The sequence below is a fragment of the Cynocephalus volans genome, chromosome 2 (genome assembly GCF_027409185.1).
Source record: "Cynocephalus volans isolate mCynVol1 chromosome 2, mCynVol1.pri, whole genome shotgun sequence".
In the NCBI taxonomy this organism is placed as follows: domain Eukaryota; kingdom Metazoa; phylum Chordata; class Mammalia; order Dermoptera; family Cynocephalidae; genus Cynocephalus; species Cynocephalus volans.
Window position 1 is genome coordinate 126,459,929 of NC_084461.1, and position 144,179 is coordinate 126,604,107.

The 144,179-nt window shown below is 36.1% G+C and overlaps 1 protein-coding gene and 1 non-coding gene across 6 annotated transcripts; both read right to left on the reverse strand.

The window, feature by feature from the left end:
* Positions 1-1,952: 1,952 nt before the first annotated feature.
* NR3C1 (nuclear receptor subfamily 3 group C member 1) lies at positions 1,953-110,693 on the reverse strand. 5 transcript variants are annotated; one of them, XM_063085340.1, is made up of 9 exons: positions 110,672-110,693; positions 105,193-106,389; positions 30,710-30,876; positions 24,367-24,483; positions 18,919-19,194; positions 17,565-17,709; positions 13,017-13,147; positions 3,338-3,495; positions 1,953-2,768 (listed from the first exon to the last, which is right to left on the reverse strand). In XM_063085340.1, exons 2-9 carry the CDS (start codon positions 106,374-106,376, stop codon positions 2,616-2,618), a joined length of 2,331 nt encoding a protein of 776 aa, XP_062941410.1. In that variant the 5' UTR covers positions 106,377-106,389; positions 110,672-110,693; the 3' UTR covers positions 1,953-2,615. The 5 variants fall into 5 exon arrangements, with proteins under 5 accessions (XP_062941410.1, XP_062941409.1, XP_062941412.1 ...); XM_063085339.1 differs by lacking the exon at positions 110,672-110,693 and adding an exon at positions 109,544-109,630; XM_063085342.1 differs by lacking the exon at positions 110,672-110,693 and adding an exon at positions 108,763-109,225 and having other exon boundaries at positions 30,713-30,876.
* A 13,344-nt stretch (positions 110,694-124,037) lies between these two features.
* TRNAL-AAG (transfer RNA leucine (anticodon AAG)) lies at positions 124,038-124,119 on the reverse strand. The gene has a single exon. It is a non-coding gene; the product is annotated as a tRNA-Leu (tRNA).
* Between the last annotated feature and the right edge of the window lie 20,060 nt (positions 124,120-144,179).

Here is a 144,179-nt window from a genome sequence, read left to right on the forward strand (position 1 = left end):
CCTATTGACAACAAAGGGCACATATTTTTCACTGACTATTTTTTGAGAGCCAAAGTTGTTGGGACTGAAATAAGATTAATGTGTGATGTGCTTTCTGGTTTTAACCATATAACATTCTATAAAGTAACAATAATCTATTTTTCAGAAGCTCTTTTTGAAACTTAACACTGTCATTGATAATAATATTCAAGCAGTATTTCTTAGGCACCATAAATTTCACAACTAACTGGGTTACAAACCATCTTAAAATACTGGGAGATCAATTTAAACCATTATAAGAGGAACGTTCCCTTTTAGAGAGCATGGAAAAAAGCAAATGATTACGGTGTTTATTAAATGATTTCTCCAAAATACTGAAAATAACAAATAACATTCAAAAAGCAGCCAAAGAAAACATAAACATGTTCTCATTTTATTTAGAAATGAACTATTGTTGTAGGATAGAAAGGAATTAGTGTATTATTGGCAACCTATGAGATTCTGCACTATTTACATATTGCTGGTACCTCTATGCATATTATTGCCAAACTTCTAATGCCTCTGTTTTTATTAAACTGTTGAGAAGCTGTATGTGAAAGTAACCCCACCATTAGATGGTGCCTGTAAGTATTTAAGCACCACCTTTCTGTCTCCTGCTTATACACTTTAGCGCAGTGGGAGATTTAGTAAACTGAACCTGCTCTGACAGACTCACTGTTGGAATGAGAAGAGTGGTCAGAATGGGAAGCAGAGGATTACTTCCTCCGTGATCTGATCAGGTCAGAGCCTCAGCAACCTTCACTGCACACAGGGCCAGTCTCTATCTCTTTCTTCCCCTAGAGCAAACCTGTTTGGTTTCTGAGACCACTGCTGCCTGTATGAATGCTTGCACACGCTATAAATCATATAGGCTATCCATCAACATTTCTTTGACCCCTACAAAAAATATATAACATGTCATGATAAAACATTCTCATCTAAAAATCATTCTTATTTTATTCTATACAAGCTATTTTACAATCATTTTAATAAGTTGCATGTAAAGCTGCAGTAGCCCTTCCCTTCCCAGATTAGTGAATACCAATATGATATATATCTGAAACTATAACTAAATATAAAAATATATTAGAAGTTTCATATGTTTAATATTATATTTTCTGTTTTCTATTACACAAATAATTTGGCCACCTTGAATACAAATCAAATTTCTTGTGGCTTAGTAAATATGTTAAGTTTTGAGTTTACAGAAAGCTGGTAAGGTGCACACAGAAAGGGCTACTATAGCTTCTATTTTGTTTAAAATGATAATTCTCAACAGTGAATAAATTCACAAGACTTATGTTAAACTGTATGGCACACATAGGGATGTGTAGTTTTACAAACTACAGTTTGACATACAGTTCTAAATCATAAAAATCAGTAGCTGAGCTTTCCTGTACCACCAGGAAAGATAGACCAATTAGTGACAGATGGGAATGTGAAAATGGGTGTCTAGCCACTTCTGCCATATTAGAGATTGAATTTTGGGTAAAGTTTAGTGAGAGGAATTACTTGGTCTGATTAAAAATCTCTCAGCTGTGTTATAGCTGGTTATCTGGAATCGTAACTTTTAAGAAGTTATACAAACTACTACAAAAGGTCCCGAAAGACATTTACTTTACCAACTTTCTTGCCATCTAACCATTGCAGAGATAGGGTATTAGATACAAACAGGGCCTCTTGGTAGTAATTATTTTTTAAATTAATCTTTTGCAACCATCATCCACAGTTTACCCAGCAGGTCACTAGACTAGGTGCTCTGTACCAGTTAGGACGGTTAATTTGCACAACCTATATAATTCTCCACTGAAGCAGATATATACAAAATATGAGCTTTTTTGACAAGAATACTGGAGATTTGAGTCAATTTTTGTGGTCTTCTGATAGCAAAGTGCCATCAGGTTAGAAGCACCAACCCATTTTCACACAGAAGATTAATGTTTAGAGTTTATTTAGGAAAGCTATGAACTAGCTGCCCATCTTAAACAGCTGTACAATAAATTGAATACAAAAATTATGTAAGAAAAAATGAGCAAGCATAGTTCGCTGAATATAAAGGAAATTGTTAAAACCAGACAGTAATAGCTGTAAAAGGCACAACTTCCCTTTTCTGATATACACTTGTAAACTTTTTTCAGGTTTCCATGCATAAATCAAAAATGTTATCCTAACTATACAGGGGAAAATACACCAAAAAAAAAAAAAAAAAAAAAAAAAATCCAGAAAATTTTATCCAGCCAACTATGAAAAGTATGAGCAGAAAGTTCATCAAGCAGATTTTGGGCACTGGTGGTTTAGGTGCCATCCTTCTCTAACAGTGGAGATTACCCCCACATTATTGTTTCTAATTTCTGGGATATATCAACTAATGAACTTCACTATCTACTTTCCCATCACTGAAAAAGTGATGACTCAATGCTTCTGCTGCCAAATCTTGGCCCTCTATAAACCACATGTAGTGCATATTTAAAACAAAACAATAAAACAGACAAAAAAGAAAAATAAAAGAACAAAACCTCTACAGGACAAATTGATAGTTTGCACAATAAAAGCAATAAATTCAACTTTCTTTAAGGCAATCTTTCTCATTAAGGCAGTCACTTTTGATGAAATAGAAGTTTTTTGATATTTCCATTTGAATATTTTGGCATCTGATTGGTAATGATTTCGGCTAACATCTCTGGAAATTCAATACTCATGGTCTTATCCAAAAATGTCTGGAAGCAATACTTAAGGAGATTTTCAACCACCTGCAAGAGAAGATATAGTAATGATTAGGTTTCAAAACTGAGCAGTAGGAACATCTTGTGTCTGCTGGCCTCTATTTTTTTTTTTTTTTTAAATATCTTACCTAGAATACACCAGTCTCCACTGGAATTCTCCAGGTGAAAAATTTAGTTAAGTAAAAAAAACCACTTAAGTACAAAAGACATTTTAAATTCCTTAAATTGTATGTAGAATTATATGGAATTAAGTGTTTCATGATGAACTGTAGTACCATAAAATATGAAGGGCATATTAATTCTAATTCAATAGATTAATCATACAAAAAGAGGGAATTCTACCTTTTTAAAAATAGTGTGATTAAATTCTGTAATAATGTGGTAGTTTTATATGCACTTGACTAGATGAAATATTTCATAATTGGCCTTAGAAAAAATGTGTGCAAAACAAATTCACAAATTAAACTCAAACCATCACCAAAATCCATGAAGTGGGGGGAATAAAAACTATTGGTGTATAATTATATACACTAATCAAAACATACTTTATGTCCCTGAAAATTCATCTTATATTTGGCTTTATGTTTGATACTTACATCATGCATGGAGTCCAAGAATTTTGTCAGGTGATAAAACCGTTGCCAGTTCTGACTGGAGTTTCCTTCCCTCTTGACAATTGCTCTTCCTAGCTCTTTGATGTAGGTCATTCTAATTTCATCAAATAGCTCTTGGCTTTTCAAACCTTCCTTAGGAACTAGAAAGGTTAAGATGGAGTCAATTGTAGAATTTTCTTGCTAGAACTTTTCATAATGCACTTAGGGCATTTAATAGCACACTGCATGGCTTATATTGTCTATGTATTCTTTATGCATTCTAAAATATAAGCATTTTGAAAGGATTATGAAACTACAGCCGAGAGAGAATATGGGATAACAGAATTGGAGGACTTAACCTTGGGTATATCACTTGGTTTCTCATCTATAAAATGGAACTGGTGATGACATCTTCCTCTCTAGGTCACAAAGCTATTTTGAAGTGCAGATGAAATAATATAGTGATTATTTAGTTAACTTTGGCTGTCATTCTGCACTTGAGTTTAATTCTAGTTTCGAGATAGAAGGCTTCAACAAGAGTGTTTACCAGTTATATCTTACAATATCTGTGATAAACAGTTAATTAGAACTTTGAAATCAGCATGCAATACATTTTTTAATGTGTTACCATACTGAGTTGATATGATTCTAATATAAAAAGAAATGTGCTTTTTATGTAGCCAAGATATGTCTTACTAGGTAGCAATTATCTGCCATTCCTTATGTACTTAGAATATTGAGAATAGCTCATGGATTCTGGATTGTAAAATTGGCATAAAATCATTTTTGTGTATATTACTCGTCAAGAATTGATACTAGTAAGGAGGACAGTGAACAGAGGGTTAATCATGGTTTCACTTAATCTTGCAGTGATTTTGTCTTTTGTAGGGTGCTACATTTTTCAAAGTGTGCTCCTAGGAATACGGGTTCTGTGTCAACAACGGTTAGAGGGAAAAAGGATTTGGTGGTCAAAATTTAAGAAAAGCTACATGTTTAATACAAAGTTAGGCAGACTTCTTAATTTCAGGAATTCTCAGGGATATTATTATGCCCTCTCCAGGGAGAGGAGTACATTGTTTCCCAAATTTATCTTCACTGCTATTGACATTTTAGAAAATGCTTGTATAGAGGAAAAACAGTGGATTTAGGAGTGAGAATTCTCAATTTATTTCTTACTTGCCATGTGGACTTGCGTATAACCTTCCCGAACCTCTGTTTCCTGCTGTCTTTCTCACTGGATTGTGATTAGAATTAGACCAATGAATATGTATGAAGATGTTTTGATTCCATAAAGCATTACTTGGCACTTCTAAGATGTCAATATTAATGCAGAAATGAAGATCATTTAGTCAGGAGTGCTAAGAGCATACCATGTTAAAAATGGGTTGACTTGATATATTACTGTATTACAGATAATCTAATTATTACAAAATTTTAAAATAGTGATTGCTTATTTATACATCTTTTTTTCCTGCTGGTTAGTCCTAATTCTAAAAATAATTATGGTGAGGCACTATTCAATAGCTATATTTGAAAGATCTCTTCTATCTCAAATGTCTGGGTTAATGACTTTTTTTCCCCCCCAATTTTTTAATGTTAAAATCACTAGCATTACATCCACTTCAGGCCTTTGGGAGTAAGTACAGTCTGTAATTCCCCTCCTGCTATGAAAACTGGACAACTAGTTTCAGAGACTAGACAACAAGCAGTGCATGATTATGATCCTTGGGAAAAGGGAAACAAATCAGGTGGTTCAGGAACAAGAAGTCTTAATTCTAGGCTTTTTTTTGACCTGGTAGCAATTGTCACACTGCATTGTAAGGAAAGTGGAACCCAGAGTCCAGCAATCTTGCTGGGTTGAGGAGAAAGAGATTGGAGTTTGGAGAGGCCAAAGCAACTAGAATTTGTGGGTTAGAGAAATGGAAAAGGAGGAGGTATACAAAGAAAGGGTTCCATAAATCCTCTTTGAGTCTTTGGCTGAATACAGATTTGTGCATACTTGAGGTGAAATCCCATGAGGCCACCCAAGAACAACTTCTGATGAAAGAAAAATAATCATAGAGCTCATCTAGAGCTCGGAATCATTTTCTTCCCTTGTGGTCAGAGTGGAGAGATCTCATTAAATAAACAGGGCATTCAGCAGAGACCTAAGCAGGGTCACACCTTAAAAGTAAGGCTACATTAGTCCTAGAAAAAAGGCTCCTCTAGACCAGTGGTTCTCAAATGGGAGGGAGGAATTTTGCCCCTAAGGGGACATTTGGTGATGTCTGTAGATCTATTTGGTTTTCATTGTCTTTATTAAGAAGACATAATATTAAATGACAATATTAAACCATCAAATAACAGCTTAAGAATACATGAAGCTGAAACTAAAAAGAGAAACAGACAAATCCACAATTACAGTTGGAGTTATGAACACCTTTCTCTTAGTAATTGATAAAACAATTAGATAAGTAAGAATATACAAGATTTAAGTAACACTATCAAGTAATTTGACTTAATTGACATTTATAAAATACTGTACCCAAGAATACATTCTTTTCAAGTATACATGGAACATTTATCAAAACAGGTCATAATCTAGGACACAATACAAGTCTGAATAAATTTAGGAGGATTAAATCAAACAAAGAATGTTCTCTGACAAAAATGAATTTAAAATAAAAGTCAATAACAAATATATCTGGAAAAATCCCAAAATGTTTGGGATTTAACAACAAACTTTTAAGCAATCCATGGATCAAAGACATCATGAGAAAATTTAAAAAGTCTTTTGTACTGAATGAAAACACAACCTATCAAAATGTGTGGGATGCTACGAAAATGGTGTTTAGAGGGCAATTTATAGCATTAAAAGCTTGTGTTAAGAAAGTTTCAATTATCTAAGTTTCCACCTTAAACTATAGATGGTCCCAGACTTACGATGGTTCTGCTTAAAATTTTTTGACTTTACGATGGTGCAAAAGTGATACACATTCCAGTAGAAACCGTACTTTGAGTCCCTGTACAATCATTCTGTTTTTCACTTTCAGTACAGTATTCAATAAATTACATGATATCCAACACTTTATTATAAAATAGGCTTTGTGTTAGATGATTTTGCCCAACTGCAGGCTAATGTAAGTATCCTGAGTATGTTTAGGTAGGCTAGGCTAAGCTTTGAAGTTCAATAGGTTTGGTGTATTAAATGCATTTTCAATTTACAACATTTTTAAGTTATTATGGGTTTATCAGGATGTAACCCCATCATTGCAAGTCAGGGAGCACATGTAGTATAGGAACAGCAAATTAAACACAAGAAAAATGGTAAGATGGAAAGGATAAAGAGTAAAAATCAATAACTAAGAACATGAATATACAACAAAGAAAGTCAATACAAAGCTGGTTCTATGAAAACATCAGTAAAACTGAAAAACCTTTAGTCAGATTGATAAAGAAAAAAAGCAAGAATTTACCAAGTACCAATGTCAGGAATGAAAGGGGAGAAAGCACTTGAGATACCAGAGCCATTAGAAGGATATTAAGGGAATATTATGAATAACTTTACTCCTATATATTCAAATTTTTTCCTTGAAATATGTAACCAATAAATCTCACTCAAAGATAATTAAATATCTAGTAAAAACTTTTCCTTGAAAGATGTAAACAATAAATCTCACTCAAAGATAGCTAAATATCTAGTAAAAACTTGATGAACTTATTGTTGAAAATCTTACCAAAAAAAAAGCTCCGAAATCAAGATGACTTCACTGATACTAGACACATAAGGAAACCATACAAAATTATCACAAAACCATAACAACATATTATAACCAAGTTATAAACTATATCCCTCGTGGATTTAGCTGTGAATATACCTCGCAAAATTTTAGCCCATTGAATTCAGCTATATATAAAAAGAATAGTAATATCATGACCAAGTAGGATTTATCACAGGAATGCAAAGCTGGTCAAACATTTGAAAATCAAAAAACTGTATTTCACCATCTTAGGAGACTAAAAATGAAAAACAATATGATCATTTTGATGCACAGGACAAAAAAGCATATGACAAAATAAAGATTCTTGTTTTTTGCTATTATGAATAATGCCACTATGTACATGATTAATCATTAGAGAAATGCATGTTAAGTTAAAAGATATAACTACACTCTCTAAAATGGCAGTAATAAAGACAATACCAAGTGCTGGCAAGGATGTAGAGAAAGTGGAACTCATACAGTCTAGTGGAAATCTAGAATAACTAGACAGAAAATCAGCAAGTATACAGAAAACTTGAACTCTTACCAATCAACTTGACCTAACCAACATTTGTAAAACTCTACTCAACAGCAGAATAAAAGTATTTTTCAAGTGCTCATGGAACACCCAGGATAGACTATATACAAGGGCCCATAAAAAAGGTCTCAGAAAACTTAAACTTGAGTTAGAATCATTCAATGTAGTCTCTCACTTCAATGGAATTAAATTAGAAATGAGCAACAGGAAGAAATGTGGTAAATCCCCCAATATTTAGAAATTAAACACACTTGTAATAGCTAATGGGTCAAAGAAAAAAAATCAGAAAGGAAGTTAGAAAAATGTATGGAACTGAATGAAAATGAAAATATATCAAAGTTTATAGCCTGAAGTTAAAGTAGTTAAAGTAGTACAGGTTGAACATCCCTAATCCAAGAATGCAAAATCTGAACTGCTCCAGTGAGCATTTCCTTTTACCATCATGTTGGAGCTCAAAAAATTTTGGATTTTGGAACATTTCAGATTTTGGATTTTCAGATTAGGGATGCTCAACTGATATGTATTCTTCAAATGTTCTAAAATCTGAAAAAATCCAACAAAACCTGAAACACTTTTGGTTCCAAGCATTTTGGAAAAGGGATACTTAACCTGTATGGAGGAAAATTTATAGCTTTAAACATGAATATAAGAAAAGAAGGAAGATCTCTGATAATGGAAGCTTCCACCTTAAACTAGAAAAAGAGGAAAAAATTAAACTAAAAGCAAACAGAAGCAAAGTAATAATAATAACCAGAGTGGAAATGAATGAGATAGAAAACAGAAGAATAGAGAAAATCAAATGAAACAAAAAAATTGGTTCTTCAAAAAGATCAACAAAACTGATAAACCTTTAACTAGACTGACTAAGAAAAAAAGAGAGAAGACAAATGATCACAATCAAGAATGAAAGAGGGGACACCACTATGGATCCTACAAAATTAAAAGGCTTTTATTATGAGTAACTTTATGCCTAAGTTGGACAATTCAGACAGAATGGACAAATTCATAGAAAGGCACAAATTACAAAGCTAAGTCAAGGAAAAATTGAATTACAGTATATACCTATAACCAGTAAGGAAATGTAGTTAGTAATTTAAAATCTTCCCACGAAGAAAAGATCAGACCCAGATGGCTTCACTGGTGGAATCTATCAAATATTTAAAAAATAAATCTGATCAATACTATACAAACTCTTTAAGAAAATAGAGAAGAGAATACTTCCCAACTCATACTAAGAGGCCAGTTTTACCCTGATAATAAAGCCAGAAGAAGATAGCACAAGAAAAATCCTTCATAAACAGACATACAAAAATGATTAATAAAATATTAGCTAAACAAATCCAAAATATATTTTTTAAAAAAGATTATACACCACAATCTAGTCAGCATACTATGTATGGCTCACAAGTCATTTTAAGCCAGCTGCTTGATTTTGTAAATAAAACTGTATTGGAACACAGGTATTTATAATTGTACATATATTCATTTAAATACGGTACATAGCTGCTTTCTTGTTACAACAGCAGAAGTGAGGAGTTGTAACACGGCTCACAAAGCCTGAAATACTTACCTTCTGTCCCTTTATTGAAGAATATTTGTGGAACCCTGCTCTGTAGTATAGTTATTTTTTGAATAGAAGATTTGCTGGTCTCTCCACTTCTCCATAGCTGGAAGTCCCACCCCCTCTCAACAAATGGAAATTGAAAATTTAAAAATTCCATTTAATTAGTATCAAAAAGCATAAAATACTTAGGGATAAAGAGGCCTGTATACTGAAAATTATAAAGAAGACCTAAATACATGAAAAGATATATCATGTTCATGGATCAGAAGACTCAAAATTATGATGTTAATCATTTTCAAACAGATCTACAGATTCAATGCTATCCTAATAAAAATTCCAACAGACTTTTTTTGTAGAAATTGTCAAGCTGATTATAAAATATACGTGGAAATGCAAATAAAGTAGAATATCTAAGATAACACTTTGGAAAAGAATAACAGAGTTGGAGGATTCATATTGCCTGATTTCAAGACTTACTGTAATGTCCTTGTAAGACACCATGTTATTAGCATAAATATAGACATGTAGATCACTGGAAAAGAATAGAGAGTCTGGAAGTAGATGCATACATATACAAACAATTGGTTTTCTACAAAACTGCCAAAGTAATTCAATAGGGAAAAGACAGTCCAGTTCTAAGCAATTGGATTTGGAAAACAAATGAAGCTTATCCCTGACCTTGCATCATATATAAAAATTAACTTGAAATGGATCATAGGCTTAAGGATATGAGCGGAAACTACAAAATATATAGCAGAAAACACATAGTAGAAAATCTTTTTAACACTGTTTTAAGCAAAAAGTTCTTAGTACACAAAGACATGAACCATAAAATAAAAAATGGACAAATTGGCCTTTATCAAAACTATCAACTTTTGCTCTCTGAATGACTCTTTTAAGAAAATGTATATGCAATCCATAGACTGAAAGAAAACATTTACAAAACATGTATTTGATAAAGGGCTTATATCCAGAGACTGTAAAGAATTCTTATAACTCAACAGTAAAGTAAGCAATTCAATAAAAAATGGGCAAAAGATTCAAAGAGGCACATAACCAAAGAAGAAATACAGATGGCTCATAAGTCCATGAAAAGATGCTTAACATCTTTAACCATTAGAACAGCTATAATGAAAGAGACTGACAGTACCAATGTTGAGGAGGATATGGAGCAACTCCTAAGTCTCGTACATTTCTGGTGAGTGTTACAGCAATTGTGGAAAAGTTTGGCAGTTTTTAAAATAAATTTAAACATATATTTGACATGCCCCAGTGATCTCACACCTTGGTATTTACCCAAGAGAATTTTATCTGTTTGATTTATTAATTTGTGAGATTACTATAAATAGTGAGATTTTACCATAAGATTTTCTAAATATTCCTGTAGTTGTATGAATTTTTTGCTTTATGTAGTTGTAATCTATTTTCCCGGTGAATAGAATGCTTAACGTAATAAGTATCTTATATGTAGAATTGGTTTTTTGCCTTAAAGTCTGTTTTTTTTTTTTTTTTTAATACTAATGTAGCTGCTTTAGTTTTCTTTGGTTAAAGCAGGGTCAGTAAAGTATGTTCTATGGGCCAAATCCTACCTGCAGCTCATATTTGTAAACAGTTTTATTGAAACACAGCCTGTTCTGTTTAAGTATTGTCGGTGACTGCATTCATGCCACAAGGCAGAGTTGAATTACCATTACAGAGGCTGTGCAAAGCTAAACACATTTACCATCTCGTCGTTCACAGAAAAAGTATGCCATCTCTTGGGTTACATTATGCGTGGATATACTTCTGCCTTTCAAAGTCTTTATTTAGCTGTATCTCTTGAAAGTAGCATAAAGGTAGATTATTTTTTAAATCCAGTTTTTTATTTAGCTTACAGCCTTAGAGCATTCAGTCTATCTCTACATCTAATGAAATTAATGATATGTTTGAATTTATCTTTACTACCTTTTTGTACTATCTTTTATGTTACCTTCTCTTATCATGCCCTGTGTATGCTTTTTTCCCCCTCTTCTCATATATCTTTCATTCTTTTAGATTTTTTCTTAAGCCCTTTCCCACCTTTCCACTCACAATAGTTTGGTAATTTTACATGCTCTATTTCTAGTTGTTATTCTTGAAACTTAAACATTTATTCTTAATTTACCAAGCTCCCCTTTGGGCATATATTGTGTACTTTTTTTTTTTTTTTTTTTTTTTTTAACCACCAAAGACATTATTACTGTTATTTTATACACATAGTTAGTTTAAAAATAGCTACATATTTACTACTTTTTTGTTCTTTATTACTTCTTAAAGATGGGATTACTTTCCTTTAGTCTAAGCACAGTAGTCCCCCATTATACAGGGTTTCACTTTCCGTGGTTTCAATTACCTGGTCAACTGTGATCCAAAAACAATAACATGGAAAATTCCAGAAATAAGAAATTCATAAGTTTTAAATTAGTTTTCAATAGTAGCTTAACACTATGTCACAATGCCTATGTCATTCAGCACACTTAATCTTATCATAGGCATTTTATCATCTCACATCATCACAAGAACGGTAAAGTACGATACAGTAAGCTATTCTGAGAGACCACATTCACATAGCTTTTATTACAGATTATAATTGTTCCATTATCACCTATTGTGTTGTTATTCTTGTACTGTGCCTAATTTATAAATTAAACTTTATCATAGGTATGTATGTATAGGAACCACTATAGTGTATATAGGGTTTGATACTATCTCTGGTTTCAGGCACCTACTGCGGATCTTGGAACATATGTCCCTCAGATGGAGGGTGGAGGGGACTACTGTATTTTAAAATATTTTTTTAGTGAGTGTCTTATTTTTTTAAAAAAATTATTGGTATATTTAGACCATTCAAATTAAAAGTGATTGTTGGTATAGCTGGATTAATATCCACCACATTTGTAACTGTTTTCTACTCATTGTACTTGCTCTTCATTTTTTTTTATCTTGTCCTCTTTTTCTGCCAGCATTTGGTGTTGTCAGTGTTCTGGGTTTGGCCATTCTAATAGGTGTGTAGTGGTATCTCACTGCTTTAGTTTTCATTTCTCTGACGACATATGATGTGGAGAATCTTTTCATATGCTTTTCATCTGTATATCTTTCTTTCGTGAGGTGCCTGTTAAGGTCTTTGGCCCATTTTCAGAACCAGGTTGTTTGTTTCTTACTGTTAAATTTTAATAGTTCTTTATCAGATTTGTCCAGACCTTTCTTTTCTAGTTGTTGAAAATGCTACATTTTTACTAATATAGATAAGATACTTCGTATATAAACTGAAGTTTATATATCAATAGCCTTATCTAAACTTTCAGGATTGTTTTATAAACTCTTGTTGCTGTTTTCTAGATAGAATATCTCTGTCCAACAATCCACCTCCAATGCTGCTAATTCTTCAATAGTAATTAAGCACACCTGTTCTAGAATGTATCTTTTTCTCCCATAATGTCTTATACATGGTAGTACTCATTATGTAACTAAATTTTTTGACCAACAGTGCAGTAGAGAAACAAAATCATTATAGTTGGCTTGCTTTCTTCACGTCTCACGTAGTGATGTGATAAAAAGGAGGAAGAAGAAACAAGTTTGCACAAATTCTGATCCAACAGAGATCTCTGTGTGGGCTCATATATCTCTCTCTTTCTACTACACTTTTTGGTCTTATTAGTCTTGGTATCACTGAGCATGCCTTTCTAAAATTTTATGAAAATCATTTTACTAGCAGGAAATAGTAGTAGTAGTAGTATAAACATGTTTCTAGACTCTTATATTTCATGCTTTTGACATATTTAGAAGTGAATTTTAGAACTGATGAACAGGTGTTCTACCAACCTGAAGAAAGAAGCAGTAAGGTTTTCATACAGAGATACTCCTCATAAGACACTTGAAGCCTCTGTAACTCAGATGAAACAAATAGCATATGTTTACATTGTTCATACATGCAGGGTAGAGCCATTCTCTGCCTGTGAAAGACAAATATCAGTGTTTCAGTTAGATAGAAATCTACTAATTTCAAAAAAATGTAAATTTTTGTTTTGCAGATCTGTGAACTCTTAATAAAGGAAAGCATAACTATTGCTATTAATGCTAATTCCATATAGACTCACAATTTCAGAGAACTTTCCTTAAAATTATTCCTGAGCCTACAGTATCTTTACACTGTAGACATTACTTTTCTATCATGCATGCCATTTATTGTTTTATTTACTTAAGTATTTAGAATTTGTTCTTACAGAATTTATTAGCAGTTGTACATTTGAATCAAAGTTTATCATTTGAATATGGCCAATTAGACAACACAGTTTTAGATCCTACCCACTTACTTGAAAAAGGTATTTTTTTCCCTACAACATTCCATCCTAAAGACAACCATGTGTGATATTGTTTATAGTTATGTAAGGGTCCACAACTAGAACTTGATTCTAGATTTTCTGATATCCAGAATCTGCCTCTGACAGACATGCGACTGAATATTCTTTTAACTAAAAGTATCAAATCAGTTTCTTGATTATGATTCTCAGTCATTATCACATCTACAATTTCTATTGATCTCTAAAGTTTCCTGACTTTTGAAATGACACTAAGAGCCTAAAACTGTGCCCAGTTCACGGCTTTTAAAATACTTTAATATCTTTTTTTTTTAAGTTTCTGACAGAAAGTGATTTTAAACTCAACAGAAAAAAAAATTTATTTTTCTCTACTGAAGATGTGGTTTACTTCTTTATATGATAAAATAAATCAGATATGAATTGTATGCTGCCCAAGTGATCACAGAGGAGTTCCCCTGCATGGCTCTTCAAAATTAAAATCTACTTTTACCAATGAGGCATCTTCTCAATCCCCTAACAGTAATTAAGCACTTCTTTTCTGGGATATATCTTTTTCTCCTTTAGTTTCTTATACATGATTATATTCCTCATATAACTGAACATTGCAACAAAGTTACAGTTTAGTAAAGTACAGTAAAAACATTGTGGTTGGCTGTAAAAAAACAAAAAGTACTTTTCACAACATTCTGACCTAAGGACAATCAAGAGAGACAGTTCTATAGCTACCCATAAGGTCAGAACTTCAATGTATACTTGCTGACTCCCAAAATCTGCCTATCCCAGACACCAGAGTAGTATGGAAACATAGTGGGCTAAGAAAAAAGAGGTGGAGGCCTGCAAAAAGACACAAGAATGAGAAGTGAGAATGCCCTCTTCAAAACTATTTTTCCTATAGCCATCTATTCTCCAAAACAGCTGAACACCAAGTAATAATAATACTTTAACAAGGCAAAATCTTTAAAAAGTATTCTTCTGTATCCCATAATGAAAATGAAACTACATAAATTTGTTCAGAAAAATTTCTATAATTCCCACTTGTAAGGAATATATGTGGCATGATCAGGTTATGCTGTACTGCTTAAATCTGAATTTGAGTGCCCTAGTAATAAAAACTCTGAATTAAATTACTTCAATTTTATAAATGAGAAGGATAAGTTGGTGTTTCATATAAAATCTCTGTTCATGATTTAATCCCAATTAAATGACTTCAAACTGCTTATTAGAAAGTGACTATAAACAGTAAACACTGGCAATACAGAATTTTTTAAAAAGCATGGTTGAATTCTGAAATGAGTAACAATGATTTCAGTGTCCAGATAAACCAGATGTATTTACCAGTTAACTTAAAATTGGATCAAACAACCTAATCTTGTTACATTGTGATATAGTGGTTTGAACAGACTTGTTTTTGGCAGTAGTCAAGGTGACTTCTTTCTTTGTGTCAGTGTGGTCTGGCCAAGCACATGGTTAGTACCTATAGCTAAAGGCTAAGCTATGAGCCTATCAATTTTAAATTAACTAGTAAATACATTTGGTTTATATGGAAACTCAAGACATTGTGACTTATGGCCCTATCTGTTTCATATGCTTCATCATGTTGCTTCTCACTATGAAGCCTGCTCCTTCTCTTAGAGGTCTCAGCTCAAATGATAACTCCTCCAAGAGGCCATTAGGTACCCTATCTCAAATAGACCTCTCTCTAGTAAAAACTCTAACATAACTGAAATTATTTTATTTATTTGGTGGCTATCTGTGTCTCCTCCACTAACATGTAAGCAACTAAAGGACAGGAACCTTATTTGTGTTATTCTCTGCTACAGACATGTACTAGGCACATAGTAGCAGTATGATATTTGTTGTTACCCGCTAATCCATTCTGGTTTCTTTCTGCTCCTAGAATAAAATCTAAACTCTATTTCATGGCTTACAGGATTCTGCTTATCTTTGCCCCTGTTCACTTCTCTAAGCTCATATTATATCCTCGGTGGCCTTCTCTCAATTCCTCACACATCCCAAGCTTGTTTCAAGTCTTTGCACTTGTTTCTTCTGCCTGGAATGCCCTACCCTTTCACATAGGTTGTTCGTTTCTACCATTTAATGCTCAGCTACGTGAAGAGGCCTTCTGTAGTCAGAAAATCTAAAGTATGAGCACAACCCCCCTAACCCCCCAGTCACATTATTATATCATGGCTCTATGAAGTAATTTTGGTCATTTGTTTGCATTCCCCTATCAGAATGTTAACAAGGGCCTCATCTATTTTATTCATTAATATCCTAAGCTCCTAAAATAGTGCCTGGCCCTTGGTAAACGCTCAAATATCATTGAATGAATACAGTGCTGGATAAGTATCACCAATGGAGAAACACCAAGTTTAACTTATTAGTTCAGCCAGGATTTTTGATAGTTTTCTATACTGCTAGCCTAGTACCGGGAAACCTGAATCTGTGCTTTAGGTAGTTCTCATTTATCCTTAAGATGTGTGGCCTTGGAATTACCTCACCATCTGCAGCTTCTTGCACACTGCCTAAGAATCTCTTTAAAAATATCAGGGACTAGTTATCATCCACTCCCTACTAAAACATTTAACAATAATGGGAGCTCACTATATTGTAAGTCAGGCCCTTCCATTTAACACTCAGCTCAAACACATGCTTTTCTATAACTCCTATTCATTATTTTTATACCTAGCACAACCAACAGAAAGTATGTTTGCTATATTGCCATAGAATGTCTCTTTAGACTGTCCTCAGTGGTCTCAAGTCTCCTTTTCTCTTTCCTCCAAATATCCCATGTTCACCAGTTAGTGTTAATTTCCAAACTCCTTGGCACTCTGAAGACATTTCAGGTTGTCACTGTTAACTCTTAGTGTGGTATTCAGTTCAGAAAACAAACTACTAATAATGAATTTACTCACACAGAGACTGTTATTTTACTAATGTGTTTTAAGATTTCAGTAATTTCAATAATTTTTTTGAGCCCTTATCAATAACACCCAGAGCTCACAATTAAGGAAATCTCCATCTTTTTTCACATAGACACAAATCTTCATTTTTTACTCTTCTCAGACCATGGGTATATGTGTGTACTCCCTGTTTACATTCTAATAAAGGAGATAAGCTATGGGCACAAAAAGTAGTGTTACAGGTAGAAAATGAGAAGAACTAGGGATATAGAGCAGAGAGGTCATGAATCTGGTGATGTGAACACCATGAACTGAAGGTATGTTTGAAGAATGGATCAGCTGAGTGGGAGCAAAGATTTGTGTGAAGGAGAAAGAGAAAGAAAGTGAGGCCTGGAAAGCCTGAAACCATGCTGGGTATGCACTGGGTGATCAGTGAGGTGATACTGAAGACATCTGCGTGTTGGGGAGATACATGATACGATCAGAACTGTGCTTGAGGAAGGAAACATTAGCCAGCACAGTGAAGGATACATTGGAGATGAAAACTACTGAGGAAACAACTGCAATGAGGTAAGGGGGAATAGGCATCTGAAATACTTCACAGATAGAGACATAGGCCTGGAGGATAAGAAAATAGTTGATTTATAGTCTTAATGCTTAATTGGTCCATTCTCAATATTCTAAGCCATAGACATTGAGTGAGCCTTGCCATGCAAAGAGATACCTCATCTCTGTATCCATACCTCCTCTCCCTCAGCCTGATGTTCTCATCTGTGATTCTACTGAATCCATAGGAGTTTTATTATGCACCTTTTCCTTTCTAGAATAAGATTATATAATTAAAACAGTATCACAGTAAGATTCCTCGTTACTTGCCAGAGACTTTACTGACCCCAGAGATGCCCACTGTTTAAAAATATCCTTAAACATGCCCTGGGACAGTAATAATGACACATGCACATTTGCTCTACCTTATAGTTGGCCTGTCCCAAGTATTGATAAACAACTCTATTTCAAGTTTGCCCAGTTCCTAGAGACCTGGTAGGATTGATTCAGTCCTAGTTTTCACAATAGCAGTCAATCAGGAAAACATCAGCTGGTTAAAAATATCCTGTGAATACAGGGAAAATGACTCACATATGACTTACTCATTAATAATCAGATCAGGAGCAAAACACAGCAGGTTTGCACTTGATTGTCTATATGATCTCCACCCCAGGGCAAATGCCATGAGAAACATCCATGAGTATTGCAGTAGGGTCATTTGGTCATCCAGGTGCAAGTTTCTGAATCCTGAATTAAGAGAAATAAAGGTGTGAGGCAGTACTTTAATTGCCAAAGAGAAGATCATCTCTATGGGAACTGCCAAAGGGCAGTTTGATCAATTAGCTTTGTTTTGGGGGATTCCTAACAGGTAAAGAAAATGAGACACAAGTGAACAGTTTTCCTTTGTCATCTGACATATTAAGACACAAGCTCTCAGTGCTTTCTAACAGAATTTAATGTAAGAAAACTCAGAGTAGCCAGTTTTTGTCACCAGTTGCCTATTTAAGTAAACATGAACTTAACAGTAATATAGAAAGCCAAGCGTTCTAGCTTAGGACATTAATCAATGAATTTCAACTTAAAAACTTGCCCTAATACTTACCTCTTTCTCCCTTGATAACAGAGGGTCAGGTTACCTATTCTTGTTCTGTCCTTAGTTATTTGTGTGAACATTCCAACAGGAAAACTTTCATTTAAAACCATCTTAAAAATTAGATTAAAATTTAAATTCAATGTGTAGCATTTCATTTAGTGAAAAGTTAAAATAATTTTACTTTAGTACATTTTGACAAAGAGTCAACATATCTGACGATTACCAGTTTTACAAACAACGTGATTTATAAAAGTGACATACTGAAGGAAAACAAAATGGAATGTGGTGTACGGCCATACCACCCTGAATGTGCTTGATCTCATCTGATCTCAGAAGCTAAGCAGGGTCAGACCTGGTTAGTACTTGGATGGGAAACAAGTGGAATTTGTAGAAATATTACACATTTTCTTCCCCTAGACTTCAGTATAAAAGGAATTTTTTGTTGTTGTTGTTACTGGTAAGGGGATCGGAACCCTTGGCTTGGTGTCGCCTGCACTGTGCACCGGCCATCCCTATATAGGATCTGAACCTGTGGCGGGAGCGCTGCTGCGCTCCCAGCGCTGCACTCTCCCGAGTGAGCCATGGGGTCGGCCCCGTACAAAAGGAATTTTGAGCAAGTCTTGTAACTCTAGTTCTTACATTACATCATCCTTTCTGAAATTACTATGATATGGGTAATGGTCTGAAAGGAGCAATGTAAAGTTTTATTATAGACTCCTCGCTTGCGCCCCGCTTCTTAGTACCCAAAACTGAGTAAGAGAAACAAGATACACCATAGGATCAGGATTATAAAGAGCCAGAGTGTTTTTATTCCACAAAATACAAAGGTTTACACTGTAGCTCTGCCCCTCTTTGCATCTTACCTGGTATTGCCTTCGCCCATTTCACTGCTGCAACCACTTGCCGCCCACCTAACATGTTGAGTGTGGACATGATCCTCCAAGTTGTATCTGGAACAGAGCTATCATATCCTGCATATATCACCTCAGGTTCAATGACCTCCAACAGTGACACCAGGGTAGGGGTGAGTTGTAATGATGCAGGAACTACTGTTCTGTTAGTAGGATTTTCAGAAGTTTCTTGTGAGACTCCTGTAGTGGTCTGCTGAATTCCTTTTATTTTTTTCTTTGTTTTTCGAGCTGCAGGTATTAAAAAAATACACTGAAATGAATTTTGTAATGGGAAGGTCTGGGCTACATAGTTATTCAACAGGTATCTTTAATTTCTGAAACTTAATGAAGGAAGAGAAATATTTATTTAGCAATCATGATAAAGCAACATGGAAGAGAAAAAAAGGTTGTTTTTTTTCCTGAAAGCAAAAAATCAACAGGAACCCATTCACATTGATTTTTGTCTCACTTCCACTCTAAATGTGAAAATTTCATTGGTTATATAAGACAAATTACTTTTATTATCAAATGAAAGAAAGAATCTGTTTAAGCTTGTAATAGCAGATTACGATCTGTGGTTTAGGGTTGATCTAAATTATGGTAGTATATATAATTAGAGAGCCACATTATTTATACACTTGTACAAAGCCCCCTTCTTATCAGGATAGGAAGATGACATAGCAGGTTATGTGCGAAACATTGTATTAATTCTAACAACAGTAAAGTCCACTTTTTACCTTTACGTGATAGATACTACTTTTGGGGAGAAGACATTTGGGGAGATGAAAAGAAAAACTACATTTCTCTACATAATTTATCAGTGGGAAATTTCCCTTTTAAGAGGGAGATTTATGCTGATGACTCTATAAAACTAAAGCATCCATTTTCATATTATATATAAAGTAAATAAAGTTTTAGCTCTTTGTATAGAACAGTATAATCAAATTACAGTATGGATTCTGTAGAGTTGTTTTTCCCTGAAGTTATTTGTTTTAGTGACTAAATAAGAATTACATTATTCTCTTAAAGAGAAAGTACTCAGAGTGCCAAGAATGGCAAGGAATGTAATTATGAAAGAAGAAATGTACCTGCCTCAGTTATCACGGATACAAAGCATTTTGTAAAGAGAAAATTAAATATAAATCACCTTTTAAGATAATTATTAGATACTTTGTCTCTAAAATGACAAACACATAGTTTGTGGAGGACAGATATCGTGGAGGGAACTATATCTCAATGTCCAGTGTTAGAACAGAAAAAAAGCCTGTTGTTTACATTGAATAGAATGGTTCCAGTCTCACTGTACTGTATTCTTTGTTGAATGGGGTACTGAGAAATTTAAGAATTTTAAGTGAACATTTCAAAACAGAGAACAGGATCATGACAACTATTCTAATTTAGTTTATCACGCTCTCTTGGAAGCATGGTATAGTATAGCAGTAACAAGCACAAATCTGAAACAAGCATGTTTGGATTTAAATCCTTGTTCTGCCATTTTGTAGCTGGGTATCTGTGCAAGTTTCTCCATGGCTTAGTTTCCTCTTCTGTAAAATGTGCGTAATATTAATCTCTACACCTCATAGGGTTGCTGTGAGAAGTAAATCAGTTAAAATATGTAAAATGCTTAGAACAGTTCTGGCACACAGTAAATACCACATAAGAGCTATCATTACCTCAACTTGTAGGAGAATATGTTTTTAGACTATTTTAGATGCAGATAGTAAAACTCTATAGAGAAGAGATAAAATTTAGAAAAGGAAGAGCTCCTATACAGAAAGAAACCCTTTAAACAACCAAAAGTATCTCACTGAAACCCAGATCCCAAATCATGGAATGCTTTGTTGACGATGTAAAAGAGAACATGCATGCTCCAAATCAATACATTGAAATAGAACTGTAAAAAACCTCAATTAACCACAATATTAAATGGTCTAGAATGCATGTTTCTACACTGCATGTTAGAACAAAAACAAAAGGATGTCAAACTGGAAGATTTTTAAAAATAATTTTTTGTGACTCAGTGTATAATTAAATTTCTTACTATTAATTTATAGTCCTAAATGAGAGCACTGATGCTTTTGAATAAAGCTCAAAAAGTGTTAGTGAAGCCAATTGTGTTGTACTGATTAGAGCAATAAATAGTATTAATACATTTCCAAAATATCTTCAGCAAGGGTTTGTTAATAGAATGATTTAGTTAAGCAATCATTATTTTCAAGCAATTTAGTTAATAAAATTTTACTCTATAAATTCCTGACTCACTGGACCATTCAGTAGGTTAGCAGTTAGTATTCGTTTTCTACAGAAGTGTTCATGAATCTGGTAACTCCACTTCCTCCTTAATAAAGAAATCTTATTTAGTTTAAAACATATTAGCACTCAATTATGAGAACATGCTAATATTATTTAAAGTAAATTTTAAATATGCTAATAATAATAAAATAATACAAGGTAAGAAATCTGATAATACTGTAGCTTGCTTGCCTTGCCTATAAGTTCCATTTGACTGTTTTTACAAAAATAAAACTGCACTTTGGAATGATTATAATGTACCTTGAAATGAGTATAAAATGCTTAGGATCATCACTAAAAAACTTATTTGTTCTTAAATGGCAGGCTCTTTAAGCAGTGAAGAAGGCTGCCTTAAAATAAACCTTGAGATTTACTTGGTATGGAACAAAAGTATCAAAATACACCACTTGAAGTATTAAGTTACATTTGCAGAGAGAATTGGGCTCTGAGAGAGCTAGCTCACTGCTTCTTTAAGGCTATCATCAGAAATGCTGGGCTTAGGAGAAGCACTCAGGTGAACAAGAGAATATTTCTAAAGATTGTAAAAAAAAAAAAAAAGCGTGAAACACATGGCTCATCTATATCGTTCTTATGTATTATGGCCTGCCAAATATTTCTGGCACACATACATACCTATTCCAAATAAAGGTTTTAACATACTGGGATTAATTCAAAAGAAAAATAAGGCTTTCACACTAACCCCTCCCCACCCCTGCCACACACCTTAAGAATTTAGATCTTTTAAGCCTTTCTTTCAATTTATCTACAAGTATAAATAGATTATCAAATACATGATATGTGCTGCCTAACATCTAATATATTATGAAATGACAGACTAGAACTCTGTTCTACCATGTAGTACAAAAAATGAATATAAGGTTAATCTTGGACCTGCTCTTAGGTGTTTTTAATAATATGAGGGTCAAAAATAACCTCTTTCAGTAAAATAATGTTTATCAAAGCCTAACATCTAGTAACTCTTGACAAATGCTAATTTCCCCACTATTCTGATATCTTATATTGACAACTTATAAAAGCATACTATTGGTTGTTTTCTAATACAGTATTTTGAGAAATTGCAGCTCAAATTAAGTATATGCTTAAATTTTATTCATTCAAGAAAAAAATTCTGACAGACTTTCAACAAAAGATCCAACTAGAAATGGCAGAGATGGAATACTTGGTAATACAGAGAAAATAAGATGTCTCTCCCTGCCTTCCTCATCTTCCAGTGAGGTAAGGAAGGGCAAAGGACACTGCAGTTGATATTAAACTGTTTGCAAGAGGGATGAGAAATAGGACAAACTTAGCAATCTAGTTCATCAGAATCATTACTTTCTAGTTGATAGATCTTTTGAATAAAGAATTCCCTTATACCTTGGATGGGGGAGGAATTGCCCAGAGAAGCGTTATAGGCTTACAGCTCCAAAGATCTTAACCTTGATGTGTATTTGGGAAAGCATCGAAAAATGTTACTGGGTAAGCAACCGTTCTATATTAGTGGTATGATAGAATTTTATTTGGGTTTGTCCTTTGAGCTTTATTCAAAACCTATTTCTAAGTACAAAATATCTGAGATAAAAACAGAGGATAGAGAAAAGTAGTAAACTAAAAACTCAAGTGCCTTAACATATTTAAATGGTTAAGGTATATTACATACTTAAGAGTTCAGAGAGCAGCAAAATGAAATTGAGTAAAATCTGGGCAGAGATTTGGTATGTAAGAAAATAAGGAATAACCATGTTGTTTTTATAACAAAAATACCCCACCTCTTGTGGCACTGAAAGCAAATGAATTTGTAATTAATCTGTATATCTTTTGGAACACCTATAAGAAAGTGGGCAGCTGTCATTTTATTGAAATCAATGTTTAACATGTTAGCACTCTGCAGTCAAGTTTACAATCTGGTCATACTTACATAAAGTTTTGTGTGTGGTTGGGTAATTAGATTCTTTATAGTGATACCCATAAATCTACTTTTTATTTAATAGCACATACGCACACAGTGTGTGCTAATAGCACCAACAGTTAGTCTCCATCAAAAGAACCACCTGGTTTCTGTTCTCTCTCAATATCATCATCTCTTATCTTGATTACTCCTTAGTCATTTAATTTGTCTCTCTATACAGGATCAGTCTTTCTAAAATACAAGTCTGATCATGTTTCTGTCATTGTTTTACATCGGATTCCTACTCAGCTTCTAGATTTAAAAATCAATGTTACTTCTTCCAGAGACATAATTAGGTCACCTTTCTCTTGCTCCTGTGGCTCTCTATTGTTTTGTGGTGCGCCATGCTATTACGTGATTGACTCTGTAACCTAACTAGATAGTAAACTCCTTGAATACAGGCATTATTTTATTCATTTTTACGTCTAGTGACTGCCTTGTTGGTGAATGCTTGATGAATGAAAGTGCTACCATCGTAGCAAATACTAAGCACACGGGTTATTAGATCACCACCACCTCCTTCATAGAACTTATAGTTTCAACTAGAGCAGAATTCCGAACTTTTTTCAGAGGAAGGTTTTTTAATGATGAGATCAATATTAATTATACAGCTTGTTATATAAACAGGGATCTGAAACTCTGATTTGTAACTAGTTTCAGATGTCTTCTTTACTTGAAAAACAAAACAAAAACTAAACCCAACCAATGCCTCCTTGAGGAGTTTTTTCTCTTTGCAGATCTGTAATAAAACATATCTGCAAGTAAAAGGGGAGTTTTTAAAAGGCAAGAGACAGGAAAATGGACATGTAAATATGTATGATACAGAAACATTTCCAACCCTAGGGAATAGTTTTGAGGCTGAAAAAAGGAATAAGACAAAAAGGAGAGAAGTAAAGTTGCTTCAAGTTATGTAAGTTTCATTATTACACAGTTTTCTTTCTTAGTATATAGTCTGGCTGTTCTGAATTCAGTGTGTATAGCAAAAGCTGGTGAATAAACAGAATTTCACATATTCATGAAAAAAGTTCCTATTTTTACTGGGCAATAATATATAATTATGCTAGTCAAGCACATATATAATGATTAAATTATTATGTCTGCTTACTTATATCTTAAAAAGTAAAATTACACATTTTTATATGATACAGAGACAAACAACTCCTTTTAGGTATTTACATTACCTTCTAGGTTCATTCCAGCCTGAAGACATTTTCGATAGCGGCATGCTGGGCAGTTTTTTCTTCGAATTTTATCAATGATACAGTCATTTCTTCCAGCACAAAGATAATTGTGTTGTCCTATATGGAATAAAAACCACTATTAAAATTTCACAGATCTTAAAGTGTAGCTCTCTTATGGAGAGCTACTTTCCTTTTTTGTGTTGGGTGGAACATAGCCAAGGCCTAAAGGCATGAATTAAGGAAGGTACCAGTGTACTTGCCTACATTGTCATTACAAAGTTGAGAGATCAACTAAAAAAAAAGATAAAAATAAAAGTCTTTCTGTTCAACAAACTGAAAATAATTCATTAAAAAATATTTACTCCAGTATACATATATAAAAGTACACAAATCATGTGTACCACTTAAAACATTTTCACAAACTGAGTGATCTCCATGTAATCAACCCTCAGATCAAGAAATAGAATTATACCTCACAAACCCCCTTTGTGCCCAATTCTAGTCAGTACCCACCAAGAGTAACTACCCTTTTGATAAACTGTGCTTTAAATAGTTCTTCCTTTAACAGTTACAGAAGATGTCTGTAATCACTATTTAATGATGACTTCTGACCTAATGCTAAAGATGACTAATGAAAGAGGAAACTGGTTTAAAAATACTGTGGGAGTCCCAAAGGGAAAATGACTTTAATTCAACATTATGCCACCATATGCAAATAAAATGTGCCCCTCCTCCCAATTTTAAATGAAGTGACAGGTAAACAGAAACATTTAATGTGAATGTTAAGGTTGCCAGCAACTGGCTAGGTGAATCACAGACTTGGAAAACTAACTATTGTAAGACCTTACAGAGACTATCATTTTATATACTTTTAGAATATCAGGATGTTTGAATTCACCTTTGACTTCAAATATTAATTTAAAAATTGTTACTGTCTAAAATCTTCTGGTACTCAGTGGTAAATAATGTGTTAAAAAGTAGAACTGCAGTTCTCTCCTGGAAAAAATTTGCAAGGAAAATTTATAAAGAAAAGACTAAAAGTCTCCCCTACCTCCAAATGAACATTCTTGAAGTCTTCTTTGAATCTGGTTATTGAATGTTGAAAAAAACTATCTGAAGATCTGCTGTCCTAGCAAAAACTGGAAGAAAAGTCTCCTACGCAAGACCAGCATGTCTAACTAAATACACTAGATAACTAAGAGTCTGTATACCTTACACGAGAGGGGATTGTCTTCACATGACTGCAGGACAATTCTCAAGAATAAATCACATTCAAAGAGAAGAGAAAAATGATAATTATCAACTCATTAGGTTGAATATACCTAGATCTGATTTCTGGGAAAAGATCCTTTATACCCAGGACATCCTAAGATTTGACTTAGATGAAAACAAACTACATTCACTTTTTCCTAATGTGATAAATGACTGTTCTTTAAATACTAGTTTTGGGTAGATGGTTAACGGTATCAGGTTCACTTCTTTACTTGTGAAGAACAGGCTTACAGTTGACTAACGGGCTGTTATTTATCTTTGTTCCAGAGCTTCTCTCTAATGTCAAATGTCTATACCAGCTGTTTCAATTTCTTTATGTATCCTATAAGTTTCCTAGCTTCTGCAGACATGAAATGGAAGCAGTAACCCAATAATTCTATCCTCTATAAAGCAAAAAAGTAGGAAAAACAAATGCATCCATAGTTGAAGCAGTTACAATACAAAGAAATTTTATACAATTTTATGTCATCCCTTTCCATACTATATCAAGATTGATCTGTGTAACCTATAAAATATGGCAGAAGTAATGGTATGTCATATCTGAATATGTTATAAAAGACATTATGGTTCCACATTAGTCACTCTCTCTTGGATCATTTGTTCCAGGGAAGCCAGCTGCTATGTTGAGAGTAGCCCTAAAGGAGGCCAACATAATGAGGATGAATGAGCTTGGATGTGGATTCTCCAGCCCCAATCAGGACTTCAGATGATTGTAGCCTCCACCAATAACCTAAATGTAACCTCATGAGAGTCATGGGACCACCCAGCTAAGCTCCTTCCAGATTTGTAACTCTCAGAAATTGTATGATGTAATAAATGTTTATTGCCTTAAGCCACTAACTTTGGAGGTTTTTTTTGTTTGTTTTTTTTTTACAGAGCCACACATTACTAATACAGTAGGGATAGTAACTTTTTTAAAAAAAAATGAATTTAAGTAGTTAAAAAAGGTAAGCCAAGAAAAATTAATAAATGAATAGAGCAGTGATGCATAGACGTGAGCAAGATCATCATAGTGGTACAGGAAATGGGCAACAAGACAAAGGGCATGTAGAACATGCAGGCTGTATATCCTATTTGAAGTGTCTGAGGATCAAATGTATACTGTGACTATGAGCTTCAGCTTCTTTCTATATCTGCTCTCAATAGCAGTATGGTATAGTGGAAAGAACACTGGGTTGGGGGGAGGTACCAGGAAGCCCCTGATCTCAGTCCCAGCTATATTTCCTACCTGTGTGATCTCAGTAATGTTCATTAATTTTTCCGAGTCTCTGTTTCCTTATAAGTAAAGTTGGAAAATTAGCACCTACTTTGCTAGGATTCTGCAAAAGTTAAGAGGTAATTATGTAGGCTGTTCTTACAATAGTACCTAACACATTCTAAGCACTCAGTAATGCCAGCTATTATTTACTTCCCTTATGATTACTTTTATCTCAGTATTGAACTAGATTATAAACTGCCAGATGACAAGAGTTTAGGGAGTCAGTGTAGTAATGAGTTTAAGACCTGGTCTGGACACAGCTGTGTTTAAATCCCAGCTCTGCCACTGAAATTCTCTGAGCCTCACTTGCCTAGTCTATCAAGTACAAATCATAATGGCATCTAAGAGCTCACAGAGCCATTTATTAAATGGTATAATATATAATTTATATATATATAAAACAGAGCACTTGACACATAAATTAAGGGAAAGTATGCCTATCTCCATTGTGACCTTCCAACAATGATTACATGCACTTTTGGGCAAAGGGAATATAAGAAAAAGGGACTCAGGAAAAAAAAAGTGATTATTGACCTCGTATACATAGAAAGAAATGGAGCTACCCACAGTTCTTTTCTGTATGCAGAAAAGTGACTCCCAACCATCATCATTACATAATTTTAGAATGTTTTCATCACTCCAAAAAGTACCTATACCCACTAGCAATTATTCCTCATTCCCCACTATCCCCAGCCCTTTCTTTCTGTCTCTATGGATTTGCCTATATACTAAAACCCACTGAATCATACATTTTAAAAAGGTGAATTTTATGGTATCTGAATGGAAAAAAAGGGCCATTACTAGTTCAATTACCTACTGGTGATGGGACTTTGAGTAAATGCAATTTTAGGAGAAAGATATAGACAGGAGTAAGAACTACATTATTTCTATTTCATTACTATGAAACATGCAAGTTTCTTGGTGATGCTCTTGTTCCTGGAATGTTAGTCATTGTGTTCAAGTCCTAACCCCTGGTATCTGTGACTATGACCTTATTTGGAAATAGGGTCTTTGTAGATGTAATCAAATTAACATGACGATATATTGAATTAGGGTGGGCTATAATCCAATGACTTGTGTCTTTATAAAAAGAGGGAAATTTGCTGTTTAATTTTATACATATATGTGGGGTACAGAGTAATATTTTGATACATGTATATACTGCGTGATGATCAAATCAGGCTAATTAACATGTCCATCATTGCATTTATCATTTCTTTGTGATGAGAACATCTGAACTCCTCTCCTCTAGCCATATGAAAATATATAATAAATTATTAGACACCTAGCACTATTATAGAATATTAAAACTTATTAAGAAGAAGGAAATTTGGACAAAGACAGGGAGAAGATTTTGTGTGACAATGGAGGCAGAGACTGGAGTGATACATCTGCAAGCCAAGGAATGCCAAAGATTGCTGGCAACTGCCAGAAACTGTGAGAGGGGCATGGTACATACCCTTTCTCAGTGCCTACAGAAGGAACCATCCCTGCCAACACCTTGATTTTGGACTCTGAGCTTCCAGAAACAATATATTTCTGTTGTTTTAAGCCATCTAGTTTGTGGTAATTTGTTATGGCAGCCATAGGAAACTAATACATTAGTTTTCACATTGTTATTATTAAAGAAAAAGGTTACAGGAAAAAAGAAGCGACTACCAGAGTAATGAGTAAAAAAATAACAAAATATCTATCCTTGATATGGGTTGCATGGACAGTAAATAAGAAAAAGTTATGTAGACTTTAAGAACAGCTTAATGTTTGGGTATTTATTATACTACACCAATTTGGGGAGATAACCTATAACTTCTAAGAGGTGTTAAAAATGGAGTGCGGAGTGTATGATGCAAACCATACAAGCTACATCTTTATAACTGTATAAAAGATTGCAGAATTTTAGAACTAGAAAGGGCCTTTTTCCTAATAAAGGAGTAAACAGAGCAAAGTGATTTACTTAACATATTCCATATTTAAACCTTTTCTTATTTTCATCATGTAATCTAACCATCACACTTCACTGAAATACTTTACTTCAATTAAATTTTACCTAAAAACAAGTAAGCAGTGATTTAAACAAATGTTTTAAAGCAGTGATTAAGCACAAAGGGCATATGGCCTGAAATAGTGTTACACTTGGGAGGTATGTTTAACTTTGTTTTTTGTTTTAATTGCATTTGGATGCTTTTAGGTAGGACATGTATGCACTCTCTAATACCTGCCCTCCTTCCCCCAACTGTATTACATTTGGCCAGAATGATACATAGTTGGTCCCTGTAGGCACTTGAACTTGTAGCCCTGTTTTAAAGAATAACTTTAGTTAAATGGAAGAAAGTGAAAAATATTTTTTTAATACCCATATTATTTTAAGGCTCCACTGTCTCATTCCGAATTTCACTTTCAAAAGTCAATTTGTCAATATTATTTATTATGTTCAGCAGTACTGTGTTACTATTATCATTGCATTTATGGCATGGGAATACTTAAGCAGTAAGAAAGTGCTGAAAAAAGTAAAGTGAAGGTAAGAAGAGGTTTCCTTCTTTTTGGTATGTGTTAAATAACATCCACTTTATTAGGGGCATTGCATTAAGCAGGCATAACTTTACTTATGATTCCAGTCAACAGGTGGGAGCTACTACCACTGGCCAAAGCGTGCATCCTTGTGGTCTATGTGGGGTAACATGAGTAATTTTATAATTTACTAATGTATTAAAAAGTAATGCAAACAAAAGAAAATGACTCACCTATCTCTCAAGGATATGCAAACACAAACTAGCCAAATAATAATCCTCATATAGTGAATGAATAGATAATATTTCTTTAAAAATTAATATAATCAGAGCTTTAGGTAATCCACTCAGGCCATGGTGCCTTCAAACTGCTTTACAAATAACTAAATCACATGATAGTTTTTTCTAAGAGGATTCGCTGGTAATATTAGAAACATTTAGGGTCCTTTCCAATAATTATTTGCTACGGCATGAACTCCTTCTTCAGAGAGCTGTTGCCCCTGACAGCAGTTCTGAATCTATAACAAGGGTAAGGTTTATTTTAATACAACATTCATATAGTGAAATCATCTTCTCTGAAATTTCCAGACCTCCTCAGAGTTTATCACTCCCTCCTCTGTACTATAATCTCTGTACGTCATAATTGTTAACTCATCTTTCCCTTTTATAGGCTGTGACCTCCAAGAAGGCAGTGATCAGATCTTAATGGTACTTAGACCACTTAGGATGGTGCCCTGGCTTAATAGAAAGAAAGAAAAAAAAAATGAGTGAAATGAATGTTTTTTCCCCTCACGGTTCTATCACTCATTTTTATCGTTACTGCTGTTATATTTATTTTTAATTGACACATAATATTTGTACATATACATGGGGTGCAATGTGATATTTGGATCCATGTATACAATGTCACTGTGACTCATTTTTGCCAGACTGGTATAGTTGGTGGCTCTGAAACCAACTAGCTTATGAAAGTTGAGGCCCATGAGTCTATAATATAAAGGGCATATGTTTTTGCCCAAACTTAACGCCATCATTTCACATGATAGCACTTTCTTACAGTGTTTCCTTATATTCCCTGGCCAAACTCCCTCCTGTCAATTTATACTTTTTAATTTTTATTCTAGTTCTTCTTGTGTTGTTTTTTAAAAAATATCTCCTTCCCACTGGAGGACTTAGGAGCCACCATCCTCTCCCTCCTTTACTGATATCTGGCTCGAATGGACTTGGCATATAATGGAAATTTTGAAATCCACTCTGAGGAATAAGAACCAAATAGAGGAAAAATAAAACTCTTCAAAACACACACTACCTTCCACTGCTCTTTTGAAGAATACTTTACAGCTTCCGCAAGTTAAAACTCCATAATGACATCCCGAAGCTTCATCAGAGCACACCAGGCAGAGCTTGGGAGGTAGTCCCGTTGCTGCTGAGGAGCTAGATGGAGGGGAGCTTACGTCTGGTCTCATTCCAGGGCTGAAGAAGGAAGGAAAGAGTGTTATGACTTAACTGTCATGACCGTCGAAGGAATATCAAAATATAGTTCTCACTCCAGAGTCAGCATATTCACACTCAACTCCAGCTTCAAGTACTAACAGGCAATAAATGTCCTAAATATATTAAAATAATGCTATATTCATTTATACAAGTTTAAGAATAAGGTTATTTCTTTTGAAGTGTCCCCAAAATAGAATGGTGAGGTTGTAATTCAATTAGAAATTATAATTTATGGTTGCTTAGGATTTATTTTTACAATGACTTTTATTAAGGTATCACTTATTTACAATAACATTATTTTCCAAGTGTACAAATTATGAGTTTTGTTAAATGGAAGGTGTGTAACTACCACCATGATCAAGAGACAGGATATTTCCATCACCCCAAAAAGATCCTCTTACCCCTTTAATTGCTTAGGACATCAATTTTTTCCCTAATTCTTAGATCTGATATAGGTATCTTCCTAAACTCAATCAAATTTCATTACAATTCTACCCATCTCGTCTACTAGAGTCAAATTTTTTTTACAATTTTCGAGTTTGGTCCTACATCTTTCATTCCCAATGTTATCCTAGCTGAAACTACAATTTCTTATGACTTAGAAAAGACTGATCCAGAAACACTACTATCTATAACCTTCCTTGTTGGCTTGCAAGAAGACTGGACAAATTTAGCACTAGGCTTTCAACAAACAGGACCATTCTTCTCTCTCCACTCAAGTAAAATATGTCCTGAAGAAAAAACTGAAAAATGTAAATCTGTTTCTCTTACTAGGTCTCATTTTTCATTTAGCAAACTTCTCACCACAACAAGTATAGTATATAATTTGTGGTTTTGAAAATTTTCAAACTCTCAGAAAAGTTGAAAGAATTGTATGATGGATATATACCTTTTTACCTATATGCACCAATTCTTAACATTTTACCACATTTGCTTATAAAGATGTATTTTTATAAACCAATGAAACAGTGATCCCTTCAATGCTGGAGGAAAAATTAGCTACTGCATTTCATACTAGATGACAGAATCATCTAATATGCTGTATCTTCCTAAGAAGTTTTCACCTTACATGCTGACTTTAGAATCAAAATTGTGTTATATAGTTAAAAAGAATTTCTAGCCTTCTGCTTATAATTAGAGACTGCCCATTCCTTATCTGGTTATGTGTTCTCAAGCAGACCTTTGAAAATAAGGATGGTAGCAACCTGTTGATTTTGGCACTCTACATACTAAAATGTGTTGTTTATTTCCTGAACACTAACATTCATAAACATACCATTACCTCTCTCTGAACTTCTCTCTAAAAGAGATGGCATTTAGGAATAAACTTAGATTGGTTGTTAGTTGTTTCTTCATCATCCTTTATTACTGCATGCTTTTGTTTATTTCAGCCAATAACAGTACTAAATCTCAGTTACAAATATGGTTAAACTAATTCATAGAGGAAACTAACTTAAGAGATTACTTTAGTTATCAATCTGGTTAGAAATTATATTTATCAAGTAACATCTTTTTTGTTCTATTTAGAAATAAAAGTTAAAAGGTGATAACTGTAGAATGACAATTTGTTTTATAAATGTTACCTTAAGTAATTAAGCACCTAAACTCAAAAGCTCCCCCTAAATTCTGTCTTCAAATGAACCTTCCTGTATTTTTCCAGCCATCTACTTATCTAAGAGGCTTAGTCAACAGGACAGCTTTCCCACCACCCCAATTCTGGTAAGAAGCCCCAGGGTTTTACATAGTTTCCTGAACGCTGTCAAGAATTTCTGGAAAGGCTTCTGTATCACAAGGCATTGAATTCCCTACTGGATTTAGGTGAGTGGACTGACTACATATTGAAAATCTATAACAGAAGGGGATAACCTGAAATTACTTTTCTGTAGGTCTGGCACAAGCCATCCCTGATTAATGGAAACTTATCACTAATGTAGAGGAGCTGCTTTGGGCCAAAGTTTTACAGAGAAGTAGGAAAGTCCTGGACTGAGTGAACAGAACAGCAATGTGTTGGGGAAGCAAAAACTTCCCTGGCTTCTGTTCTGAAGATGCTCCTATTCCCCACTCAGCCAATTTCTGTCACCTGACTTCTATTTTTAGGGACCAACTAGTTGTTTATATATTTAGTTTATGGAAAATGAGCGCATTGTTTAAAAATTTGAAAGGTTAATTCTATAATGTTTCTCAACCAATTTTATACACACACACGTGCATGCGTACATGTGTAGGTATTTAAATTTTAAAGAGTACTTTGTAGTACATTATAGCTTTAGAAAGCTTTCACAACAGAATCTCATTTATCCTCTCAACAACCCTGTGAAAAGGATTTCTCACTCCTAGGTGAGGTCATGTAGGCAATGACAGTTGGTTGATGGGGGAGCCTATATGTAGTTAAACTGACATTTTTCAGATCCTAGCTGTGCCAGTTAATAGCTTGTTTGACCTTGGGTATGTATCTACTACTTTGAGCTCCAGTTTCCTCATCCGTAAACTGGGAAGGACATCATCTTTGTGTATGTTGTCAAAACAATATACAGAAAGTCTAGTACATGGTTTCTGCATCTCGCAGGCACTCGATACATGTTCATTCTTTTCTCTTTCAGGAAAACTGAAGATTTTATGAATAAACATTATGTAAGTATTAAGTAAGTGGAAGGTAATATTAAGCCTAGAACCTAGGACAGTATTCCCAAATTCTCACTTACAAATTAGGACACATGCGAAACATGTTCAGGCTACTCAACTGTGAGCTCCAGATGACAAAAGGGAAAGTTAAAAATGAACAAACGAATTGATAGAACAGTACCTAAGAATCTGGAACCTAAGGCTTTTGGCATCCCTTCAGGTACTCATTTGGGCTACATCACATAAGAACTAAACATGGAAAGCTGACAAGTATACTACAGACATCAGTGGAAAAAAAGTGAGTTTTTGTCACACAGATATGAGGACTATGATGGCCTATAATGAACACCAATGGAAGAAATGGATAAATGCAAAATGGCATTTAGTTGCAAATGTGACCGTATGATATTGCCAAAAGGACTAGGGTATGACAAGATGGTTAGAACTCATGAGAAAACCATATGGAATTGCCATCTTTTAATAAGAATACTGTACATGGCAGAAAGAAATCAAAAGTACACCATAATAAGAATACATATATCACACCCTTTAAACAGGAAAGTTAAAATGTCCTGGACTTGAGGGCATAATCATCTGTAATAGCTATTGGTGGCTCAATGTGTGTTTACAGCTGTGCCAAACATTGTGAAGATGCTAAGCAGTTCCATTACGAACTGAGTATATCCGGGTGCTTTCTTTTAAGTGAAGAGCCAAAGGAACAAAATGCCTGGTTCCAGGTGAATACAGTTTCTGACTTACGATGGTTCGACTTACGATTTTTCCACTTTATGATGGTGTGATATCAGTATGCATTCAGTAGAAATTGTGCTTTGAATTTTGAAATTCGATCTTTTCCTGGGCTAGCAATATGTGGTACCATACTCTCAAGATGCTGGGCAGCAGCACTGAGCTGCAGCTCTCAGTCAGCCACATGATCATGAGGGTAAACAATTGATACACTGCACTGTACTGTGTTTTGCCAGCATTTTTTGGATAGTGTTTTCACATCACATCATGTCTACAAAATGTCCACTTCTGATTTACGATATTTTCAATTTATGATGGATTTATCGGGATGTAACCCCATCATAAGTAAAGAACATCTGTATTTGAATGCCGTTGGTCAGAATGGCAAGTGTGCCGGACAATGAGTTATTCCTGAGGCTACTGTGTTTATGTTAGAGTTAAGAGAGAATAAACATGCGTAAAGCTGGTTTTTTTCTATTTAATTTTCTTGCAAGAAAAGCAATTGATAAAAGGATGATCATGGATGAAACAATCATGGATGGAGTATAAAAGTGAATCACATACCTTGAGAAGGATAGAAAATGTGCAGGTAAGTTACACTCATTCATTCAGCAGACACTTCCTGGCACCTGAATGCCAGGCACTGAGAGGATACAGAACTCATAGCATGCCTAAAATGCATTATAGAAATGATAATGAACGTTGGAACTTTGATCTAGGAAGGAGAAGCAGAATATTTTTCAGCTGCCCCTTGTGTCATAGTACTACTAGGAAGAGAAACAGCTTTACAGACAGACAAATATTGGTCCAAATCCTAATCTGCTATTCTAATAGCTGTGTGACAATGGCTAGCTGACCAATTCTTCCAGTCTGTTCCCTTAGTACCATGTTAGGGGTTTTGTGTGGATTATATAATATTACAGTTATATAAAGCACTGGTACATACATGGTTATCATCAAACAATAGGTGTCTGGCCTACCCTCAGGAATTATTTTTTTTTCCTCCCTCCAACCCCTTCCCTTCCAGAAGATCCTAGGGAAAGAGGTGCTATAGCTTTCACTGTGAGCTAGGGGAAGATTAATGGTCTTTCAGAAGCTTAGGTTGGGGTAATTATAGGTATCCTGTTATTTTTTTTTTAATTTAATTTTTCTAACATTGTACATTTTTGTGGAGTACAGTGTGCTGTTTCAATACATGCATATACTGCACAATGATTCACTTAGGGTAGAAAGCATATCATTTTGATACTACACCAAAATTCGACAACTTAGTTTCTTAGAGGTTAGTGTTGCAATGTGGAATCTGAAGCCACATCAATGAACTTTTGTAACTTCGTTATATTAAAATCCATTTGTCTATCTTGCATTTTAAATGGATCTGACCCATGCATGATTTTTTAACATCATCCATAGGTCATTTAGAAAATACTGGTTCATAATACAGATCTTTTAAGTGTTGACACAGTTCATTATATAAAAGTGTCACTTCTATTAAGCTGACAGTGGCAGTTACAAGTGTATTCTAATTTTTGTTTGAAACCTGTATTGTATCAATTGGCAAAAAATACTGTCAGTTTTCCTTAAAGTGCTAAGGTCACTTTAGTAATTTTTGAGAAAACACCTGTCAGATACCCAAGGCTGAAAACCACAGTTTCTCTCTCATGGTAGTCCATGAAAAAAAGTGGCTTGTTTAACTCATAACTTAAAAAGACTTCCACATATTTTCTTTGAGACAACCATCAAATGCTATATATGCAGCATATTTCCATTTTGTCACATATATTAAAAGACATGTATTGAAGGGTTGAGATTTAACAGAATAATTGCTTCTTCAGGGATATTAAGTGGAATTAACTTTGTCTTTTAACTGTGAGTGCATGACTATTGTACACTAGGATGACGGCAGTTTTACTCATCTTTGCTTTTGTACCATTAATGCAAATGTCAACACAGTGAATGGGCAAATAAAGTATGTATTATCACAAAAATAGTTCTGAAAGGGTATTTGGAACTCCAGGATATTTGGACCACATCGTGAGAACTGCTGTTATGGAGAATAGTGAGTGAGAACTCTAAATTAGACAGGCTAGAATCCATAACAACTCTCCATTGTAGGAGCCTGGTGACCTTTTAATCTATGCAAATCTCAGTTGTCCTACTTAATGGGGATGGTAATGTAGCTGGCAAAAGGATACATGGTGCTTACTAAATATTGCAAGGGACAGACAGAGAAAGAGACAGAGATGATAAATGATTATAAACCCAAATGGCAAGATTGGCTTAGACTTAAATTTAAGTGAATTTAGTCAATAATTTTTCAATGTAATTCAAAAAGTCTATTTGGAAGAAGAGCAAAAATGGATCTTATCAATTCAGAAAACAAGTATTAATCAACATGGAAAAAAATGAACAAAGAAGTGGAAATACAGCTGCTACAACTCGATTAATTTTTAACAACTACAAATAGAATAGGTATATTCCCATTGGCTTGTTAATTTTTGTCCAAATACCATAAGTTAGTGGTTCTCAACAGCGAGCAACTTTGTCCCCCAGGGGACATTTGGCAATGTCTGGAGACATTTTTGATTGTCACAACTGGGGAAATCCTACTGGCATCTAGAGTGAGAAGAGACCAGGGATGCTGCTAAACATCCTATAGTGCACAGGACAGTTCCCAGAACAAAGAATTATCAAGCTTCAAACGTCAATAGTGCTGAGTTTGAGAAACCCTTGCCTTTATATAAAGCTTTAAGCAACATAAAGTGGAGAAAAAAAGAAAATTCAATGAGGAACAGAAATATCTTAAAACCTCCTAAACTATCCTTAAAAATGGAACAACCACTCCACCGAGGCAGCTCTAAATAGTCTTTGATTCATGACAGGTCCAAAAAGAGATTCAAAACAGAGCTGAGGCCAGAGACTACACAGGCCTAGTTATCAATGACAGGGTTAGCTTGAGTCAGTAATTTACTTTCATTTTTCCCTCTAGTGCTAGCACTAAAAGGTGCTTTTTACACATTAAAATCACCTGCACTTTTCTTATCATTGTTCATTAGTAAAGTACAAAGGGACTTCACAAAGTGTGTGGAAAATGGAATTAAAAGATAAAAATAAAAATATAACCTTTACTTCTCAACATAGGCTCCACCAAGTTCAAGACACTTTTTAAAGCAATAATATCAGCCATTTATTCCATCCCTAAAGAACTGAGGGTCCTGGGAATTTAACCATGTCAAAATAATCTTTTACACATTATTACTAACTGAAGAAAAATGGATGCCTTTTAAAGACCTTGAGATTAAGAAACAAAAAGAAGTCAGAAGGAGCCTAATCAGGACTGTAAGGTGGATGCCTAATGATTTCCCATTGAAACTGTCACAGAATTGCCCTTTTCATGAGAGGAATGAGCCAGACCATTACTGTGGTGAAAGATTCTACGGTGAAGCTTTCCCAGGCATTTTTCTGCTGCTACAGCATTGGCTAACTTTCTTGAAACACCATCATAACGAGCAGATGTTATCATTCTTTGGCCCTCCATAAAGTCAACAAACAAAACGCCTGAGCATCCCAAAAAACTATTGCCATGACCTCTATTCTTGACCAAAGGTCCATTTTTGCTTTCACTGGACTACTTCCACCTCTTGATAGCCATGGCGTTGATTGTGCTTTGTCTTTAGGACTGTACTGGTCAGGCACTGTTTCATCTCATTAAAATTTTTTAAAGGAATGCTTCAGAATCTTGATCCCACTTGCCTAAAATTTCCACTGAAAGCTCTGCTCTTGTCTGCAGCTGATCTGAATGCAAGTTTTGGCATCCATCAGGTAAAAAGTTTGCTCAACTTTAGTTTTTTAGTAAGAATTATGTAAGCTGAACCAATTGAGATGTCTATGGTGTTGGCTATTGTTTTTGCTGTTGTTGGTCCTCTTCAATTAGAGCAAGAATAAGATGAATTTTTTCCTCACAAACTGATGTGGATGGTCTGCCACTGCAGGCTTCACCTTCAATATCCTCTTGTCCCTTCTTAAAATGGGTTATCCATTTGTAAACTGATTTCTTTGGAGCACTGTCCCACAAACTTTTCATAAAACATCAATGATTTCACCATTCTTCCACCCAAGCTTCTCCATAAATTTGACTTTCTTGCTTCAGTTTTAGCAGAATTCACGTTGCTCTGATAGGGGCTGTTTTCAAATTGATGTCTTATCCTTCTTAGTACCTCAAACTGGATCCTGTTCAGATGTGTTATAACAGGTTAGTATGAGTTTATTCTGGTTCAGAAAATTTTTGAAATCCATGCACAGTTTTTCATAATACGTATGTTCCATGACTTTTTTGAAGACTCCTCATGTATCTCACACGTCTTTGAAATACCACTCATTTCCAACTTAAGTATGTCAGTAACTTATTTCTAAATATCTTATTCCATTCTTAAAGAGAGATTTGAATTCCTCTCACTGTGCTTAGTATCCCAGGCTTAAATGCATAGATTTTGTCAGTTCCAACCCTTTTCCCACATTCTACTTATTACTCCTCGTAACCCTGTGTCATGTACCTTTTCCTTCCTGTCCACTCTCTTACCATCTTAATTCATGCCTTCCCTCAACTCTTGCCTTTCACCACTGCAATATTTTATACTAAGTAGTCCTCCTGGATCTGGTGGCTTCTCTTTCCATTCCATCTCCCATACTGCTAAAAACTCCTTTTTTCTCCATTATAAATAAAAATATGAAGGGCTTTTCCACTGCATATGGCATAAGCTCAATATGGTTCACAATCTGGTTCCTCTTTCTCCGATCATGTCTTCCCATTCTCCCACACAAATCATTTTGTTTCTTTATTGATTTAGGGATCTTGTATTCTACAGATATTTATAAAATGCCTACTATGTGCCAAATTTTTCCTGAGAACTTTTTCTAAGATCTGTTCCCTTAGCCCGGAGAGGCTATCATGGCATTTCTGATCCATGACAACCTCTAGACTCCCTTAAACATTGCCATGTAGTACTTGATACAGGTGACCTTGTGTTACCTTCTGATGTGTATCTATCCTGTTTCTATCAGTAATTCTTTTTAGGTAGGGCACATGTCTTGGGCCTCTTCTTATCACCAGTATCTTGTATGTTATTCAGTATGTGCTATTTTACTTAGCTTACTTGTACTTTATATCTGTTTCTGCTATGCAAAACAATTTTAGGCAACTAACCTGGTAGATGCTTACGAGATTCTACCCAGAATATAGGTATCACCTCACCACTACTAGGCACTACTACGCAATCTCTTTCTTTATATACATTATCCCATTTAATCCTCTCCACAGACCTATGAGGTGAGCACTGTTTTCAACATTTACAGATGAGGTAACAGATACAGACAAGGTGACTTGCTTAAGGTGACACAGTTAGTAACGAGCAAAGTCAGGATTCAAACCCAGGTCTTTTTGACAACAAAATCAGTGTTCTTAGCCAATATTCTACCTCATCTGCTAGATAAAGTGTCAGAGCTCAGTAGTTGAGGTATATCCAGGTCTTCAAATTGAGGAGCAATGCCTTCTACTCTGCTTGCTAATGTTTGATGTCTCAGTGACATAAAGCAAAAGGTGGCAAATTCTCTGTGCCTGCTTCCAGGCACAGAGATCTGTAAATGAAGATTTTTGCCCAAATAAGGGTTGCCAGAGTAGGTTAAATAGGTAAAGCCTTAAAATTGTGTGACAATTTGTGTTTGACTAAATTTTCAAATGTTGCACAAACTAATATATACCATATTGCAATTAGCACAGTTCTTAAACCCTACAAGGACATTTATAAGAACAAATGAGATGCACAACAGTTGTGCCTATATTCATATTTATATTAGTACGAGAGTACTCCAAAAAATTCATGGAAAAATTGAATTAGAAGATAATATGAATCTTTCCATGAACTTTTTGAAGGCCCTTCATATAAAGGAAGGAGAAAAAACACCTCAGAATAAACCTCAACCTGATTTAAAGGCCACACACTCCCTACCTTCCCTCAGTCAAAGGCCAAGGCTTAATTCTTCAACTCTTAGATTCTCACATTAACTTCTTGGATTCTGTGTCAAGCCTGTGTACCACATGAGTCTTTTTCTTTTTTTTTTTTTTTTTCTTTTTTTTGCTATTTAAATTTCCCTCAGGTTTGATGATAATGCTCTCACACCCTGGTTCCTAAAAGTCCACTGAAAAATTTTAAAGAAATAATTTTAAGTATTTAATAAATAGTGATAACACTGGGTAAACTTGTCCCTATAAGATCAAGGAGGAAAATAAAAGTATTCTTTAGAATAATGTAAAAGTAACTTAGTAGACATCTGTGATACAGCCAGTTAGATGAAAAATTTAAGAATAAAAAGGTTTTCAGTAGGTGAAACAAAATGCCCCTATCACAGTAATGATCATATTGGAAACAGTTACTGATTTTTATTTCTATATGCCAAGCTCCATGGCTAGACACTTTATTACATAAATATATTGTCTCAAATGATCCTTATTACTATGTCCATTTTACACATGAGAGTACAGCAATTAACGCATTTGTTTGCCCAAAGTCACATTATAAGGCACCACCTAGATTTGAATTCAGCTCTGATTCCACAATTCCCTCGTGAATGTTGTCTGGCAGGGACTTGCAGAATAACTAATATTCATTGAGCTTGATAAGAATTTTTAAAAAGATTATGTGGGTCATCAAGTAGATAGTCTTGAGGTAGAGTTAAACATCAAAATTAATTTTCTTCCCTCTTCTAACTATCCTTGGTATCACAATAGAGTAAAAATTATTTATAACTAAAAGAAATAAAAGTATGTATTCTAGGTCATTTCCATTTTTTCTTTAGATCTTTATTATGTTGACTTAAGCCTTAAATTAGCATATTAGCATTCTAAATTATTAAGATAATGTCATGCTAGCCATGAAAATACTAAATTAACATGGAGACCACATATCAAAAATATGAAAGTAGAAACAGGAGTGTTTCTGTATTCGTAACACCATTTTTGCCCTCTGAAGTACATTATTATATGTTTGACTAATGTATTAGGACTCTAGAATTTGGGGGGATGCATTTACTTTTTCTAAAATATAGTGTTCCACTAAAGTATTAAGTTGGGCATATGTGATGATATGAATAGTATTTTTGTACTATTTTGGAAAATGCTTAACAGTTAATTTAAGTAAAATGAACTTAATATTACATAGCCTTAACTACAAAAGGGGTATCTAGCCACACTAACAGTTTTTTAGATGGAAGATTTGTATCTATTGTCTAGAAGAAATTATGGGTGTAAATTAACATGTCATCTGATGTTCAGCAGATTGATAAAAAATTCCAAGTTATTCAATTTAAGGGGCACTAAAGTAAAATAATTTATATATTCAACTTGACTATATAATAATAGCTACCATTTATTTAGCACTTCTTATGTGCTAGGCACTGGATATACATATTTTGTAATCCTCATTACCATCCTGAAAGTAGATATCATTAATCCCATTTGAAAGATGCCAAAACTAAGACTCAAAAATATGAGAGAACTAGTCCCAGTACCCAATATAATACTAAGATATTTCAAAAAATTCATGGAAAAATAGAATTAAAAGAAAATATGAGTCTTTCCATGAACTTTTTGAAGTACCCTTTTAAATCTATTGAGAGGCAAAGTCTAAATTTGAATTCAAGACTCTAAGTCTACTGCTATTTAATTTTTAGCACATACCAATAATAACTACAGGATGTTAGAACTCCTCTATTTCACAGAAACTAAGGTCAAATGATACCCAAAGAAATAATTATCATATGGTAACAAATTAATACTTTTTACCAATACCCATTTATTATTCATTTACTCTGCATTCTCCAGATAGATGAAAGGAGTATATTTTTTAAAATGTGTGTGAATTATTCTTAAAGTCAGTACTTTCCTGTACTCTGGCATGACTCTCTGGGTAAATTACATAATTAAATATCCGTAAAAACATACCGAAAAAAATATTGTATTATGGCACTGTATATAATGTATATGCACTCTGATTTACATATATTTGTCCATATACACATTTTCTCAATAATTAATTCCTACATCAGTGATGAGCAATATAAGCTATATGTAGTTTCACTGTTGCAAATTTAGCAATAAAAAACAAGTTCGGTTTTGTTTTTCATAGTCCAAATAAGTATACTTTATTGTAGTTCAGAGTATTCATTAGAAAAGTAACTTGTGTTTCTTATAAAATGATATCTGCTAACATTTTAGAAACCAAAAGGAACGGAAAAGGAACTTTTAAAACCAGGTAATGATCTGATTTTTAGAAAGAGTTTTAGGGATGCTCTTCAGAATGTGAAAGTTTCAAGGGCACAGGTAGCAGTTTTTTGGGGGAAAGGATAAATGGTAACTACTGTTGCAGTGGGAAATGTATAATCCAGAAACTTTGAAATGGGCAAGCATTTATAATCAAATAATAGTAATTCTACTTTCTTTTAATATTTTCCTTTTTCTAAAATAATTGCAGATTTAAAAGTAAAACCAATACTACATTCTCTCAAACTTGTTTTAAAAGCTGTATAAAAGTTAGTATCTTGATAAAAAGTATTACAAAAATTGTTATTTTTAACTAAACCCTTTCTTGAAAAGAAAAAGAACATGAATGTCAGCCATTAGAAAGCATTTTCACACTACTATCTTATATAAGCAGTTAGTTGTACATGCAGGAAACAGAAGCTGCTGAATACCACTGCAGATTGGACACTGCCATCAAATGACAGCTCCAAAGTCTAAGAGAAATGGAATCTCTGAAAATAAAGTCCTCAATTTAAAATTTAAATATCACCAAAGTATATTTTGGACTTATTATTTCCAACAAAATCATCACTTTGCAAAACTTCACAATTTAAAATAGTTAAACAGATCCAATAACAAAGAATTACAGGATTTTTTTTGTGGAGGGGAGTAAAGGAACCAATAAAATGATGACTGTGACAAAATTTTCATCCATAGTTTACAAGAGAACACAGAACATCTTTCACCTGCCAAAACATTAATCACAAAATTGATATTTTAAAGACAAGTCATTAATTTGTAGCAAAAATAGCTAACAACCCTAGACTAAATATTTCATTGTTGATAAATGATTCTACCACATTATCTTTAATACTGAAAGATGACAAGTGGTCAGAACATTAAAACAGTACGTCACAATATGGACCTCTTACCTGTTAGGTGGACAGTGAATATGTGAGCTTAGCTGGACCAGGATTATTTTAAGATGGCTTGGACAATGAGTGTTCATTTTTTAAAAAACTTATCCATCAATCACTTTCTGTAAGAACCACAGACTGTGGATCATAACATTTGAGCCACAGGAATTAAGAGTACAGAGAGCAACAGAGAGATGGAAATCTTTCAAAATTACAATGGACATGGTCAGCAAAAGTTTCTCTAGTCAGCCTGAGGAGGAAATGTGCCCCCCAAAAAGAAGGCAAGAGGGCACAAGTAGTATCTGAGAGGCATCCCTGTTTTCACTTTTCTCATAGAGCCCAAAGAGAATAAAATAATATAAGGGAAAAGTTATTGTGATTTCTGAAATGCAGCATAAACCCTAAACCTGGAAAGAATGAGGAACAGGGACTTGGGGAAACTCACACAATAGAGAACGTGAAAGGCTCGCACCTTCTTGCCACTGCAGTGGGTAGCTGAAACGACTGGTGGACGACACGTGAGGGCCAGAGGGTCCCATATTTTGAATAGGAGGCAATTTACTTTTGTCCCTGCTAGCATCAACAAGTAACATCATATACAGTAGAGAGGTACATTCCAAGGCAATTCTAATGGTAGGCTTACCCATGTTTCACTCATGAGCAAGGAGAACTGAATAAACTCAATATAGCTATGATCCCCACACTAAGGAAAACTCATTACTGTATCCATAAAGCCCAAATTATTTTTTTCCTAGTTCATTTCTTTATATCATTTCATAATCGACTCCAAGATTACTTCTTTAAATTCATTTAGAAATATACAACTAGATATAATAAAAAAGTAATTTGCCAAATGATGCTAAATTGGAAGATACTTTTTAAAATACAAAATTTACAGTTAGAAAATTTAGAAAACATCAAAAAACTTAAATTAGAAAATAAAGCCACCATTCTTTTTTTTTTTTTTTGGTAATGAATATTCATGAAATACAAAGCTGATTGTCACCCCTCGTGCCCAAGATGTAAAGGCCAGATCTAAAGTCACCATTCTTTTGTCAAAGAAAACCAGGGGCCGAGCCTGTGGCGCACTCGGGAGGGTGCTGCGCTGGGAGCGCGGCAATGCTCCCAGCGGCCGCGGGTTCGGATCCTATATAGGAATGGCCGGTGTACTCACTGGCTGAGTGCCGGTCACGAAAAAAAAAAAAAGAAAAAAAAAAAAAAGAAAACCAGAAAATGCTTCCATGCATAGACTCATCTTTTAAAAATTTGCATATATTTATTTTGGGGATAATACTATAGGTGACTGCTTTGTACCCTACTTTTTATATGTGAGGAGCGCTGTTCATTTGTTTACATTTTCAAAAAATTTCCTATGTCAACAGATCTTTCTTTTGTTTTTAGTCATATAACAGTTTGACTAAATAAAATGAGAGCCAAATGTAATTCTGGTTAAAGATAGTATTAACACATGCTTTTATTTCAGCTCCCACCAGAACCCAGTGAAATGAGAGTAATGGCATTTGTGTCTAAAGGCAATAGACTTCTAAGAATAAAGACAACAGAAGAAGAGGTAATAGCAGCAACAGTTTAGAACGTTGAAAGCAGATGAATAAGAAGGATTGTGGACTTTCTGGTATCTGTTAAGTCAGCAATGGGGAAAGCTAAGAGGCAACTTAATTAATATGACAAAACTACCAAAAGGCTCAGAAATTGGGGGGTAAAGGCAGGGGATCAAAATCATGAAGACTGATTCAAAGTCTGTTTAAGAACATTTACAGTTTTTTGTTTTGTTTTGTTTTAATAGAAATAGCAGGCCAGGTTATGGGTGCCAGCCTGATGGCCAAAAACCAAAATGTTGGAAAAAATTTTTTTTAAGAAAAGTCTCTTTAAAAGCACCAGTGTGATGACAAAATTATAAAGAATTAGGCTAAATCTAAGGCAAAGTATCCCCACCACTTGTCCTCTGAGAATATTTACAGATTTAAGAAAATTTGGGTTCCAACTAAAAGGAAAGAAAACCCACTAGAAAAATGGACAAAAAGTATACAGATATTTTACAGAATAGCAACTCCAAATGGCCAATAAACATATGAAAAGTTATTCAGCCTCATTAGATAATGCCTATTTTGCCAATAGGTGCAGGGAAATGCAAATTAAAAAGACCATAAAATATCATCACATACCCACCAAACTGGCGAAAATTAAACATCTGACAAGAAGTGGTATCTGAATTTAAAGGTCAATCACTCTGGAAGACAGTTTGGCATTATCCAATGAAGTCAAAGACAAGAATACGCTATGATTCAGCAACTCCACACTAGACATATTAATTTCTCATAAAGATTTCTCATAATGAAATTAAAACTTGTAAGGAAAATTAGTGTACATACACAATAAAATGTAAAAGATTGATGGCAGTGTCATTTTTTGAGTAAACCAAACTAGAAACTACTTAAATGTTCAGAATAGTGGAATGGGTGTATAAACATCCATGTATCTTATCTCTGAGGATTAATTCTATAGCAATAGTGAACAAACTGTAGCTATATATGACAACATGGATGAATTGTACAGTGTTAACTGAAAGAAGCAAAGCAAAGAACTCGTATCTATTAATCTAAATTCTTATAACAACCTATTATAACATTCAAAACCATGCAAAGTCATATTGTTTAAACGTATATACAATGGTAGTAAGAAAAGCAAGAAAAGAATTATATTTGTCGGGACAGTGGTTAACTCTGGGGAGGAGGAGCAAAACTGGATTTTAATCTTGTAAAGTCACACTGGAGGCCTCCACAGTGCTGGCAACGTTGTATTTCCTGTCCTGGTTCGTAGTTACACAAATGCTAACTTAATAATTACTCATTAAATTGTATGTACATGTGTTTTGTTCATTCTTATGTATGTATGCTTTGTTTCATAGTAAAGCTTTTTTAAAAAATTCAAAATAAAATAAGTAGGAGGAGAACTTAATCCCTACCTTAACCTCCCTACTCCAATCTTTGATGACTTCCTTCCTTTTGTTGTCTACACTTTCTCTTTCTGGAACTCTTAGACTGGTTCTCCAATTTTCTTATCTACTCCATTTTCCATCTCTTTGTCTTTTTGCTCTTATTTCTGGTATATTTTTTCTTACGTTTATCTTTCAATCCTTCGACTGAGCTTTTCACTTATGCTATCCTCCTTTTAATTTCCAAGAGTTCAGTTTTATTCTCTGAATGTTCCTTTTAAAAAACCCTTTATTCTTATTTGATGAATGCAGTACTTTTCTTATCTCTGAGGATATAACTGGTATGTTTGGGAGAAGTTTCCTTTTCTGTGCATATTTTCTGTTTCCTTGAAGATAGATTCTTCTGTTTTTTTTTTTATCTCTGTTTCAAAACCAGAAGCTATACTCACTTTCACCCTACCCATCCTCTTCCTCTACTGGGGGCCTTTCTCTGTAAAGATCAAAACAGAAGGGCTGCGGACTGAAGGATTCCAGACAGAGTTGAGGGTAGAGAGATCTTCCAAAGAACAGGAGGTCTAAGTGAGCTGTTACATACCCCAAATCAAAGGAATTCATACAATCTGAAGAACAGAGAAAAAGACTGAAGAAAAATTAACAGTACGTCAGGACTTCAGAGACAATATCAGATGGCCTAACATACATAAAAATGGAGTCCCAGAAGGAGAAGACAATAAGAATGGAGAAGAAGGATATTTGAAGAAATAATGGCTAAAAAGAAATTAGAATAATCAGTGAATTTAGCACAGTCAAGGGCACAATATAAAAACAAACAAACAAAAAAACAAACCCTTTTTCTATATATTACAACAAATAATTGGAAAATGAAATTTAAAATTAATGCCATTTATAACTGTAGCAAAACACATATATAATAAATTGGGAACAAAAGATGTGTAAGAGCTCTAGGGGGAAAACTAGAAAACACTGCTGAAAGAAACTAATGATCTAACTAAATGGAAGGATAAACAAATGAGAGGATGTTCCTAAATTGGAAGTAGATGTCTCTTACCCCCAAATAGATCTATAATTTCAATGCAATATCAATCATAATTCCAGCAGACTGTGTGTGTACATGCAGAAATTGACAAGCTGATTATAAAATTTACATGGAAATGAAAACGAACTAGAAGAGACTAAACCTTGGCCCTACCTTCCTGGGGAGTGCTAATTATCTCTTGAAATATGATGTTAATTTTAAAAAACATTCATTCATTTGCCAAATATTTTTTAGTAACAGGAATTAAACATAAATAATGAAGGCAGCTCAGCCAATATAATTGAATCAATTCTTCAATCTGTGGGCATACACGAAACTCTTCTTTCAGGTGTTTGATAAGATGCTGTAGTTTCAAAATGGCCCAAGTAATAACTTATACTACTTGATTTAGTCAAAGGCCTGAAATATGAGGCGTTTTCAAAAAGTTTATGGAAAGATCCATATTATCTTTTAATTCTATTTTTCTGTGAATTTTTTAGAGTACCGTCAATATGTTAAATGAGTCACAGCTCCAAATAAAAAATTAGCAATAGAATAATGGAATGTTAAAGTAAAGCAAAAGCAAATCAATTTAAAGGAAACATCCTTTTGCCAAAGGCTTGGTTGGATCTTTTAATTCAGAATCAGAAGTGTTCTTTAATTTATGAGGTTCTCATTTGAGTACTTAAAAAAAAAATGGTAAATGGTCTGTTGGCTTATAGCAAAGGAGATGCTGTACTTAAGCAAAGTCAATAGAACGAGTGATTTTGAGAAGAGTTGGACAAAAAGGTCAGTCACTCAGCAACCAGAATGCCAATAAAGAATGACAAAAATAGAAATATTTCCATCACTGGTATTTTCAGGAATGTCTGTATACATGGCTCACAACTACCTCAACCAGCATAACTTTCAAACACAAGAAAACAAGTCCTCTAACTGCCAAACTGTTCTAACTCAATATGTGGGTCATACCCTTTAGTATTAGTTTTTTTTTTTGTTTTTTTTTTTAACAACCAGAAAATTGAAAGAAAAATGACATTAAATAATATAAACCTGTTGTTAAATATTGTTAGGGAAGTGTTCTTTAGTTATTAAGGTATAATCAGTGGGAATGAAAAAAAATTAAAAGCCACAGTTTTAAAAAATTGTGGCTGAATATAGATTTAATTTATAACAGATAATATATGCAAATACTCTCAATTTTTATTATGAATCAAACTGAAATGTTAGTACTATGGACTTGACATCATAGAGTTTTACAGAAAAGAAAACACAGAGAGGGAAGAGGAGAGAAATGAGTGTCTTTCATCACATCATGCACTGGATCACATCCATTTCATGCTTGTCCAGGATGATGCAATTGCTGAGTCATAAGCTATTCCACTGACACCATGATCAAAATGAGAAATTGGTCTCTCAGACCTTCAACAGGAATCCAGGGCAGCCACAGTCAAAAGAGTATAAATAACTGATAGAGTTTGGATGTGTTGTCCCCCTAAAGCTCATGTCAAAATCTGATCCCCAATGTGGCAGTGTTGGGAGCTGTTTGGATCATGGGAATGGATCTCTCATGAATAAACACCCTCACTGGGGATGGGGAGTGATAGTGAGTGAGTTCTTGCTCTGTTAGTTCGCAAGAGAGCTGGCTGTTTAAAGGATCTGGCACCTCCCTCTCACTCTCTTGCTTCCTTTCACCATGTGATCTTGCACCCTCCAGAGGTCTGATGCTTTCCGCCATGAGTAAAAGCAGCCTGAGGCCAGCACCAAATGCAGCTCTCCCAGAATCATGAGCCAAATAAACCTCTTTTCCTTATAAATTACCCAGTTTCAGGTATCCTATTATAGCACCACAAAAATGGACTAATATGATAACAAAAAAGGTGCCATGTAGGTGTTTCACATAAAAAATTTTTTAGAAATATGTTATGTTTCAAGACTAGCAGCATTTCTTTCCTTTTGGTTACCTCATTTAATCTGTTATACAATAAATTGATGCTAACTTTCACTTAATATGTGGCAGGCACTGTGCCAAATGCTCTATACGAATTATCTTGGTTTTTTTCAATCTTGGCAACACTTCCAAGAATGGGTTTTATTAATATCCCCACTTTAAGGATTAAGCAACTGAGGTTCAGAGGGTCAGCTGTCCAAGGCCACCAAGGTGGCAGTTCTGTGAGAACTAGAATCTAGATTCACAGACCTCCAGCTGAGGAGTTTCTTCACTGCATTCTACTGCTCTCCATTTTGATAACATTTACTATGGACATACATTTGACGAATCAACTTTTAAGACAAGTTGGAAAAGTCATGAAAAGAGTCCATGGCAGTACAAGAAAATATTATCAAAAACCAAGAGAAAGAGATACCCCCAAATGATTTAAGATAGAATATGAAAGTCCTGAGCAAACATGAAAGGAAATGTGCTATGTTCTTAGGATTATAATTATAACACGTAAGATAGATTGTTTTCATGAAACTTCTACAGTTCATTGTAGGAGATAGACAAGAAAATGGCCAGTTATAATACACTGTGATTCATGCTGCCAAGGGAGAATACAGAAGGGCCTTTAGATAAGGGTGTCAGCAAAGTCTTCCTGGAGGAGATGGCATCAGCGCAAAGAGCTGGAAAGGTAAGAAGGAAAGGGAGGTCGAGGAAGAGAAGACAGTACGTACAGGGTCTCCTGGTACTGTACAGCTCTTTTGGTGGAATTCAAAGTAAAGGCAACGGTACAGAGGACCAACAAAAATACTAAAGAACACTAGAAAATACTGTCCAACCAAGGTTTCAAGTGATCTGGAAGTCATAGGTTAAATTTCTCAAGGTGCAAATGTAAGACAGCATCTAGGGAAGGGAAGGTGAAAAGATAAAATTCTTAATAACACAATGGTCATACTGTATTTTCATATGTAGAATGGCAGAGCATTCTAGTGCAAAGCAGACCCCCCACCAAGAAATGGGCAACTAGAGGATTACAGGTATCCTTCTGCCACCAACTCACTGGGTGACCATCAACAACTCATTTAGCTTCCATGGACTTCAACTCCCTCTTCTGCGACCAACGGATAAAGCCACTTTTCTTGCAGGGGGCAGGATGCTGGACTGGATAGTTTCTCAGGATTCTTTTTGGTTCTGACATCAATGATTCTCTACCTCAGATATACAATGGCAAACAACCAGGGATAATAACAGCAACAAAACTACCTCAATGAGAATCAGTAATAAGAGCTAATACTGTGTATGAGGTAGGTACTATTATTATCCCTGTTACATAGACAAAGGAAAATGCAAACTCAGAGAAGTTACTTGCCCAAGGTCATCTAGCAATCAGTGGAGCCAGCTTCTCTTTCAGGTATCCCAGCTACAGAGTCCATGCCCGTAACCATCAGGGTGTGCTGTATGCTGCCTCTCTCTTACGCTTTAAGTAGCAGTAGTTCCAGTACTGTCACTCTGGGTACATTTATATATTATTTAGCTTTTTCAAAGTATTTTCACATTAGCAATTTTATCTTATTCCATAATATTCTTGGGAGGTACATGGAATGAGTATTATTATTCCCATTTAGAAATCAGGTAACCAAAGCCCAGAGAGGTCCTGCAGGGATTTAGTGATGGCAGAGAGGCTAGAATCTAGGTTTCATGACCTCCATTGCAGTGCTCTTCCACATACAGCAAATTGCATAGATGAAATAAGCCAACATCAAAATAAATAAGTAAATAAATAAAACAAAATAAATAAGCCAAAATCATAGAGAGATAAACTGAAAATGTAATTCACTCAACTTTTTGTGGCTAATTAATTTATAAAAAGACTGTTAGTAAAAGATTTTTTACTTTTATGAATCAGAGTAATTTTAGGCTTGCATTTTTTTCCTAAATTGCAGAATTTTATTAATTATGTTCTCATAGGGCTGTATAACATGCAGCAACCTTTAAGTTTACTATGATATAGTACTTAGGATTTAAATATTACGATTTGCTATGTCTAATTTGGGGAATCTAAGCTTTAAAAGGAATAAGACAAATTAGATAAGGGAAAAATGGACTCCCAACAGTCTTCCATATCTATATTTCACAAAAGTTTGCTTTTCTATGATATGTTCTTAAATTTTATTTCAACGTGTCCTTTTAGCACCCAGATGAACCAAACAACAATCACATCAAAATAATAGCAGTGACAACAACTAATACAAATAAAGTACTTACACTATGTGCTAGACACTGGTCTAAATACTTCATTAAATATTAGCTCATTATAATCCTTACAAAAACCTTATGAGGTATGTATTATTATTAGCCTTATTTTATGGATGATGAAATCTAGGGTCAAAAAGGTTAGGTAAATTTCCCAAAGAAAGTCACAGAACTAGAAAATAGCCGTATCTGGATCTCAAATGAGGTAGACCACTCCAGATGCCAAGCTCTTTAACCACCACGCTTAACATACAATGTTATATTGTTAATAAAGAGCACATTATTATGAGGCATATATTGCATGCTGCCAGAATTCTAAATCTAGGTTATCAAAGTAAGTTACTGAAAAGTTAGAGATAATCAGCAAACAACTGAGCTGATACCTACTTGCTTAAGTGAGATAGCTGCTGTGGTCAACCAAGCAGCTGTATCAGGGTCATTGTTTCTTTATCACTGTTTCTTTTTTTCTCCTTCCTCACAACAAGCTTAAAATTCCATGCCACCTGCCATTTAAAACATGGCACAACCTCCTTACTTGTTCTAGCCTTGGCCCTGCAGACCTCAAACATTTATTTTTATTTTTAGAAAATGTAATTTTATTAATATTATTTTTTTACATTCTGGGATGTTGCTGTGGAGCAGTTGGGAGGGAGGGGGAGAAGAGAAAGGGGAGGGAAATGTGATAGAAGAAGGAGGGAGGTGGAAGGGTGGGATTGAGGCCTGTGGCACCCCCCTCATTCCCACCGGGGTGATGGGGGGACTTCCAGTGGTGGCTTGGTCATTGCAAGCCAGGTGCAGGTGTCAGGGAGGTGTGGCAAAAGCCCTTGCTCCCTACCATTCCAGCTTGGGAGCCTGGGGCCCTTCTTGCTGGTCACCACTGGGCTGGCTGCTGGTGTCGGGGGGTGTGGCTGAGACCCTTGGCCCCCCACTGCCCCAGCTTGGGAGAGCCCAGGGTGCTTCCTGTGATGGCTTGGTGTTTGCCACTGGGCTGGCTGTGCATATCAGGGAGACCTGGCTGAGGCCCAAGGCCCCTAACCACCCTGGCTCAGGAGAGCCTGGGGAGCTTCCTGCAGCAGCTCAGTGGTTGCCACTGGGCTGGCTGCAGGTGTCGGGGGTGTGTGGCTGAAGCCCTCAGCCCCCTACTGCCCTGGCTCAGGAGAGCCCGAGGTGCTTCCTGCAGCTGCTCGATAGACCTCAAACCTTTAATCCATACAGAGTGGTCTCCAGAACAAAAGATGAGACAGAAGAGGAAAATATGTTTCTATCCAGCTATTTAATAAAGTCAACATCATTTCAGCCTTAATTTACTTGATTTTTTTTTTTTTTTTCATCTATCATTAATACTTTAAAGTAAGTTGACAAAAAGATTGCCACCAAAACAATTTTCAGATCCCAGTTGTGGCTAAACTGAAACATTCTTAAAAGATGTTAATGAAGTACAATAGCAAAACTGAAATGACTAGAAACTTCAGAAACTCAACACTGCTATACTTTAAATTTCTTATTACATGTTAGCTGCTTTAGAAACTAAAAACAAAGCAAGCAGTTGCTCAATTTAGGATAAGCAGTAATATATACATATATATTTTAATGAGCAGAAAACAATTAGGAGAATCAGAAAATTAAGTTAAGATTCTTTTATAATTCAAGACTGCTTGGTAGAAACACAATGAATCTTACAAGGCTAATGAAAACTGATTTCTGACGTTACCAAAACAGCAGTAAGAAGGTGACCTTATGTGTGCTCAGTGTTTTATGATTTACAGTATAGGCTTTGATAATAGCACTGTAAAGGAAATCCCTTTTCAAAGAGTGTGAAGCTCTTAATGAGCAGTTTCCTCCCTGCCTCACTCTCTTATCCTGAATGGTTAAATGAAACATTACATAAGATGTATATTTGATACAGAAAATGTCAAACATTCTCATGCTCAAAAACACACAAAAAGCTTTTGCAATTATTTTATTGCAGTTTATTCAAATTGTCTTACCAAAGTAAAAAGTGCAGACTAAAGTTTAAAATCTTGTCTATTACAAAAGGGAATATAATCTATAACATTTTTATAAGTAGCAGTCATTAGGATTTCTAAGAACTGAAATTGGAACTAGTACTGGCATTTACTCCTTGCTTCTATTTAAAAACAAACAAAAGTATAAAGAGAAAAAAACTTGTTCCTGAAAACTCATAATTTAAGCCAGTGCTACTACTACTAGGCCCTAACTCTTATATTAATTACTTTTACAGGGTATCATACTGGCAAAGAAAGGCTGCCTTCTTCACTTACGAATCTCACTTAAATTACATGCCATTTCTAATGTCTATTCAAGGGTATAGACAGTGACTCTGTGAAATCCATTTTACTACACATAGAACTGGATATCGCCAAGAGCTAAGTTAGGTGTTAACTTTTGCTACCCAAGAATTTCAGCCAAAAGGGCCACCTGTTCCCCCTAAATCAAGAATTTTCAATCACATTCCCATTGTAGAAATTTAGACCAAACTAAACACTAAGGAATAAATATCATTTGTGTGAAATGACATTGATAATTTCAGGCAGGTAACAGCTCTATCAAATACATGCAGCTAAAATGCAGCTTTTATGCAGCCCCTCAAAAACGAATAGCTTTTTTTTTTTGTAGAGGATAAAGTCCAAATTTCTTCAGTTAGCAAATACAGCTCTCCACAGTCTGCCTAGTCTGCCTTTCCAGAATGAGTTCTCACTCCTTGAAAGCTGACACTGAAGTGTGTATTTAAATCACTGTCCTCCAATGAGGCTATCTGAATTCCTTGGTGTCCTTTTGGTCTGAGGCCTATACCCTCAAAATACAGGTAGCTTGATATAATTACCCTGCATACAGTTCTTCAGTACTCATCTCAAATCTCTGGGTCTCCAAGAAGGTTTCTTAATCATTCCAGCCCACAACTATGATGATGAATTAGCAGTGAATTTTGCCTCACAGCATCAGCTCACCTTACTGGAAGTATACTTTGGAGCTTCAATTATAAGATTTGAAATGTGACTTCAGATAAAACCACTGAAAATAAAGTGATGTAATACTACCTTTAAAAAGTGATTTAATGATCAAATAAACTGGTACAGTTGATTCTAATTATTTGCAGATTCCATCTTTGCAATTTTGCCTGTTTGCTAAAATTTACTTGTAACCCCCAAATCAGTACTTGCAGTGCTCTCCTGGCCATTCATGGATGAGCACAGAGTGGCAAAAAATTTGAGTTCACTTATGTGCATGTTCCCAACTGAGGTCAAAGTGATACTCTGCCTTCTTGTTTCAGCTCTCATATTGTGAACAAGTGTCCTTTTCATGGTACATTTAGTGCCACATTTTTTGCAGTTTTGTGCTTTTTGTTGGTGATTTTGCTGTTTAAAATGGATTCCACACACAATGCTGAAATTCTGTCTGGTGTTCTAAGAACAAGAAGGCTACGATGTACCTTAGGGAGAAAAGGTATGTGTATCAGATAAGCTTTGATCAGGCATGATTTATGGTGCTGTTGGCCATGAGTTCAATGTTAACAAAACAACAATATACATTAAATAAGGTGTCTTTAAATAGAAACACACATAAAACAAGGTTATGTATTGATAGGTTGACAAAAATGTAATCAGAAGTGCTATATTTACCCAAGGAGCAATGGTTCAGTATTTGTTAATTCAGTGTTCACTAAGACTTTTTAGAAGACAATTACTGTAAATAATGAAAATCGATTACTTATCAATATGATAAAAATATTATGTACCCATTAAAAAGGATGATGTAGACCAGGGATCAGACAACTTTTTCAGTAAAGGGTCCGACAGCAAATATTTCAGGCTTTTCTGGCCATGTGTCACATATTCTTTTTTGTTTCCTTGTTTGTGTTTACAATCTTTTAAAAATATAAAAGCCATTCCTAGCTCATGGCTTTTGAGGGGCCAGGTTTGCTATTAGCTCCTGATGTAGATCTAGATGCATTATACCACAGGAGATTGCCACAAAATATAAAGTGAAAAAAAGCACATTAAAAAGCTTTGGGTATATTCTAAAAGAAAATAATTAACTAAAATTCGGGGGTTGAATGATTCCAGTTTTTGTAGACATTATATATTTACGAGTACAGAGAAATAAAAATGTCTAGGAAGATATATACCAAAATATTAATAATGTTAATATTGGTGGAGTGGGTGGTTTTTACATTTAATCTTTAACTTCGTCTTTTAAACTTTTGAAGGAGATAGTAAACTTATCTCCAAAAGAAAAATCTGACTCAAGTACAGCCCCTGCCCTTAAGTAAATCATCCATTTGTCTGTACATACATTCATGCATCCATCCATTTAATCACTCCTTCATTCAACAAAGATTATTATTTACATATACTTTTTTTGTCAGAACACTGATTGCTTTTCTTTAAAAAAAAAACTCAAAAGGCTCAATTAAAAATTTTTATATAAATATAGAAAGAGAAGGGATCTTAGTATATTTACAAAATGTTTTTTTTTTCTACAAATGCTGCTTGGATTATTGGCAGAGGAAAACACTAAAATAATTACTTTTCTCTTCATGCATGCCAATCTAGTGAAATTTTATACAAATTCCTAAGTATTGTTGAATAATGTGTGGTAAAACTCAAGTGGGGGGGTGGGTGGGAGAATAAGTCTTTTATAGAGGCTTTTCTCTCCTTAGCCCTCCAAGTCCCTGAGAAAGGATAGGAAGGTTCGAAGATGATCATACTGTCTTTTCGTGGTGGATATTAGAGAACAGTAACACAATCTTCCTTAGTTGCTTCGCTTTGCAAAAATCCAACTTTCCCCAGTGACATTTTCCTTTCAACACTGTCTGATGATGGCTGCTCCTTCTCTAACTGCTTCAATCTGAGAAATTCAAGGCTAAGAAGAGGGGTTAGCATTCTCTTTCTTCACCACACCATGGCTATATTTCTCTTCACTGTGGCTCATCATCTCTTATGTTTGAGAACTATGAGTGGAATAGGCTTATATTTCCATCCCCTAACCCTTCTTGCTGTCATCTGTCTTTTTAGTGAACTTTACCCCCTTCTTCTAGGTCTGCTTTGGAAGCTTCTGTGGTCTTCTCCATCCTGTCACCCACCAGCATCTGCTGTCTGATAACTCCACCCATACCCAGGCCTTGGTATTTTACGTCAGTTACGGTGGTCTACAACACAAATGTTTCTTAAAACAAACAACTCTTCTGTCTCCTAGCCTGTTCCTTTCCCACATCTTTCATGGTCTTGTTTCCTGGTCTTGACACTTCCTCCCTCTTCCTGCTCACTTTTTCATTTATTCATACATTTAGCAAATATTTATTGAGAGCCTATCATGTACCAGGCACCTGAAACACAGTGAAAAAAGATAAACATGTTCCTCTACTTTCACAGAACTTTTAGACTAGTGGGAGATAGAGACAAGTAAACAGGTAGTTGCAATACGATGAGATTAATGCTAGGACAGGAGAAAGGCCTGGTGCTGTGATTGTACAGAGAAGACACATCTAACCCAGATGTGGGGGATCTAGAATGGACCTGTGTGAGGATGTAATATTTCAGGATTGTGGAGGATTAGGAGGAGGTTAGAGGTGGGGTGAAGTATTGGGAAAAAAGCACTATGCAAAGGCACAGGCAAGAAAGAGAGGAGTAGAACAGGTTTGAAAAGTTATATAATAAAAAGCTTACCAAATCATAAAAGACATCATAAGCCACTGTGAACTATTAGACTGTCCTGAAGGCAGTGAAGACCCTAAGATGTTCTAAACAGAGGAATTACCTGATGATACCTGCATGTTTGCAAGCTCCAGATGCTGTATAGAGTATAGACTGAACATGGCAAAGGAGCCAGTCAAGATGACGTTGTAGTAATCTGGCTACAAAATTATGGTAGCCTGCCTTAACTTAAGGTAGGAGCAGTCAAGATAATAAGAAGCAGATGGGTTTGTGAGGTATTTAGTTAGTCAAATCTATGAGGCCTGATGACTGAAATAACACGGCAGAGAGACGAAAAGCATAGTCGAGGATTGTGTCCAGATTTCTCCTTTGGGGAATGGGTTTGATGGGGTGCCATACACATCCGCTGAGATGTGGAATACAGAAGCAAGAAGAAGGATTCATCCAAATAAATGGATGAATTATTTTGGACATGCTGAATCTGAAAGACCTGTAACTCATCCAGGAGAAGATACCCAGTAGGCGGGTGGGAAGAGAGTGGATCTGAGTTGGAGATATAGAAGATGTGGGTGCCTACTGCATATGGACAAATAATAACAAGCAGCAGGATAGGATGAGATCACTCAGGAGGAGGAAGAAAGTAAGAAGAGGGCCTAGGACAGAGCTCTGATCTCTAAAAGCAAGAGGAACTTGCAACGAAGAGGCCAGAGAGGTAGAAGGAGGAAAACTAGAAAGAGAATTGTTTCACAAAAAGCACAGGAAAAAGCCTTTACAAACAGGATTCTGGTGTCTAGTGCAGGGCTGGTACACTGTAGGTCACTGGAAAGTGCCCACTGAATTTAACAACAAGAAGGTCATTGGTAACCATGGAAAGGTCAATGAAGTGGAGCTGGAAACCAGTGATTCTCCATGGTCAATAAGTTGCCTCATCACACCTTCTAATGACTCTCACATCTATCCCTTTATTTCCTTCTCCACAGCCACTACTCCAGTTCTTGCTTTTACTACTTCTTGCCAGGTCTTGGGCACTGGCTCATATAACTACCTTTCCATGTAGTCTCTTTTCTAGAATTCTTCCTCCCCAAATAAAACAAAGCAATACAAAGGTACTTCAAAAAGTCCATGGAAATATACATATTATCTTTTAATTCTATTTTTCCATGAACTTTTTGAAGTAACTTGTATATTACACATCCTATGCACAACTGCCAGAGCAATATTTCTAAGGTACAGCTTAGAGCAAATTAATCCCGGCTCAAAAATGTAACGGTTCTTTATTGCCTTCAGAATAAAATCCAAATCCCTTAGCATGACATTCAAAGCCCTCCATTATTTGTTCCCAATCTATGTATTCAGACATATTTCCTACACTCCAAACACCTGACTACAAAAAATGCTGACCTTAAAAAAATTAAAGACATTTAAAATGAATCAAGATTTACATTTAAGGGCATGCAGATGAGAATAATTCTCCTGGTTTTGTTTGTTTGTTTGTTTTTGTTTTTAAAGAGGGATGGATCTAGGGTTATTATTTATTCTACCGAAATGAACAAATAATGTCTGACAAAGCAGAATTGTCATAAAACCCAGATATCCCCTGTTATGCCGTGGCATTTTATAAATATTAATCTATTACAGAAAACATATCCACCCTATTACCAGCTGACTCATTCTGCATTCTCAGGTATGTAAAATGATGAGAAAGAAAAAGACATAACGACTTTCCTTTTAAACCCCCCCCCCCCCACCACCACCAATCTTGTAGAAACTTTGTATTGGTCACTAACTGGAAGATGGTAGTTTGTACATACTGCAGTAAACTAGCAAGTGTCATAGCTTTCCAGTTAAGCCACATGCTTATTAGGAAATAATTATATGACTAAAAAGCCATTTTAGATTTTCAGACCAATTTTAAACAGATCAGAGAAGCCTGTTAACAAATCTAAGAGGAAATGTGTTAAAGATGACCTAACGGGGCTGGCTGGTTAGCTCAGCTGGTTAAAGCGTGGTGCTATGAAATCAAGGTCAAGGGTTTAGATCCCCTTACCAGCCAGCTGCCAAAAAAAAAAAAAGAAAGAAAGAAAAAAGAAAAGATAATCTAACACATCAAGAGGTTTTTGTTACATAATTTTAGGCATAACTTGATAACTCAGAACATTCCCATTCCTTTGTTTTTTGTTGCTTTGTAAGATTTTGCACAATCAAACACACACACAATGCAGTGCAGTGATGACAAAATATGCTTAACAAGGATGTTGTTCTTCTGTAATTTACTCTGCTTTGCTTTGATACTACATTTTAGTACACAGTGAATGGGTTGTAAAGTGATCCCAGGATCAATAATCAGAAGATTACTATGCACTTTTCCTATATCCTAAACAAATAACATCTATTAAAAGTCTTCTTACTGAGATTGGTACAGTGAAATTTTATCACTGTGAACTTAAAATTTCAATTAACAGCAAGAATTGACTATCCCAGACTTATCTTCTTGGTTTATAGAGGAATGCCATGAAATCTGTTGTTCTTCTCCAATTACAATTTATCATGTTCTCAATTAGAGAGAAAACATTTTCATTTGTAGTGTTGAAATCTCAACATCTTCCAAGTCTTTCTTTTTTTTTAGGTGCTGGGTTTTTCAGCTACAAAATATTATTAATATCTAAAGATGATAGAATACACTTAATAAAGGCCACAGCTATTAGGTTACTATTAGTTCTCAGAACCAATATTAGAAGCATTTGGAGCATCTGTACCAAAATACAGATATCCAATCCCCAAAATTCTGACTTAGTAAGTCTGGTATGTAGCCTGGGAGTTCCCCATGTGATTCTGATCTGGTGATTAGCTACAGGATCCACTTTTTACTCATCACAGTCTTTGTAGCATATAGTTTTTATAACATATGGGGCAGACAAAATAATTTCTATTTGATGCCTCTGTCATTGCTAATTGTTTAGTTTAATTCAAATCAAGATCAATGTTTTGACTTAAATGTTTTTATTGGTAAACTGCCAGGGATACTTTTTAGAGATAATGATCAATTTCTTAGTATTGTTTACCTTATCAACTATCCTAATTTTTAGCCTATTGCTATAATTTAAAATAAAGGCATCATTGTATGAAATGGCAAATGCTAATCCCAGTTTTCACTTGCTTTTTGAGTTTTGGAGAAGAAAGAAGTTTCACATTTTTTGAGTTCCTTAAACACTGGTTAACAATAGAGATGTCAAACCTAAACTTTTTAGGTTCTTTTCTATATGCAATGTAGACAGAATCATAAGACTTGTCAACCTGAATCTCATAAATGGGCTGTAGCCACTTCCAAAAAAGTTCTCCTAATTATAATATTAAAATATTTTAACTATGTGTGTTTCATGCATTTTTTTCTTGGCTAGAAAGTCAGTTACTTTCATCAGATTCTCACAGGGTTTTATGGCCCAAGAAAGCTTAAGAATACTCATTCAGGAAGTGGAAGTGACAGGTTCACTAAAATATAATGTATACCCTAAAAGAAAACATTTTCTGACTTTAACAATGGGCAGAAAGAAGGGCTATCTAAATCAAATGTCCTTCTATTTCCAGCTAGCAAGTATATTAGTTTTTAATTCACTGAAAGAAATTTAAGTAGCCTTACAAATGGAAAAATATACCAACTCAATAAATGTCTTTTTTACCCAAAGAAACCTTATTAATTTATTTTAATAATCTGATTTTGCATTATGCATTAAAAGCCTACCCTAAAAGACTTCCTTTCAGATATGGAAAAGATTTTAAAGTGTTTAAAGGTTTTCACCCTTTAATGAAGAGCTACAATGTAAACTACTACATTACCTTAAATAAGTATATAAGGTTTAATTTTTAAAAACCAAATATTTTCTTAGATTTTTATAATTTTTAAAATAAATTTTAATGTTTACAAAATTCCTGTCTTCATACAATTTACAAGTAAACTTTCATGTATGATCTTACTTTCTATTCCTTTAAAATAAAAATCTGCAACAATCCTTTAGAAACCTTTTGGTTAGTAACTTGATTCCATAAAACTGTTCTAATCTTAATAAAAAACTAAGCACAAGCATTTCCTAGTAGCAGATACAATATGACAGAATATTCAAGAAGACCATTAGGCCATGACTCATTTTTCAACAAAAAATTATACGAAATTCTGCAGCTTCCACATTTCATGCAGAATGATACTCAGCAGGCTCAGGTGGTTAAAGTTCCCCAGCTCCAAACAAATGCTTTGGGTGCAATACGTCTTTGAAAACAAAGGTAAGGTTTTTTCCTCTTTTCCAAGATACTGGTTTGGTTTATCTTATCTAACTAAAGAAATAAAAAGGGGGAAAAACCCAGTTTTTTATATCATACAACATTTTCCCCCAAATAGTGCTGAACGGTAAATTAAATACACTGATAGAAATTCACAGAAACTCCCAAATATGATCTCAAGTAAATCAAACAAGGTGAGAGGAAAGCCAATTTGAGAGTTGCCTTTTAATTATTAAAACTGCTTTTTAAAAACTTCTCATTATCATATTAGAGGTATTCAGATCCAATGCAACAGTACTAATAACTTTTAGGGCATTCCTAAAAGATGTTGTAAGCCCTGAGATCTCGTGATATTCTTAATAAACTAGTACAGTTGTGCCTTTTTTCTGTGTTTAAAAGAAGCGGAAATGAACAAGTTAAAAGGCATTTTCCTAACCCTGACTGGGAGTCACAAGCTTGATGCTGTTTGAAGCCAGCTGGCGTGGTGCCCATTTACAGTAAGCTGTTTACTCCCTGTCCACCAATCAGGCCACAGAGAATAAAATGCCTACAGACATAGTCAGAGTGTCTTTTCAAGATAGATCAACAGAGAAAGAGGGGTTTATAAGCTTTACTAAATTCTTACAGGTATTGTTTTTAATATTGCTCCAAAATATTCCAATCTACTTTTCCATAACCTCAGCATTTTTAAGTCAAATAATCACACCTCAGAAAAAAATCTTAAAATAATAATTTATCAGTGGAATGGGTAGTGTCTTCTAATCATTTTAAGTATCTTTTAAATATAATTTTTGAAGGCCACAGTACCTATCCTAAAATGGATTTGAACTTAAATTATACTGACATTGATTTAAACTGTTTTAAATAAGCAATATTTAGCATAGACTGAGAATAGTAAGAAATGGAATACCTAGAGAAGGAGTAGAAAACAGAAAAAATGAACCCTTATTATCAAGAGAGAAGTGGGTAAGAAAAACACAATGGTTGAAACAAGTGATTCCTGGTCAGAGCCCAGAAATCCCAAGGTTTGGTGTTTAGCCCTTGGAGAGCCTCTACCCTCCCACACTGGCCAATTCAGTTCAGAGAGAACCAGCTAGTACGAAACCTTTTTCTCTTTAACCAAACTTATCTACTATAAGCTATTCCCTAAACTATCTTCCCAAGGTTACATGCCATCACTGGTACCAGCTGCTATAGAAAAGTTCAAAATATATCTTCCATTCAGAGTGTTCAATGAGTGTTAAAACGAGTGACAGACATAAAAAGGCAACACCTCAGGCTATCTCATCAATATCAATTTAAACCTAGAGTCAAACCAACATTCTGAATAAACCCCAGTCCCCAAGACCTTAAGAACCAGAAGAACTTTTTAAGCCACACGTCTGTAGCAAAAAGATGACCAACCACAGAAATGACAGATGCCTTTAACAGTTTCTGTGGAAAGAGGAGTAAGCTCATAGAACCACAGAAACATCCAAACCTAGCTACTATAAAACAGACAAAAAGCACTACTGCGTAGGACGTAGTTTCTCTGCCTTCCTCCTTATATGCGTCTTCAGCCAATTTTTTTTAGTAGGTTCTAGAAACCTGTATCCTTTACTTTTACAGTACCCTAAGTAAATCATTTCATGACAGCCATTTTCTAGTGTATGAGCAATCTCACTTAATTCCCAAGCCCAAATGGCAGAGCAAATCACTTCATTAACAATAAAGGATCGTGGATTTTAATACTTCATTTAGACCTTCAGACCTAGTCGGGGTTGTCCTCTCCTTAAACTCCATTTTTACTCCAGTGTACCCAATACTTTTGGAGTTTCAGATCTTGCAATCATTTGGTCCTATAATAATGTTTCTTCTGCTACTTTTACTTTTCTGTGTTTCTCATAATTTCCATTTCTTCAAAAAAAGATCAAATGCAAATTTTATTAAATTAAATTCCTAAATTATCCTGTACTATTTCCTAAACATTTGCTTTTTTCTGAAAAATCTTAGGGCTAATGATCAAACTTAGGTTAATTTTCTTATTAAGTGCCCAAACAAGAATGAATATATGTGTAGATTACTTGGAGTAGTTCTAGGTCAGAGTACATATATTATTTCTAAGATCTCACTAGGATGTAAGATTTAAGTTAGATTTCAATCAGTAGGTAAATACATAAAATCAAATTATATCTCTGTTCCCATAGTTAATACCTGGAAAGGTGCCAGATTCATGACCTTGGAAATTATATAGTTTATGAACAGGATTTCAAAATAACGCTGAGGCAGCAGTGGTACTTCTTTACTTCCTCAGCCACTCTTGAATCCAAAGGGCTAAGAAAGCATCGACTATTCATTAAGTAGGTTGAAAGTTTTATATTTGTAATGTATTGTTAGTGTATTCACTACAGGAAAGCAAGTTGGTTTGTCAACACAATGGTAAATAGCTTGAAATAAGATTATGCACAAAGAAAATTCAATTTAGGTTGATAATTAAATGTAATAATTATACAAAGAGTTCTATTTCTTAAATTTCTAGCTTCCACTTTTCCTTTCGATTTTAACCAATGCAAAAAACAAAAATGGAAAAGACTGCTTTGATATTTTAACAAAGCAACTATACATTTCATTTTATTACAAAAATTGAGCATCACAGCATGAAAAAGCTGAAATTGGAGAAAATAAAAAGATACACATTTTATCTAATAAGTAAAAGATAATTTTACAATTAAACAATTTAAAAATAATTCTGTAATCCTCAGCCTGTAGCTGAATTGACAAAAGGCAATTTAAGTCAATCTCATGAACTACAAATAGGGGAATGCCCAACTTCCTTTCTCTTCCTTTCTTTCTCTTCACCTCCAACACATTTTTATTTTTTTAGTTTTGTAGAGTAGTACCTCCAAAATAGCATTTCTAACAATAAAAAGAAAATTCTGTGCTAATGTTTCAGTTGTCTTCACCGAAAAATACATACCTTCATAATTCTGCTATAATTTAACGTCTATTTTAAGGCAGCATAGCTATCAGGTGTTCATAATCCATTCCTAAAGTCTCTCCTCATCTTCTCCTATTCCTCATCCTCCTTTATATAGTTGGTAGACTTCTAGAACTGAAACTAGTTCTGAAATTTTGGTTAATAGCTAATGGAAAACTATGAGATAAATGACAAAAAACATAAGCAGATACTTTGTTGAACAAATACCTGACCCAGCCAAATGAATAGTTCGTTCCTCTGAAAACAGCTAAGTTAAGATGTCTTGGTCTTTAGGTTATTTTGTGCTGCTGAATAGGACATTCATGTTCAGGGAAGTATGTTAGGACTTGGGCAGATGTCTCTTCCCTTCACATCCTCTCCTGCCAGCAGCTCTTCCCATTCACCACCCCAATAAATGAAACATTTATATATTTAACAGTTTTGGTCTTTCTACTTCTTTACTCATCCTCTTAAATATTTTGCTGTCATTTTTCAGTAGGCATTAGTATTTAACATTTATTATACAGAGAACTCCCCACCAAAGATGCTTCTTCTTGACTGTACTCATTGAGACCCAGGTTAGCACAGCAGTGGGCAGGTCAGAAGGAGGAAAGGGCCTGGGACATCTTATACATTAAAAGCAAGTATTCCACAGAAGTAAAAGATTTAATTCTGAAGAGAGCCTTAATGTCACTTTGATCATGTGTCATAAAAATAAGCATCCTTTGAACATTTCAGCCACTATAACCATCTAATCGCTGTACCATTAAGTACTAATGGTGAGAATTCAATTGTGTAAATATTAGCAAAGATTCTGAACACAAGAACCTCCTAACTCTTCTCTTTGCCTTTAGCTTTAACTCACTCTAATCCATTCCTCCTAAGAGTTTTCAAACTCTTAACAACAAAATCCTTTCTTTTAAAAAATTAAATCTTATGCAGAACCTCCAATACGTAAAACAGGTAAAAGTTGATATTTTACTGATACGCCTTCTTTTAAACATTCAAAATTATAATATTAATCTATATGGGAAGCAATCAGTGAGATCAATGAAGCTGTTCTGACAAAACCAATAAAACTGAAATGGGAATTATAAACAATAGTTATGTCACGCTTACCCTTGAACTTCATATTTAAGCACAGTTTGAAAACCACTACCCTAAAACCTCACTTTGTTCCCATGAATAACCCAAGCCTCATTTCCAACCTTCTATCAAGTCTTCTTCCCCTTATAAAAATAAAACCCAAACTTTCACAAAAATCTGGACTGTAACATATTTCACACCTATTTCTTATAGAAACTATTTCCCAGTCAGTAGGGTTTTCTCAGTGTTCCTCAATATGCCAAGTTCAGTCATTCATTCATTGAACAAATATGTATTGAGTGCCTACAATGAGCCTCTAGACTTTTGTTTATTCTGTCCATTACTGCCTTGGAATCTTCCTCAACCATCCTCAACAATAGCTTTCTCTCCTATCTCCCAAAGTACTCAATCGATTCTGCCACTCATGAATCCTGAACTGTTTGCCTTTGTTAATGGACTGCTTTCATGATAAAGAGCCACATGGTATATAGACAAGACCACTAATACAGAAATATACTAAAATACGCAATTGTTTCTTTGGTTTTAATTTTTAAAAATCAAATTTTTATTTCTACTGAAGATAAAAATTCATTTCTGAGTTTCAAAAGTGAAAATTTAAGACTCATGTACTTTATGGGAAAAGCATATATGAATGCATACAGTTTGAGTGGTATTTGTGGTTTTAGCTTACTCTGCTGAGTAATTAAAAATGTAAACGCCACAGTTAAGCACACAGAAAAGCTACTAGACTGTAAAAGAAAAGTCACATTTTTCATACACATGATTAAAAAATAATTAACTATTTTTCATAGCACAGTATTTGATCAAAAGTTTGAAACACACTAAATACATGAATTCTGATCTCTACCACTGTGTATAAATTTAGTAAATACTTCTAGTGGTTTGTTGTACAATTCAGTTTTAAAATATGTCTAAGTTCTTTCTCTGCAACATTGTGTATTACCAAGCTATTTTTTTTAATTCATAAAAGATGCCTACCTTGTTTCAGAAAGGACTTGAGATAGCTTTAAAAGATATGTAAAATTCAAGATGGCAGTTTAAAAGAAAATAAAAATTTCAAGCTGATCAATTACCTTTCTATAAGAGTAGCTTACTAGATCACTGTTAAATTATTTAGAAACACAAAATATTCAGGATGGTCTCAGACTTTTATCTTTGTTTCTTTAAGCCTAGTCTAAAATTTTCTAGCGCCGTATAAAACGAACAATTTAAATATTAGAGTAAAGAAATGAGTCTTTCATCACCTATATGCCAAAAATGGTACTAGCTTTTGTTTTACCTATAACATTTAATGAAGCATTAATGACATTGCTTCATCTACTGACATTTTTAGGGTTTCTGGTATCTCATTAGGGAGTCTTGTAAAACAACTGATAAATAGTAAGCAGAGTGACTTCCATGTAAGAAGCATATAAACACACAGCCTAGCTCTACTGTAAATTGTCTCCCCTACAAACTGACAGCTACTGCTTTAGGGGACCTAAAACGTTTTATCTTAAGTCTATCCTGTGAAAACTAGAAACAAACAAGGCACACAACAGTTACAACACACTGAACACAAATTTAAAACAACAACAACAAAAAATCCTACAGAAGGAGTAGGGATGAGGTAACATGAGCATGTTGCAGGACAACTCTGGATTGAGCATTTTCCTTTTAGTAACTGGACAGACTACTGGATATTTAGTTTGAAAACAGTTCAGAGCTGTTTTTCTAAATTTAGGCAATAGCTTTCTTTTTTGATTGTTATAGTAGGCTAGTTTTATTTAATATAAGTAGGAAGCATTGCTGAATGACTGAAGACAAAACAGGTCACAGCAACACAGGAGAATTAACTTTATTAGATTAAAACCCTGGTCTGGATTACAGCAAAAGCTAAAAATTATTAAATTTTAATAGAATTATAAAATGAAAGGAAATAAAAGATAAGTTAATTCCAGAATCTTTCTATAAATTATTTCCCAGACAATGAAGAGTTCTGATTCAGTAATAAATACAGGCAATTCCTATTTCTATACACAATGCCTTCCTAAAATCACTTGTGATAAATGAAAAGACTTGCATGTTACAAGGTAAATTAGATGGTCAGGGTGGGGAGCGCTCTATTCCAAGAGAATTCAGTACAATACAGAATCCCTATTTGTACTTTGTTCTTTAGACACAATCTTCAGTGATATATTTCCACACTTCACACATTTTCTCTGATGTCTTCACCCTTTATTACTGAACAAACAGTGCGCCTGATTCACTGTAAGGGGCATACAGGTGAAGCCAAAGATCGACTATATTGCGAATACTCAGTCTGTCCATCTCTATCCTAATTTCATTAAATATAGAAACCCAACATTCTCATCACTAGTATTAGTACCTTAGTTTTTCTATTTTCCTTTCATTTCTCTAACATAACATAAACACACAATATAACAAGTATCATTTGAAATAATTTTTTTAAACCCTACAACACCTTCTTCCAAGGAAAGCTTAGTTGGAAATAAGGTATGTAATAAAAGCTGTGGATTTCTCCACCTGGTCCCAATTCCCTGTGCTACCACTATAGTTCCTGATAGTTCTTCACAGTAGTCTGGAAAACACTGTAATAAAACAAAGAACTGCTCAAATACTACCACACAGGTAAAGACGGCACTACTATTGAAATTGTCACTTGGTGGGCAGTACCAGCATGCAGTGGCCTTGAAGTGCTTGTCATCTGCTATAAGAAATTTCCAGATTTCCCCTGAAAAACAGTTTGGTGGAGAGGGCATCAATATATTATTTTCAAGCAATTGTACCTTCTGTACAAAAAGCTCATTTGTTCCAAAGTTGAACTTACGACAGTTGAGAACCACCTGTGTGTAAGACAATATACAGAAATCATCAGACTTCTAAAGTTAAATGGTAAAACAGCTTGAAAGAGATCTGATACTGAACTCATTTCCCAAACCAAAGGGGATTAACTGTATTTTTAATTATTCAGAGTTGGGAGACACGTGAAAGTGAAAACATTTAATTTAGGTTTTACAAAAAGTGCTTTAAAAACAATTATAGAAGAGTCATGTCAGAAAAATTTGTGGAGTAAGGAACTCCAAGTTCTACCCCACCATAAAAGCAAAAAAAAGAAAAAAAAGGCAAAACTGGTCAAATTCAACTTTTTCAGAACTCTAAAAATAAAGCAAAGGCTTGTAGCAGCCCAAGAAATACTTACTCAAAACCAAACAATACACTAGCCAAATAGCTTAGGAGGAAAGCTGGAGAACCCAAAAGGGCTTTGAAAAGGTCTGATATATTCCTGGAAATCTAAAAGTCCACATATGCTTGAATATGGCTGTGTACATGCTCAGGAAAAACCTGAATAGATCCTGTCACCTCCTACTGATCTTGAGGCTATACAGAAGCTGTAAGTAAAGGCTAAGGCAGCATAATTCCTGCTCTAACATGCACACACAAAGCTGTGCAGAGACTGGAAGATATTTTGCTTCTAGGCATTTAATGAAATTTCTGTTCAATCATTAGTTGACCACTAAGTTAATGAAACAGAGACTTCAGGGTGGCCACAATAAAAAAAATATAAACTTTACAGAATTAGCTAAGAAAAGTCACTAAACAAACATCTACAATACTCATCAACAAATACTGGGGAGAAGACAGCATCTCATTTCCAGAGTAGCCACACTGTAATATTCAAAATGTTCAGTTTTCAACAAAAAATTACGAGATACGCAAAGACGCAGAAAAGTACAGCCCATGAACAGGGAAAAAAGAAACCAATAGAAACCAGGCCTGAAGAAGCCCAGACATTGGACTTTCTAGACAAAGACTTGAAATCAGCTATTTCACGTATGTTCAGTGACATAAGGAAAACTATGTCTAGAGAACTAAAGGAAAGTATGAAAACAGTGTTTCATTAAATTGAGAATATTAATAGAGATAGAAATGATAAAACTGAACCAAATAGAAATTTTGGAGTAACAGAAATGAAAAATTCACTAGACGGGCTCAACAGCAGATGTCAGCATGCAGAAGACAGACTCGAACTTGAAGATAAGTCAACTGAGATTATCCAGTCTGAGGAATTGAAAGAAAAAGTAATGAAAAAAGAAAAACTGAACAAAATCTCAGAGACCCATGGGACACCAACAAATGTACTAACATATATATGAACAGGGTAACAGAAGAAGAGGAGAGAAACAGGAAAAAAGAGTATTTGAAGAAATAATGCAAAAAACTCACCAAATTTGATTTTAAAAGGCCAAAAAGCCCAACAAATACACTTACACACATCATAACCAAACTATCAAAAGCTAAAGACAAAAAAAGAATCTTGAAAGCATCAAGAAAGAAAGCAATTTATCACATACAAATGATCCTCAATAAGATTAACAGCTAATTCCTCATCAGAAATCATGGAGGCCGAAAGACAGTAGGATGACATATTCAAAGTACTGAAGGAATTCAATATTAACCAAGAATTCTATATTTGGCAACACTGTCCTTCAAAAATGAAGGAGAAATTAACACATCCGCAGATAACAAAAACTAAGGGAGTTCGTCACTAACAGACCTGCCCTTCAATAAATGCTAAAGAGTCCTTTAGGCTGGAATGAAAGAACACTAGACAATAATACGACTTCACATGAAGAAATGAAGAATACCAGGGAAGGTAACTACATAAGTAAACATACAAAACATACAAGTCAGTATAAATGCATCTTTTGTTTTCAACTTTTTTTTTCTATTTGATTCAAAAGACAACTACATGAGCAATAATTATAAATCTGTGTGGATAGGCACACAGTGTAGAAAGAGGAAACCTGTGACAATAACAGCAAAAAGGGGAAGGGGCAGAGATCTGAGGGTGCTTTGAAAATGTTTATGGAAACATTTGTATTATCTTTTAATTCTATTTTTCCATGAACTTTTTGAAGTACATTCATATACAGAAGCAGAATTTTGGTGGGGTTTTATTTTTCTATAGATATTTATTCTTTTATTTTCAAAAGGAAACAAGTATAAAACAAACATAAAGAGTTATTACTTTGGGGGAAAAGGGAACAGGGTAAAGGAGATAAAGGTGGAAGTGAGACTTCCCTTTTCCTGGTTTTATAGTTTTGACATTGGAACCATGTAACTGTTTTATATAATTTTTAAAATAATCATCAAAACTGAAAATAAATGGAAATATATGAATCTAAATATTTCAAGATGGCAGCACAAACACAGTGAAAGAAATTTGTTTCAGGGAACTTCCTTTAATGGTACATTTTTGTTAGGATATATTCTAAGGATTAAAAATAAGTCTAAGCTGCATTTATTTATTTTTGAAATTTTTGGCCACAAGACAAGTCTTAATACTTTTCAAAAGACTAAGATCATAGAAAATATGTTCTTTGACTATAATAATAGAAGGAAATTTAGAAAATTCACAAATGTGTGGAAATTAAACAACACTTTCCTAAATAAACAATGGGTACAAAGAAAAATCACAGGGAAATTAGAGAGTACTTTGAGATAAAAATCAAATTGTAACACATCAAAATTTATAGGATGTAGGTCTCATGAAGTGCTTAGAGGAAAATGTATACTTGTAAACACCCATATTAAAAATAAGAAAAATCTTAAATTAGTAATGCAAACTTCTATCTTAAAAAAAATAGAAACAGAAGAGAAAACTAAACCCAAAGCAAATATAAGCAGGAAATAAAGATTACAACAGAAATATATGAAATAGGGCATTAAAAAAACAATAGAGAAAATCAACAAAACCAAAAATTAATTCTTTAAAAAGATCATCAAAACTTGCAAACCTTTGTCTAGACTGACCAAGAAAAAAAGAGAGAGAAGACCAAAATAACTAAAATCAGACATAAAGCAGGGGCATTATTACATTGTCATTATCATTTTTTCATAGTGGTAAAATATAGTTTTTTCTCTTTCTCATTTGCATTTTTGTTCTACCAGTGGGTTTTGTTCTTTCTTGGATATTTGTATTGTGGTAGTGACTATCATGATTTGGATTCCAGATGCAGAACTCCCTTGAGGATTTCTTATAGGGCTGGTCATGTGGTGGTGAACTCCTGCAGTTTTTGTTTGTTTAGAAAATACACTATTTCCCCCTCATTTCTAAAGGACAGCCTTGCTGAGTATAGTATTCTTGGCTGGCAGTTTTTCTTCTTTTAGTATTTTGAATACAGCATCCCATTTACTTCTGGTCTGTAGAGTTTCTGTTGAGAAGTCTGCTGTTAGTTTGATGGGGGTTCCCTTAGGTGACTTGATGCTTTTCTCTTGCTGCTTTTAAGATTCTTTGTCTTTGGGCCTTGCCAGTTTGACTATAATGTGTCTTGGAGAGGATCTTTTTGGATTGAATCTGTTTGGGGATCTTTGAGCCTCCTGGATCTGATGGTCCACATCTCTCCCTATACCTGGGAAGTTGTCCATTTTATTTCATTGAATAGGTTTTCAATGTCTTTTCCTTTCTCCTCCCATTCTGTAACACCCATGATTCAAACGTTTGTGCACTTAATGTTGTGTGCTAGCTCTTAAGTGTTCTTCATTTTTTAAAATTTTTTCCTTTTTTTTTTGTCTGCCTGGGTTATTTTTAAAAGACTATCTTTAAGATCAGAAATTCTTTCTTCTGCTTGTTCCAGCCTGCTGCTTAAGCTATTGGTTGTGTTTTTTATTTTGTTGAATGAATCTTTCAGTTCCATGAGTTCTGCTACATTCTTTTTTAAAGTAATAATCTTTGTGTAAATTTCTTCTTTCATATCCTAGATATTTTTTCCTCATTTCATTATGTTACCAGAGTCTTCTTGTATCTCAGTGAGTTTCCTTAAGATTGTTATTGTTGCTCAGTATTACTTTTCAGTCATTTCAAGAGTGTCCTACTCTATATGGTCTGGTATTTGAGAATTACTGTGTTCTTTTGGTGGTGTCAGATTTTCTTGGGTTTTCATATTTCTAGTATCTCTATGTTGATGTCTGGTCACCTAGTAGATCAGTTGCTTCTTCTATTACTCTGGATTGGAGAGGAGAGAGATGTCCTTTTCCTTTCTGGTCTCTACTGGTGACTCTTTGTGTCAAGGCAGTTGAGTGTCTGGCAGGCCACCTGCATGGTGGCTGTGGCTACTGCTGTGGCGTCAAGCTGTTTTTGAGGCAGCTGAGGCTGTGGCAATGGCTGTGGTGGGCCACCCACATGGAAATGGTGTTTTTGGCATGCTCTCTTGCCTGGGTCTAGGCAGAGGGGGGTGCCCTTGGCTCTTGCCTAGCACCCTGGGTGTTGAGAGGCAAAAGTTTTGTACACTATTGAAATTAAGTTGTCATTAATCCAAACTAGATTGTTAAATTAAAATGTTATGTAATCTCCAGGGCAACCACTAAGAAAATAACTAAAAAAAAAAATAATAATAATAAAGTAAATGACAAAGTAATTAAAATTGTTATACTAGAAGATATCTATTTAATATAAAAGAAGATAGTAATGGAGGACTTTAGGAACAAAAAGAATATGACATGTAAGAAAAATATCGAAATGTCAGAATTCCTCCTCAATAATTATATTAAATATTAATGGATTAAATCTCCAATTAAAAGGCAGAGATTGGCAGATCTGATTATATGCTACCTACAGAGGCTCACCTTAAACTCAAAGACACAAACAGATGGAAAGTAAAAGGATGGGAAAAATATTCCATGTAAACAGTGCAGAAAAGAGAGCTACAGTGGCTATACTATCAGATAAAATGGATTTAAGACAAAATTTCTTCTTAGAGACAAAAGGCACTATGTAACGATAAAAGGGTCAATCCATCAAGAAGATATAACAATTATAAACTTATCTGCACCTAACAGAGTCCCAAAATGTTCATGAAACAAATGAACATTTGAAACAAAATGAAACAATATGAAACAAAAGGTGGCAGAATTGAAAAGAGAAACAATTCAACAATATTAGTTGCAGACTTCAACACCCCACCTTTAATAATAGATACAACAACTACACAGGAAATCAGCCAGGAAATAGAAGACTTGAACACCACTATATATCAACTACACCTAAGAGACATCTATCAAACACTCCACCCAACAAAAGCAGGATACATATTCTTCTCAAGTGCACATAGAACATTCTCTAGGATGGACCATATATTAGGTCATAAAACAAGTTGAATAAATTTAAGAAAATTGAAATGATACAAAGAATGTTCTCTGACCACAGTGGAATGAAGTTAAAAATTAATAACAGAAGGAAATTTGGAAAATTTGCAAATATGTGGAAATTAAACATTTCTAAATAATCAATGGGTTAGAGAAAAAAATATCACAATACCTTGAAACAAATGAAAACAAAAATACAACATACCCAAACTTAAGGGATGCGGTAAAAGCAGTGCTGAGAAAGAAACTTATAGTTGTAAATGACCACCTTAAAAAGAAGAAAGAACACAAATCAATAATCTGATCTTAATCTAGAAAAAGAAGAACAAATTAAATCCAAAGCAAGTACAAGGAAGGAAATAATAAAGTCTACAGTGGAAATATATGAAATAGAGAATAGAAAAACAGAGAAGATTAACAAAAGTCAAAGTTGCTTCATTGAAAATTTATAAAACTTTAGCTAGATTGACCAAGAAAAAAAAAGAGAAGACTTAAATTACTACAATCAGAAATGAAAAAGTGAACATTACTACTGACCTCACAGAAAATAAAAAGGATTGTAAAGGAATACTATAAAAAATTGTATGTCAACCAATCGGATGACCTAGACGAAATGGAGAAATTCTTAGAAACACAAAGTACCAAGAAGAAATAGAAAATCTGAATAGACTTATAAAAAGTAATGAGATTGAGTTAGTAATCCAGAAACTTTTCCAACAATGGCTTCACTACTGAATTCTACCAAATGTTCAAATTCTTCCAAACAAACCAAAATAAAACAAAACAAAACCAGAAGAGGGAGCACTTCCTAACTCAGTCTGAGACCAGTGTTACCCTGATACCAAAGCCAGACAAAGATATCACAAGTAAGCCAGATTAATATCCCTTATAAATGTTAAATGCAAAAATCCTCTACAAAATACTGGCAAACTGAATCTAGAAGCATATAAAAAGGATCATAAACCACGATCAAGTGAGATTAAACCTAGGAAGACAGGGTTGGTTCACCATATGAAAATCAATTTATGTGATAAACCTTATCAATACAATAAAAGACAAAAAGCACATGATTATCTCAATAGATAAAGAAAATACATTCAATAAAATCTAACACCCTTTCATGATAAAAAAAAAAAAATGGGGGGGGGGGGAGTCCTGAGGCATGGAACCAAGGCCTCTCCCACCTGCAACCAGGCAAGGAGCATGCCAAAAACACCTCTTCTATGCAGGTGGCCCATGACAGCCACCACTACAGCCATCGCTGCTGCAAAAGTGACTAGATATCACAGTAGTAGCCACAGCCACTGGGCAGGTAGCCTGCCAGACACTCAACTGCATTGACAAAGGAGAATCACCAGTGGAGACCAAAAAAAAAAAAAAAAAAAGAAGAGGACATCTCTCTCCACAAAGCCCACTCCAGAGTAATGGAAGAAGCATCTGCTCTACGGTAACAGTGGGGGACCTGAACACCCCTCTCTCAGTATTGGACAGTTCATCAGGCAACATCTGTTCTCTATTGATTTCAATAGAGAAACCATTAATCTTTCAGAAGGAGATAACAAATCTATGGTTATTAGAGGTGGGGGGAGGGAAAGAGGGGATGGGGAGAGAGTGGATAAGGGGCATAAAGAATAAGTATGATTTGTAATAAAGAACATGCTAATAATATTGATTTGATCAACATATGTTGTACACAGGTGATGGTAGTCAACATTGTATCCCCAAAATATGTGTAATCATTTATACTTTAAAAAACACACACACAATTTAAAAAAAAAAGAATTAGGCAGGACTTCTAGCTATGGTGGAAAGAAGAGGTCTCTCCATCCAAAAAACTGGAAAACTGGGGGAAAAAATGTCAAAAAGAACTATTTCAAAGCCCTTTGATATGTATTACAAATACTTTTTTTCTCAGTTTATTATCTGTCTCTTAATTTTGCTTATAATAATTTTTTCATCAGAAATTTTTTCATGGTTATATGGCTGCCCTCTGAGATTTATGTCACACTTGTAAAGAACTTTCTCATCCCAAAAAGACAAACAAAAACCTCAATAAACTAGTAACAGAAGGGAAATTTTTCAATCTGATAGAGGGCATCTATGAAAATCCCGCAGCTAACAACACAATCAAATCGAAAACTTCCTCTAAGATCAGCTCAGTACAAAGATGCCCATTCTCACCACTGCTATTCAAAACTGTAATGGAGGTCCTAGCTAGGGCAATTAGGCAAAAAATAATAATAAAAATTATGCAAATTGGAAAGAAAGAAGTAAAATTATCTCTATTTGAAGATAACATGATCTTATATATAGAAAATCCCAATGAATTTCCAAAAAACCCTATTAGAGCTAATTAATGAGTTTTGCAAGGTCACAGGATAAAAAAATCAACACATAAAAATCAGTTGCATTACTATACAGTAGCAATCTGAAAATGAAATTAAGAAAACAGTTAAATTTCCAATAGCATCAAAAAAACAAAATACTTATAAATAAACCAAAGAAGTGCAAGACTTATATACTGAAAACTACAAAATACTGCTGAAGGAAATTAAATCTCGACAGAAATGGAAAGACATCTTATGTTCATGGGTTAGAAGACTTAATACTGTTATGATTGATCTACAATATTCCCCAAATTGATCTACAGGTTCAATGCAATCCCTATAAAAATTTCAACTTCTTTTTCTTAAAAAATCAATGAGCTGATCCTAAAATCCATATGGATTTGCAAGAAACAAAGCATAGGCAAAACATTCTTTAAAAAGGACAAAATTGGAGGACTCACATTACCCAATTTTAAGACTTAGTACAAAAACACAGTAATCAAAACAATGTGATACTGGCATAAGATGAGACATATAGAACAACGGGCTAGAGTTGAGAGTCCAAAAATAAACCCATACATTTTATGGTCAATTGATTTTGACAAAATATCAAGACCATTCAATGGGGATAGACTAGTTTTTTTTTCAACAAGTGGTACTAGGACAACTAGGTATCTTCATGCTAAAGAATAAAGTTAGACCCTTACCTCACACCATATACAAAAATTAATTTTAAATGGACCAAAGATCTAAACATAAGAGCTAAAAATATAAAATTCTTATAAGAAAATGGTGAAAAATCTGTGTGACCTTGACTTAGCTTTTTAAAGATATGATGCCAAAAGCACAAGCAATCAAAGAAAAATAGATAAACTGACCTTCATCAAAATTAAAAACTTTTGTGAGTCAAATGACACTATGAAGAAAGTGAAAAGACAACCCCTGAATGGGAGAAATTGTCAGCAAATCACATACTGATAAGGTTCTAGTATCTAGAATATATTTTAAAACCTTACAAACAACTCAAAAAGACAACTTAATTAAAAAATGGGCAAAGGATTTAAAAAGACATTTTTCCAAAGAAGATATACAAATGGCCAAGAAGCACATGAAAAGATGCTCAATATCATTAATCATTTGGGAAATGCAAATCAAAAACAATTAGATACCCACACCCACAGGGATGGCTATAATAATAAAGACAGTACCAAGTGTAGACAAGGATGGAGAAACTGGAACTCTCATACATGGCTGGTGGGACTGTAAAATGATATAGCCACTGTGGAAAAGTTTAGCAGTTACTCAAAAGGCTAAACATAGCGTTACCATATGACCCAGTAATTCCACTCCTAGGTACATATGCAAGAGAAACTCAAACATGTCTACACAAAAACTTATATGTGAATGTTCATAATAGCATTATTCATAATAGCCCCCAAATGGAAATAACCTAAATGTCCATCAGCTGAGGAATGGATAAACAAAATATAGTATATCTACATGATATTATTCAACCATACAAAGTAATAAAGTGCTATGACATGCTACAACATGGATGAATCTTGAAAACATGCTAAGTGAAAGAAGCTAGATACAAAGGTCACATATATATGATTCTAGTCATATGAAATGTCCAGAACAGGCAAATCCAGAGACAAAGTAAGATTCGTTATTGCCATGGATATTGCTAAACATCCTACAATGCAGAGAACAGCCCCCACAGCAAAGAATTACCCAGTCCAAAATGTCAATAGTGCTGAGGCTGAGAAACTCTGTTTGAAGGTAAAGTTTAATCTATTAAATAGGAAAAAATAATCAATCATGAGAAATTACATTAATATTATTCTGTGACACAGCATTCTAAGCTTATTAGAGCACTGTTTAATTTCTCACTCATTTGACATCATATCAGAAGGTGAAGGAGTATGCAAGTATCAGTCTCAAGTTTAAAGTGTACCTTAAAGGTCACCTATTTTAAAATGTCCTCAAGATCTTGCCTCTCATATGAATTTCTAAGAGGAGTTCAATCATATGGACATGGGAATTTCTGGGGAATATGAGTGCCATCACAGTGTTTTTAGAACTTGGATGTTTCTTTTGTAGACATCTCCTTTCTATTGAGCATTTCACCTCCAGCCATCGGAGGAGATGAGATTATAGCTTTTGAGACTGGGATTCAGGACTTCAAAACTGGCTTGGTGATATACAGCCACGTGTGCAGCTTGCTGTAAGGGTGCTACACAATAATGTGTATAACTGTAAGACAGTTGTGAGTACAGTAGCATCTGTGCCTCTTTTCTAATCTTTTCTCTGGAACTAGCACCTGACAAATCACCAGTTGTTTTATTCTTTGAATAAAGGATGATATAAATCATTTTCACAAAGCTTTCAAAGGGGGCTCCTCATTGATGAAAGTGTTTAAAAACCATAAACATGGGCAGCAATGCCTTAATTTACAAAATAGATGCATTTCTGAAAAACATGAGAATTGAACATTTACTTATATAATTCTGTGAGGCAGAAAGCACTGAAGTATAGTGGGAAAGGACACAGAATCAGAAGTCATGACCTAATTTCAAATCCTGGCTCTGCTGTGTTAACCTCATCCAAGTCACTTAATCTCTCTGAACCTGTTTCCTTATCCGAAAATAGAGGTAATTTTATATTTGCTCCAAGTACTTCACCAGATTATAAGGATCAAACAATAATACAATTTGTGAAAGGTGTTATAATAATCACTTGCCTAATAAAAAAATGCATTTCAATGGAGATTTTTGTTTGTTTGTTTTTTAGACGTTAAAAATTTATAGAAGAACAGATTAAATTGAAATCCAGCTCTTTCTGGCTCTTTGGTTCAAGATATTACAATACTAAAGCAGTTCAATGGATCTTCATATGTGTAATAATAGTTCCTCCAATCCCTTTGCCCCAGGTCCCTCCCCCCTCCAAAAGATGGTTTTATCATATCTACTCAAAAATAAGATTCCCAAGTAGCTCAGAACCATGTCGAGGAATGCCATCAATGTATTAAGATTGCTCTCTTTAGCTGACTTCACTTTGGACTGGCAGCCAGGAGCCAAGACACAGCATCCAGAAAGAGGGAACCTACTGACTTTTTGTTTTTTCAGGACCTGAAAAAGGTTAACTCTGAGGAATAATCTGCATCATCATCATCATCCTTCTCAAAATTCAACTTGAATTAGCCAACTTTGCTTAAAATGAGGGGATAGATTAATTTTGAGAATATCTCTTCAGGGGCAGACTGATAACTTTAATTTCTTAAACTGCATATTTATGGAAAGAAGTCATGAGACATGTAGCCAGTATTAAGGATACTGGCTATAGATTTGTATATTACGACACACTGGGCCTAGCAGGCTTTAGCAAGACTGGCATTTAGCTGAGGCTGTATCACTCTGGCTTCAGGCTATTACTGGTTCTCCCCCTCCTCAAGTACTTCCCTTATTTGAGCAGCTTCATGATAGATGCAGAAGCACAAAATTCCCACCTAGACATTTTTACTGACTCAAGAAAAATGACAATTGAAGAAAAAAACCCTGAAGTTTACAGAAAGTGAAATTAAGTCTGTATAAAAATAAGTTATCAGGAACCTATAATGGTGGTTGGAAGCTTAGTATCTGAGAGTGAAGGCAATTTGACACTAGAGATCAATTCAGGATAAAGCTATTATAATTTGTCCTTTAAATTTCCATGGATTATCTAGACTACAACCAAATGAAAAGCACAGGCACATAGGAGTATTAATAAAAGTATAGAAATACAAGAAACTAAATGTTTTCTATGAGTCTTATTCTGGTACCTAAATGAGTCCTAATTGACCAAAGACCAGAAAAGGGAAAAGTTTTATTTTAGACTAGGTCTTTAAAAATAGAATGATTCTTTTTATCATTATATGTACATCCTCCATTACATTAGGTGGCTACCTGAGGTTACCAGACAAATTAGTAATATCATAATTACCAGAATAAAAAGTGTTTTTATTAAAAGAAAACTCAGAACTTCAAAAATTCCTTTAATTTCAATTCCACATTTTTATTCCATTTTTAAAAGAGCTCTTGCTTTTGACTTATAACCAAAGCAAATTATTACTACATAGTCTAGCACTTTATTAGAAATCATTTTGGTCTCTTTGTGTTTCATAGTAATCTTTTTTGTTGCTTTAGTCAAATGTAAGCTCCTGGGCAGAAATCTGGCTTTTTCTTTTCAGTCCTTACTAGAACATAAAAGTGCTGGGAAGGCAGAGGATCAAGATTCGTTGACAGACATTACCCGCAGCAGAAACTGCAGCTGTGGTGCTTAGGAGGCAGAAAAGTATGAAGCCAAAAGAATCCTGGCCTTGGCAAGCAGAGCTCTGAGGTCACACCCCATCTGTGTCACTTACCAGATGGTGTCTTTGGTCAACTTGTTTCATCTCTCTTACCTGTATCTCTTTATTGATAAAGCAGTGGGATGTCAAATGTGAATGTTCGGTAAATGGTAAGAGTTCTGTGTGACTATAATTTACCATTATCTATGCTAAGGTAAAATACTAATGACATTTTCCCCCAAAATAATTGTTTGCCTACACCCAAACTGTTGAACTGATCCTCTCCAATCATTTTCCCACCTCTGTTCTTCAACCTTCATTTAACACTAAATAGTAAATTTTGAAATTCCTTGTAGGGGTTTTCCCTGTGTTTTATCACAGCTGGTCACCATCATGATTATTCAACATGAATCCTTAAACCTTGTTGCAACTTTTAGCATATAAAAGTTGTGGAGGCTGAATCTGACCTCAACAAATGTTCCTTGTACAATCATTCAGAAACGACTTACCATCGTTCTGTTTACTAAGCACAATTACTGCTGTGACTTCTAAACCACACTTGCATAATTTAACATACAAGTTTTATTCACTGAGGCAGAGTAGCTCCAGGTTACCAAAAAAAAGGCTTCTTTTAGGTACTTTGCGACCAATGTTTATTCCAAGTCTCAATTTCTGCATTAAAACAAGCCAAAAAAAAAAAAAAAAAAAAGGTCTTGATTTCTAAATATTTTTTTAAAAACTACTTAAATGTACCATGAAAAACTAAGCATAAATATTTCACACCCACCATACTAGCACAAATGTAAAAGACTACCACTACCACAGGTTGGTGAAGATACTGAGCAGAAAGAATGCTTATAACACTGCCTAGAAAGAATGTGGCATTATCTAGTAGAAGTTGTAGATGTGCTTACCTTATGACCTACTTATTTCATTTCTAGGGATAATTCCCTTGGGGAAAAACTCTCACAGATACCTACCAAGAGACATTTTCACAGCAGCATTGTTCAAAATAGCAAAAACTGAAAACAACTCAAGAGTCTATCGACAAGAGAACAAATAGACGTACGTACTATGTTTATTAAAAGGCATAACAATGTCTGCATATATAAAGCTTCAGCTTACATGGATGAATCTTACAAACATAATGTTGAGGAAAAAAAAAATGGGTTGTAAAAGATTACATTTAGGGGCCGAGCCCGTGGCGCACTCGGTAGAGTGCTGCGCTGGGAGCGCGGCGACGCTCCCGCCGTGGGTTCGGATCCTGTATAGGAATGACCGGTGCACTCACTGGCTGAGTGCCGGTCACGAAAAAACGACAAAAAAAAAAAAAAAAAAAAGATTACATTTAACCTGATTCCATTACATGAAGTTAAAAAACACCTAAAACTAAATAATGTATTATTTAGAGATATACAGATAGGTGGTAAAGTCATAAAACAAAGCAAAAGAATGCAAAAACAACAAAATTCAGCATTATAGTACTACAGGCAGGGAGGGAGGGCATACAGTGTGCAAAAGTAAAGTAAAGGTCTGTTCCTTAAGTCAGGTGGTAGGCACAAAGAGGTTTCTGTTTATTATTCTTTAAACCATACATAAAAGTTACACTTTTTCCTATGGGAATGAAATAATGTGGGGGGGGGGGAAGAAGAAAAAGTATGGTGCTTATAGTAAAACAGAAAAATGTGTTTTCAAGACAGTTCATAAGTTCAGTTACTCTTTCCTTTCCACCAATGTCTACGACTGTCTTATTTTGCTACTTTATTAATATATAAAGTATCGTGCTACTGCCTTCATTGCCTTTTCAGGATGTTCACTACCCAATATTTATATTGTTTAACTTCCCCATATTCTAAGTCGTTAATAATTTCCCTCAGCCTCAGATCGACCTGGGGTGTCTTTTACAGAGAAGTAAATGAAACCAAGGGATTAAAAACATGGTGAGTCAAAAAGACAGAAGAGAGCTGAATTTAGGACCTGAGACCTGAATTCTCAAGTCTTGTTTTATTTAGTTATCTGCATTCTGCTGCTTTTCCAAAGCAACTTGGGCCTCCATGTTCTACTTGTCTTCTTAAGGCTCCATCTTAAAACTCAGGATGGCTGCCATGAAGTGATGAAAACCCACAAACCTCGGCAATGGGATGCTGGCATGCAGGCAGACGCTAGATTCAACACACTGCCTTGCCAGACTCCAGGCTGGCATCAGGTCAGCAACTATATTTAAACACACCTTCTCCAAAATCCTTCACTGGGCCTCACTCTTTCAGTTAAGAAAGTCAAGTCATCCACCTATTCTTAAATTGAAGATTTCAGCAATTTTAGGCAGAACAAATTATTGAAAGCTAGTCATATGGATAACAATTTTTAAAGAAAAATACAAGAAAGCTATGATTTAATGCTTCTAAAAATAATTAAGGCAATTTTAAAAACTTCTCCTTCCTAAGATTTAAACCTCCAGAAAGACTTGAAATAGTGAGGGGAAGAATATATGTATATTCACACACAAACACACATATGCAGAGATGTATATACTACAACATTGTTTATAATAGCAACAAAAGAATCAAAATTCCTTTAATGGGGGCCTGGTTAAATACATTATGGTATATCCATTCACCTGTTAGAAAGAATTAGGTAGACTTGTTTTGCCATGTAAAGAAGTCCATGGTACATTTTTAAGAGACATACAGGCATACTTCATCTTACTGTATTTCACAGGCTTGCGTTTTTTACAGATTGAAGATCTGTGGCAACCCTGCGTTGAAGCAAGTCTATTGGTGCCATTTCTCAATAGCATGTGCTCATTTCATGTCTCTGTTACATTTTGGTAATTCTCTCACTATTTCAAACTTTTTCATTATTATTCTACCTGTTAATCCGTGGTCAGTGATCTTTGATATTACCACTGTAATTTGTTTTGAGGCACCATGAACTACGCCCATATAAGACAGTGAATTCAGTTGATAAATGTTGTATGTGTTCTGTCTGACTACTCCACCAACCAGCCATTCTCCCATCTCTCTTCCTCTCTTCTGGCCTCCCTATTTCCTGAGACACAACAGTACTGAAATTAGGCCAATTAATAACACTACAATGGCTTCTAAGTGTTCATGTGAAAGGAAGAGTCGCACGCCTCTCACTTTAAATCAAAAGCTTAAAATGATTAAGCTTAGTGAGGAAGGCATGTGGAAAGCTGAGACAGGCCAAAAGCTAGGCCTCTTGTGCAAAACAGTCAAGTTGTGCATGCAAAGGAAAAGTTCTTGAAGGGAATTAAAAATGGTCCTCCAGTGAACACACGAATGATAAGAAAGCAAAACAGCCTCATTGCTGATATGGAGAAAGGTTTAGTGGTCTGGATGGAAGATTGGACCGGCCACAACATTCCCTTAAGGCAAAGAGCCAGGCCCTGACTCTCTTCAATTCTACGTAGGTTGAAAGAGGTGAGGAAGCTGCAGAAGAAAAGTTTGAAGCTAGTGGAGGTTGGTTCATGAGGTTTAAGGAAAGACGCCATCTCTATAACATGAAGAGTGCACAGTGAAGCAGCAAGTGCTGATGTAGATGCTGTGGCAAGTTAACCAGAACATCTTGCTAAGATAATTGATAAAGGTGGCTACATGAAATAACAAATTGTCAATGTGGATGGAACAGACTTATATTGGAAGAAGATGCCATCTAGGACTTTCATAGCTAGGGAGGAGAAGTCAATGCCTGGCTTCAAAGCATCAAAGGACAGGCTGACTGTCTTGGTAGGGGATAATACAGCTGATGACGTTATGTCAAAACCAGTGCTCATCTACCATTCAAATAAATCCTACAGCCCTTCAGAATTATGCTAAATCCACTCTGCCTGTGCTCCATAAATGGACTAACAAAGCCTGGATGACAGCACATTTGTTTACAGTGTGGTTTACTAAGTATTTTAGACCCACTGTTGAGATCTTTTGCTAAGAAAAAAAGATTCCTTTCAAAATATTATTACTCATTGACAATGCACCTAATTATCTAAGAGCTCTGATGGAGATGTACAAGGAGATTAATGCTGTTTTCATGCTTATGAGCATAATATCCATTCTGCAGCTCATAGATCAAGGAGTAATTTCAACTTTCAAGTCTCATTATTTAAGAAATCTATTTTGTAAGGCTATAGCTACCATATATAGTGATACCTCTGATGGATCTTGGCAAAGTAAGTTGAAAACCTTCTGGAAAGGATTCACCATTCCACATGCCATTAAGAACATTCATGATTCACAGGAGGAGGTTAAAATGTCAACATTAACAGGAGTTTGGAAGAAGTTGATTCCAACCATCATGGACAACTTTTAGGGTTTCAAGACTCCAGTGGAGGAAGTAACTGTAGATGTGGTAGAAATAGCAAGAGAACTAGAATTAGAAGTGGAGCCTGAAGATGTGACTGATTGTTGTAATCTCATGATATAACTTTAAGAGACGAGGAGAAGCTTCTTATGGATAAGCAAAGAAAATGGTTCCTTGGGATGGAATCTACTGCTGGTGAAGATGCTGTGAACATTGTTGAAATGAAAAGATTTAGAATATTACATAAACTTAGTTGACAGAGCAGCAGCAGAGTATGAGAAAACTGAAAAGTTCTACTGCAAGTAAAATGCTATCAAACAGCATCATATGCTACAGTGAAATCTTTTGTGAAAGGAAGAGTTCATCAAGGTGGCAAACTTCATTGTTGTCTTATTTAAAGTCATTGCCACAAACACCCCACCCATCAGCAACCACCATGCTAATCATTCAGCAGCCATCAGCACTGAGGCAAGACCCTTCCCACCAGCAAAAAGATTACAACTTGCTGAAGGCTCAGATGATAGTCAGCATTTTTTAGCAATAAAATATTGTTTAATTAAGATAGACACATTTTTGTTTTATACATAATGCAATTGCACACTTAATAGACTACAGTATAGTGTAAATATAACCATTACATGTACTGGGAAACCTAATTCGTGTGAACTGCCTTATTGTGGTGGTCTGAAACTGAACCCACAATATCCTCAAGGTATACCTGTAGTTTGTGTATACATACACACACACTCACATGTATTTTACAAATTAGCATGTTTTAAAAATTAAAAATTTAAAGAATAAAAGATTATGCAATTTATTTACAAGTGAACAGTCAACTTTCCAGAAGATATTAAAAATATCAAAGATAAGGAAAAGATTAGCACCTAATAGCACACCTAAGGCCTGTATCTGTTTGTACTATTAGCAGAATTGATCACTCTAAGAGAAACACAAGGTCAGGGTTTGGTATTTTCAAACTTCCTGCTAACCATTTCTTCTTTTTGCTAACTGTATTTTAAACTAGGCATAATGCTGTACTATATTTCCACAAACCCTCTGTTACTTAGCTTTCAAAGGAGGCTCCCTGAAATAGATCTGTGCCAATTAGAATTTTTCTAAGGCAAAATAAGGAAAACTATTAGCCATTTAGGAAGCTGAAAGGTGTGTGTGTGGGGGGGGAGTTGCAGTAAGCTTGGATGATCACAGGAAGCCAAAAAAGTTTTCATATTTGACACACGAGGGCAATGGGAGAAATAAACTGATGGGATTAAAAACAGAATGGAGTTAGAGCACAGCCTTTCTCTGTCTCCCAAATGCAGTTAGAACCAAAGATTGGTAAGAGTGGGAGAGAACTTTACATAAGTTATCATATAAAGACACAGAGGGAGCCTCTTCTTGCACAGGATTCTTTCTATCGCACTTACTGTCCTCCATCTACAGCCACCTCTTTATGTGCCCATGTTCTCCACAGGCTCATGACAGATCTCAGGAGTAAGTTAAGCCAGACACAGGGGGCCTGTGTGAAGAGCCAGAACCCTTTGACTTCATTCTTATGTAACTGAGGGCCTGGATTATTTGGACATTACGGACTTCTCCTCATGTTATCAGGGTTCCAATTCCCATAATCACCTCTTTAGCAACAGAATTTATCGGCATCTTTGTTGTCCTTCTTAGAGGAGTGGTTCCAAATGTGGGTGATCATCCAAATTTTCCAGGGAACTTTTTAAAACATTCAGATTCTTGGGTTTTATCCCTACATCTTTGAAATGGGGTTGAAGTTAGGAAGGGGAGACAGTATAAAGAAATCTGTATTTTTCTCAAGCTTCCCAGGAAGAGCTTGCTAACACTAGTTCCTAATACTAGTCTTGATTGATCCACTATCTGTGACTTAAATATATCAGGGTTTGTAGAAGGTGCAGTGGGGGATTGGAGATAATGAATGATAGAAGGGGGGAGAAAAAAAACCAGGCAGCTGTTGCTCCGTGGCAGAGACAGGTAGGACTGGCTTCCTGTATATATGAAGGAGATGCTGTGATCTGAGGTACACTGGGAAGGCTCTTTTGCCTCAGAGTATCTCTAGCTCTGTCTCTAGTACTGATATCTCTAGAATCAATAGTTTTTTTACTAATGTCTGAAATTCCACCATTATGATTTTATTCCTTCCTTAAAGTTGTGTTATTTGTTAAAATATAAATACCTGTCTGTATTAAACTGGTACACCTTTTCCTGATGAAGCATAAATTCATTTCTTTTTAATGGGCCACTAAAAACAAAGCAGGTTTATGGAGGGCACTGTATCCCTTGTTTTGGCAGGAGAGAAGGGGGTACCAAAAATAAAAAAAGAGGCCATGACTCAATAGGATGGACTTTGCAACTTGCCTCAAGGCTAGCCTTAGGGCAGTATGTATGGAGCTGTTACATGTCCTGGATGAGACTTGGCCCACAGGAAATGTGAGTTTGCGTAAGGAAGAAACATCTGATGATGCATCGGACTGTCCCTTCTCCCACACTAGGCTCTACCATTCTGACGTCCCACTTTTCAGCACCTGCTACGGTTAATTGTTTCTTAATTATTTAATGCATCTACACTACATCATCCAGCCAGATACAAGATCCTTTGAGATCAGGAAGAACAATGATTTCTCTTTCCTCCCTCTGAGCACCGAGTGCAGCACTGAATAGGTGGAAGGTCCTTAGTAACACATTCATTGATAAACTCTATCAGTGATAATCGTGGGGAGAAATATTTTCACTACCATCTCTTTATGACCCTTCATTTCTGAGCACTAAACCCTACTTGCCTCTCAAGTTTTCTTCTTTCTCATTAACTGTCCTTCCTAAACTGAGAATCTTTTTTCATCATTCTATTTTTGTGGGTTTTGCAAAAAATGTATTGACATGGAATTAGCATTCAGTGTTTTAGGAAAATATCCTTGGATCCCAAATGTGTTTGGGAAAGTTAAAGACCCCTTGATTTATGATTGACAGTGATCTTTGTAAAGAATGAAATGGGGAAAGTTGATCAAACAACGCAAAGACTGAAATCCATAAAGGCCAGTAGTTTAATTTTTATTAAAAGTTTTATTAAAACAACTAAGGGCTTCTATGCCAAGCACTTTTATTGTCCATAATAAAATCATTAATCAAAAACTACTCAAACTTTACCTTCTTTTCCTAGAATAATGTGTAATTATTAAACATGGAAGGTAGCTAAGGCACAAAAAAATCAACTGACTTGTGTTTACACAAACAGGTAATGCCAGAGGTGATTCAGTCTAAGTTTCCAGTTATTCGTGAACACTTACCTGGTACCTCTCCTAAGACAGGCCTTAAGAACCACAGTTAACATTTCTGATTGTCTGGATTCTGAGATATCTGACCCTTTGTGTGAGTTACATTAATCTAGTTTTATCGTGTGTGTGTCTGACCTTTTCTATTTCTGCTAGTAGGATGAAGGGATTTATGTATTTAGTCTCCACTCAAATATGACGACTATTTTCAACACAAGGAAAAGAAATTCATGTGATTTTATTTCTAGCTGGCCCTTTTAATTTTTTTAAAGTAGTCAACTTCCAGTTGTTAATGTGGGATAAATACTGTTCTTTTTCTTATCTTATGTAATACCTGATTTCTAGGAATGATAATTCCCAAACCTAGTGTTAAGGTACCCAGTGTGTCTAAGAGAAGCCACAATTCTTAAAAAACAAACAAACAAAAATCTAGATTTGGACTGTGTCTAATGTTACAACTCTCACCCCATGAATCATGTGAAATCCTACCTCAAGGAAACCTCTGGATTTACATCTCTTAACTATGGGTCTCAACCATTCTTTTCTTACCGGAAAATACTCCAGTCAGTGGTCACTTTGTTTTCAGGCCACAGACTTAGTGAAATATTCCTTTTGCATTCCCCAACACGCTTTCTCTTCCTTTTTAATTCAAGGAAATGACTAAGTGTTACACTTTGAACGAAGTGTGGGAGACAGGTTTACAAGGATAAAAGCAAATATTTAAGTATTTAGCAGATATCTAGCCTTTTCTTTATAATATATAATATATATACTGTGAGGTTCAGGTGAATCAACCATTACTGAGTGCCTACTAGGAAGATTAAGTAACTTGTGCAGGATTGCAGAAATAAGCAATAGAACTGGAATTTGAACCTCAGTCTCTAAATTCCAAGCTCCCTTTTGATCACAATGATTCTGCCTTTCCACCTGTAGGCAAGTTTCATAAATAATTAGAATATCACAAACTGAAGAGTCTGAATTTCAAATACACCTAATTCTTATAACTATTGTGTTAAATTGCAAAAACCACCCTCTCTATAGTCACACCCCTTTACCATGTAATTTTGCAGTTCCTCTACCTTCAGAATCTAGACTGGCCTCATGACTTGGTTTGATCAATACAATGTGGTGGAAATAGAATAGAGTTGCTCTATGCCTAGGTCTTAAGAGTTCTGCATGCTTCTGCTGGTTCTTTTGGAACTCTGCTGCTACTGTGTTAAAGAGCTCAGGACACCCTGCTGGATGATAAGACCTGGACATCACCCTTCATTGCAGCAACCAGTCAGCTGATTGCAGATATACTGAATGAGCCTGGCTTAATCAGCAGAACTGCCCAGCTGATCTGTAGACTCATGAGGAATAATAAATGGTAATTTTGAAGCCACTAAATTTTGGGGTGGTTTGTTACAGAACAAATACTAACTGATACAACTATCAAATATATCCACTTTAAGCAAGCAGAGAAAACAGAAAAAAAAAAAAAAAAAAGTTACTTCTAAAAGACGGGCCCCAACATGGCAAAGCTTTGTGATGCTAAAATAAGAGAAATGTTCAACAAATACTTAAGTATTTGACTTAAATTTGCAAAATAAGGCTGAAATATGTGACCTGACCCATTCAAGAATTTGCAAGGCACTTTGAGTATGTGTAGTAAGTTTAGATATGCACATAAGCAATTCTGTATTTGAAAATCTACATCAAGAAAGTAAAGTCCTTTTAATTGTGAGATTACTCCATACAGAACTGTAGAAAAACTAGTCTTTTTTTTTTTTTTTAAGTCCTTCTTTGAAGAGTTAGAACCTTAGTATTGTAATGTGACTTTTAAGGAGTTAATATTCTGTTTTAGAAGCAGCCAAAGATATATAAAGAGATCAGATAATAAAAGCAATTGTCTTATTTCTAAAACCCCAAGAATTTGTCAAGATATGAGAGGCTTACTCTCCTTCAGACAGTTATGCTAATTTACCTCAAGTTCCTAAGAGGGTCAAGAAGTTGAAGAGTGACTCTGATCAGAGGAACTCAGGGGTGGGGGTGGAACTGAGCCAGAAGGAAGCACTCCTTTCATCACAACATCCATCACACATGCAATTTTCAGTTCCTCTTCAAGTTTATAGCCAAAACATAAATCTGATAATGATACCAGAGGTTAAAGTCTCCATTACCTAACTATAATTCCTTATTTTGGAAGTCAGGATCATAATGAAGCCAGTTTGAAAAGCATCAGTCAATGAAAGAGGCGTATGGACAGAGTTCTCAAGCAGGAATCTCTGGCATTAAGGAGTGGTCTCATCTTAAGCCAAGTCACTAAAAATAACAGCTAACATTTTATGAGCGCTTTGTAAGTGCCAGACACTGTGTTACGCAGTTTACATGTATTATCTCATTGTACCCATTTTAAAAGTGAGGAAACTGATGGATTACAGGGGTATGAATTTGGTCGAGTTCACACAGCTGTTAAACAATCAGATTCTTACCCAGGAAATTTGACTACAGAGTCCTAATTCTTACCCACAGTACAGTACTAGTTGTACTGGGCCTTAGTTTCCTCACATGAAAAGTGAGCATTGGGGCCAGCTGGTTAACTCAGTGCAGCCTTATGACACGAAGGTCACAGGTTTGGACCCCATACCAGCTAGCCGCCAAAAAAATAAAAACAAAAAAGTGAGAATTGGATATCAAGTCTAGCTCCAGTTGGAATTTTATGATTCTATGACGACAGAAGCATACTCCTTATGGTTTTTGTACTGGGTATAGTGATGAGGATATCAGTATTTCAACCTCCCTAAAAAGGAATTTCCCTGGGGTATATGCTAACATTCACCACTGTATCTATCCCTTTGCTTCTCTATGCAGATTCAGAAATGGTGAGGCTAGTTTGGGAAACAAGTCTCCTGCCCACAAGCAGTCACCCTGGACAATGTGTCACCTCCCAGCAAAGGTCTGCCTGCTCTTGGGCTTTCTCTTCAGTTCCTGGTAAAGTAGGTACTAAGTAAATGTTGAATGAATGGATAAATATTCCGCAGCCCCTGCTGGAAAGAGCCTAAAATTGAACACCATTTAAAAAAAAAATGTTTCCTACAAATGTTTTAAATGTAATATCCATAGACCGTAAGCTCCACAAGGGCAGAGGCAACGGCCCTGTTCACTGCTGTACAATTTGCAGTTTGAATTGTGCCCTGCATATAGTAACTGCTCAGTACAAGTGCTGTTCTTACTGTTGTTTCTGGATTCTTTACAGTTCCAATTTTTCCTAAAAGGAGTAAAATATATGTATTAAGGTCAAGGCCATGCTATTTGCTTTTTCTTTCCCGTGGTTCTTTGTTCAAACAGCCAACCTGAGAAGCTTAAGTGCTAGGGGCTGTAGTGAAAACATTTGCTTGTCCTAAGGAGACTGGATCTAGTTGAAGAGATGAATTTAAAATACTGAATGTAAAGAAAACAGTATTAATTCAACAAACATTTATTGGGTACCAACTATGTGGTAATCACGGAGTTAAGTATAAAGAACTGTGTAGTCAACAGGTGCCACAGGATGCCATCAGATGACAGAGCAGGTGCTACAGGCTGGGCTACGTAGAGGAAAGTGTACAAAATGAGTGGTGTTAAACTGGTACAGAAGATTACACAGTGTTGAAAGTGGAGAGGAGGAGCCTGAATTCCAGACTGCAACAGTCTTCACCTGTGTCACACAGCATCGTGACATAGTGTGTTGTGATCAATTTTAGAACTTACAGCAAGGAATTTGTGATCAATTTTAGGACTTACAGTAAGGAATTTGTTAGTAATAATGATTTACATATTTTTATTGTAAAAAATAAAAGAATACACACTGCCAGGTGAGACTGTGACTTGCTGTAATCCTTGAGATTTCAAGTAATTTTGAAATATCTCTTAAAATTTTAAATACACATACCCTTGACTCAGCAACCATACTTTAGGGAATCTATGTTTAGAAGCAAAATGGCTATTTATAAGGATACGTGGAAAAAGGTTTTCATTGGAGCTTTGTTCAAAGTGGCAAAAATCATGAAACAACCTGAATAGGGTATTGTTTAATTTTTAAAAAGGGACTCACATCTGTTGATCTGTAAGGATGCTCAGGGTGTACTTTAGGTGAGAAAAACAAGCTGCAGATAAGTGGGTATATAATCCCATTCTTATTTAAAAGCAAACAACCCAGAATGCCTTACATATGTCTATTTATGCTTGTACGATTACAGAAAAATGTAGAAGAGTGAAAGGCAAGAAGGGAAGAAACAAAGAGGAAAGGAGAGGTAATGGGAATGTTTACTAACTTTTTCTGGTATAACTTAACTAAAGGGAATGAAAATGTTATTTTTATAAATTTTGAAGTGGCATTTGCAAAAAAATAATAAATTTAAAAAGAATCAATTCACAGACTGCCCTATAATACTCACTTGCATTTAGATATGCTTTCTTGGACAAGATAGACCAGGGTAGAGCTGCATGATATTGTACATAATCCAAATAGTCCAAGGGTCTGGAGTGTCCATGTGGCTACCTGCCATATGGGTTGTGGTAGAAAAAAGATGGAGAACCACTAGGCTATAAACAATAGAACCACAGACATTTTTTGTTTAGGGGAATAATACTGAAAGCAGGGTTCTAGAAAGATTAATCTGGCAGTAGACTGCAGAATGAATTAAGAAGAGAGGGGAACTAGGAAAACAATTAGAAGACTACCAATAAGAGTAATAATGGTTTGAACTAGGGTGTGGCCAGTTTTTTCCTGTTGTGCTTGCTTCTCAGGGAACAGAAACTGAATTCCCTCCTGGCTTCCAGCCTTTGTCCCTTACTCCTAACCCAGTCTCAGGGTCTTTATGGTCTCAGAAGGTTGTTTATTATTATCTGCATTAATATTTTAATTTAAATTTCATTTAGGGCTTTTTTATTTTTTTAAATTATACACTAATCACTAGTTGTGTTGTTCCATTTAGGATTTCAGTCATTTCTCTGGCTGACTTTTGAGAACATTTACATGTTTTAAGGACTAGCTAAACAACAATCCCTCATATATTTATGATATTCTATTCTCTCTCTTCTACCCTATCTGATATGACAGCATAAACTACTCACTCCCCACTCCATTTTAAAACTGTTGTCTCCCCAGTTCTCCAGGTATTTAAATGTTCAGTATCTTTTGTGGCTGCTCTCTGGATGCCTTCCAGAGCCCTGTCCTTGGTCCTCCCCTCTTTTTTTTCCTGAACATTTAGAGCAGTTTATTCTTAAATGACCTCATCTGATTTTCTTGCTTTAACTAATACCTACTTTCCTTGAATTTTCTCTTTTCTGCAACTGTCTCTGCCATATTAGTTTAAACTCTCCTATAACACTTAGTAGAAGAGATAAACTTACCCTACTGACCTTTTGAATTGCTGCTATATACTATAGATAGAGTAGGTCAAATCAACACATAAATAAGCTGAAAAAAGAATTTCGAAATTCAGGCAAAAATAAAGACACCTCTTCTCTCTCGGAGTACTCAGCGATTACATGCACAGTTATCTGAAATATGGGCAAATAAATTTCTTGCCTGACTTTCTAGGTAAATCAACAGAAATGTACACATTAGACTCATCTGCTAGAATCTCAATTCTTATACAAGTGAAAAACAAAGAAGAAAGGTGCTGCTACAGAATGTTCGATATTGAAAATTCACTGAAAATTACTATCTTGAACAAGATTTTAAAAACCAGCCAACCAACAAAACCCTCAAATCCTTCATTTCTGAGCTTTGACTACCCTAATTTATTCAATGGTAAATGTACCAGAGTTGTTCTAAGAAACTGTGAAAAGCAATCCAATAGAAATTGACAAGAATTGAAAATACATTTTCTTAATGTATATTTTCTCTCACATAAGCACCTGTCATTCCCGAGACTGATTTCCTATCCAGGGGAAAATAACCTGGACTATGATCTCTCTTAGTGATACTTGGTATCTGCTGACATTTTCCTTTTTCTGGGAAGATTAAAAGTACAATCTATTCCTACACATCTTCTTGGTTTATATGTCAAGTTTTTTTAATTCATGTATTCAACATGTATTTATTGAGGCCTTATTGTGTGCTAGATACTCTTCTAGATGCTGGGATACAGGAGTAAGCAAAGCAGACAATATTGCTCTTGTGGTGCTTACATTGTGGCGGGTAAGCAGACAAGAAACCAACAATTAGACATAACACGGAGGGTAAGGGAACAGTGTGTGGAAGATGCTATTTCAGACAGAGCAGTCAGAGATTTCTCTTATGAAGGTGACATTTAAGTGGAGACCTAAAGTGAGAGAGTAAATAGGTGGATATATGGGGGAAGAACATTCCAGGAAAAATTTCCTCATGCATTGGGAAACCTAGAAAGAGGACTATGTTTCTCCTAGAAAATAAGGTGATATCCTTAAGCTACTAGAAAAAAAAAAAAAATGTCTTACACCTAGGATGCATAACCTGAGGTTATGGTGAAAATCATGTTTTCTCATTGTCTTGTGTCACATGTTTAGGATGACAGTATGGACATATTACTCTCCTCCCCCTCTGTGACTGAAGTCCTGCTGGCTCATTCCTCACTTCTCAGTCCTTATCTAGTCAACTCATTCTTTCCATCTTATCCTTCGTTTTTGTCTCAGACTCCATGTTATCCCTTTTCTTATTCCAAATAGCTAAATCAACTCGTGTTTCCCATTTGCCCACACATTTTCTTCTTAAGTTTCAGTTATGTCTTCCCAGGATGGAGCTTGGGATCCTTCAAATGCCCATTTCAAAAAGCAAATTGGGGGATGGAGGAGAAGGGGTAATGGACACAAAGATCACCAGACTGCTCTCTGTGAGACTGGGGACTTTTACCGTCTTCATCGCTGTATGCCCAGTGCCTAGCTCGATGAATGTTTGTTGCTGCAAGTGTTAAGTGGAAGGACCTTTGAGATCATCTAGTTAACCTCCCACTCCACCCATCTCAAGAATTTCTTTCCTGTAACATGTCTTTGTATCTCTTCCATTTATTAACACAATAATGTAGCTAAGCTTGTATTTTTGTCCCCGTGTCCATACAGAAACACTCAGGTATACAGAAATCAAATTTTGCCAGTCATAAGAACTGAAATTTAGAATTTTCATTTTATTTTTTCATGGGTTTCTAACTTTTCCCTCTGGCTTACCTATTTACTGTTTTATCTTTTAAATATATCTGTGGTATCCCCAAAGCACTATACAGCTCTGTTAAATGACATTATCAATTAAAAAGTCACTCTTCCCTAATTGGAAATTACTTCACTTATTTTTCTTACCTTTCCTTTAGAAATATTTCTTCTTAGATTATATTTAAAGTCTAATAACCATAGAGTACACTAATACTAGCCCATGGTAGCTGTTTAGTGGTAAAAAGCATCCACTACCTAACAGAAAATCTGCCAGCCTCTTAGCTAACAGAATAAACTAGAAGACTCAAGGCTAATAAAACAGTAAAAAATAAAACCAAAGTTAGCAGTAGAACACATCTGCCATGCTCTGATGGCTCTTAATCCCCTTTTCTTAGCCACTGAAAACTTATAGATCATCTTTTGGGGAAAAAGAATATGTATTTGAGAAAACAGGTTGTTTTTAGTATAAACACGAGAAACAAAGTTTGTAAGCAGACTATTTTCACAAAGAAATTATCTCAAAGAATTTCAGCATTAACAAAATGGTTACAAAAAGTATATGCTATTTTTGATACCACTGCATGTATCTTCGTGATTTCAAAGGCTGGGATCCATTCCAATCCTAGCATTTTACGAATAATAAACATGATTAAATTTAGAAAATAGTAACAACTAAAATGCACTTAATTTTTTAAAGTACTGTCAGTAAGGGCAGAAATTTTCAGGTTATGGGGAATAAAAGTAAAAAATATATGAGTTTTACATTGTAGCTGTAACTTTCTGTTAAACTATTTTACGGGTTCAAATGATTTTAGTGTACTTGAGTTGGTCTTACCATAATGACTGTCAGATAGTTGATTTTCTTATATACCGAGGAACTAGAATGTGACATTAAACTACTTTAGAGATTGTTGTAGGAACTAACATTGTATTTACTTTATATCTGCTGTCACCAAATTCCAAGTCAAAGGTAGGCCCACCTTACTTGAACATAAAATAAACACTTATGAAAAAAAAAAAAAATCAGGCTCAGAGGTAAGTAATCTGTTTTTCTGTACTATGTCAAGAAAAGGGAATATATAAGCTGTTAACATAAAGTTCCTTGATAACGTGAAAACACAAATCAGAATTTAACCACTGAGCATCAGCCATTTCAGAGTAGTCACCAAAACAGAATTAAACATTTTCTGTAGAAATACCTACGTGGGTTCTTTTAAATACCCTAATGAAAACAAATGTTATGATTTGGGAAAGGATTAAATTTCTGAATTTCTGAAAATATTCAAATTATTTGGAGTCATATAAATAAGGTAAATGATCAAGAAATAAATACATTTTCTGATTAAGCAAGAATATTTAGATGTTGTTAAAATGTAATGATTCCAATTTTCTTTTATGGTTTACAAGGTAGCTCTGAAGGCATTTTCAAAAGAATAATAATATACATAGCTTCCCAAGGTAGAGGCTTAGAAACACAACATTCATTTTGGGTTTTCTGTTTTAAAAAAAAAAAATCAATTTATTTTATGTCACACTTTGTCCTAAATAAGCCCAGCCGGATTCCAGATGACAAATTTCACATAATATTCTAATTAAAATTTTTAAAGTTTCTGTCTAAGAAAGCTGCCTACAGACTTATGTTTTACATTGGTTTGTGTACCAATTTAAACAGCCATTTAACTTCTTTCTGTACTTGGCTCTGTTATACATAAAGATATTTATATTTATAACTCTGGTTTAATACAACAGATTTGTTTCACTGAAGATTTTCTTCACCCCACTTGATCAATAAAGGAAAAAGTAAATGTAATCAAGTAAGTTTCATAATCCTTCCAAATGTATGAACATAGGATATATTTTGGTATTCAATATACTCAGAAACTCTTTCACACAGTTTCGCTGAATACAATAAATGTGAAAAAATCTTAAAGCTGATAACTTCATTCTCATTTTCAGGCAAATGAAAGTTTCTTAATAATGAAAAATCTTTGCAGAGTTTATTTTATAAGAATACCAGACAATAAAAAATACCAGAGAAGGCGATATTCTAGAATTTATAAACAAAAAGATAACAATATGGTCAAAATTATTGATACTGGCTGTTAAATTCAGACAGCATACCTAATGTGTAAACAACTAAATTCATTGAAAAGCTTTGTTAAAGGAGCTACCAAAACAAACAAAATTGAAGAAAAAATAAAAATCAATGTAAAGATAATTATCTTGGCAATTGAAGGCTTTAAATACAATTTAATAGTCTTTATGAAACTGGATCCATAACCCTTTAGGGACTGCATATAGTAGACACTAAAAAATTCTTAGTGCTCGATAATAGGACATACCCACACCACACTCACAGATACCATAACGTACTTAGCCAATGAGGGTCATGCCAGTTTGAGCTAAGTAGACTTGGTGGGGCTTTAAAAATTCCCCCTTGCATTTTTATAAGGCTTTTTAATGTTCAAAGTAAACACACAACACAAATCCTGTCAGGCAAAAATGCTGGGTGCTCTATTTTACAGAAGTTGAAACTGTGACAGAAAGCAATAAGTGACTACACAAATATATGCAGGAGAGCAGAGGCTTGATCCTATTTCTCCCTTATATATTGTGTTTAAAAGATTCACTGTTGGGCTGGCTGGTCAATTCAGCTGGATAGAGCATGGTGCTGATAATACCAAGGTCCAGGGTTCAATCCCTGTACTGGCCAGCCACCAAAAAAATAAATAAGTAAATAAAGATTCACTGTTGACAAATAAATATTAAAGTTCCAGGAAGGAATGTCTAATATACTGAATATAAGTATTCCCCTTCAGATCAGTATTAAGGTTTCCTGGTTATTCTTTTTTCTTTTTCTGTTTAAATGTCTCAATACATGGGTAATGGTAGAAACTAGAATGGGTAATGCATGGGTAAAGCAGAAACCAGAATTAACTTTCATAGGGTTAAGAGATTTAAATAAGGTGAATGCATGCAAAGTGCTCGGCATAGTGCTGCCACATAATTAGTGCTTGGCCATGACGTAGGTGTAAAAAAGGTTAGCAAAATGTCTAGGGAAGAATACAGACACTGTATATTTTAAAAATCTAAACTAGTCATGTAACTTTTATAAAACACCTGGCTAGTATATATTATCTCAATCAACTATTTGTTTCAAATCTCTAGAAGAGACCTAGAGAAACCTGCTGGTAACTGAAAATCAGGATATTTAACCTGGTTGCATAACTAATTAAATTCTGTGATCTTTCCCTAAGTACTTTCTATGGGTCTCAATTTCTCCTGAAAAAATGAGGTAGGGGTTAGATGATCTCTCAAGTCCTTTTAAGCTCTAATGTAAATTACACACAAAGCAAGCTCTGAGAACAAAACAAAAGACCCAACTCTCAGGCTCTAACAACTGCAATATTCACATTTATTTTTTATTACCATCAATTACATTATTTAAAATCCTAATCTTATAAAAATATCAAGTCTGGGTTCATTCTTTGTCTGGTACTTGATAATGTACAAAGAAAATGTCAAAGAACTTTAATATACCATTTCCTACCCCTATTACTTCCCTCGCAAAATAGGCCAAGAAGATTGTAGAATTTTAGAAACACATGCACAGGTGTTTTGACAACAATTCAGACATAGTTGTAAAGAAAGTATTTTTGGCTCCAAAATACCTAATTACCCAAGGTCATAGATTGGCTGAGCTCAGCCTTAGAACCCAGGTCTTTGGATTTTTAGTCTAGTGTTTTTCTACTATTTCTACCTCTGAATAAGTAAATCAATCAAATTGTTTGGAAGGTATCTGAGGATTTAAAAAAAAAAAAAGTCACCAAATTTCGCAATTTAAATCATCTTAAAATTAACAAAACCCTTATCCCCAATGATTAGAAAACAAGAAGAACAACTTAAAGGAAAAGAGTTCGTATCAAACTGGCAGAGCTTTAATGTTCAACATGTGATGATCATAAGGTCATAAGTCATAATAGCACTGCCCCAATCAGCATGAAATAATAAATCATGTATTAAACTGTATGTCGTTTCACAATAGCTTTCAAAATTTGGCTATCAAGTATACTTTCATAATAGCCATGGCTAAATATTATTATGAATTATGAAATAAACTAGAATAAAGGCTAATTTTATTATAAAATAAGTAATAAAACTTAACATGTATTGCAACAAGCTGTATGTCTGAAATACTACATACTTATTAAGTGGAACTCTCAAATTATTAGTTATAAAAATAAAAATTCAATGTAAGATGATGTGTAAACATCTACAACTAATCATATCAGTAAACCTTTTTCTCCCCTCATATTTTGAGTTCTCTATAGTGTGAATGAAAAAAATTCTAAAATAAGAGGTACTTTCACTAAATTTGTTGCATTATAGTCACTATTAATTGAGTTGAAACTTGTTAAAAATAAAAAATATTTTAAAGCACTCAAAATTAACACCTGGGTTACTCTGAAAAAATTTGTTAAAGCAAGCAGCTTTACCAGAATGTCATTAATATTTAAACTGGCCTAGAGACAAAATTAGGGGATGACACACTTTCATTCAAAATAATTGGATTTATGTATTTAAGGACTATATTGCAATATAAATAGTTTAAATGACTATCTAGCACTTGCAGAACCCCATAATTTATTCTGCATATATACCATTAAGAATTTAATTTCCTCAATATCCCAGCATAAAAAATACATAACCCATGGAAATATATTACCAAAGAAAAGAGCTGCACTTCAGTCAGTTGACAATGTATGTAAAAGTGCGCTATGAAATATGAGATGGTGATATCAGCATAAGACATCATCATTTCAACTACATTCAAGTCATCACATTTTCATGAATTAAATGGAAGCCTGCACAAAAATAGGATAAATATGAACTTGACTTTACCCAAAATAACCTAAAAAGAAGTAAAATGTGCATTTCATCCTGTTTTTGGTAATAAAGCGTAGCAAGAGACAACAACCCAACTCTATAAATGATTAAGGTTATATTGCCACAATTAGTGTTAGATTTCTAAAGAAACAAAATTGTAATCCTGGTTGGTACACTCCCTTGTACACAAACACAATCCCCAATTTCTTTCTTCTTAAACCTCTGAATTCATAACATTTGATACAAATTGTCAGTTTTCTGAACTGTTTATATTTCTAAACTTATTTATACCATTCCACACCTCTGTTGCTCCTGCCTCTTCCCCTCCCCTCCACCACAAATTCACAAACTCAACTGGAAATCCTGTATTCAGAGACATTTGGAATAGTACTGAGGAAAAAGGAAGCAACCTGCCAAAGTTAGGTGTTTGGGGGTTAAAACCACTGAACTGCTATAAATTGCATTTTTAAACATTTTTTTCCATGCAAAATGGAAAAAAAAAGCACCATCACAAGTCACACCCTATAATCTAGATTAGCATAGAAATGATTACACACAATTCAAAGGTAATAGAAGTCTTCCATAGGAACATTTTTATTTACTTGAAAAATACAAGAAGAAAAGGAGAGTGGTGGGTTCTCTGAAGATACAGAAATAAGGAGAGCATGGGCTTTCAAACTCTTCTGTAAAGGTCAATAAGTAATTGATTTTTTTTTTCCAGTTATAGCTTAATTCAACAAGATGTTTCCTGAAAACTCTTTAAGCAACAGGATTCACCAATATATATTTTCCATAACTCAGAAATATGGAAGCAAGTACCTATTAATTTGTCAAATACATGTAAATACTGCATTACAAAATTACTTTTGATGAAAATACTACTGGGATGTCTTTAGAAAGGTAAATGCTATTCAGCACAAACCTATATTGCCTATTTAATTTGCTCACATGAGTAGTAGTACCTAATAAGAACTCACTAATTAAAATTGGGTGTAATCTTTCAAGAAAAATATGTATGTGTGTTTTAAGAACTATGCCCCAAACCTATCCTAAACTTAACATAAATTAAGATTTCCTAACATAACTAGGCTATTTCAATCACCTGCAGGCCAGAGTGGATCAAGACTTATATAACTAACCAATTAATACAGATGCTTTCTTTCACATTAGGCACTCATACTAAAATAAACCCTTTTAATCCAATCTCTCCTTCACTAAAATCTCAAATGCCCCTGAAGTGTTCTCTACTCACATATTAATTTCAATGTAAATACAATCTGCATTTAACCTACATTTATGCAAGGTATGTTTCAGAATAAGTCTTTCATAAAATGTATAAATATTCAATAATATATTTAAAGTGGTCAGACTAAAATATCTGTAACACAAATGGACAAAACCAAAACAGTATTATGAATATAAATTATGTTACTAATTATAAAAATATAAGGGAATAGCCAAAGAAACATCACAAGTAGTAATCTTAATAAAATCTGGCCACACATTTTTGTATTAGAGTCGTCCCACAGTAAATCGAGACATCTGAGTACACAGTGTGTTTTAAAAGTTTTTTTCTCTTACTAATCCTATAACCATAACAAGGTACAGACTTAACAAAAAATGAAAAACAGTCTATCATAAAGCTAAAAATAAATAAGTAAATAAATATATACCCCAAAGGCAGTCTTCTTTCACTTAAATTCAGAAATCACTTTATATGAATATCAGAAATATTAAGCTTAAAAGACATTGAAACACCCACTGCCAGAACATTTAGAAGGAAAGGAAAAAGAAAAGGTAGGAAGTAAAGAAAATATCCATTAAAAAGGGGTAAATCATAGTCAAAATCTTTTCTCTTCTTTATACCTCCTCCCTTTCTGAGAAAACGTTCAGCGTAATGTTATTAAAAAAAAAAATCGAGAAAGGGACAGAATTTGCTTCGCTCATCCTGTGTTTGTACAGGTCTTCAATTTTTATTACTTTCATAAAATTAGACACGGATGCAATTAGTAATGAGAGACATTAAAATCTACATAAATTTCAGCAGTTTTATTAAGTGCCAATCATCAGAGCCCTAGACTCCACCTAAGGCTGAATTTACAAGTTCATCCTGCATCATTCTTTCTCTCCAATCATATCCTTCAGAAACGGTCAACTTTTTAACATTAAAATTTCAACATAATTCCAATAAAAGCTCTAATTCCACCTAAAAACATTTATTTCTCTGTGTCTCTTATCAACCATTTTGCCATTAATACTGAAGTGAAACAATGCTGAAAATCAAATTAAACAGAAATGTGCCTTCAATGTTGTAAGTTTATGCTAAACTTACTGGATTTCAGTATTTATAAAAGCACAAGAAGTTTAAATGGCTAATTCATTTAACTTAAAGAATGTATTTGAACATCAGTAAGGCTTCTCTTGTTTTACTATCAATGAACTTAAACCTTAAAAAGAAAATGCTTTACTATGTTTAAACATGATATTTATAATATGACAATTTAATGTGATAACAACATTGTGGTGCACTGACATGTCTGAAAGAATTGCCATCTCCCCCTCTCCAAAAAAAAAAACAGCATATAAAGTGCTTTCTTTTAGGGATTCTGAGAAAAAGCAATTTTAGGTGGCATTTTAAAAAGTCAATTACAATTTATACTTTTTTTTAATTACAAAAGAATGCAAGTGAAGTTATAAATGGTATTTAATGTTTCTATATCTAAAGTCAGAAAGTCAGTATTAGATCAAGCAGTGGTCTCAACATGTTGATTTATTTACTGATCACTCAGGGTCACTGGTCGTAGCTAACGTTTGGCTAGGGCCAAGTAACATATAGAGAAGAGAAGGCAACCAGTTTTGGTTTTATCTGGGCTGTTGTTTGGAAACAAAAGACTAATTCAATGATGGTTAGAAAAGAAACACTGTTTCAATTTATTTGGATGAAGCTTTGTTCTGGGTATACATAGTTCCCAGTGCTAAGTTAACACCAAAGGTATAAACTTTTCAAACATTACCAAATGATCCTGTATAACATATTACGCCTTTTAGTTAGGATAGATTCCTGATTATAATTCCAAAATCACACATCGGCATAAAAATAATTATTTCATTGGACATTAAATAACTTCTACAGAGCCACATCATCACTGCCTTGCATACCTCCAAAAGGCTGTTATGAGGCTCAAATTAAAAATATGTGCAGACACTTTATGTGTCATAAAGTACTATAAAAGTTAAAGTATTAAAATTATCTTTAATGATTTAGGGATAACTATGTTCATCTAAGACTTAAACTCCATATCCCAGATTTTACAGGGCTTAATGAAAGTTCATAGTAAATGGAAAGTAAGTTTTGTTCCATGCCCCGCTTTTTTTTTAATAGTAAAGAAAATTAAAAGAATACCATGATGACTATCAGGACAAAATGCATTAATAATCCCCAAGAGTTTCCTAAGATGTATTATTTTTCTTTGTATAATTATATGTTTTATATACCAATTTAATAGTTTCCTTCAGATAGCTTAGTCAAATCAACTGTATTTACTCTTTTGAGAAAACCAAGCACATGAATTCCACTGCCAAAAGTTTGAGATTGAAAAATTTAAAACACAGCATATCTTTTAATATTTAAAATACAGTAGCATATGCGGTAAGAAACATCTCAAATCTACTTATTGAAAATATTTTAAACCTTCGATTCATAAAGACAATAAAAAGTTTATAGTGTTAAATAAAATATTTTTTAAACAATAGATTAGTAGGCAGTTTGCATTAAGACACATAAGAACCAAGGTTTTTTTCTTTTGATGAGAAATACTAAACCTTTCAGAAGAATAGAACATAGCCTAAATCTAACTCTAAATATTCTCCTTCACAATAAAAGCTTCCTACATAAAGAAAAAGAGACACCTCAGTGTTAGGATACCTTTTATATTAAAAGTATTTTAAAGAGAGTTTTGGATAAAATCCTCAGTGACTAGTTAATGAGAACAATGAACATCATTAACATTTTAGAAAAAAACTTGAAATGGTTACATACAAATAAATCAGTGTTTACTATGCCTTCTTTAAAAAAAACACTAATTAATCTGTACAATGCATCCCTACTATTCACATTTTTATATTTTCCTTCACACCTAAAATGGATATACAATTTAGCATTTATCTGAATTAGGAGCAGGGGTATGGGGTAGAGAACTTAACCCCTAGCAACACATATATAAATTTAGAACTTTTTCCTGATAATTCCATTTTAATGGGCCTTTTTGAGGTCAGATAGAAATGTCAGTATACTTATAAATGACTCACGAAAAAGAAGAAAGAGAAACAAATCAAATGATAGCTGAGAATCGAAGCGTAACAATTCTGACCATCAGTTGAGAACTTGTAGGAACATTTGAAAGTAAAATTTTGTTTTGCACCACGTAGCCACTGATTCCTTTCTTAAAGAGACTGAGCAGCAGACACACTTTGTCTGCTTTAGGTCGGGAACCCTGCAAGCAAGACCGATGTCTAATACTATGGTCTGGTACACTATTCACCGCAGTTCTTTAGCAATCTCAAAACTCAAATCCTGCAACAGAAGGTTCGGTTAGAAGAACAGAGCTCATTGTAAGTACTTCCAATTTTTAACCCTTTAATCTCAAACACTTCACAAATGTACAAATACAGTAGCACAACTTTTGATTAAGTATTAAGGATATTTTTTATTGTTATGTAAGAGCATATTCTAAACAGCTAAATGAATATGCACAACACACTAATTTACCAGGCATTGTACTCACTTGAAATTATACCGTTTTTACTTAATGTATATGTTAATGAGCAATATTATTTTAAAATCTTCACCACTGGCCAATGGGATACTGAATACCACTATTTAAGAAGAAAACCTGAAATGGTTATGTACAGATAAATTGCTTAGGTTGTCTACCATGCCTACTTTCAAAAGACCACTTATTCATATGAAAAAGCACATGAATGTTTGGAGAACACATACAAATAAATGAATATTTAAATCTATCAACCTATCTCAAATGTACCACATTCTTAAGAAATAGAAAAGCATTAACCTTACCTTGAATAGCCATTAGAAAAAACCGACCGACCAGGGAAGTTCAAAGTTCCCAGGGAAGTCAAGTTGTCATCTCCAGATCCTTGGCACCTATTCCAATTTTCTGAACCAACAGGAATTGGTGGAATGACATTAAAAATAGGCTTCTGATCCTGCTGTTGAGAAAGGGGTGCTGTATTCATGTCATAGTGGTACATCTGTCCTCCAGAGGTACTCACACCGTGAACAGAAATGGCAGACATTTTATTACCAATTATATTTGCTCCAGAAAAGCTTGCCTGACAGTAAGCTGGGCCCAATTTTTCCTGCTTAATTACCCCAGGGGTGCACAGTTCGATGAAATCTTCTTTTTCTGTTTTCACCTGGGGCAGTGGTACACTGTTGGGGCCTGATAAGATCAGATCTCCATCATCCTTAATTTTAGGTTTAGTGTCCGGTAAAATGAGAGGCTTGAAGTCTTCATTCGAGTTACCTTCCAAGAGGAATGGATCATCCTCTCCTGCCAAAGGAGAAAGCAAACAGTTTTCATCTATCAACAGGTCTGATCTCCAAGGACTCTCATTTGCCTCTTTACCTGGGGACCCAGAAGAAAACTCCAAATCCTGCAAAATGTCAAAGGTGCTTTGGTCTGCAGTATACAACTTCACATTGCCACCGCTGGTGCCAGTCCGGCCTTTCAAATTTTGCTGTTCTGAAGATACACTGGAATGAGTTTTTAGAAACTCCTCTGTTGGGACAGCAGACACAGCAGTGGACACTGAACTCTTGGGGTTCTCTGGAACACTGGTCGACCTACTGAGGTTTGCGATGCTTTCTTCCAGAAGCCGAAAGTCTGTTTCCCCAGAGGAAAGGCTGATTTGGCCCTGCTGTGGGAATCCCAGGTCATTTCCCATCACTTTTGCTTCTGTCTCTCCCATATACAGTCCCATTGAGAGTGAAACTGCTTTGGACAGATCTGGCTGCTGCACATTGCTTACTGAGCCTTTTGGAAAATCAATCAAAAGTCTTTGCTGCTTGGAGTCTGACTGAGAAGCGGCAGCCAGTGAGGGTGAAGATACAGAAACCTTCACAGTAGCTCCTCCCCTTAGGGTTTTATAGAAGTCCAACACATTTTCCCTCTCCTGACCAAGCACACTGCTGGGGATTTCTTCTTTACTGGGGGTGGGTAATGATTCTTTGGAGTCCATAGGTGAAACTCAGCTACAAAAAAAAAAAAAAAAAGTAGGGGAGACATAATAAGCTATAAAATCACATTATCTCTGTAATCCAATTAGTTAGAGACAGCCAGTTAAATGAACCTTTTAGTAAACTCGGAATCAAATACTTTGTTATCAGAAGAGTAGTTTTTAGCTTCTAGAATAAAAAGCCATGTCCCCTGCTCCCATTCAGCATGCTACATTTAAAAGTACAATGCAGTCCATTTGCACAGTGGAACACAAAACTGTATGGAACTAAACTTGGCTATTCATCCTGCCACTCACTGAACGTGTAGCTTTGTTAATCATAGACATTATAATTCATTACATCTTATTATTCTAAAGGTTCAAGTTGATGTCAAAGTATTTAATTTCAAAACAAAAAAAAGTGTGATCATTAAAATTCCTACCTCTTTTAAGTCAAGGCTGTTTGCTTTTCTGAGAACCAATACATATAACATTTGTGAAATACCATGCTAGAATTCTTTATTCTTAATTACTCCCAAACTCCCCTCCTACCAGCCAGTCACAAATCCGACCCTTTTAGTACAACCTAATGGTGAACCATGCACATTTTATTTGAAAAATAAACAGTGCTGATCTGTTTATCTTCTAATAGGCTGGGGAAAAGCTCTTATTTTTAACTCATATTGCTGCCTGGATGTGCCTGCCTCATGGTGCCTATCTCCAAGTTTTGGATACACGAAATGAGATACATTGTATATGGGCCAACTAAAATTTAGATTTTAAAAAGTAGAATAGATTGTATAGTAGCTTCTCACTACAATTTAGTTTATTTAAATATAACTTAAATATAGCTGTCTGACCCTTATAACTCATAATATGTAGAATAAGCTACATTTATCTTTTAATTGCTTTAAATCCTCAGTATGAAATACTATTATATCTCTAAGTTAAGATTTTTCCTTTCCAAATATCTACCGAAAAATTGAAAAACTGTAAAATCACATTCAGATAAACTCGGGTAAAATAGTATGCAATAAAATGCTCAGAATAATTTTCTCTGCATTCTAAACCTTCGCTGTCCCAATGCTGAGCATATTCTCAAGAGGACTGGGTTGATAGTATCTTGTTTGTTAATAATCAGAATGTTTTAAGAGACAGGCAAAGACTTGAAGCACGTTTGAGACATTATAGTCAAATCCCGTGCAATAAAAGGAAACTTTTCCTGTATGAAAACGCTAAAAAGCACAAATGTTACTGGTCCTCACTGAAAGGGGAGTGTGAAGATGGAAAGAGGGGTGGGCACCTGCCACTACAAATTTTGAGGGTAAACTACTTATCTCCCTACCCCTCTGTCGTGTTTATCTGATAACGATCTCTAAACACAGGGTATCAAATGCAGCCTAATGAATTTGCACGCTGCTTTTTTGACAGCTGTCTTCAAACCCGAAACCAAAACAATACTTCCTAAAACAAAACGCTCCCACAAGCGACATTATTCCCCAGTTTAAATTGCAAATAACCCTGTTAGATTAATCGGCCCTAATGAACCATGCTAAGGGGTCTTAAGTGGTATTACAAGGCTGCAATTATCAAGTCTGCAACCCCAAACGTCAAACTAGCACTTGTCAAAAAATCGCAGCACAAAACTATTACTGTTGGGGATGGGGGTGTGTGTGTGTGCCTTTTTTTTTTAAAAAAGGGCCACTTAGAAAAGTCACGCGTGAAATTACGCCAAACGCTAAAGAACGAGACGGGGTGGGGGTGCGAGGTTAAAAGAGAAATGTGTCCAGACCTGTTGCGTTGTCTCTCCGACACGCCCACTTCTACCCGATAACGCCAGCCCTGGCCGAAGTCTCCGAGTTGCAGGCTGTCACCCCTGCACGTGTACTCTGTCTCACACGCACCCCGCACGCCCGCCTCAAATGAACGGGCGCGCCGAGCTCCACAGAAGCCCTTCCCGCGCTCGGCGCGCTAGGGTGGAGTGGGAGGATTCGGGCCACTAGAAATCACACGCGACTTAGCCTTCTCCATAAAAATGGGTGTCTGGGCGGCCCCCTTGCAGGGAAAAGAAAGGTGGACTTGGGAAAAGAGAGGCCAGGTTCCCGCCCGGGAACAAGAGGCGTGAAAGCCTCGGCAGCTCGACAAGGTTCCACTCGCAATCCAAGCTCGGGCTCTTCCCCCCTCGGCCCGGCCGGGGACGGCCGCGAAGGGACAGGAAGAGGCCAGTGCTGTCACCCTCGCACTGCCCTGCCGTCACCTTCACCCGCCCTCTCCAGCTACCACCCCCACTCCCCGAAGCTAATAAAAGTTTGCAGACTCCCTCGACGGCCCCGAGTCGGCCCCCGGCGGCACCTCGGGGAGCGAGCGGACGCCCGCACCGCCCCAGCCCCCAACCCTCCCCGCCTCTTACCTCTGGCAGCTGCCCCGCTCACCGCCACCGTGCGCAGCTCCCAGCGCAGCCGAGATAAACAAGTTAGCGTGTGAAAAGCAGGAGGAGCAGGAGGGAAATATATTTTTCTAAAAAAAGGAAGTAAACAGCCGCCCCCTTTCCATGGGCGGGAGGAGAGAGCCCCTATTTAAGAAAGTCTCCCATTTCTCGGCTGACAAGCCAGTCCCCCGCCCAGCTCGGCTCGCGTCTCGGAGAGTCCGGATTCCCGAGCGCGCGTCACGCGTCCCCAGTCCCAGCGCCCGGCCGCTCCGGCTGCTCCGGCTGCGGCGTCTCCTTCTACCCACTAGAATCCGTCCCCGACGGGCGGGCGGTGACTCGGGCTCCAGTCACAGACACGACCTCGCAAAATGGAGGAGGAGGAGGAGGAGGTGGCGGAGAAGGGGAGGGAGCGCGGACACGCGAAAGGGCCGCCCGACCGCGGCGAGCAAACGGGACCGAGCGGGGGGCGGGCGGAGGCGGCGCCACGGCGCGCACACTCTCGCACACACACGCGCTCCCACTCCACCCCCGGCCGCTCCCCGCCCGAGGGGCCGCGCAGCGGCCGCGGGGAACGGTGCAACCTGTTGGCGACGCCCGGCAACTGCAGGGGCGCCCACGTCCTCGCCCCCACGCTCTCCGCGCGGGCCCGCAGCCCCGGCTCCGACGGCGCCTGCACGCTCGCGGCCCCCGGCCCGGGGGCGCGTGGGGCTTCTCCTCAACTCCCCACCCCAAGGTAAAAGAAAGTGAGGCGGCGGCGACCGACCTGGTGTCTCTGCGACGGGTTTACGAGGGAAACCGAGTTTCTCTAGTTTCTCTTCTAGCTGTCTCCTTCCCGCCCCTGCCCAGCTCCGCGGCTCCGGACGCACACGGGAGCTCGCCCTGTCTCTCGGCGGCAAGCACCGCCAGCGCCCCTGCGGGTGACAGCGGGCGGTGGAAGGGAGCGGGGCGCAGTCCGCAGCAGAGCCTCGGGGGTCGTCCGGGCCGCCGCACCCGGGCCAAGTTGCGAAGTGTCTCTTCGAAAGAGACCACAGGTTTGCACAGCAACGGTGCCGCAGCGTCTCTGCCGCTCTCGGGGCCGGTCTGCCAGTCACGCCCTCTGTGGAGGTTTAAGAAAGAGATGAGGGCAGCGGAGGGGGGGGTCAGCGCATACGTACTCTGGGCCTGGGGGCAGTCGCGTGCCGGCTGGTCCCCCACCCCCGCATCGTCTGGGCGGCCCCGGTCTGCAGCCGCCGTCGCGCTCTCGCACAGGCAGAGAAGTTGCAAAGCAGAACCCACCCTCCCCCACGCCCCGGCCGTCCCCCACCCTCTTCCGCGAGTCTGCGAGGCGGCGGCGGCGGCGGCGGCGGCGGCAGAAGGAGGCGCCGCCTGCCAAATTCAATCCTCACCCCTCCCTCCCAGCGCGCTCACACTCGAAGGAAGTTGCACGCCAAATGCAAAACCCCGGGCGGGTGAGCCCGATTTCTTTGCACTTTTTTATTATCATTAAGTAAGGCAAGGGGTGGCAGTTCCATAAGCAAGTTGCAGGCGAAACAGTAAGTTGCTGGCTAAGGACGCCCTCCCCGCCATCCCAAACTCCTGACCTCTCCTTCCACCCCCTCCAGGGCCCGCGTCCAAATTCCCGGTGGAGGCCCCACCCCCGAATCTTGACATTCGCTGCCCTCGCCTGGAGGGGTCGCTCACCCTTTCGCGTTCATGGGACCCTTGCTCCTCCAAATAAAACAAAACACACGCAGCTTTTAAATGTCAGCATTAAACTCCCTCCAGCTGTTCCCGTTATGCACCTCCACATCAGTCCGAGGGAAACACGTGGCCCGTACTCAAGGAGTGGAGAGGGGTGTGGGGCGTCCCCGCGGACTGAAGGCTTGGGCACTGCCGAGACCGAGCTTCCTACCTTCTGCGGCACATATTACGATTTGTGGGACTCGGGGAAAGGTTGTGCAGTGTGGCTTTAGGGTTTGGGGAGATAACTTTTGCGCCCCCACAGGTGACAGAGCTTGCCAGCTCCTGACAGGGGCGGGGCTGCCACAGCTCCACCTTGTCCCTACCCGGGCGCTCGGCGGTAGCCACTGTCTCTCCTCCTGCAGCGCTCAAGCTCTGACTGCGGCCGCCTCCGTCTGACATCTTGAAGATGATTGGGGAAGCGCGTGCCGGAAGCTGGCCGCCGCCATCTTGGTAAAGGACGGTGAAGCCAGCCCAGCCTCCCGGCCACCATCTTGGGAAAGGTTCTCGATCGCGGGTATGCTAAGTCGCCTTTTCTCGGTTCTGTAGGGTAAACGCTGCCCTTTGCATTGTCGGATATGAAATGAAAGAACTAGGTTTTCATAAAGCCCCTCGTCCGGAGACGACCTACAGGGGCCGCCTCCAGAGGAGTCTAGGGCCGCCATCTTGGCAAAGGAAGAGACACTTGCCGCCTCGGAAGAGAAAAGGGAACCAAAATTTATGCCAACGTAGAACCTTCAGCCAGAAGAATTTTTATGAAGCGCACTGAGCAACTCAGTGTTGACTAAACCCCCTTCTGGATCCAGAAGAGAGACTCCTCCCGTCCGTTGGTGAAAGTAAGCTTGGAGGAGGCCCTTGACTTAGATGCTTACAGTGGACACGAAATGAGAATTTTTTCCGAGAACGATGCTACTTTGACTACTTTCCAGTTTTTCCAACTCAAGTACTAGAATCAGATGTCTCTCATGGATTTGGTTCCCAAACTACCAAAAGTTTCATGGGAAAAAATCAAGATCCAGCCCTACAATATGTTATATAAAAGGAGTTAAATAACTCATACTAATATGATTATCTTTGCACATCTTTAAAAAAGTGAGAATTGTATATATATATACCTATACATATATGTATATATGTAAAGGGACCATAACAGTTACATAATAGAACACTTCTCCCCTTACCATAAGCCTATGGCAAGATCCTAACTAATATTCTCCCTACTCATTTTTTCGGCAGGTCCAGCAGATCTTTATGTGAAAGAATATTCACATAGTTTAAAATTAAAAATTGCCATTGAAAACACTTTTAAATGAGCAAAAATATGAAATTTTCCTAACTTTTCTCTTTAGCGCTCTAAATATGCCTGATAATTTTTGAATTTGATAGGAAAAAATTCCCATGCTTTGGTCTTTCACATTCATTTGACAGCATACATAAACTGTAGATTAACCCATGTCTTTTTCAGAGTATTAACAATAGTTATGATTCATAGCTAACATTTATTGACCCCTGCTCTGCTGCCCATTTTTGCTGACAAAATTGAATGAGTATAGGTGGGTATTATTATTATTGCTCGTTTTTCAACATTAGGAAACTGAGGCTTACAGAGGTTGGTGCTTTTCCAGGGTCACAGAGCTTTTGAGTGTTGAGGGTGGAATTAGACAATATTAAAGAGGCTTTCTTCACTGATCTCATAATTACAATGAAGCAGTGTATTAATCCCACTTAACAATAAGTGCTTATGGAATTTAATTCAAGAGAAGAAGGCCAGTGTACCAGAAAGGACATGATTTTTAGCGTTGCAATAATAACACAATGCTAACAATAGTTAATATTTTTGAGCATCTACTGCCTGCCAGGCTCTATTGAAAGTGTTTTATGCGCAATGTGTTAAGTCTTTAGGTATGACATTTACTAATCTGTAACCCTGGAAAGTTATGATTACCACAAGAAATAGGATGAATCTCCACCTGAGGGGTAAAGTATTTGATCGTCTCAGAAGCAGTGGTGGAAATGAAGGTGGTATATTCAAACTACATCAAGGCAAGACCCTGATCTGTCTTGTCCATTGCTTTATGTCCCACTCCTGGAAGAGAGCCCCATACATAGTAGGCATTTAGAAAATATTTTATAGAATAATAATAACATTGAGTCAACTAGACATAATATCACGTTTACTGAGTTCTTGTAGCCTAATGAGTTAATGAAAAGTGTACAGATATTATTCAGAATTCTCATTTTTATTGTTGTGAGATTAAACCTGATTGTGCCACCCCCTTAAAGAACCCCCAAACAAACGAATAGTAGAATAGATCCATTATTTTATATTCTTATGGTATCCTGTATACTTTGGTAGATTACAATGATAGTTATTATTTGTGCACTTATTTGTTAAATTTCTGTCTCCCCCACCTAGACCATAAGCTCCCTGAAGGCAGGGATTATGTCTGTCTTGTTTACCACTATATCTATCACTAAGGCATAGTAGGTGCTTAGTTGGTATTTGTTGAATGAATGAATGAACAAGTGAGTGAATGAATAAATGGATGGATGAATATGGTTTTAGCAAATATGTCCTAAGGCCAACAAAACCTTAATCCTGAATAGTAACCCAACTGCCTTTTACATTTGTACAATTGATGTATTATCCAAGTGAGTTCTCCCATTCTGTTCATCTGTTTTATCATCATTATTCCCACTAAAATAATCCAAACCAAACTTCCAGATTACCCCTCCAAAACATCAGTTAAATCATGCTGTGATCCTGCTCAAGTATATGCAGTAACTCCTCATTCTAGTGATATGCAGATCCCATCTCCCAGTCTGGTATTTAAGACCATCATCTTTCACCTGTCCGTCTGTAGAAGGTAAAGCCTTCTAGCTAATGTGATTGGACTGGTATTCAACTAAGTTAAAAAGTTAAAGCAGGGGGATTATTTAAAAATGATAATTTGCAAATGTTAAGCTTTTTGAAACCTAAAACCTATAATTTAACATTTATTTGTTAATATTTTGATGAAGGTTTAAAGTTTTTATGAGCCCACTGACTGGGCTCTGACTTAAGTTCATGTCTTTTGTATATAAACAATACCCATAGTTCATCAGTATAGCACAGTAATTAAAGGTCAGACAGTCTGGGCCAAATTCAGTCTCTACCAGTGCAAGGAATGTAATCTTGGGCAAGCTCCCTAACTCTCTGTGCCTCAGTTTCCATCATCTGTAAAATGGGAATGGTAATAGCACTAACAGGTTATTATAAAGATTAAACAAGTTTGATATGTGCAAAGTGCTTAGACTAATTCCTGGGATATATTTAGTGTTCAGTCATCACTAGCAATTATTAATCTGTAGTATTACTATTTTCCCCAGTTTTTAAAATGTGGAACAAGAAATGAAAGATACTTACAAAATAAAATGAGTGCAGATTTCTAAATTTGTATGATTCCTCCCTCCTGCTTCTGCCCCAGACTTTTAAAATTGCCTTATCTTCACCTTATTTGACTGCAATTGTTTATATGGCATCTTTCCATTTAGATTTTATAGAACAATAATTATTTCTTTTTATACTCATATTTCATCCTTTGACTAATTAAATTAAGTAATAATAAGCACAAATGGCATAAACATGCTTGAAAAAAATCACAAAGAACTGTTGGTAGCGCAACTGATGGGAGCAGAAAGGTGTGGAATGTAAGGGAGTAGCTTTGGCTCCAGTGTTCAGCACACCCTGGGCATCCATTCATGTATTTTCCAGGGAGACTGGAGAACTGGAATTAGTTGAAATGAATGTATTGAGTAGTGTCAGTTAAGAAAGATCCTGTTAAAGAAAGGGCACAATACACCACATTCATTTGCACTTCTGCTGTTGTTTATCATGTGTATTTCCTCTTACATAAGGACACCTCCTTGTGACTTATTTTCCTGTAGTCCATGATTCTTTGTTATGACTATAGTTTCCATTTATTCTGTTATCTTTCTGCTCACCACCCCACTTTAAATTTATGATATTAAATGTAAATTGGAATCAAGTAAATTTTTATCATGTGCATGTATTAATAATTTTGAATATGTTAATTTTGTTATAACACCAAGGTCAAGGGTATGGATCCCTGTACCAGCCAGCCACCAAAAAAAAAAGTTATAATAAATCAACACAAACAGCTTTTGCTGTTTGTCAGAAACTGCTTTAAAAAAATTATTCCTGCAGCTGTCATAGCTATTAGATGCCTCTTTAAAATAATATCTTGACTTTGGTAGACATGTTTATTCTTGTTTAACTTTATAAGGTAAGAGGTTCAAGGGAACTTAGCTGAGCTTGAATGTCTCATCTCTGTCTGCTTCAATATTTGCATTTTACACCAGACATGCCTGTTATAAACAATTCACACTAGTACAACAAGTTCTTAATCATAATGAATTCCACTTTGGTACTTCTCTTTGTAATTGGAATTAACATTCCTACATTAACTGGGAAATGCTAAATTGTTACCAGCCTCCCTGGTGTTTTGCTGCTTCTCATGATGCTTTCAATGATTTCATCATAAGCAACCTAAAATATCACAATTTGTGCTCATATGCATGAAATGCTCTATGGGTGTCCTGGTTAAGTCTATATTTTTTTGCTGGTAGAACTTAGTTTAAGCAATATTCAATTCAAGGATGAGGTAAATATCAGCAGATAAATGAGATAAATGTTGCCATAAGCAGGAACCTAATGTTTTTAATGTTTGGTGACATTAGAGCAAGCACACTATTTTTCATTTGTGGCATTTGTGGCTTGCTATTATGTCATTAGTCTTCTTCCTTTTCTGATTTAATCTCCTTTTCTGTCCCATGTCCCTTTGACAGAATGTTTCAATCTGCCCCATTTCTAGGTGGAATCTCTTATCTCATTTTTGAGAACCTAGATGTCCATTTTGGTTCTTACACCTTATTTATTAGGTCATGCAGGTTTTTTATTTTGTTTTATTTTCAGCTAAATTAGAAATAATTTATAAGTACTTCATATCGTACTCTAAAGTGCTACAAAGGCATTGGTTTTTTAAAAAGTAATTCATATCAGTATCAGTCAGTTAAATTTTCTCTAGCCTCTTGCTTAATTTTCATCGTAAGACCTGGGTTTGAAATCCTGTTGTGCCATTTACTTATTTGAATGAGCTTGGATGAGTCATTAAGTTATTCTCAGCCTCATTTTCTACCTGTAAAAGAGGGATAATGATATCTACCTCACCTATCTCCCAGGAAATATATAAGGCTCAAATGGGATGATGTGTTCAAAAATGGTTTTGAAACACCAAGATTTGTTCAGAAAACAAAGAGCGGCTTATATAATTTTTGCATAATCAATTTACCAAAACAAAAATGAAAATTATCATTGCCTCTCTTCACTTGTTTCCCAGATAATCAGTGCAATGGGCAGTGATTTTAGAATTTTAGGCAGGAGGGTGACAACTCAGTAGTGTGCTGGAGCCAGTTGTACCAGCTTGCAAGAGCTGATTGTTAAATTTTCAGGGATTTTGTAAGTCAGTTGTTAGTCATGGTCATTATTAAAAACAAAATTATTTATAAACTTACAATTAAGTATTTTAACTACCAAGGTAATAAATGCTCAAAACTTCACTTCCTGACTATTTTACTACGTCTTACTATTATCTATACTCTTTCAGTTATTTTTGTCTGTACTATATAATGGTGTGATACAGCATATCTCTTCCCAACTCTGCATTCATAAATGTTATATTGGTAGTATGATAGAGTATTTACAGTACAGAAAATGGAAAACACTACAAATCAGAGCTTGATTTATTTTGTTGATTATCTACACTTAGGTGATAGAGGAAATTTTAATAAAGATTAAGCTTAAAAGTGTGTTAGTTTGTGAACAACACAAAAAAAGAGGAAGTTTTTTTAGTACTTAAACTATTATCTTATTCAGCAAAAGAAGTCACTCATATTATTGACAAATGAGTTTAGTCCAAACATACATCTTTGTTGCTTCACCTTCATCTCACTCGTTAATGTAAAAATATCAACCAGTATTCATGTTGGAACTTCAGTAGCAAGAGAGACTTCTTTGTTGAACTGAATGTTAATCAAATATTTATTTGTAGTCTGATTTTTTTTTTTTTTTTTTTTTTGGCAGCTGGCTGGTGCAGTGATCGAACACTGGACCTTGGTGTAGTCTGATTTTGCCAAACATGGTTGAATTGCAGCTGTAGGTTGTGGCTACGGCTACAACATTCGGCAAAAATCACGGAAACCATTCTGTGAAAATCAATTGGCCATATAGAAATTACTGTTAAAGAGTGTTATATATTTTATTACCTTTTGTAAATTGTGTGCTACATATCCTTTACATTAGTAAAATTGTTAATAAACAGATAGATTGATAGATATTCCCATCCTCCAGGCAGTTGCACTACAGCACACTAATAGACATAATCTAATTTACTATTTGAAAAGATCATTCTGCCTGTAATGTGGAATATGGGTTGTAGGGGCTAAGAGGAAGCAGGGAGAGCAGTGAGGAGGGAGGCACATTTGTCCAGGGAAAGATGATGGAGATTTGTACTGGAGCAATGGCATTGTAGGTGGAAAGCTATGGTTGGACAGGGAAGGCATTTTGTAGGCTAAAGGAAGGCAAAGCCGTCACCCTGCAGCTCTATAGAAGGGATGTCATTTCAGGAACTTATGCTAAGGGAAGACCGTCTGGCGAAGATTGAAAAAGTTCAGTGGCCGAATAGGGTGAGTGCATAGAAAGTTGCACCTGAGAAAAGGGGTCAGGAGAAGCATGAAGTAGGAGGTAAGAGAGTATTGGCAGGTCTGTTTCTAAGTAAATATTTTTGAAGCACTTAGAGAAAGTTAGGCATGATTCTTAGTTAAATGCCTGATTGCCTTACAGTACCAGTAACGTCATAACTGGAACTCACATTCTCAGAAGTTTCCTTACTCATCTAGAAATTTATTTGATTTTTGCCTTCATAGAGGGTTATTTATTCATCCCAATGCCTTGATCTCATCCCAATCTACAGTAGATTTTTTTTTCTAGCATTTGCCCATTTTAATTGTAAAATTCTTGCTCAGTTACCCTGTGCTACACAGATAATGCTGCCTCTTTTTACACTGCTCACTACCTCATTCTCAGGTTTTCTTTGCTATGCCATGAAGAAGGACCCTACCATAAGCCACCCTATTGTACTGCCTACTAGTTTTCAGCAAGCTTCTGGCTACCGGGCTCTCCCTGCTTCCTGCATTATAACCTACAACCTATATTCCACATTACAGGTTGTTTGTTTTGGTTTTAACGTTTCACAAGAGAAGTTACTAAATTTTATGAAATTTTTAAAATAGTAAATGCTTTGCAAAAGAAAGAACCATCTCTCCCCACTTACCCACCCATTCAATCCTAATGACCAAAGAAAGGAAAAATTCTCAACTATACAGCTTCCAGTGATTGATGATTCAGTTTGGACATATCAATTTGGTTTACTTTGGTCTTCTGATAATTAGTTATTTTATGGGTGGTTTTAATTAATCATAGAATATTTATTAATAGGAGGGACTTTTCTAACTAATTTTCTTTCCCATTCATTTATTACTTCAATAAGATATAATTCCTTCAACAAAATAGCAACCATTATATGTTAGGCCCCAGTGTAAGGCTACAAGGATATGAAAATGATTATGATTCAGTCCCTACTCTGGAGGAAATGAAGACAGTTAAAGTAATCAAAAAATGCAGACTTGTAGCATTACATATGCATCAAAAAGTTATATGGGTGTTTAAGGACAGGGAAGTGGGTGTGTTTACGGAGATGGTGGCCAGAGAGGGTTTCCTGGAGGTGAGCATGACTGATGAAATTATGAAGGGTCTCTTTCAAATTATTTGGTTATTTCTTGTGGAGATAACATTAGTATTCTGTTAGGACATTTGTATTAGTCATTAGTATTAGGTTAAGACATTTTTTGAGTGCATTTAAAAGAATCCCAACTGTTAAAGCAAAAAGTGAGTTTATTGGTTCACTTAAAAGTCCAGAGGAAGTTTAACTGCAGACATGGCTGGATCTAGGGGCTTAAATGATGTCAAAAGGGCTTGAATTCTATCTCTTAGCTTGATTTTCCTGTTTTAGTTTTATTCCTGGAAAGGCCATCTCCACGTGGTGGCCTGTGGCACCTGGATTTAAAACTTTCTACCAGTTTAGTAACTTCCATGGAAAGAGAGTTCTTTTCCAATACTTTAAGTGGTTGTTACTGGGAGGGATTTCATTGATCTAGGTAGGCCACAGGCTCGTCCCTGAACTAATAACTGTGACTGAGGAATGTGAGAAGCGTATACTCTGATTGGCAAAGCCCAGGTCAAGTGCCCACCACTGACACCTAGGAGTAAGGTACAAATGAGAGAGAAAGACATAGAGAGAGAGAGGCTCCCCAAATTAATTGGGACTTTTAAAATAGGGCTGGCTGATTAGTTCAGTTGGTTAGAGCACAGTGCTGACAACACCAAGATCAAGGGTTCTGATCCCCAGCCACAAAAAAAAAAAGGAAATAAAATAGAAAAGGAAAAGGAATAATGCTGGGCATGCAGAAAATAATAGATGTTCATTACAATAGCTACTTGTCAAAATGTTAAGTGACATAAATATCATATTTTATATTCTAAGGGAAGTAGGCATGACTAAAATGTTTGTCAGCAATGAAAAGAACCCTGAAAACTAAGTATAATTATTACAAGTCCTATTGGTTTTACTTTTTTACTTTAATGGATATAGAATGTGGGTTTGTACTTTCAAATTTCAAATGGTACACAAATGAATTGACTTTTGCTTTGCAGAAATATTACCTTCAGTTAATTGGCCCTTTTCAGGTAATGTAGTGATGTTTACAACTTTTAAGCTAGTTGTATAGTCTTCCATAGAAAAAATTTCTCTCAATTGACTATGATTCCAACAAAAATGATGGGGTATAGATGGCTGCTGTGAACCTCTGCCTGCTTATTTTGCTCTTTCTGTCTTGACAGACTGTCACACAATGTCTCCAGCCTTGGCACTGGGCAGGCAGTAAGCCAGATCCAGTAATAGAAGCAGTAGACACTCCATGAATACTTGCTGATTAATTTTAGCTCCATAGGCCTGATGGGCTTTCCATCCCTATAATTACCATCAGCAAATAGTTATTGAGTGACGTCCAGCATATTTTTATTCCTCTTTCCCTGGTCCTGATTTTCATTTTCTATTTTACCCCTCTGTGATTTCATCACATGTGTTTCTGTTCATCAGACCAAAAGAGCATCCTGTGATTGGTTTCTAATTGTTCAATGAGATATGTCTGTCTGTCTATCATCTAAATTCGTCCTTATTATGACCCAGTTCAAATTCTGTCTGAAATTAGTAAGGGGATAAATTGTAAAAAAAAAAAAAAAGCTGGAAAAAAGAAAAAGGTTATTTATTGAATGGCTCTTCTGTGCTTGATGCTATATTAGTACATTCCACATTTGTATTACAAACTAGTTTTTTTTATTGGAAATCATGCTTAACAAAATTATATGTCCTAGATGGGCTCATTCTATAGAGAAAATGGAGAGCAGTGAGGGGTGAAGATATGAGTTATTGATATGACAAATGGGGAAAGATTTTACAGAGAGGAGATTGGGGGCATCCAAGAAAAATGGTCATCTTTCTGTAGGTGGCATTAGGAGGATGAAACATAACTTTAGATATTCCTTCTGTCTTAAAAAACTTAAAAATAATAGGTGCTAGAAAATAATATGTACTTATGGTAAAAATGTAAACATACAGAAGACAGAAACGCATAAAGTGAAAGTAAAAACTCCCTCCCCCACACAATCCCTTTAGCAGATGCAACTATTTTTTAAGAGTTGGTACGTATAGTTTCAGGCCCCTTTTTTCTATGCCTGAATACGTGCATGTAGACACACACATTCAGTTTTTTTAAAAACAAAAAGGGGATTTTACTACATGTATTTTTCAACTTTATTTATCAAATGTTTTGGACATCTTTTCATGCCAATATTTTCAGGTAATAATTACAGCATAGTATACAATTGTTTTACTATGTTATTTTTTAAACCTTTCCCTTACTGATGAATATTTAAGTTATTTCCAGTTTTTCACTATGGCAAGCCACACTGCAGTGAATATCCTTATCTTTGCATCATTGTACAAGTATTTCTGTAGTATGGAATTGGAATTTCTCAGGCAAATCTAATTCATAATAATAATTAAGCACCCAAGTGTGCCACATTAATGGGCTTATTTAAAAAGTGCTTGTCCATTACCAGCTTATTTTTTACTTTCATCTTCCTTGAGGCATTCTGAAAAAATTCAATTAAAAGAGGAGTCATGGATGGGTACACAGAACAGGCTGCTACCTGAAGATTCCTCCTGTCTTGCTTATTGACACAGTTTTGCTGAAATCATCCATATGTTAAATGTATTATAAATTTAAGAGGACTGGTTTACATATGAACTGGGAACAGTCAGCTGCGAGGGATCATTTAGGGATACCATAATGCTTTTGATGACCAACGTTCGTCCTGTCAGAGTACCTGATATACCGTCTGTCATGTCCCCATGGCAGGTAGGTACTGTTTTGCCTCTCAAGCATCTGCTCTCCACATGTGGTACTGGGACCTAAAATTTTCTTTGGAAAACTATCCTTTCTCTAATGTTGGTCCATTTGTTTGTGGTAGTACTAATCCCATCCCTAACTCTGTAGATGGCCAGGCCTGGCCTGTCAGAGCATTAGTTCAGAGAAGGGCACATGACAGGCACAAATGAGCCTTAAACCTAACCCTTGTGGGACGACTCTGAAACTTACCTTGTTTTTCAACAGGAATAGCTAAGCCGCTAAGTTGCAGGCTTGGAGCAGCTCTACTCTACCACATACAGCCTCTGTTGGAATGAAGTTGACAAAAAATAGGAAAAAGCAGCGATCTGCAGATAGACAGATTCCCAATTATGTAATTTGAATGTCTCGATCCTGAGGTGAGGACTACACCTAGATTTGACTATTGCACGCTCCAATAAATTATTCTATTCCTTCTTATTCTTATTTTTTTGTTTCAACCAGTTGGAATTAGCTCTTTAACACTTGCCTCTTAAAGTTAAGGTCTAGATCAGTGCTGCTCCTTCTGGAAGAGAGAGGCAGGCTAAGGTTACTGGGTATCTAGAGTGACCCCAAAAGAGAAGGGGAAGGCCGAAAAAGAAGCCAGTTGAATGCCTAAAAATAAACTTTACCTGCTTCACAAGTTTGTTTAGAGTTTCTTCTTAATGATTAACCCAGTGAGGTGGTCAAACTCCTTCTTCATTTAAAATACAAGTACATAAATGAGAATATCAACCTCCAGTTAATTGACTGATTCTGGCTACATCTGCCTCAGAGTTTCATTTTTTATTAATAGAAAAATTGCTTCTTCATTTTAGACTGTGTTTTAAAGGAAGAAAAACAAAAACCTGGTAATCCTCCAAGAGAAATGTCTTATCTAGTTTCTCTTTAGGGCAGCCTAAATTATTACTCTGCTTTACATATTGATCCAGCCTTATATTTTATTGCTTTGTTTATAGTAGCCTTGATAACATATTAACTTAAATACAATTGCATCCATAAATACTATCTAGTGGAATTATGTTTCAAAATATTTTAATGTCTTCTTAGCATTTGTGTTTTTGAAACTGAAACCTGGTAGCCAAAGAGAAAGCACCACTAATGTGAAAAAATCAATCCCTTAGTTGAATTAAATCCAATATTGTATAGTTCTTATACAATATTGTTCCTATTTTAGACAAACTTTGTACTTCTCTCTCATCTGTAGCAGGGTAATAAGGAGTGGTGGTAGATAGAGATATCACTAGTTGGATTCAATAAGCATTTATTTACTTATTGATAGCCCCAGCTCAATCTGAAATAGCCTTGGGACTTTACCTCTTAGTAGACACATGTCTTTAGGAAGTTACCTAACTTCTCTGAGTCTTAGTTTTCTTATCTGAAAAATAAAAGTAATAATAGTATTTGCCTCATAAGTTTCTTATGCAGATTAAATAAGATATTCTCTGTAAAGCATTTAGCACACAGTCTCTGACATTTAAAAAGTGTGTGATAAAGTAACTGTTATTATCCTTCTAGAAAGTGAGATGGCCATGTAGGCACACCCCAAGCAGAAAGGACACACACACATACATGCACACACGCGCACACACACTACACTACACTAGCTTGCTTCAAACAAAGCTCCCTTCTTTACATCATGGGTTCTGAAGTGGGGCTCACTGCACACCTGCCAGGGATTCTGTAAAAGAAATGCAGGCACTAGCTGGAAATTTTCATTATAAGATTTATCGGGCTTCTCACAGTTTTGGGATTCTATAATTCTATAAACTATACACATTACATATCGCTGTGGGATATGATCCTTATGAAACCAAAAAGAACCATAGATTTTCCACATCCAGCTGAGCATGTTCAAGTAAAGACAGGCATTTAAAAGCATAGAAGTTGATCACATGATTTTAAACTAGCAAAATGCTACAACCAGAAGAAATGAGAGCCCAGAGAAATAGAATGATTTGTCTGGAGTCTCACTGATTTGCCAAGGAACCTAAATGAGCATGTAAGCTTTCCTAACTCCTAGTTGACTTTTCTACATGCTAAACGTAGTGATATGTAATCTTCAGATGTCAATATTTGTCTTTTATGAATTTATTGCTGGTCATGTGTCAACCCACAAATTCATTTGTTTACTTATATCAATGCCATCAAAAACCCTTTAACTTCATGATCAAAGTTTGTATAATGTAAAGAACAAAGCATTGGGCTGGGGGACAGGGGACTAGGTTTTGGTTTTGGCTTTATGCCCCTTTCCTGCCTTGCCCTTCAACCGTATGATCTTGCATAAGTTATTTTTCCTCATTTTGACTGTTTGCCTTTCTCTGCTTAAGTCTCTGGACTTTCCCTCCCCATCTTTCTCACCCCACACAGAAGTGATTACGTTCCTCTCAGCACTTCTGACTGCAAAGCTTATTCTAGACAGCCCATATTTGTTGGGTTCCTGCTGTATGCCTGCCTCTATGCAAGGTGCTGGAGACAGAGGTAAATAAGATAGGCTCCTGCCCTCAAGGCTCTCCCAATTACGAGGGTACAGAAACAAAGACAAATGATGTGATAAGTACATGCAATAATAAAGATGTGCACAGGATATGACAGGAACACAGGAGATAGAGGGTGAAGGCAGGGATCAGGGAAGGTTCTGGAGGAGGCAGCATGAGACTTTAAGTTGCTGGTGTTGGGTTGCGACAGACAGACATAGTCTGAGGCTTGAGTTCTGACAAAGATCATGCTGAAAGGAAGAATAGTGTTAACAGAACTGGCTTGATGAGGGCAGACTCTGGATGTGTTATACATCCTACTTGTGTGGTCTTAACCTAGCTACCTCAGTCTCCTCATCTATTAAAGAGTCATGATGATTGGATTCCCTCTTAGGGCTGTTGTGATGATTCAATGAGATTATGAGTGCTAATTTTAAGTGGCAGTGGTGGGATTCGAACCCACGCCCCCGAAGAGACTGGAGCCTTAATCCAGCACCTTAGACCGCTCGGCCACGCTACCAGTCTATGAGTGCTAATTTTAGCACAACACTTGGCACTCATAACAGAAACAGTAATAGTAGTAGTATTACCAATTTACTTTTACCAACATGTTGTGATAACTGTTTTCTTGTTTCCCTCTTCCAAGGACACAGACATATTCATATCCTGTTACGAAATATATTTTGCTTATATTTTTAATAACACCCAAGTATTTGAAGCACTATGATAAAAAAGAAAAGTGGCATTCTGTACAACACCTTAAGAAAATCATAGAGGTGCCATTAGTTATAATGGTTTTCCCTAGACCAGTAGTTCTGTACTGGGAGTGATTTTGGCCCCAAGGGATATTTGGTGATGCCCGAAGATATTTTTGGTTGTCAGAGAAAGGGAGGGGGAATCTCGCTGGCATCGAGTGGGTAGAGACCAGGGATCCTGCTAAACATCCTACAATTCACGCAGTATCCCCCACAACAAAGAGATATCAGGGCCAAAATGTCAGTATTGCTGAGGTTGAGAGACACTGCCCTATATGTAACCCACTCACTACTTATTTTTAGTAATCATTAGGAAATACAGGAAAACAATGTTCCTAAAGACCCTAAGTTTAGCTGCAAAAGTGTATCCTTCGAACATTTTGTACATTTTAACATCTTTGAAAACAAAAGTCTTTCAAAGCTCCTGGTAGAATCACTTAAACTTTCCTTGCTACTCAAATAATGGAAGTTATTTTTTCATCATTTTGCCCTACATGGATAACTTAGGACAAATACTTCCGTTTTGTAGATGATGATTTTAATGAAGTTCACCCCAAAGACATTCCATTAACCCTAGTTTTGGAGTCTTTTTTTAGAAGTAGAGAAACTTGCATCAGTCTTGGCTTGTCACCACTACCACAGGGACATAAATGGCTGGCCACCCAACAGTGGCTTGTGCAGCCTCCATGGGGAGGGAGCTAAATCCCCTTTGAGTTCCCAGAGTGTTCCTAACACTCCTGACAGAACTAGGCCAACAACAAGGGGCCTCAGAAGGGTTTGTGTGTTTATTTTCCGCAAATGAGAATTTGTTCCAAGTAGCCTTTCTGCATTTTGGTATTAATGGGACCTCATCCTTCATTCCTTATTTTCTTTCTTCTAGAAGCAACATAATGGTTAAGAGTGTGGGCTTTGGGATAATACTGCCTGGGTTTGAATCTGGTTCTGCCACTTGTTAGCTTTGTGACCTTTATAAGCTTCTTACCCTCTGTGTGCCACAGATTCCTTACTTGTAAAATGGGGAAAGACAATGCACACACACATGGTATGAATGAGGGAGCTATTGGTTTTCTTAGAAAGGATAACGGAATGAGAAAGTGCTCCAAAGAAGAGGTCATTTCAGCATTCAGAGTTAGAATAGAGATGAAACCAATCCATTCCATGCAAGAAACATTTTCAAAAGCACCTATTACATGTCAAACACAGGTCACAGTGCCTTCTTGAAATTGTCTTCCTTTAAAGAGTTGCAGCTTCATTTTTAAGTTGATGTTTTAACATGTCTTGGAGACTGTCCAGGGCAGTCTGTAAAAGACTGCGAGCTTTCAGACTCTAGGCAGCAGGCTTTAACGTGGTATGTCCTTGCTATGTCATGCATTTTTTTAAGGCTCTGCTTTAAATGCAGGTTTATCAGTGAAAATGCCACCAGAAAACCGCTTTGAAATTTTAATCTCTTCCTGAAATAAAAGGCTTCCTCAAAAAAAAAAAAAAAAAAGAAGACAGTGTGGACCTGACGTAAGGATAGGCATTTAGATCAATGGTATAGAATTGAGAGTCTGGAAAACCCGTATGTCTATGGTCAACTGATTTTTGACAAGACTATTCAATGGGGAAAGAATAATCTTTTCAATAAATGGTACTGGGACAACTGAATAGTCACATGCAAAAGAATATTCAAAAATTAACTCAAAGTGGATTAAAGACTTAAATGTAAGAGCTAAAAGTATAAAACTCTTAGAAGAAAACATGCATATAAATCTCCATGACTTTGAATTAGGCAGTGGTTTGTTAAATATAACACCAAAAGCACAAGCAACCAAGGAAAAAATAGTCAAATTGGACTTCATAAATATTAAAAACTTTTCTGCTTCAATGGACATTATAAAGAAAATGAAAAGACAACCCATGGAATGGGAGAAATATTTGCAAATCATATATCTGATAAGGGCCTAGGTCCAGAATATAAAAAGAACTTTTAAAACTCAACAATGAAAACACAACCCAATTTATAACTTGAATATACAATTTTCTAAAGAAGACATACAAGTGGCCAGGAAGCACATAAAAGATGTTGAACATCATCAGTCATTAGGGAAATGCAAATCAAATATACGTGAGAGATCACTTCATGCCCGCTAGGATTGATACAATTTTTTTTTTTTTTTAAAAGAAAATAACAAGTGTTGGTAGGGATGAGGAGAAATTGGAACTCTTATACATTGCTGATGGAATTATACAATGGTTCAGCCACTGTGGAAAACAGTCTGGCAGTTTCCTCAAAAAGTTAAACATAGAGTTACCATATGACCCAGCAATTCAACTCCTAGGAATCTACCTAGGAGAAATAACATTTCTACACAAAAAGTTGTACATGAAGGTTCATAACAGCATTATTCATAATAGCCAAAAAGTGGCAACAACTTAAATGTCCATAAACAATAAATGGATAAACAAAATGTGATAGTTCCATACAATGAAATGTTATTTAGCCATAAAAAGAAATGAAGTACTGATTGATACCTGCTACAACATGGACAGACTTTTAACATTCTGTTAAGTGAAAAAAGTCAGACACAAAAGACCACATATTGTATGATTCCATTTATATGAAACATCCAAAACAGGAAAATCAGAAATAGGCAAATCAGACAGAAAGTTGATCAGTTGTGGTTGTGAGGGGGTTGGGGGAAAAGGGAATTGGGAATGACTGCTTATAGTTAATGGGGTTTATTGTTGCAGTGATGGATTTGCTCTGGGGATGATTATATAAAGTTAAGAATATACTAAAACCCACTGAATTGTACTTTTTAAAGTGATAAAGTTTATTACATGTGAATTACATCAATAATAAAATAACAAAAATAATAATAAATAGTAATAATAAAAAAGAAAAAAATTATTAAAACCAACATATGCCTTTTATTTGCTTTGGAGTGTTGATACATTGATGCAAATCAGCTAAAATAATAAAGCACGAGAATTATGCCATTAATGGTTGTTTTATAGAAACACGTATGTTCCATTCTGGGTGAAACATTAAAGTTTATTCAGATCATGATCAGGAGTAGACAGGTCAAGGGGAGGAGGCTAGGTTTGAAGGACTTGGTTGTCAGGACTCCTTTGACTAAATTTTAAACTCCCACGTGATAATTTATCTGCTCATCAAAGCATCACTTTGAAAAGCAATGTTTATTAAAACTTTATGGTGTAACAATTAGTGGGTCAAATCCTGTCTCAAAGGTACAAATCAGTCATCTTGAAATGTGCACAACATCTTGTGGTGCACTCAGCTGTGGTTAATTTCTGCTGACCTCTTAGGCTATGGGCATCGCTGCCATCTCTCAGTGTGTCTTATGGTGAAGGGTCCACCAACAGCATCTGCCCTCTTTTTCCTTAGATGTGCTTTTATTTAGTTTATCCTTTGGAAGGAGCATCCATGTGACTGGAGGTAGGATTTGTTCATGGGAATATAATTTATAAATCACATGGGCAGACCTTTTTCTTCATTTCTGCTCCCTTTGCAAGGAGTTCAAAAGCTAAGACACTAGCCTCAATGAACTCTCTACCACACCTTAGCAAGCCAAATATGAAGGTGCTTAAAAAAGTTCATGGAAAGATTCATATTAATTCTATTTTCCCATGAACTTTGTGAAGCACCCTTATATTTCAAAGCCTCGAGGAGCAGCCCTGATCCATACCATAAGTGAGAGGTTAGGATTTTCGTTATTTTGGGTGGCAAACCGTCCCTTTCACTCTGGATGTAGCTTCCTTTTTTACAGTTAAGATACGAAGATTCTGAAGCACTCTGCAGTCTTAATATGCAGGATTGATTAGTCATATTGGGGACTTCCCTGATAGTGAGTTGGGATGGAGGGAATTACCCTCAGAGTTTAATTATGAAATTCACATAAAATGGATGAAAAAACGAGCAGAGGGAAAAGAAATGATCCCTTGGCAAAATGATGCTCAGCACTGCCTTTTCCAGCACTAAGCAGGAGATTATAGGATTTTGGAGTTCCTATCCTAGTGAGAAGACATGCCAGTGTGGCGGTGGATAGAGTATTGTAACCAAAAGTCTTTATGAGCTGAGAACCTGCTGGCAATAGCGTTCTTATGTGAAATGGATGCATCAGGCCATGTTAGCTTGATGACATTAAAGCTGGATTCACCTGCCTTCCTTTCCCCTATGGATTCAATGTTCACTAGCAACCTTCAGAACATGTTTTGTCTTCTATGAGGCACCGTATTGTAGCAGTTAAGGGCCTAGACTCCAGTTCACACCATGTAGGTTCAACTCTCATCTCTGCCGTTCACCAGCTTTGCAATCTGACAAGTTACATAACCTCCGACTTGATCTATAAAGGAGAATTAACCACAGTTCCTACCTCATGGACTTGTGAGGATTAAATGAGGTGACATGTAAAATGCTGTGCTTGGCACAATGTTATTGTTAATAAATGCTAAGCATTATGATCATTGTTATTGTTATTCCAATGTAGGTATGCCTGCTGCTCACATGTGACAATTATGTTTTTCATTGAAAATTACTTGGTTATACGCTTTTGATTTTAATACGTTAATCACCTGAATTTACTAGTGTAAGTCTGACAGGAAGAGAGGGATGGTATGCTGATGGATTTGGGTTTCTGATCCTATCAGGCTATGGATTATAGCCAAGGCCATGGGAAGTTTACCAAAGTTACAAATTCCACCTTGTGAAGCCCCTTGGGGTCTGCCTACCTCAAGATGCCATCTCTGTCAGGAGCTTGCTTTGAATTTCCTTATGAGGAGGCTCTACAGAGTAAGTAATAAAATGGATCAGTGGTTCACATGGTAAGTGAAAGTTGAGATACTGATTACTGAGGACTGGAGTTACATATATCAGGTCATACCCCTTTCTAAAACCTTTCATAGGTTTCCCTCCTGCTCTTAAGATAAAATCCAAACTTTGTGCTGGGGTCCACAAGTTCCTTCCTATCTGGCTCCTTCTGCCTTTCCAGCCACGTTGTGCAACTCTCACTTGGCTCACTGTGCTCACAGCAAAGTGTGATAAAGTTTTATTGAAACACGGCACACTCATTTATTTAAGTATTGCCTGTGGCTACTTTCACACTGCAATGGCAGAATTGGGTGGTTGAGACAGAGACCATATGACCCACATGTAATCACATGGCAACACAACTGCACTAGACCCAGAAAATGACATCCGGTTGTGGATCCAAGAAAAAGAAATGGTTTTGTTTATTAGCTAACAATTTTTGCTATAAAAGCAAATCTATGTGTTTGGGGGCCTGAAACCCTCACTGCCCTCTCCTTTTTGACTACTGCCCACCAAAGGGTCCTGGGGCACATCCTACAGAACTTATGAGACTTCGGGGCACACATTTTGAAAAATGCTAACTTTACTAATTTGATTTGGTATTTTGAGTAAAGTTACTTTGGTGTTTTGATTAAACTTAACAACTACATGATAGAGAAATACTTATACCACCAGAACTTTATATTCAATGGGAAGTCAGTGACTTCTAAACCATTCCACATTGAGTCTATCCACTACTTAATAGTAAGTAGTGATAACAATAATAACTAACACATGCCACTCATATGTAGCACCATCTTATCTAATCTTCACTTATGAGGTAATTGCTTCTATTATCTATCTTATAGACAAGGAAATTAAGAAAAAGAGAAATAGAGTAATTTTCCCAAGTTATGCAACAATAATCCTGCCCACCAGTGTACTGCAAACCTATGTCTGAGAAACTGGAGTGCTCCCAAATGGAGGTCAGATTATAGAAAGAAACAAACGCCTCCAGGGAAGAACTAAACTGGCACTTTAATGCCAGTAATGAAGGCTGATGTTAGCAGAGAGTGTGGGTTACAGAGAGTCTCTTTGTTGGTACCAAAACTTGTCTGGACCCAGCCACCCTGGGGGAACTTTTGTGGCCTTGGAGAAGGGTGAGGGGGGTGTGATTTGGAAGAATGATAACCCTATAAAGGTAGTAACACTTTGGGGCTTAAACAAGTTTGCACTGGGACCCCTAGCTGAGTGTGCTGTAGTGAAATCTTCTAGCTTTGAATCACAGTCATATTGGTTTGGGCACAGAGATGACTCTCCCTGAGGTGGTGGTGATGGCTGCAAAGAGGACGGGAGCAGACTTTCAACCTTGGGGGGAGTGACGGTGGAGCAGAACACGTGTAGACCTGTCAAAGTTGGGGTTAAAAATTTCCTTGCATGGCTCACCACACCTCCAGTGAGGAAGCCCTACCACAAGCCACTAGGACCCCCGAAGTTGAGCATATCTGCTATGGGATGCCTAACTGAATGTAGCACTGAGTGTTCTCATCTCACCCTGGTGAGCAGGGCTGGGAGTGGGGGCGGGGGTGACAAGGGCTTCTAGCTTAGGCAACTGGCATATATTTCAAATTCACCAGCATTGGTCCTGCAGGATTTCCAAGTGTTGGTGACTGTGGTAGCAACAGGGTTGGGGACAGATTTCTGGTGCTGAGGGGCATCTTTGTGGAGCTGGGCCCGTGGATTCCCGCCATGGTGGCAACACTCAATAGAATTACTTCTGGCCACATGTCAGCACCCCTAGGCATTACCAGAAATATTTAGGAGAGAAACTTTAAAGGCTGAAGTGAATCAGGGACGTCCACAATTGGTGAAGTGCGAGATGCTTGAGATGAGTTTGTTTAAACAGAGCAAGCCAAGAGGGTTATTAACGCATATGATGCTCAATGAATTCAATGTTTTTCTTTAAGCAATTTGACTTCTGTGGCTACTTGTTATAAACATTTCAAGGAGCTTCCCTTCTAGGACTTTATAATCTGAGGCAAATCTAGACATTTCACCATAGATGGTTTATCTTTGGAGGCCTCTCCTCCAAGTGATCCTCTCTCTCTCTCTCCACAGCATCCTGAGCAACCCCCTGACTGTTGTACTCTCTGACACATACTTATTCTGTCCTTCCTCCCACTCAAACTTCAGCTAGCTACGATGGCAGAAAAGCAACCTGATATATAAGTTCACCTAAAATGACAAGTGGCTGACAAGTAGCTTGATTTAGAGTTTCTATTTTAAAGAAGGATGTCTGGGGTCCACAACACCTAAATTGAAAGGAATCGGGCTAATTGTGAAATTCTTTTGCCATGACAAGTCTTTTGAGGGAGACTTTTGGGCAGGGGAGCTTCCTGGAATCGATTAATGATACACCCCAAAGGCAACTCAGCTAACTCCTAAAGTTAACTCTGGTGTTGCTGATATGTTACTCATAAGCCCTAAGCCTGTGCTGCCTGAAGTTCACAGAGTTGCATTCAACATATCCTTTTGAGGTAGGCAGAACAGAAATGATCACCCCTAACTCACAGCAAAGATGGTGAGGATTAGAGATGGTCACTCATTAACCAAGTCTCTCAGCAAGTGACTGATGGAACCAGTACTAAATATAAAATGTCATCTTGTGCAGGCCAAATAAAAGAGTGTCCGAGACAAAGGTGTTTTCCTTGGCTCTGATTGGTATCCTGGAATAATGTTAAGCTGCGAGGGAGTTAAAGATCAGCTAAATTATCTGATTTGTAAGCCTCTCTCTTATTCCCATTCCTCACATCCAATCCTTTAGCAAGTCCCGTTCTCATTCACAATAAATTCTGGGTATGACCACTTTTTACCATCTTCACCAGTACATCCTGGTCTTAGTCCACTTTCTGTTACTTATAACAATACCTGCAACTGGACAATTTATAAAGACACCACATTTATTTCTTCCAGTTCTGGAGGCTGAGAAGTCTTAAGTTTCAGGAGGGCACATTTGGTGAAGATCTTCTTGCTTATGGGGACTCTGCAGAGTCCCAAGCTGATGCAAAGTATCATATGGCAAAGGGGCTGAGCGCTCTACCTCAAACCTCTTTTCCTCTTCATATAAAGCCACCAGTCCCATTCCCATGATAACCAATTAATTCATTAACCCATTGGTCCATTAACCCATTAATCCATGAATGGATTAATTAATGAATGAATGGATTAATCCATTCAAAAGGCCAGAGCCTTCATGACCCATTTGCCTCTTAAAGGTCCTACTTCTCAGTACTGCTACACTGGGGATTAAGTTTCAAGCTGGGTTTGGGAGGGGACACTCCAGCCATAGCAACCATTGTCCAAGCCTTCACATCTCTCATGGAGACAATTGTTGAGTCTTCCTGACCATTCTCCCTGCTTCCACATTTGCCCCTCTACAGTCTACTCTTCACACACCAGCCAGGGGGATCCTGTTAAACCTAAGCCAGGTCATGGCAGCCCTTTGTTGAAAACCCCAGGGAGCTCCCCACCTCACTCAGAGTCAAAGACAAAGTGCATACCCCAGCCCCTGTCTGCCTGCTGGCCCCAGCTCCGCCTCTCTGCCCTGGTTCTCTTTGCTGCAGACACACTGCTCCTCCTACTACTCCTGACACTGGCCAAGCACCTCCCTACTTCAGGGCCTTTCTACTTGTTCTTTCCCTCCCTGAAGTGCTCCAGATACCCACATAACTTGCTCCTTTACTTCATTCAGATCTCTGTTCAAATGTCACCTCCTCAGAGAAGCCCCCACACCATCCTCTCTGTCCGCTCACTAAGTTTTAGTTTTCTTCATAGCACTTTTCACCTAACACATTATATGAGGGTACTTTAAGAAGTTCATGGAAAGATTCATATTATCTTTTAATTCTATGTTTCATGAACTTTTGAAGCACCCTCGTGGATTTTTTAAAAATATATTGTCCTACTCTCCTCTCCAGATGTAAGCTCCATGTCAGTTTTGTTTTCTTCACTGCTATATCCTCATTGCCCATAGCAGTGTCTGGCTCATACTTGCTGAATAGATGAAACAGAAACTCAAAAGAACACATTTCTTTTAGATAAGCCCACAAAAAATGTTTTCTTCCTTTTCAGTTTAAACTATACAGCACACACTATCAGTCTTGTGATCTTTTTTTTTTTTCCTTCTGATGCTCTGAACTCTGTGTGACCTTCAGCAAGTAACTTTGTTAGAACTCACTTTACCCACCTGTACAATGGGAATAAAAATACCACCTACCTTCCTCCCTAGACACTTTAATGAAGTAGCCTCTGGAAAGTCTTCTTTGTTCTTTCAGGAAAGGAGCCACACAGATGAAAATTCTCATTATTAAGGTGCAAATTAAAGCCCCAGGGGGGTAGGAGCTGTGCTTCATTCCTCTCCATTTTTGCGAAGAGTAGGCATTCAGTAAGTGCTTATCAAGTTAATATCTGTGGGACATAACTGCATCTGTCTCTGCAGCAGTTATCACAGAAGCTGGGCCCTTTTCTGGGCTAACTGCTCTGAGAACAGCAGAAGAACAAAATCTGACTTAGATGTGATGCAGGTTCCCTTTTCCAGAAGAAGCCAACTACACAATGCTTGCTGTACAAACAGATACCACTGGTGTGTTTTTTGCTTTGAACACAAAGCAGAAAACTTCACAAGAGGAGAAAATCTCAGATCAGAGGATTCTGATTCTTGGGTATAACTTTTTTCGGAGAGACCCTGACTAATACCATGACTCTTCTAATTTTGGTGAATTTCCTGATGGAGCTCAGAGCTTCTGATTCAGCAGATATTCCCCAAGTCAGATCCTAATGGAAACCAACATGTGAGGTCTGGTGTCAGGCACTTTCTCATGCTCAATGAGATCTGTAGAATAGATGAAAGCATGTATATTCACACTGAACAATTATTTTCTGTCTTCACCACTTTCCCTTTCTTCTCCTATTCCCTTTCTGTTTTTCTATTCCTTCCACACTCTTGCCCCAGGGCTTCTCTTGGACACACAGGCATTTTGTGGTCCTGCTGGGCTTGAAAGATTGCTGACACTTTGAGGTCCAGTGATTTGGTATCAGAAGGTCTAAGTTTTCTCCCCTCTACCATTTAAAGAACTGTGTTGTAATTTCCCTAGCAGAAGTGAAAGTGATTAGCGTCTACTCAGAAATCTGCACAGGCACCAGAATGAGGGTGGGAGGGAGTAAGAGAAGAGGAAGAGGGACCTTTCGAAGGGGTGGGAGCAAACCTTCACATAAGCCCTGACAACCCAGTGGAAGAAAACGAAGACTTGGGTTCAAGGGCAGTTTAGTCATTGGGTATAATTCTCTGTCATCAAGCAGGTGCCAAGAAAAAGAATTCATTTTGATTTTATACATTAATTTTAACAACTGGGACTTCCTCATTTGCCTGAGGAGGATCTATGCAAGGATGCACAATTTATAGTTAATTTGAAGATGAATAAAATATTAACATACCTTTTGTTTCCCCTAAAACATAAAACCTAAATTAGTACAGTGCCCTGATTACCCTCCTACACATGCATTTAGATTGTAAATGAGCTCAGTTTTAAGCACATTTGTAACAGTTGAGCAAATGAGATGTGCATTACGTGGCCAAGTTGATATTAATGATGTGGCCTTCAGAACTGTTCCCTCACAAGACAGGTGATCTACAGAGGGTTGAACACTCATAACAGAACCAGTAATCTTGACTTCATTGACCCAAGAAGGTTTTCAATCTAGTGCATTCAGTTTCACCAAATTCTAATTACAGCAGAATCTTTCAAATAGGTTTGTTTCCAGAAAGCTTGCTTGAGACAGATTAAGTGGCAGAAGTTGTAAAAGATGTCATTGTTTTACATAAAATATCTTCAGAAATTATACCTAGAAGATTGTTGCCTTTTTATTTTACTAGCTCTTGTATACAAAGTAAGAGTCAGGTCAGATTGTTACCATGGAGACAAAGATCATTTTATGGTACATTTGCAGTTGTTCTAAAAATATTAATATGAAATAAAAGTTACCAGAATTAAGTGGTGATGTTTTGCTTAAGAAGTAGAAAAGATCTACAATTCGTTAAGAGCGTTAAGACGAAAGTGGCTCTTAGAAACTTGTTATTGTATTTATTGAAAGGATATTGTCAAGGTCTTTATCCATATCATGTGGCTCTGCAGGACATAGTTCCTTTAGGTTTTAGTGCTTATGTCTGCAAAACTGTTGGTTTGTTTTAATCTTTTCGAAACTGTAGGTTTTTACTAGTGATAATATTTTCCTCTTTGCTTTGGTTGGAAGTTCAGAGCTCAGTTTACAGATTATCCGTAGTGACTCTACAGAACGTCATGCTTGTACTTTTTTTGTAGGGGGGAGGTATAGGTGGGGGTGGAGGTGTATTAATTTTATACCTGGCTTAATTTTCTTACCAATATTTTCTCTTCACTCTGATTCTTTCAACTGTTTCTTTCCTCCTTTTCTATTATATATGTTCTTAAAAGCTGCCATGGAAGGAGATGGAACATGTATATAAAAATAAATCTGATCTCAAAGTGATAAACTTAACACATCCAAAATCATCATCTGGGTGCTACTATTTATCCCATCTCACTATCTTTTCAGAACAATAAATTTAGAATGCTGTCTTCCTTCTTAAAGTTTTTAAAACTGTTTAATTTTCTCTGAATCGGTGTATACTGAACTTAGGTTTTCTTCTTAGTCTTTTATATTTCGTTCTCTCTTTTTTATCCTTTGCATTAAAAGAAATGAATGTGACCTATGACCTTAGGTTCTATTAGTCATCAGCGTGGGGACTGACATTACAGCCTTACTGTCAGTGAGTATCTTTTTCTGATAGTTCCAGGAGAGGTGATTAATCTAGTCTGGTTCATCATCTTCTTTCACTCTGTCTGCCCAGTGACTGTGTCCTTGCATTTATTTCTTTACTATCTAACTCAACTTAATTACTTATTATTTGGCCATTTATTATTTGTCCATTTCTTTTTTTTTTTTTTTTTTTTTTTTTGGTCGTTTTTTCGTGACCGGCACTCAGCCAGTGAGTGCACCGGTCAGTCCTATATAGGATCCGAACCCGCGGCGGGAGCGCCGCCGCGCTCCCAGCGCAGCACTCTACCAAGTGCGCCACGGGCCCGGCCCTATTTGTCCATTTCATATTCTCTCTCTCTCTGTTCCCCTCTCTGCCTCTCCCTCCCTCTTTCTTTTTATCTCTTTCTCCTATTTACCTGTCCATCTATCCATTTCTACCTCCCTCCATATATATTTCTTCAGAAGCTTAAAAGTAGCAACTCATATATATATATGTGTGTGTGTATGTATGCATAAATATTATATATATATATATAATATTTCTTATATAATCAGGACATCGGAACATAAATAAAATCCTAGAAACCATTAAAAAGGAAGAAGAAACAAGTACAACAAAAATCTAGTTACGATTATAATCTTAAACTGAGTGTGGATGGCCTGTTAACTCAGTAAGGGGGGAAATCAGAAAAGATTCTGTAAGTCCAGTGACTTGTATTAACATACTGGCCATAAGTACAACAGGACCTGGGGTGGGGTAGAGGTAGAGAAGAAGAGGGTTGTGGTGGACAGAGATTTAGTTGAATGTATAACAGAAGGAAGATAACCAGACCCATTTCAGAATCAGACTCGGGGTGAGGGTTATCTATATTTGTAGTTTCTAACTTCTCTGCTCACATTCTTTCTTTCTTTTTTTTCACGATCAGGATTTTATCCTCCCCCACTCAAACTGCTCCTGTCAAAATCACCAATGCATTGGTTAGCAATGTGGGTTGCTTAACCCAATGGCCAGCTTCCAGGCCTCACCTTACTGGATGCATCATTAGCATTTGATGTAGCTGATCCTTGAAACACTTTCTTCCCTTGGCTTCCAGGATACCATACGGTAGGGTTTTCCTCCTATTTCACTAGCCTAGTGGTTCTTAAACTTTAGAGTGCAACAGAATCACCTGGAAGGGCTTGTTAAAATGTAGATTGCAGGGGTCCACCCCAGAACCTTTGATTCAGCAGGTCTGAAGTGGATCCAGCTAACTTGCATTTCTAATGAGTTTCCAGGTGATTCTGGTCTGCTGGTCTAGAATCACAGAATTAATCATTCTTTCTCATTCTCCTTTGCTGGTTTCTCATCTGTCCTACATCATAATGTTGGAGTGCCTCAGGGCTCAGTCCTTCCTTGGGTTCCTTCTCTTTTCTGTAAATGCTCTTACTTTGGTTAGCTTATTTAACCTAATCAGTGTAACCATCAGTCTACACCAAAGACCAAAATTTATGTTAGTAACCTGCATGTCTCTTCTACATACCAGACTCATATATCCAACTGCATACTTATCATGTCCATAAGGATATCCAGTAGTCATCTCAAACTTGTCCAAACTGATCTCCTAATCTTCTCTCATAACAAACAGACAAACTCTGCTCCTCCTGAAGCTTTCTCCATTTCATTTTATAGCAACTCCAACTCTATCCTTCCAATTGCTTAAGCCAAAAGTCTTGGAATCATCCTGACTTCTTTCTTTCTTTCATACCTCACATCTAATTCATTAGCAAATTCTGTTATTTCTAGTCTCAAGATATATCCAGAATCTGCCATATATTTCCTTTAGCACATTCCATATACTTCAGAATCTGCCATATATTTCCTTCCTAGCATGGCCAGTCAAGGTCATCTCTTGCCTGGGTTAGCAACATCCTCTTTTAGTGCTGGCGCCACCTCTACCCTTGCTCTTGAATGTGCTATGCTCTTCCCTACTCAGCAGCAGATGAGACCAGGTGAAAATGCAGCCTCAAGGAAAAGAAAGATCTTTTCTTCATACTCACAGTTAAAGCCAAAGTCCTTACAACAGCCTACCCAGCCCTAGGAGATCTGGACCCTGACCCCTCTGAGCCTCCCCTCACTCATTGTGCTTGGGCCACTTGTCTGCATGCCTCTCCTCAGGCATGGTCCCTTTGCCTGTCCGGATCTCTCAGCTAACCCCATATTTCATTCCTCACCTGCTTCAGGTCTTTGCTCATGCCTCATCTCATCAGAGACCATCCCTCTCAAATCCCTGATCATCCCACTGAAAATTAAAGCTTCTCTTCTAGCCCTGCCTTCTCTATCCCCCTTCTTGTATTATTTTTCTCTGTAGCACCTGCAGCACTTATCACCAGCTGACATACCATGTGTTATCATATTTATTTTATGTATTGTCTATCCCTGCCCACACTACAAGCCCCCCTTTGCCCCCCCAAGTACAAACTCTGTGAGGGCAGGGGTTTTTATCTGTTTTGTTTATGCTGGATGCCCAGTACCTAAAACAATGGCTGGTGCGTGGGTAGCTCAGTAAATACTTCTTGAATGAATGGAGGAAACCAAACACTCTGGCCTCGTTGGCACTAATTCTGAACAGCTAAGCTAATAAAGCAGAGTGCCATCCAAAATAAATTAATAGAATGAAGCAAGGTCCCCTTTGCCAGAGCAAAATGGAAAATTAAAGCAATAACCAGTTAATTAGGGCAAAGGGATTTTTTTTTTTCACTGTGTTATAAGATCATATAGAATCATGGGACTGGAAGGAAGTCTGAGCTCTCGCTCAGTCTTGCCTCCTGACTGCAAGAGGGCACATTCAACCATGTTAAAGAGCATCTTTTCTATGTTTAAGAGTATTGGGAGAAGTACTTTGGTTTTCCAGCCATGTGTAACTTTTCCTTAAGATGTTCAACATCTGACTATCAGCTTCCCTTCTTAGGAAAGTCATATCTCTACCTTAAATCACACTCAATGAAAGCAAAGGCCAACTACGATTATATGCAAACTCCTGCTTCTCTTTTTCTTTGACTATCTAGCCCCAAACAGGAATGGAAAAAAAGTAACACATTCCTCAGGTGTCTCTGGCAAAAAATCAAAATTCTACCAAACAATACTGAAGACTTTATCCTTTTACTAAATTATTCTAATTTCTTTTGAAATATATTTTTTCTACTATAAGTTACAAACAACTTTTTTTTAAACAAGAAGGAAATGCTAGCTGATCTTCCTTTCTAAGGTTTACACATTATAGGTCAAATTCTATTATGGCAGTGTGCTACAACTGAAAAATATCACATGGGGTAAGAGTTTCAGTCTAGCAGAAGGCCTGTTTTTTGCTAAAACATTACTAATGTTGGATATTGCTTGAAATCAGTTTAAACCAATAGCATGTTTCCAGTGAGACAAACGAGTTGCAGCATGAGAGAAGGTAGGTTAGACTGGAAGTTAGGAGCCCTGGCTGGACTCTGTTTCTCATTCTACGACAAATCCACAGTGTGGGCTGGAGGCAAGTTACTTATCCTTTCTGGGCTTGGGTTTTCTTACCCGTATAACGAGAGCTTTAGATGTAAAGGAACTCTGTATTCTCTTTCATCCCTAGGATTTAGGATTCTTTGTATAGCTGAAATTGATTTAGCCTGAAGTTTTTTGTTTTGATTTTCTCTCTCCTTCTTTCCTCTCTCCATTTTTCTTTCCATCCATTTTTACTCATATTTTGCTTTTCTACTTTTTTCCCTTCTATTTTTTCTCCTTTCCTTTTTCTTTCAGTTACTTCCTTACCTACTTTTTCTTCTGTACTACTTGTCCTCTTTCTTTGCTTTTAATTTCCTTTTCTTCTATTCTTTCCATTCCTTTTTTCTTCAATTCTTCCCTCTACCTCCTTTCCAGCTTTCTTTCTTCTGTCTCTTTCTTTCATTCTTTCTCTCAGCAGCAAATCACTTGAAATTTCAACAAATCCATAAAGTACCAGTAGTTTTATGGGCTGGTTTTAACAGCTATTATGACCGAACAGGCATTGAAAACTGATGTGAGTGCTGATAGGGTGGCTTTTAGGCCTTGCATGGAAAATAGCCAAATCAGCACATGGCTATTATTTAATGATGCCCAGAGTCTAACAAGAGGCCTTCTGCAAATTGCCTCACAAATTATACAGTGGCTCTCTGCCTTCTCATTATTGGCATGAAATAGATCTGTGAAACTAGGTTTTGACATCCAAATTCTTGCCTTATTGTAGGAAGCATCAAAGTTACCTTTTAAGCATAAAAATTAAAAATATTTTTAAACAGAAAATGCCATAAACAAAGAAAGCATAAACAAACTTGGGAAAATATTTACAAATAATGGCTATCAAAAGGTGTAATTTCCATAATATGCAAAAAGTTTTACAAATTGTTTATATGTACATATATATTTATATTTCAATAGGAAATGGGCAAAATGCATGAATAGATAATTCACACAGAAGAAAATAAAAATAACCAACAAACAAAACATGTTCAACCTCTTCAACTAAGGAAATTCCATTTGAAAGGGTCATTTTTTGGAAAAAAATTTATTATTTTTAACAAAATATAATGCTTCAAACTGAAGAATATTTGTGTATATTTTCTCTTCCTTAACTATTAATCTCACCATGCACACTTTAAAAGTGACTTTAAAAATACTTTCTCAAAATAAACAAATTTGCCAAATGACATCTCATACTCCCCCCAACCCCAGTTCTCTTTAAACTCTAGTTATTTAAAAAACCAACCAACCAACCAACCAACCAACCAACCAACCAACCAACCAACCAACCAACAAGCAAAAGAAAACAACCTCTAGGTTATAAAAGAACTTGGGAAGTATTTTTTTTCTGAGTAACATTTTACGTAAGCTGAGTTCTGTCAGACTGGGTCACCAATTATTAATCTCTGCCCCTGTTCCTACTGAAATGCTCAAAACATCAGGCATCATTTCCCTTATTCAAATATTTGTTTTAAAACTGGAAGGAACTGGGCCTCCTTTGTGATCTTCACTTTTATCTCTTAGTATAATAGAAAGCTAAGAGCATAGATTTGGGGTCAAAGTGAACCTGGGCTTAATCTTAGCTCTGATATTTACGAGTGAGTGTGTCTGGATAAGTTCTATATCATCTTGAGCCTCAGTTTTCTCATCCATAAAACAGGACTACTAATAGCATCTTTTTCATAAGGTTGTGGTGAGTCTTAGGTGATATTATACATGTAAAGCATTTAGCCAGAGTACCAAGCACAGGACAAAATAAACTGCTGAGATAAAGAAGAGGTAGATCTCACCTAAGTCCCAAGAAAAGAACTTTAAGATTTATTCACAGTTTGAATCTAAGTCCCTTGAAATCCCACTGAGTCTGTACAATGCAGAATGATATCTCATTCTGGTGAATAACCAAGCTGTAAAATCTTTCATGAGTTTAAATACAGTAGAATGAGGGAAACAGATCAGAAGAGGGAGTGACAGTAATCCGAACAGCAGGGGAGGCAAACACACATCAAGGTCTATGTATATTTTTGACATAATATGGGTCAATATCTAATAATATCCCAAAGATGATGAGAGGTAACCTTGACAACCTAGCTGACGCAGGCACTGAAAGAATAAGAGATTCACAGAGAGACACAGAAGAAAATCTGGGCCATTTTCTTGGTTCACCACTGGCTCATGGCATTTGTTTTGTAGAAAATTTCTTATAACTTGCAAACCAGTCTTCTTTTACTTAATCAACAAACATCTATTAAACACCTGTCATATACCAAGACAATGTCTAAGCCTTGGGGATAGAGAGATGTTCCCTGCCCACAAACCTCTCAGAGAGGGCATTCCCATTTACAACCATGTGGGATACAACTTAGTCCATATAGTAACCCCACAAGCTCAATACTCATGTGGAGCAACAAAAAGGGAGTGAGTAATCTTAATTGGGATTTTGCTAATAATAACAATGACAACAATAATGATAATAATTAGTAGGTTAGGTTTTGCTGCAGTAGCAAACAATCTCCATATCTCAGTGGCTCCATACAACACAATTCTATTTCTTGATCATGTTCCATGTCCATGTAGGTGGGCAGGGGACCCTGCCTCACACAGCCACGGAATACCATCATCAAGAACAGACAACCTCTTCGACTGCTGTGACAGAGAAGAGAGCATGGAGAATTGAGTTCTGGCGCTTGAGTGGCACTTGTAGTCACAGCTCACTGGCCAGACCTTGTCACGTGGTCTTACCAAGGGTGGGAACTACAGTGGGAGGAATGAAGTGTCCAGAGTGTGAAATCTCATGAGGCCCTCGCTTGTGGGGTCATGCAGGTGTAGGGCTGGCACTTGTGTGTCTCCTTATGGGAGTGAGTGGCTCCAAATATTTTTCACTGAGGGCACCTCATTGGTCTCACTAGTCCCAGCCTTCCAAAGGGGGCTAGAAAATGTAGTGTTTCTCACATTTAGGAAGGGGAGGTTGATTGGATGTTGAGGAGGAAGAGAAACGTCTAGTAACCTAGGCTTGAAACCTCAACCTCATCTGCAACACTTCCTTTTGTTCCTTTTCTCTCCATCTTTCCGCCACCAAGCCTTGGGATTTTAACCAAACATAGCTGAAGTGCTAACATGTCAGGTACCTACTATTTTTATTCTTCATTTACAAGAGGCAAAGTTGAGATTTGAGCTCATATCTGATTACAATGCCACTTATCCTTGTGGGAGCCCATACTCATTTTATATTCCAAATTTATTAAATGAGAATGTGGCTATATCAGCCTGACCCATGAGACAGTTGGAGCAAAGAAGACTGACTTGCAACTTGGTGGAAGTACATATAGACATCATTGTCACTGATCAAAGGTGTTGGTTTTTCTGTTGTTTTGTTTTGGGTTTTCACATGAGAATGCAGTGCCATCTATTATTAGCAAGTGTGGGATATAGAGTGGAGGTCAAGAAATCTTTACTAATTAGATGTATGATTAGGATATCTCTCTCGCAGTCTTCCAACTATCAAATAAGGGGCTGAATCAGATCCCCTAAGGCCATCTTCAGTATTGACATTATAAAATTTTGTATGGATGTAGAGACAGGTAAGATCATAATGAAGGAAAATATTTTGAAAACATGAAAATATTCTCTAGCAAAGCCGAAACATGGATATCTCAAACAAAATAGGCAATGCCTTACTACTAACACTGATGCAAACTTATATTTCAAACACCACACCATAAAATCATCCCTTAATCAGATAAAATTGTAAGGTTAATTGGATAATGAAAGTTTCACATGTTAATTTGGCAGTGATTGAGTTTTCTTTGGTCAAAATGCTAATTAAAGTGTTCATTTGGGGTTTGTCATGTAGAAATATAGAATGAGTGTGACTAGAGCTAAAACTTTGACTCCTCTTGAGGCCACATAGGACAATCACAAATGACTGAAATGCTGAGAGACTGAAGACAGAGACAATAGGTGTTCTTCACAAAGAAACTGGGGGAGAACAAATTAGTTTAATTAAGAAGGAGGAGCATTTTGAAGGAGTCATTAAAGATGAAGTCATGTACACCAGTGCACACAAAAAATTTTGCCTTTACTTTTTTTTGTGGAAACATCTGGCAAAAACATGTTGGGAAAAGAAAACTTTTTTGCTTTGTGCAGCAGGATCTTGCTGTGAAGAGATGAAAACTTGAGCTAATTACAGGATGTCTGCAAAAGAAAGGGCTAGCTTTATATTTTAGACCCATTTTTCTCCCTACAGAGTAGACTGTCTAATGTAAAAGCAGCGGTATGCTGTGGGAAATAAGTATGGGGTAGGAAACAATGAATTGCATCTAATATATAATGCTGTACCATATGGGTTATTAAAATAGCATTCAACTTATACTTGCTTTTATAAGTGTGCCAAGAGAAAAGCAGACAACTCTGAAACCTGTATGATAAAGACCACAAAGCTGCACATTTCTTATGTGTAAAATGTCGCAGACATCTTTTAAAAAATGTCCCAGCTATTGTCCTATATAGAAGAAAATAATGGACATTTTGGAGTTTTGTTTGCATTTATTTTTAAGACTACAGCATCCCAAAACTATTGAAATTTTCTTTCACAATGTCCCTTTAGCTCCTTTTGCTTTTCCTGCAATCTTACCTTCATTTCATCTGTTTTTCCAGAGTTCTATAGACTCTTTGGCCCAACAAAGCAA

What these genes read in the sequence shown, in the direction of transcription:
- NR3C1 (XM_063085340.1), bottom strand. Translation starts at nt 106,376, where the DNA reads ATGGACTCCAAAGAATCATTACCCACCCCCAGTAAAGAAGAAATCCCC. An exon ending in CAAAAGAGCAGTGGAAGGTA is followed by an intron (nt 24,484 to 30,709) that starts GTGTGTGTTTTG and finishes TATTCCATATAG; the next exon opens with GACAACACAATTATCTTTGT. An exon ending in CCTGATCTGATTATTAATGA is followed by an intron (nt 13,148 to 17,564) that starts GTAAGTCATATG and finishes TGTCTTTCACAG; the next exon opens with GCAGAGAATGGCTCTACCCT.